The following is a 144179-nucleotide window of genomic DNA, read 5'->3' on the forward strand; positions in this document are numbered from 1 at the left end:
CCTACATGCAGAACACTTTTATGTATTTCTGTTTTTCAGAAATACAACTTTGATTTAATCACTTTCTTTTATTGAGAGGAAGGAAAAGGAAGAATCCACCTGTGGCTTTTGTCAAGTGATACAATACACTAATAGCCCCGATTCTCTCTTCCCTCCCTGAATTTATTCTCTAGACTAGTTTCTTTGTTTTTAAAACAAGAGTAGGGACAGAATCACTGTCTTGCTTACAGCCCCACAGGAGACTGAGGTTAAAAAAACCAACACTGAAAGATGTACACTATTACAAATGTAGAGCCATAAAACTGTCCAGTTTATTGATGGGAATTTGATACAAAACATGCCCTCTTTGCATGTTGTATTCTACCCTTAAAATGTTTCTGACATCATCAGGTAGATCCAGAGTTAAGGATTTACTTGGGCTTTTAGCACATACCTTTTATAAAGGCACTACACAAAAGCCACCAACTTATGTAGCACGTGGTCCCAAATTGCTTTCAGACATTTTGTTCATCAAAAGATTCAGATCTTCTGCTGATCTGACGAAATAAAGTCTTAGAAATGTTTTAAGCCATAAGTATCCTATGGCAGAGTCAAGAAAGTTTATGATTTCCATTATAATCTTGGGCATTAAAAGGCAAGAGTCCTAACAAAGCAGCCCTCCAGAGATACGGAACGTGGCAATGTGTACGATGCCAATTTATAATCATCAAGCTAACTAAAACAGATTTTTCAAGCTATGAATGATGTGAGCAGTATCACAGCAAAATATTTAATGAATACCACAGAACCAATCAAGTTTGATAGTCGAGCAGATGATGTTTCAATCAACAGAGATTTGTAATGTCAAATATACCAAAACATTTTCTAAAATAAATTCGTAACGCAGAAAAATTGATTTAAAGTTTGCTCCTAGCTAATAGTACCTTTTCTTGAAATTGGACCCTAAACTGATCAGACAATACATAGCCCACACTTTCGGACATTTATAATAAAAAAGCTTTTATTTTCAATTGAAACAAATGCATCATCCTGCACTTGAAGGCTATAATGAGCCATAAGCATATTCCAAGGTGTATCAATGGCAGCAGATTTGTTTCACCTCCACTGAGAAGTTACATAATGCACTCTTAACTGGTAAAGAAAAATTAAACTCAGCCTTCTCAAAGCTTCTGTACTGTGTTTCTTGGTTATTGTACAGTTCCACAGTCAGACCAAGAGTTTGCAGTGTGTGCAGATAGTGTAGTCAATCAACAGTATTGTTTAATCATCATCTTCCTCCTCTTCTTCTTCCTCCTCGAAACTGTCTTCAAAGCCCTCGCTATCTTCCTGGTCCTCATCACCTTCTATTGCTGTATCCCATTGTGGATGATTTTCTGGCACTGGTTTTGCTTCATGAACTTCCAGCTGTAATTGGATAAAGTTAGAGAAAGAGATGGGAAAAGAGCATTAGAGACAATACATATGAACCTGGGAAGACAAAAAAAACCCACCCAAAGCAAATTACACACCACGTAAGATTGACAATTTAAAAAAGAGAACTAAAAAACTCAACAAAAAACAAACAACTGCTTACAGAAATAAAGCATGCCAGATTTTTCTCATTTCTTAAAGACTAGGGGCAGGGAAGCAGCACAGCAGATCAAGGTATAAAGCCAAAGCCAAACATACTGCAGAAATCCATCTGAGAAAATGTGCAGTAAAATACACAGGCACTGGAAAGCATCACAAACTTCAGTCCTATTTAATCCATCACAAAATTGCCACTACTGGTACCAGGCAGAAACTACTTACAAGTCCCTCCTTGCCACTCTTAAAATTATGATAGCTTGAATTCTTAAAGGTAACAGGACTTCTGGTGTTTGAGTAGTCATATGAATTAGCTTTCAATATAATAGAAACGTATAACACAAACATCACCTTCAATGGTTTAATCTGGTCCAATCCCATATATGAATCTGATCTTAAATAAACCGTGTACTGATAGTTTCCAGGCTTGCCTGGTGCTGGGAACTTCAGCTCTACCTACAAAAAACCAGAGTTCATGTTGTAAGTTCTTAGCACTTTCAAGTGATACCTTAGAACAAGTATCAGAGTACTCTAATGAGCAATAAATATTACTACAGAACAGTAGCACTTTTCTTAAGTTCTTGTTTCTTACAAGTGACACTTCTTTAAGAATCTCTAGCACAACAAAATACTAGCAGAAAAGAGACAGAATACCCAATCACATCACCTGCCTCCCATGAAAGCTAAATAATTAGAGTCACATTTTTTTCCTGAATTAGACCAAGTAAACGCACATTAAGTACACAATTCCACCCTGTTGTATGCTTCCCACACCTCAAAAACCCAAATGGGTCAAAATATTTAGTCTGACAAAAGTATTAGCTTAGTTGTACTGTTACTTGAACATAAAATCTATTTTGAAAGGACAAAAAAGCATCAAATCTCTATTTTTCAGAGGAGTAAAGCACAGCCAAAGGTTACAGTCTTGGAAAGGTTGCTAACAGCTGAGGCTAATTAATTTGTCACAACCTCTGTTTTACAGAAAAAGAGCTCTTAGTATTTCTCACACATTTAAATGTGAGTGTGTGAATAGTGATTTCCATCAGCTTTTGATATCAGGGAAAAAAACCAAACACACTCTTGCAAAGAAGTCTTTTTAAATTACTTTCTTTCCCCATTATCAATTTTCGCAGTTAAAAGGCTCTTCTCTACTTTTTATCGCCAGAGTAAAATTTGTTTTCCATCTTGAGACAAGTATGAGAAAATTAAAATCCAAACATATTTGCATACCATAAGAAACCTCAGCACAGTTTTGTCATACCCAGAAAGAAAATTCTTCAAGTACTTTACCTCTTCTTTATCTTTTAGCGTACAAACATGATACGGCATACATATTAGCATCTGCTCCTTCCGATCTGCAATATATAGCCACCACCATTCCTGTTTTTCCTTTCATAAAAGACAAACACAACAGGATTATTGAAGTGACATAAAACGATGTCCTGACACTTCACAACAGATGATAAGGATTCACTGGTCCTTTTAACACAGACAGAAAGGAAGTGCTTTCTGTTTGCTGGATGTTTTAGTTCAAACTCTTGTATGTGTATGAATAAAATATCTAGCATACACTGCACACCAAAAACAAATTGGTTATCACAAGTAACTGCTGGTCTCCAAAGGCTTCATTCCAAATATTCAGCCTAGGCTGCCACATGATACACATAGATATTCTGAAGAGTTGTGTTCGCTAAGGATTAATGAGCAACCTCATGCAACACCGTCCTACCTCAGGTTCTTCAACAGAAATCCAGCCTGGATAAAAAGGTCAATATATAATGCAAGGCACGCTAAAAGACAGACAAAGTAATCTCCCCAGCAAACAATCTTTTTCATTATTTCAGAGTATGCTTTGCCTCACTTCTCTCCCCCTCCAAAAAGTATGAATCTGAAGTTGAAATTTGGACATACAGAGATTTCACTTCAGGGAAGTGGGAACAACCGGCAATACTGGCATCTGTAAGTGCTACCCAACAACTGCTGCCTACCACACAGCTTTCAAAATAAGATATAGGTCTCAAAGGTTTTGCCACTGCAGGCACTAAAGCAGAGTTCCTAAATTAAATGAAATTGAGTGTGGGCCTTCACAAAAGACAGCAATACTGGACAAAAATAACCATTCACCCCTCAATTGGAGTGGTGCAGTTCAGCAGCACAGACGCAAACATTCTCAAATGGGAAGAACTATAACTCTTCAACTGATTTTCATTTAACCACTATTGCTTTTTTGCTAACCCTCTGGCACACACTTTAGGCAAAATTCACTTTGTTTTAATAGAAGTTTAAACCTTTCTATTGCAAAGAAGTTAGTTTAGTGTTGGCAAAGCAAGTTTCCATTCCTTACTTAAGTCTTTTTCATAAAGTAAGAAAGATGGCCAGGGGGAGAAGACTTCTTTATATTTATTAAGTATTTTATGATAGTCTTAACAGCATACTCTTACCCTTAAGGAAAAAAGTGAAAAACCCACTCCTTTTAGATAAATCAATATTAAGACTGCTGAACTGTGCTCCAAAACAACTTTCACCCACTCCTGATGGTCAGGTAACTCATCATGTTTGTAATGGACTGAACCCTAAAGAGTGCATCTTATGATAGCCAAGAGGCCATTTTTTATACATTTACATCAACAACAATCAGGTAGTTGCTTGAGTGTCACAGGAAAATAGTTGTTTTGTTTTTAATCAAACCACACTAGAAGGGCTGAATAAAAGGGTACAATGGACTTTAACACCACTATGGAGCCCCATCCAAATTCCATGGGTGAGAAGCAAATGCTGTTAACATGTATAATTTGAAGAATTCGTCTCAGAGTCAAAACTTCTGTAATTTTAGTGGGGGCTTTTGTGTGTTGTGTTTTGATTTTTGAAACACTTGAGAAGCCACTGTTTGGTGACCTGAAATTTAAATAATGCAGGCTGAAAAGTTACAAAAGCTAAATTAACTCCTTTTCTGTTTTCAAGTGACTAATTGTTATGCTAGTAACAATTATGACCATCTCAATGCAATGTTCAACTAGCAAACTACAGATTTACAACAGCAACATACTTGCACCAGCAACCAAAACACCTTGACGAGCAATGTTGAGTCTCAGAGCACAGAAGTGTTAAAGTTAACTCAATATGTTAATGTATATTTTACAATGTATAAAAGCAAAAGCAACCGCATCACAGTGAAACACAGCCATTCCTTCACACATTTAGCACAGGCACTGAGAATAGGATAAAAGCCTATTCATATAATTCTAAGAATTCTGACCTTAAATAGTGTAAGAACTACTTTTTACAGCTATTCCAAGTGATCTGGTACAGCTATTCTTGATGAAAGACTACCCCATGTGATTACAAGGCATAAGTTATTTTATCTGTAAATTTAAACAATAAATATATTGTCAATCTGCCTGACAGCTGTAGCAAAGAAAAATCTTATGCAGTCAAAGTGTTCATTTCCTAGCCAAGGGGGCTCTAGGAATACAAGAATAAATAGATGAAGAAGAGCTACAGAAGCTAGATCCATTACAGAAACAGCTACTTGCCCTTTTAGGCCTCCAAGGACTCTGACCATAGAAACAAAGGACTTGCATTTGTATCACTGTGTGACTTTTGGTGTTAGGAAAACACAGTACTGGCTCAGTATACGTTATGTATGTTTCCATCACTCTCAATGGCAAGGAATACAGGGTTTTTTTTAAGAATAAAGATCAAAAATGTCAAGTGGTTTTGTACAAAAACTGGTAAAGTGGTAAAAATAACAGCCAAGGGAGGAAAGAAATATCAGAACGAAAAACATTCATTGATCTAACACTCAAAGGAATCTACAAAGTAAACTCTTGGGAAGTAAAGCTCCCAACCCCAAAGTGCTACTGCTTTTTTATAGAAAGGACAACTGTGCAGGAGTGTCATTTTCCTCTCTCTTATTGGGCGGAATTTAAAGTTTACGCCTGAGAATTTGGCAAGCCAACAGGCATGCAGGCAAAATGCCCTTTAACAGATGGGTGCAAGGTTTGGCATGCCAGTGTGCTCATGAAATTGGAACACCACGGCCAGTTCCTACCTAAAAATGTCAAAACTACAATCTGTGCTTTTTCTGGATCCATAGATGCAGACGCAGAAGATAATTATTTAGGAACCTGCATAAAGACGCATCTCTGGCAGAGTAATCAACTGCCAACACCTCAGATGAAATAGTGTTAAGGCTACCTCCTGAGAACAAGTACATCAGGCTCAGCTCCACTCAAACATCTGTAAATTCTGAAATACAAAGTTTCGCGTAACTACAGCATTTCATCATTAACTCTGCATCTCCAAACTGGCTGTGACCATAATACACAGATTAAAAACCACCCAGAGAGTATGATGGATTTTGTTCTTTAGATGTTGCAAACCAAGTCTACCCGAACATACTTCCACTGCAGCTACAGCACTAGGCACAGCTGCACTCAACTTTCAGGAAACCAGTGAAGAAAGGTGGGAAAATTTACAGCCGTAGTATCATGAGATAACACACATGTATCTTTCAAGTTCAAGTATTCATTTCAGCCCTAGATTTTCTTTTAAGCATAGTCCTGTATCTAGGTTTTAATCAAAAAACCCATCAGCAGCTTGGTTACACACAGCTGAAGCTTAAGCAGTTCTGTACAGAGTAAATATAAGCCAAGTCTCCAAAGGAGTCCTCTGCAGTAAAAGAAGAAATAGGAATAGTTAGTGCCCTTGTGGCACTGGGCATAGCACACACCCACTGTTGGAGCTTAGACTGCTGACCAAAGCCAATTGCCTTTGCAGCAAGGAGGTAATAGCACTGTGATGCACATTTAACGTGACCTAAGGATGCCAGAAGAACAGAATGCCAGTACACCCTTCTCTGTGATGCTGATTTACTGCTGGAAGCTGTATTGAGAGATGGAAGAGTACTTGACATTGCCAGGCAAACACAGCACTAAGATCAGCCATTACAAAACTAGATGTCATGAGGCCTCACACAACTCTCAGCTAAAGCCTTCAGGAAAACAGTTTATTTGGTTTATTTGTGTATCTTATCTGGCTCCTTAGCAACAGGTCTTGCTTCCCACGCTTTGCTTTCTAATGATGGCAAAAGTAGGTAAAAAACAGCAGGAACAGTATGATCAAAGACATGAGGACTACTGAGTACACTTTGTACACGCAACGAATTGTACAGGGTATAGACATAAAGAACCTTGGGGACTGAAAAGAGAGGGAGGAAAAAAAACATATATACACTGTCTTATTTTTTTTCTCATGTTTTCCTGTTCTTCCCAGTCTCAGTTGTCTCCTTTAAACCACAAGGGGAAGCATTAGCCTGGCAACCCACCTCCCTATTATTGGAGACAGCATGAAAAGAGAGAAGAGATCCTAGGTTAGTTCCCTAGTCAGACAGCAGGGAAGCAAAGGAAAACCTCTGAACCAGCCTGGAAAGAAAGTTTGGCCAAATACTCCTTCCTCCTGTTCCAATCTGGTTACTTTCTGAATACCTAACTTACTGGCTTAGAACATAAACCCCATGATTTGAAAAATCCCACCTTTGTCATGATTTCATTGCTGTAATGGGTTTTCAGACACCTATGAGAAGCTAGCTATTTGTGTGAGTAACGATGACCTACTGGAACATACTATCAGCACCAAAGGCTACTGTACAGACAGCTCAGTCTAAGTTCTATACTGAGTCACCACTCTCAAACACATCTCTTTCTCATACTCATCTGCACCCACTCTTGTCTTTTTGAGTTCTTTAGGAAAGATTATTCCACAGTTGGTTTTCATCACTTCCAGACTTCACTGTGGTAGAAAGAGGCTGATTTGCCATCCCCTTCCATCAAGCTGCATGCTGTGTTGCCACCATGCTGTTGCACTGAGACAAAGTCAAGCAATAAGCCAAAACTATCTGCTTATCCAAATGACCTCATTACTGCCAATACAGGAAGGGTCATGACCTCCCCATGCTCACAGACACTTGCAGTTCAACAAAGAGCAAGTAATACTCTACCCTTAACTCTATAATGGAGCCACTGCTGTGCTTTCACATTCCATAGCAAAATATAAATTAGATCCCTTTATATCTGAAAGGTTTTATTCTGAATCTATATGTAGCAAGTCAGCAGAAGAAAACGTTTTAGCATTATTGCCATCAAAAAGGAATCTTAAATCTATACTAGTTTGCAAGTCTCTGGAACTGGATTGAAAGAATAATACATTAAAAATTTTTAGGAAAGCATCTGAAAGAGTTTAAGAGGATCTTATAAATTAAGACTTCTTTTAAATGAAGATTAGCAGTTTTTTCAAGTGTGGGACCTTTTAAAAAGGCCAAGTATTTACAGCAAAAATCTAAAGAGAGCAACTGATTTGTATTACAGCTGTAAAACACGAGAATGAATGTAATGTGTTCTATTACCGACCTCAGGGAAAAAGAGACTGTAAACCGGATGTGTTATCTTTGACTTCGTTTCAAGAAGAGCTCGTTCCTTTCTCTGTATACTTTGCTGTAATTCTTGCCACTCCTGTCAAAGACAAGTTTAAAGAGTTACTGTGCATCAGCCATCTTTTGCATTAAAAAAATGAAAGAAGTTTTAGCCCATGGAAATGACACGTTCAAGTTCTTGTGCTACATTACACACTATGAAAGGGAAAGGGTGTAGAGATGAAGCTATACTGTGTGATTAAAAGGAAAATTACAAGCAACAATATAACTGAATAATCAGCTTATGCAAATATTAAAAAAAGCCTGAAACCAAAGCCCAAGTTTTGCGTGCAGGGCTTGCACACATTCTTCCAAACTCACTTCTACAGCACTGCCTACAAACACTACCTGAGCTGTAAGATTCCTGATTATAAGCTTGATGATTCTGTTCCCGTCAGAAGCTTATTCTCACCCTGTATGGGACTTACAGCTGCCACTCTCAAGTCTTCCACTGTAAGACCTGTAGTGCAGAAACCATCTACCACCATGATGCCTCATTCTCAATTACATTTAATTTCAAACAGCTAACATAATAATTAACAGGTACTACAGTTTAGTAAGCACATGTAAGAGTTTGTTAAACTACTGCTTGGTTATATTATGCATTATGTAGTGTGCAACAGTCACTGTATGTAATAAATAAAGTGCAAAGGACAGACTTTATCTCAAAAAACTTGCAACAGTTAGTAATCCAATTAAGCTGAAAGAAATATTACCTGATGCTAAGCTGTTTTTCCTCACATTGTTTCAGTTTTCTGTCTACAAAGACCCTTCACTGCTCTCTCTGAAACACACTTGCAACAACAAAGCTTTTACTCCAAAATGAGAAGAACTGATACTACTCCTTCATCCTACTGTTGCCTAGCCTGAGGGGATGCTAGAGGATTAAAATGCACTTTCTCTCAACCCGAGGCAATATTACCCTTCAAGAAAAAGTAAGGCTTACAGCTTCATCATCTTTGTTTTGCTTCTCATCTTGTTCTCTGTCAGAGTCTCTGTCACTTCCATCATCTTTTTCACTTTGAGAGTCCCTGTTTGTTTCTTCTTCTTCAGATTCACTTCCTTTATCAGACATCTCATCATCTTCCTCCTTTGCAACTACTTCCTAATGGGAAAGAAAAGAAAAACCCACAAAACCAAAAACCTCTAACTCAACTTGTCTGCACCATTGTAGTATACAGCATTCACAGCACCTGTCTCAAGGTCATAGTCTCTATCTCCTATTTTGATCTGCACTCTTCTTGTATTGCAGAGTATGTCTACAGTGAAGATTAATCCTTTTGACATCGTGTGCTAAAAAGAGCAGGGAAGCAATTTTACTTCTCCATGTGGCATCCACACCACAGAGAAAATAGTATTGGGTTATGGGGTGGCATTTCAAAAGGTCATAAGAGAGTCAAAATACCTAAAACATGGCCCATAGGGTGGAGAAAACATCATGCAGTGGGAGATCAAGATACAAAAGCTCCTTAATTTACTAAGAGAAACTCCCATTTCATTTTCTCCTTTAAGAGAAAAATTAGAAAGTAGAGAACAATTCACCTCCCAGAAGGCAGTATAACAAGAACAAAGAAGAAGGGATTATGAAGACAGACTTCTAAAGCAGTAGGGCATGACTTTCAGCAGGCCGCTAGAAACATTACTGTGATGGTTCCCTGCCTATTTTACCAGTAATTTTTAAACTTAAAGAAAAAAAAAAAACAAATGCTATTTGAGATATGTTTTACAAAAGCACAGAAAAAAATGTAACACAGATACAAAAGGCTCATCAGATTAGGAGTGATAAAATGAACAAAACAAAATATCAATGAACTATGAGCTACCCCATTAGCTTGTTTTTGCTTCTGCTGTTTCGATGGCTGCAATGAAGGCGGCACAGGTTTCTTTTTCAATGGTTTCTTTTTCTTTGATTTTGAAGCTTTCTTGGTTCCTTTATTCTTTTGCTGCCATCCTTTGCTCTTAACTTTGTTGACATCTCCTTGCTGTAGGAAAGCAATATTAAAATATTTATTCTGTTCATTAAGTTTCAGGCATCCACTGTACTTCAGCATTTTAAGCTGAGAAAGTTAGAAAACACAGCTCAAGAGACACTTCAGTGTGCATTTCTGGGGGAAAAAATGCTTGAGAAGCACACAATTAGCAACTCAAGATCTGAAAGAAAACTCTCTTTAGCTAGCAAGAGGAACATTCATTCTTCACTTACCCCATCTTCTGTTGGTTGCTCTTCTGCTGCACATATAGACTGTTCCTTTTCAAACACTTCCTGGTTAAAGATGTGAAAACTATTAATGCCTTTGTGTACCAAAAGAGCAAATTTTATGTTTACACTAAATCATCTGAACCAGGTCTGAAGGTTTTACTCATTATAGCAAATTATTTTACCAGTGACAAATACAACAGGGGATTAACAAACCAAAAATAAACGCTATTTCAAACATTTGGGCTAGGATTTTTTTTTCACTACAATTATAAAGTAATTTAATAACATGCCATTTTGTTACAAAGAATCTACTTGTCTTATACAGCATAGAAATCCTGTATCCCAAAAACATGCAGCAGTGAAACACAAATTCTGCTTCAGCCACCAGAGCATTAAAATCTTCAACAGCTGCACTGCTGCTCAGGGACACAGGACAACAAATCAAACCATAAAAGGGATGTTAAGACAAAACACAGTACTAGTATTATGTAGACGAGAACATCCCTATGCAAATCAAATTATTTCATGCATTTTTCTTCAAAACATACTACATGTCATTCAAATTTAAGAAAACAAATCAATCATAAGGAGTTGCATTATATAAAGATTGCAAGTATGAGACACCACCACATAAATATCATTAGACAAAAGGCTAGTTCTAGTTTTCAGGTCATGTATCTCAATGCCAGTCTGTCTAGTGGAGTTCACGTAGTTTTCTATACGCTGACAGATGTTTTCATTTCTAAGTAAAGTGCAATATGCTCAGAGTTTCAGTTTCTTTTTTTTTCTTTTCAGTTTTGCATTCTGAAATTCCATAGCACGAACACATGTAAGACACACAGAGACTGCTTTCTGCTGAACTGGCTTCTATGGCTAGCCTGATCCTCAACTGTAGTACTCGTGCTTACATACCTTACCCTCAGAGGCATGACACACACTTCCTGTTCACTTAGTTACCTGAATAGTACAGAAGCAAAAACTGACACTGTAGGGTTTTTAGGTAAATTTGTTAGCTTCTGTGCATTGGTTTTTTGTTCAAAGAAAATCATTACTGTATTTTAAAAGCTAAAAAATAAGCACAAGTCAGAAGTTTAACAATCAGGGTGTAGTATTGTTTCAGTTATGACACATTGCTACCTATTCAGTATTCCACTTTCTTCACATGGCACTGGTCTACCTCCTTTATATTAATTATGTATATTCTGCATTCTGCTGGACTGAGTTTCTTTCATAAGTGTCTAAAACACCCAAGAGATCTGTAACATTATTAGCCCACAAAGTGAAAACACACACTGTCCTAAGAACTTGAGTGAAGACTTTATTCTAGTTCAAGAATTAAGTTTCTGAATGTCTCTTTTCCTGTTATTTACAAATCTCATGGCAGTATCTTTTACAGTTCCCTAGACAACTGAAACAAGTCAAACTGAACCTTGGGTCGAGTCCAGGAAAACATTCTCATTGAGAAACAAAAATATAAGAGTGGATTAAGAGCACAAGTTCTCAATTTCAAATCTTAATTTTACAGTTATATTTACAAAACACTATGTTAGCTTGCAAAGAAATGCCTTTTTATTAGCACATACTTGCAGCTACTCTGAAAGAACAAATATTCTTAATACTTACTGCCATGGTTTGTCTTGTTAGTGTGACCAGAACAGTGACAAGAGAACCTACTGTAATATTGTTGCTGTCTTCATCATCCAAAACTAGTGTAAAAAGAAAAGCAAAAAACCTATTAAATCTCTTTAAAGTCTTTTTTATCCCACAATAAATGTTGTTTCTGCTATATCTAAATTCCAGAATTTTAAACAAAAAACAATTTCAAAACAGTATTTAATAAGTCTCCTAGAATCTCAAATACACTACCAGGATGAGGGCTGGTAATTCAGCAAACTATACAAACAGCAACACTGAGTTTGAAATTTCAATTGCATGAAAGTTAGAAAATTCAAAGTTACAGCTGCTGTGGGAACCATAACTCTGTAATATTGTGCATTATATATCAAAGCATAAAACTTCAGAAACTTGAAATACCACATATGACCAAAGGGGCCCTGTTATATTTATACTGGGAACCATAACTTTGATTTTCCTGACTTTCACTTGATTAATAACTCAATTTTAATGCCACATTAACAATCACATATTTAATTCTTTGCCTTCTACTTAAAAAAAAAGCAAAATAAAAGAACAGCAATGATTATTTTAACTAAAACATCAAACGTAAAACCCACAAGCAAGCCATTACAGAGTTTATGTCTCCAGTCTATGAAACTGGAGAATGTCACAGATTGGAGAGGAATAGAGTTGCATCCCAGTCTAGAAATTATATTTTTGTGTGTGTATATATACACATACACACACATAGAGCCTCTCCCCAACAAAGCAAGTTTACTTTTCACTAGTTTTACAAGTTTTCTATAATGGTAATCCTGAGCTAAACAAAAAAGCATCTCCATACCACACCTGAGTATAGTTGTGTGACAGGCTATAGACAAAATATATGAAGGCTATAGACAAAAAAGGGTTACATGCCAAAATATGGGAAGGTACTCCAACAATACTGTGCTACAATAACTCAAGTCTTTTGTTTTTAAAAATATATATAAACAACATTTAGAAATGCCAAGATTAACAGGCATTTGCTTCCTTAATGGGTATTTGCATTAACATTAGCTTCTCAGAGAGCTACACATAAGACAAACTGAAAATCAAGCTCCCCAAACAAGAGATACTATATTTTTAATTTGATTATTGTAACCACAGTAACAATACAAACTAGAAACAAGTATTAGAATCACCTTTCAAATATCTCACATTTACTAACACTAGTCTTCTACAAAGTTAATGAAACAGCAGAACTAATTCACATTCCACTGGAACACTGCCTAACAGGAACTGCATAACAATATACCTAATCTTAGAGAGGAAGAGCATTATACATTCATTCAAACAGCACACACAAAAGGTAGGTAAGGACAGCATGGACGTATTCTGCCAGATATAAAAAAAATCTATACAAGAATTATCATCAAGGAACCTATGAATATTTACTCATTGGGGTCCCCAGCTCAAAATTTCACAAAGGACTCTCCACACTAGAGTAAGTTGAGCATAAATTTTAGAATAAGCACAACTTCCAAAGATAGCTAAGAAAAAAGTAGTCCACATTCCTCGTGATATATTAAATCAATAGATGAAATATCAGAGAAGCTCCTGTAGGAGAAACTACTGCTGGCTTGGGAATCTGAGAAATGTTTGAATATACTTTATCTCCTAAGACCATAAATATCTTGTACAAGAGCATTTCACTCAAAGTAGCACGTCATTTCCAGGCCGTATAAATAACTGAGTTGTGTTTTAGCTTCCTCCAAAAGCTTACTGCCAATAGACTACCAAAATGTCAGAAGAGCAACACATACAGAACAAAAGGACCTCCCACTCACCTTGTGGTTTTATATCCATAGTGACATATGGAAAGCTGCCAAGGACAGCCATAACTTCATCATATTTCTTATCTTCTAGGAAGTGCAGTAAATTGCGACGATCAGAACCTTTCAAACTCACCAAATCTTGAATACTTTTGATTTTATACTGAATTAAAAAAAAAAGTCACATGGTAGCAGACAACACAGTCCACAAATAAACTCTTCATAATATGTCACTAGAGTCCCCACGTTATTAATATATGCATGGCAATTGATTTATTCATATAAAACCCCCATACTTTAGGAAACTAGCAAGCATGTATTTTCAGAAACAAAGAACAAAGAAGGTGCACTCAAACATACTAAACAGGACTGCTTTGAACATTGTCATGTTCCTTACTATATCACTCCTTAGGAACTGGATACATTTCTTATAAAACTATTATTTAAGCCATTTTTTTCAGAAAACTGAGCCAAAATTCTTACTAACCTGGTTCTTTAGAGTACTTCAGCACTTTATTAGCTTTCTTTTGTTTCACATGAAAATGCAAACAAATCTAAAGCTACTCTTTTTAAGATTTGCAGAGCAGAACTCCAAGGACAAAATACATAGATTTGTCCAAACACTTGATTGCCTCACCATTTTAAATGTACAGATTTTATTAAAAACAATGTCATATATCCAATCTAGGGGATGGTACTTTTGAATCCCATACAGACAACCTTAATAAATTGGTCTCTTTGCTCTTTCAGGGGAAGGATTGGTGGGATTACAATATAGTCAAATTCTTGATTGTTGTACTTAGGTATACTTCCTATGTCCAAAAACACATACAAAAAAATCTGGATGCTCCCTGTAGTTTACGACTGGATTAAGAATAGTAAGGAAGATTTACCTACAAGAGAATGACTCTTTGTACAAAGGAAAAGACTATTTAACTATTTGATGAACAAGTATCTTCAAAGGATATTAAAACTAATTCTAATTAATTTAGATTAATTCTAATTCTTTATCTTCACACTAACACAGAAGCCTTTAAACATGCCCTCTAAGGCTGTAGTTAAAGCTAAACAAAACTTTCAGTGGATAAAAATAATATTTTTAAGACTGATGCAAACTAACCATTGTATTAAGACTATAAGAAAGCTCAACAGCTTCTACTAAAAGGTAACTGCTTGTTTCTAATAAAGCATTCTTAGAAAATATAGTACAGTCCAACAACAAGCAGGTTTGAATAAAGTCAGTAAAGCAGTGAAGAAACCTGCAGGTGTTCAGATAAGACTACTCTGTCTTGACCTTAAATTCTACAAATATCAACACTTACACAACTACAGCTATATAGAAAGAGCTTTATAAAGTATCCTCCTTCATACATAAAAGGATCACAAAACCTGAAATACTTCCCATGGTAATTGATTTTTTTTTTTTTTTACTTCTATGAACTCTTCTGTGGTACCTTTCAAATATATTTTCTGTCAAACTAGATTAAGAACGATGTGAAGCCAAATATGCAAAAAAAAAGTCCCAGTAGGATATTCCAGCCACATTCTCGAAAAATATTACATAGGACATAGTGTTCTGTAATAAGAAACTTTGTTTCTTCTGTTTGTGAGGTCATTGAGACTGATATTTTACACCTATGGGATCTGTGACCTCAATTCCCACATCCTAATTGAGATGGACTTAAAAGAAACAAAAGCACATAGATTATCTAAGAAGCATTGTAGTGAATTTCTGAAAAATAAAGATATTTTTATTCTTAATTTACAAATTTGCTTCCTTGTAGGCACATAGGTAAAAGAATTAAGACAAAGTGTTTTAAGAAGTTACCAAGTATCATTTTTAGTTTTATACCTTTTTATGATTGGAGACTCGCCTAAGATTGTCCTCTTCAATGTGAGGCAGCTGTAAAAGGGGAGACTTGAACTGTTGAAGTCCCTGGACTGTCATCTGGGAAAGCTTCATGCAATTTTCCAAAGATCCCAAAGATGGAGCACGGAACTCCCTTTCTTGGGGAGAATGAAACAGATGACATCATTTTTAATTTTTTTTTCTTTTTAGACTTTTACAATGGATACTTGCATTATAGACTACAAAAAACTTTTTTTTCAAGTCAGCCAGGAAAGTGAAAGAGGCATCTTAAAGTGTCCAGCATAATTGACCAGGTAATCTTTTTACTCTCACTGCAGTCACATAGATCAGCAATGATTTTCTTCCTTCTATTTACGTTATCACAGCTGAACACTAAGAAAAGGAAAGATTTCCATCTACCATTGTCTCAGGGAACACCACTGCAGTGTATCTATGCAATTATTATAGATGAAACCTCCACCATTTAAGTTTAAAAAAAAAGTGCTGCATCAAAACCAACTTCTTTTAAATTTATAGGTATTCACACATATGTTGAAAAAGTACACATATGTATATAACATGTTTATCTCTACTTTGTAAGAGTATCACTAAATACAGTTTATCATTACATAACCTTTTGTGACAACAGATTATTTATAAGATTTTCATCTTGAGATATGAACATAAAGGTAGTAGTCTATTACACACAAGAGAAAAATGTAGGTATAATTGAAGCTAAGAAGAGTATATGATATTATGTTAGTAGACAGTAAGAATAACTGTAGAAAAACCAAAGGCATGGCTTTTATACATAAGCCTAAAAGATGTCTGAGCAAACATCTATTTAACTTTTTTAGATGTTACCTACAAAACCTTCAACATTTTAAAGTACAAAAAGGTATACATGCTACATAATCTAAATTATAAGACAGACAAGAAAGTCTCAAGTAGGACAAAGCAAAAGAAATAGTCATTAAATACACTTCATCACATCTGCAAAGAAATGAAAAAAGCAAAGCAGATAGGTTTCCACACACTGCTATTTAGGTTTGCCAGACAACTATCTACTCATAAATGAGACTTCTCAAAGTCCTGTTCAAAGAACTCATTTCAGAATGTCCCTGCAGCTAAAGAGCTGCTACAAGTCCAGTACTGGCAATGTTCAGGTTGCTGTATATATGCTTTACCATGACACAGAAAAATAAGTTAGATCCTCTTCAGAGAGTTAGGAGAAATTTAAGCTTGTTCTGAACTCACAAGTGACACACAAAAGAACTGAAGGCAAATTTAAACACATATTACAGAATGCTTCTGAAATTTATGACACCTGTTACCTTATTTAAGAAACAGTATGTATTTTCCTAATACTTTAAAATCCTTTTTGAGAAACAATAAACCTTGGATTCTCTTACTTTGCATATAATCATAGAAAAGTACATGTGAGTACAAACATCTGTATGTGTACACACACAAATACGTCTACAAACATGCGGATTTGGCCTGGATGTATTTGGCTGGTGTAGGCATATTTGGGACACTATGAGAGGGGCAGAGGCATCTTTCAATAGATTGATTAGATAGATGGTCAGGAGGAATATGCCCACTCTGCTAGGGTTATGTGATCAAGTTTATCACACTATCAAGGTTACTAGATATTTGGATAAAAGACAGCTTGCAAGTTTCACTTGATTTTACAACAGAAGATGAAGAAAGCAATAAATCTGATAAAATACAAATTTGGTATCTTCAGTATGTTTTCTCCCTGCTTTACACCATCATCTTGATGCAAATTTAAAAGGAGCTACTAAGGCATGTTAAACGTACATGAAAGATCACTCCATCACCTCTTGTTCCTCCTGCCCTTCTCCCTCCAAACAGCATGTTTCTTCAATAATTACACCAAGCTACAAATATAATCAACCATCAAATCAAGTTACATGTCAGGACTTTTTTTCAGCCCAGTATATTAGTAAATAGCATGAAGATTATACACATTGCAAAAAGAAAAATAAACACATGAATGAAAGTATCCAGTTAGACATACTGATAAACAGATGTAGCTTCTACATTAAAACAAAGATATCATGGAAAGATTAATCTTCCAACTAACCAGTACAAAATTTACTTTCCATCTTATCTATCTTCCGTCTTCCCTAGGGTTTGGGGTTTTTTTGCCTGCTGCTAAGGAAAGACACAGGATCTTTTTACTTTAAAGAAGAAAAAACAACAAACCTCACACTGCAAATCAAGTTAATAAAAGAATCCTAAATGTCCTCTGACAAACTGTCTTTTGCAGGAAATTCACCAAGAGCTTTCAGAGCACAGAGCACTAGTCAGATGAGAAGTTCTTAAAGCATTGAACTTGGAGACTATTATTTTGGTTACCTGAAAATAACACAGAACTTCATATTCCCTGAGCTTGGATTTGAAGACAGGCAGTATAGCTTTTAACAATGCCCAACTGTCTCCACCATAAAATGAATGCCATTCCTGCACAGATTTTGACAGTCTTTGCTTTTCAAAGTGTGTAAGACAAAGTGATCTTTAATTTAAGGTCACAAAGTAATCCAAAACACAGGACATTGACTGCTTCAATCACAAATTTAGATGCAAATCATAGTTACTTGAAGGAATGGTATACATCTGCAGTTTCCAATCTGAATTAAGTAAAACATTTCGGCTGAATTGACACCTAACCTTTCTGCAGACAGTTACAAGAGCACATTCCCTGGTTTCAGCAGCAAACACTTTGCTTGGCAGGGCAGCTTATGATAGTTAAAAATTATTTCAAAGAAGTCATTAAGATAATTTGGACACACTGATTATTAACTACCAGTTAATCATCACTAAACAACATATGCAAGAAATGGATACCAAAGTATATTTTCAGGGACTTGCATATGAAAAAGTCTCTCAGACTATCAAGCAAGAGAAAGTATCTTTTATTATCCAAAAGGCAGCTAAAAATTGCCACGTTTTCCACCAGGATGGAAAGCATTTAACAGTAACTAAAAACTGACTGGAACAAAACAAAGACAGTATCAGTTTTGTTTTCATTAAAGTAAATTAAAACTATTTTTGCAAATAACAAACCCAAAAAATAACAAATGCAAACTCACCTGAAAAGAAAGATGACTGTTAAAAAAATTACAAGTAACCAGGAATAAATCACTTATGCCAAATCTATACTCATTTTTTCATGACTGTTTCTAATGGGTTTGCTAAGAAAGGTCGTGTCCATGGCTTTTATGGGGATGCACAAGCAGCTATAGGTATCACTTTTTGCTGTCTGGGGAGGCAGGATGCCTGTCCCTGTGACAGGTTTAGGCAGCAGAATTTCATAGATCTCATTCTATGATGTGCTGTTCTTGGTGTTTCTCAGTCTTTCCTGCATCTCCTTCAAGAACAGCTGGTACTGGAGTAGTAGTTGAATACTATAGGGACATTTTTACTAGGAAAACTAAGTGTCAATATTCTGAAGATTCATGAAGGTGCTTTTCTTCAAAAGACTTAATACAAAGTATGCATAAATGGTTGCAGATATTTTTAAGCTAATAATACTTTTTATTTTAAATCAAGATTATTTGAAGGACAAACAAAAGCAGTGCAAAATGAGACTCCTCATCTCACCATCAATTTAGGCTACAAATTAATGTAGGTCTTCTATGTCTTATAAAAATATTCCTTTAGGTAATATTAACATATGCCATCATGTTTGCATTTTCACAGATCAGGACTGCTGAATATCTATGGCTAATTACAGCATGTGAGGATTTTAGGCACCCTGGCAAGGTCAATTTAAGCAAAAATTAGAACTAAACCCCAAACCATCTGTATTTAAGTTTTAAGCTACTTAAAATCATGTTAAGATGACATACTTCAACTAAGCAGTCTCCAAAAAAATCAGTATTTAATCTTACTTGTATCTTTAAAAAAACCCCACACTAAAACAACAAAACACACACCCCAAAACCAAACAATGACACCCTTACAGTTTTCAGTTGTTTCTCAACAGTAGTCAGCAGGTGGACAAAATTCTCTCAAAATATACAGTCATCAAAAATAGGGTCAGCTTTTGAAACATTACAGAAGCAAAAGTGGTGACTTTCCTTTAGATCAAAAACCAATATTCTGAAACAGTTTACCTTCAAATCCTTACATTCATTACCATTGGCCTGATGGACAACTATTTAGTGTTACCTTCTCTTTAATGCTTTGTGGTGAGAGCACTGGCATGGAAGTGAGAGGAAATTTTTTGGTACAAAAGATCAAGAAATACCAAACAAATCCTCAGCTATACCCATGATACACATTTTTTCCAAACCTATAGAAGCAAATTCTACCATTCATACAGCTATAAATTCTCATCTGCTTTCACAGACTCACTGACGTGGAAGGGACCATGATAATCTCCAGAAATTGTTAGTCACCAAGGTTGTTTAGGTTTGGGTTTTAAATAACTATCATTTCCATTTCACATGCAAATGGAAAATTAGTTTGCACTACTTACTACACAAATACTGTTTGGTTTTATTTTAATTTGAGCTAAAATCTAAATTTCCTGGAACTTCAAAACACTTATATTAAGTACACTGCATCTATAAATAACCATTTATCGTAAAATTAAGAAATCTATCTCCATGCAGATACAGAACTAGAGAAGAATACAGCTACTTTCACAGAATTACAGAATAGTATGGGTTGGAAGGGACTTTCAAAGATCATCTAGTCTAATCCCCTTACTCAAGCAGGTGCACCTAGATCGGGTCACATAGAACATGCCTAGGTAGGTTTTGAAAACCTTCAGAGAAGGAGATTTCACACCGTCCCTGGGCAGCCTGTGCCAGGGCTCCCTCACCTGAATAGTAGAGAAGTTTTTCCTTAAGTGGAACTTTTTGTGTTCCATTTTTGTCTGTTACTGCTAGTCCTATCACTGGACACTACAGAAAAAAGTGCCTCCCCATTCCCTTGACATCCACCTTTCAAATACTTCTAAGTATTAATGAGGTCCTGCCTCCTCTTCTCCAGGCTGAACAGCCACAGGTCCCACAGTCTTTCGTCATAAGAAAGATGCTCCAGTCCCCTGATCATCTTGGTAGCCCTATGATGGACTCTCTCCAGAAATTCCCCCTTCCTCTTGAGCTGGGGAGCACAGAACTGGACACAGGACTCCAGATGAGGCCTCACCAGGGCAGAGTAGAGAGGGAGGAGAACCTCCCTCAACTTGCTGGCCACACTCTTCTTGCCCACAAGGGCACATTGCTGTTCATGTTTAGTTTGCTGTGCACCAGGATTCCAAGGTCCCTCTCTGCAGAGCTGCTCTCCAGCAGGTCAATCCCCAGCCTGTACTGTTGCATGAGGTCATTCCTTCCCAGATGCAGGACTCTGCACTTGTCCTTGTTGAACCCCATGAGGTTCCTCTCTGCTCAACTCTCAAGCTGGTCGAGATCCCACTGAATGGCAGCACAGCCTTCTGGGGAATCAGACAGTTCCCCCAGTTTAGTGTCATCAGCCAACTTGCTGAGAGTCACTCATCCAGGTTGTTGATGAAGATGTTGAACAAAATTGGCCCCCGAACTGACCCCTGTGGAACTCCACTGGCCACAGGACTCCAACTTGTCTCAGCTCTGTTGATCATGTGTTCTATAAGGATGTAATGGGAGACAGGTGTCAAAAGCCTTGCTGAATTCAAGGTAGATGACATCTGCTGCTCTCCCCTCACCTAGTCAGCCAGTTATGCCCTCATGGAAGGCTATCAGGTTGGTTAAGCAGGATTTCCCCTTGGGGAATCCACACTGAGTCCCCCTGATAACCATCTTTTCCTTCACATGTTTAGATATGGCATCCAGGATGAGTTATTCCAACACCTTTCCAGGGATGGAGATGAGGCTGACCGGCTTGTAGTTTCCTTTTTTGAAGCCTGTAGTGACATTGGCCTTTCTCCAGCCCTCAGGCAGCTTGCCTGTCCTCAATAATCATTTGAAAATGGAGAGTGGCCTGGAAGTAACATCAGCCAGCTCCCTCAGCACTCGGGAATGCAATCTGTCAGGTCCCATAGGTCCCACAGATTGATACGTGTTAAGTTTGTCCAATACATCTCTAACCCCATGCTCATCCACCAAAGAAAAGTCTTCCATTCTCCAGACTATTCTACTATCCTCCAGGCACTGGGCTTTCCAAGGGCAGGCCTTGGCAGTGAAGACTAAGGCAAAGAAGGCCTTCAGTAGTTCCTCCTTCTCTGCATCCTCTGTCGCTAGGGCATCCTCCTCAACCATTAGTGGGTTCACATTCTCCTATTCCTATTGCTGCTGATGTATTTGAAAAAAGCCCTTTATATCCTTTACTTCCTCTGCCAGGTTTCATTCTAAAAGGGCTTTGGCCTTCCTGCTTCATCCCTGCATACTCTGGCAACGTTCCTACCCTCCTTCCAAGCAATCAGGCCCTTTTTCCACCTCACATAGATTTCTTTCTTCTCCTTGATGTGATTTCAGCAGTTCTCTTTTCATCCATGTAGGTCTCTGGTCTCCTCTTCCTGATTTTCTACATGTGAGGACACATCATTCTTGGGCTTGGAGGAAGTGGCGCTTAAAGATAGACCAGTTTTCTTGGATACTCCTACCATCTAGAATCATGTCCCATGAGATTCTTTCCAGCATGTCTTTGAAGAGGCCAAAGTCAGCTCACCTGAAGTCCATTCAGGGTCACAACACAGCTTGGCTTCCTGCTTACTCCACACAGCATCTCAGACTCCACTGTCTTATGGTCACTGCAGCCAAGGTTGCCTCCAACATCCTCAACCAGACCTTCTCTATTTGTCAGCACAAAGTCCAGCAGCATGCCTCTCCTTGTTGACTTCTCGGCCAATTGTGAGAGAAACTTGTCACCAACATTCTGTAGGAACCTCCTAGACTGTGTGTGTTTGTCTGAGTGGCTTTGCCAGCAAATATCATGGTGATGATATGATCAGAGATGATGATCATGATGATCAGAGACTGTGACCATGAGGCAGCTCTCAACTGTTTGTAGAAGGCCTTGTCCACTTTCTTTTCCTGATCAGCTGGCCTACAGTAAACTCCCACAATATTACTCACACTACCCTGCCCCTTAATTCTCGTCCATAAGCATTCAACTTGCCCCTGACCCCTGCCCCCACAGAGCACCATGCACTTTATTTGCTATCTCACATAGACAACAACTCCACCCCCTTGCCTTCTTTGTCTGTCTTTCCTAAACAACAAATGGCCATTCATGGCTGTGCTCCAGTCATGGGAGCTGTCCCACCATGTCTCTAATTGCAGTGAGATCATGGCTCTGCATCCTCACCCACATCTCCAGTTTCACCTGCTTATTCCCTAGGCTGTGTGCATTGGTGTACAGGCAATGCAGGGGCTTACTTGAGCAGACAGGTCATTCAAGTTTTAAGTATATCATATACTCTGTTAAGTGTCTTATTTCAGCTTTTACACAAAGAGCTAAAGGTGGTTTTCATTTGTCAAAGACAACTAGTTCTGTTGCATAAAAAGGCTTCTAGCTGTATTATTTTGGTTTCACTTTGCACAAAAGAAAACAAGTATTTGCTAGTAGACTAACAGGCCATCTTAAAAGACATCTGTCAGAGGTTTGAAGTATTGTTATTTTTAGTAACTATCCAGAAAGAAAGACATAGCTACATTTGGCATACACAAGGGCTTATAAACAAGTAAAAAGACATCTTAATTCAACTGCTTTTCATAATTAGCTATGATATGCAGACTTGATCTTGCTGAGCTACCAAAATGTTAAAAAAAATAAAAACTACCCACACTTCCAAAATAGCTACTTACCTCTTTATGAATTATTAAACTATTAATTTAAAGCTTCACAGCATATGTTTGCAACTGTTACAGTGCTAGTCTGCAGAATATTCATAAAATCATATTCACCACTGAGCTCTTAATATGACACTCATTACCAAATATAATCTAGCATTAGGTGATGATCACTTCTACAATGAAAAATACTGCTACTGTTTAGTTTCATGTTTCAAGTTTTCTCCTCAGTCTTAGACTGGTAAAGCCGTCAGGATTTTAAAAAGAACTGGAAATATACTTAATATTTCTTTCTAAAATAGGGCACATAAGCCAGCATACAACATCCTTACCTGCTCACAACCCACTCCCCTCATAATTCATTTAGCTATGGAGTACAATTTCCAGCATCACTTGTGATAGTGTTAGGAAAGATCTTCCCCAAAACTCTTTTTGTTATGAGGCTATCAATGTTGATTAAAGGAGTTTTGGTCTAGTAAAGATCAACCAATAAGTATTATCTGATAGCAAACAAAATGGTCATCAGTTTGTCACAAAAAAAATCTTGCCTACGTTTGTTGCAATAAAGGAATGAGGTCTGAGTCTTTGTTTCTTCACAGTGCAACTAACCATCTTCATTGCTATTGCCTTTTTGCAGTAAAAATAAAAAGCTTAATTGTTACATTTCAATTAAACTGCAATTTCTACAACCCCTACAAGTCCAGGAAAAGGAAAAAAAAAAAAAACTATATAGGCTAAAAAGCAGAGGATGCTGAAACAGAGAAATAGGAACAGCATACAAAGAAGTGGCGACAAAGAAATGATACAAGAAACAAGTGACACACAGGAGAGGAAGAACCATAAAAGTGAAAATGAAAAGATGCACAACATTTAATTTGTCTTATACTAAGCACTTTGCTACTGGACACAGATCAGATCTTTAAGAAAAGGTTTCAATCGCTTTTAAGGACAAACTTTTAATTGCAAAAAATAGAAGTTGAACACACATACTCAGGATTTCAGAGTACAGCTCGGTAGGAGCAGCAGTATTTCAATCCTCATTACAGTGAAAAGAGCAAAAGTGTATTTAGGCATTTCTAAATACAATAGGTTACATGTCCCACAAGAACAACGGACTTAATGAAGAATCATATTTACTAGTTTTAATTATACAGTTTCTTTTCTTACCTTCCCGGCTTCGAGCCATTATTATTAGTTGGCAGATAACATTAATCATTTCTTGAAGTAGTGCAGGGCTCTTTTTCAGGATAAACTGCTGATCTGCAAGACATAACTGGCTGCAATTATGCTGCACTTCTATTAGGAAAAAGAGGAGAGTATTTACATAAACTGGACATTTAATGGTGTAGTCTTCATTTTTATTCATTCTTGTATTATTGAAAACATCTCCTCACTGTCATTGACACATCCATCTGTTACAGTTACTAACGAAACAGGAGAAGGGAACACTAATTTTGTATACCAGACCAGCAGTTTCCCCACCAAATGAAATAGTACTTATTGGATCCATCTGAAAAACAAGCAACAGGATGGCATGGATAACTTAACAGCCTTATTAAAATAGCTTGAATTCTTCATGCAACCAGAGGTTTAAAAAAAAAAAAGGGAATTTAGTGGAACAGCAGTTTTGGGAAAAACATTACTTGTAAAGTACTAACCTCTTCTGAACACAGATCTGTAAAGTTCTAAGTACAAACAGTAATTAAGTAGCAAATAAGATAAGAGATTTTTAGTTACTATTTAAAACTGATTATTTTTCTCTTGAAAGAAAATTAGAGAAATTGAACCAAAGCATCTTCACTGTTTTGTTGTTTGGTTTTTGTTGTTTTTTTTCTAAATTTGCATTAAAATAAAGAACATCTCCAGTTTGCTGGCCAGCCTAAGAAACCATGAGTTTCATGGTTGAAACTTAGAACTGCACCTAGAAATACTTCAGTTTGCACATTTTCTTACTTCCTCCAGTTTCTTTCTTCCTTGTGAGGAAAGGCAGTGGGAACTGGGGCTGTTTAGAGAAGAGAAGACTGAGGAGGGATCTCATTGATATTTACAAGTATAAAAATGGTAGGTGTCAGGAGGTTGGAGCATCCCTTTTTTCTATAGTAGCTAATAACAGGACATGGGGTAATGAAATGAATCTGGAACAGAAAAAGTTCCATTTAAACATGAGAAAACAAAAATCTATTTCACTGTGAGGGGCAGAGAGCACTGGCAAGGCTGCCCAGGGAGGTTGTGGAGTCTCCTTCCTTGGAGATCTTCAAGACCCACCTGGACATATTCCTGTGCAATCTGATCTATGTGAACCTGCTTCTGCAGAGGGGTTGGACTAGGTGATCTCTAAAGGTCCCTTCCAACTCCTACCATTCTGTGATATTTATAGGATGAAAAAAAATGGCAAGACACAAACTGAAGCTCATGTGAAACCGACATTTTAACTTCTAATCTTGTCATCTTCACTTCACATAGTGGGCTAAAAATTCAAAAACAAACAATCATGCATGGAAATGTTAGAGACAAATATTACGCCTATCTTGGATTTCTTTATTCTAGAAAGTAAACATACTTCACATGTTTAACTCAAAGAGAAGGGAAATTGAGCATTTGCAGACAAAAATAATTAAACAGTAGGAGACCAGTATTATAGGGCTGTCAAGAGAATGGGTAAATGCTAAGTAAATGTTTTTAAAGTGTTAAAGTTGAAAAACTAAGTGCACTGGACAGAGATTACTGAGCAGAGATCCATGCAACTCTAATGGACATGAATTAGGAGTACTGAAGCATGCAACATGTTGCTCTGTTTCCAACAATATTCATTAGGGGAGATGCCATTACCTTCTTCAAGGACCTCAGGAACTTTCATCCTGGCAAGATGAGTCAATAGCAGAACTCTGGCTTTCAGGCTGTAAGGGCAGGTAAGTGGAGGCTCATTCTTCTTTAAATTTATGCCACCAATTTCTCTGATTAGCTAAAACAAGATAGTTAAAACACAAATAGCTGTTTTGGTGATAAAGAGAAACAAATACAGGAAGAGAACAGCTTACAAGGAAAAAAGTTACATTCACAAAAGTTACATTCACAAAAGCCAGTCTTTTAGTAACTTTTCAGGGAAAAGTTCTGTAGAGATGAACATAAGCCATTTTATTCATAATCCAGCTCCAAAAAGTCAAAAGGTGCCTTGTTTCAAATGGAAGTGAGGGGATGAAGTAAAGATTTGCACACAAGAAGCTTGCCTTGAATAGCACTGAGTAAATGTGTGTTGACATATATTTTTAAAATCTGGTTTTATTGCTAAAGTATACTGGATTCAACTAAGGTATTTACATTAAAGTCTATGCACTAGCAGCAACAGCATCTTGAGACCTTCCACCTGTATAAGACTCAGACAGGTTCCTCAAAAATAGTCCCAGGTATCACAGGAAAGAGGGTTATAAGCCTGAATCTCCTGGTAGGCTGAAGATTAAGTATTTTATTTTATAAACAGCACCAACTTAAAACAAGCACAGTGTTCTTTATTCAAGATCTTTCTTGATCCTGACTAGACCAAGATGCACAGGTCAAACAGGTCTCTCTTACCTGAATTTGTTGAAGACCCTGGAGAGAGAGCCTGCAAAGCTAAGGAACTGAAGCTCATAGTTTGTAAGAATCAATACATGGCCCAGAAGCTTCACTTATTAGGTCAACAAGTCACCTCAGGAGAGGCTGAAATTCCAAAATCTCCAGCCACAAGAGGAAGTCAGGATATCAACAACCAGGCTACGCTGACCTTTAGCCAAGTCTTCCCCTACACTTGAAAAAAGATCTTCTAGTAAGAAGCTCCTTATAAGCACAGTCTGGTACAACACCAGACCAAAACCAGTAAAACTTTGATAAGAAAACTTGTAAGAAGTATAGATACTGGGTTTATGATATAACAGTGAAATAAAAATGAGAACAATGATCATGGCCCCAAAAGCAGGATACACTCTAAAGTTATTAATAATATCCTTCTGTATTGATGCTTTGGAGACTTTTACTGCCATATACTCAGAAAAAAAAAAAAAAAAAAGAACAGATGCCACTGATTACTGTACCTTTAGAAATGAAACAAAATTCAATAGTATAAAATGCAAGTTCATGCACTCCCATGCTAACAAGAACTGCAGTTTGAAGATGGGAGTTTGTTAACTGGAAAAGAGGTATAATAAAACAAGAGAAATATAGAAAACTTAAGAGATCCCACACTAGTTGTATTAAACCATCACATAGAAAAACTCAGGGAAAACAATATGTTGAAAGTTATTCCCTGCAGAAATACAGGAATAGCAGTGCCACTGACTAAGGCACTACTAAGACTAAATAATGTAAAACTCAGAAATCTTTGAACTGGGAACAGTACTCTGTTCAGCATGTAGCAGGATGAGGTCTTTTGGGATAGAGGTGATTAAAAGACAACAGCTTTTCTAGTTTAGTAAAATAAAGACACGAAGAGAACAAATGAGCTAATGTTCCTGTCTGTAAATGCATTAAGGACACAACAAGAACAATTTTTATTCTTGAGTCTAAATGACAAAAGATATGGATATAAATTGGTCACAAACAATTCTGAACCACTGGAACAAGTAGTTCTGGAACTGCTTCTCCATAAGATATGGTTACAGAAGGACTGCCTTTTAAGTAAAGAATGATTAAATGTGAAGGACTTGCACAATGTCAATGCTTGCAACAGCATGGGAGAAGAACTGATGATCACGGTGATATTTTCCAGTTATTTGCTACTACTGATGAAAAACCTCACCTAACTATAACTCCTTCTCCTAAACTACACACGATGATAAAGAATTTGTAAGAGACAATTACATGAAGAGGTATCTCAGTCTATTTTATGTTTAGGACACAAAATCACGTTTGAGACTTGAAAATTTGATTGTGTGCATGCAAAGGTTAAGCCTGTGAGACTATTCCCATCATTTTGCAAACCTGAAACATTTTCATTGGAGCACTGTGCTTTAAATTTCTTAAAAATAAAGTATTAGTTTCTAATAAGACTTCCTAAAACTCTGCTAGCAATAATTATTTGCCACTGTATACACTATGGCATCTCTGTTGGGAAGACTGAGTGGAAACAAAACTAAAAGGCAACCAGAAGGGAAACATACACTCATAAAGGAACCTTTGTATAACTTTGGCAATACTAATTCAGACATCAGATAATTTTCTTTCGGTATTAATATACTTAACCAGGTCTGTGCCCATGATTGGAAAGAACTTTATCAAATGGTGATTCACCTCCTTATATCAATACTCAAAATTTATAAGGACTGACATTCTAATTCCCTAGTTTACCCCTTCCAAAAAAACCAACCCAGCAGTCTGCATACTAAGCTGACCCCACTTAAGCTAAGCATTACCACCTATTAATGTTCCCATTTCTTTACAAAAAACTATTAAATCTAGCTTTTTATTCCCATTTCTGAAGGGATATGTCACACCTCAACAAAATAGATGCCTTGAGAACATGAATTCTGTCAGCTGGTCGCCCAGAAGTGCCTTCTCTCTCTCCCCTTGAAGAAGACAAATTATTTATAAAACATTTCTTGATATAACTAACCTGTGGTATTTGAATGTTGTCTGCTGGTCTGCTCGTAGCATCTTTATTGTACTGAGGATCAAATTCAGATGCCCCTGCTAAGACCATGATTAGCCCTGTAAAGATAGTTGGAGGTAGACAAAGGAAAAAGTCAGCAACATCCTATATCACTGAGTGATTTCTTCAGAACACTCAGCCATAAAACTTATTCACACTCTTCCCCCAAAAGCCATGAATATCCATGTGTTCTGTTCAGTAGATCAGTTACTACTGCCATAGGGCAAAGGAGGCAATAAACAATGCCTGGCACAAGACAAAATAGATCAAGGCTCCATTTTGCATGGCATCAAATCCAGCACTTGACTCTAAACATCTTCAGAAAAACATAGTTAGGCCTGACAGACATAACTGCACAGCAGTCTGACTATTTCCACATGCTCACAAAACCATTCCTCTCAGCAATTCATGTGCCTGCAGCATCATCACAATGTGCATACTGGAGGAGGTGGGAAGGATAAAATTGCAACTCAATTTCCTATTCAGTCAGCATCAAAAATTCACCAAAAAAAATTATTAGAAAAGCAGTTGAATAAATAGCCCTGCAGACACCCATGAAGATGATGGGCTACTTCTTTCCCAATGTGATTACGAAAATCCATACTACCTTACAGTATTCTGTCGTGCAATTAAGACGAAAGACCTACACAATGGGATATTTTAGTTCCATTATGAGCTTTCTGCTCATTAATGTATCAGACCCCTCAGCCACAGATAGTAAGAGAAAGTTAATCCCATCATTTGCTCCAGTTAAAATAACTTCTTTAGCAATAGTTACTCATTCTTAAATTTTGAGCAAGTTCTCTTTTGAATAGGTCAAGGGTTTTCTTACCTACTTGCAGTGCTCAGTGAATTCCAACTACTAACAACCAGTCAAGCTCCCTGATAATCCATTTTAGTTTCCATTCTCAATTATCTGTTTACTTTCTGAACAGAGCACATCAAAGTTTCAGACAATTCTAAATACTTTACTATTATTGAAGATCAACAACTGCAGATCTTCAGGAAAGGAAGTTTAAAAAAACTCTTTCATCCTAAAGCCTAAAAAAATCCCAACCACCTAAAACAAGCCAAGTGACGAAATTTGTCTCACCACTTCCCTAGACTAGTTTGACTACATTTGTCCAGGCTTAAGCCTTCAGTTTTGGCATTGGTATCATAACTGAAGAATTCACAATCAAGTAAAAGCCTTACTTGATCTCTGTGTGGTTTGTCCAAGTCACCTCAGCTGCACCTCATTTTTTACTCATATTGTACAACAGACTCTGGTGGAAAAACACCTGACCTCTCTCTGAACCCAGGAATCTCTGAATGCATTAAGTCCTTAAATAAGGGCACATGAACTTAGGGTTAACTTTTAAACTCACCTGTAGGAGACACAAGGCAAACCTCAAAGCTATGGATCTTACCCAAGGTTCATCATGAAATAATCTACTATTGAGAAAGAAAATACTGGGTTTGCAGTGACCTCCCTGAACTTCTAAAAAAGTCCCACCTACTCTCCTCATTCTTCCTTCCTCCCTCTCCAAATAGCTAGGTGAGAAAAGTGTAAGAGTATGACAAGTTGGACAGCATAAAGTGATCTGAATTAATCTCCCACACAAATCCACATGTGCTGAGACACGTATGTAAAGCTAATGTACTCTGTACTCATATCTCCTAGACCTCTTGGATTACCTGTGAAGCATTTTTCTTCAGTAGGAAAACAGCAGATGATTCCAGAAATCTTACAGCAAATCTCAAGTACACATGCAGTGCAATTCCAAGGATCAAGAGAATATATTTATGAATCCTTTTTAGAGAGTTTGAGGACTTTCTTTATTCTCTTTTTCAATTGCTCTGAACATGAAATCTAGTAAAATCCAATCTAGAACTAACTAGTGCCATTTTAACTCTTCAGACTCATGCCAACCTCCAAATAGAAAGACTCATAGAATCATAGAATGGTAGGGGTTGGAAGGGACCTTTAGAGATCATCTAGTCCAACACCCCTGCAGAAGCAGGTTCACCTAGACCAGGTCGCATAGAAACGTGTCCAGGCAGGTCTTGAAGACCTCCAAGGAAGGAGGCTCCACAATCCCCCCGGGCAGCCTATGCCAGGGCTCCCTCACCCAAACAGTGAAATAGTTTTTTCTTATATTTAACTGGAACTGTTTGTGTTCCAGTTTAATTCCATTACCCCTTGTCCTGTTGCTAGATACAACAGAAAAAAGGGATGTCCCAACCTCCTGACACCCACCATTTAGATATTTGTAAATGTTAACAAGATCTCCCCTCAATCTCCTTTCTCCAGACTAAACAGCCCCAAAGATCTAATTCTGCACCAACATACAGCATCTCCAGGAAAAGGGAACTCGATTTCTTTAAAAGTGAGCAAACAAGAAAAATAACTATATTGAAAACTAAAAAAAAAAAAAAGTAACATGAAATTGATAGCGAGCACAATTCTCAAACAGAAACTTGGCTTTAATAAGTAAGACTAAGAACCAGAAATGCTATTTCATTCTTTACTGATACAAAAATTTTACTGTAGCCTCTAGAACAAAGCCTATATTATTACACTAACAGAAGAAAACATGTAGATAGAGACTCCTAGTTAGCAACATAGTAATTTGGGACTACAGGCAGTTCAGCATGTTTTTCCCAACATAAAATCTTTTTTTTTTTTCAATGTATAGACAGACATAGATCTATGTAAGTTCTCCTCTGAAATACTTAAGTCTCCTTACAAACTAATCTTTACCTGCAACAAAAGAAAGTTTTTTTAAAAAGAAACCATTCTTAAAAGTACCACAAACATTATTTTAACTCCATCTTAACATCAGCAGATCAGCGTTTCCAGATGAACACATCAACACTTCAAGATGTCTTTTACTTACTTTTCATGTCCATGTTCCGTGTTTTATAAACAAAATAGGTATATATTTGAGTTGTCCGAATGAGAATCTGATCTCCACTATATCGTATTGATCGGTACCACCAGGAGCCCTGAGACATTTAAGAAGAAGAAAATGACATCAGCTATGATGAAGCATTGAAACAGCTATGCTGGATCACCTCATTGTCTGTTCACAACCAGGAAACTCAGCTCAGTTATTTTACTTATGTTAATGTCAACCGAATCTTAGAAAGGAGACAAAACCAAAAAATATTTTATGACAAATTTTGAAATCACACCAATGCACTAATCTCAAAGAACCTGATGACAAAGCCAAAAAGGACTATCTCTAACCCACAATTCCCCCTAGCATATGTAAACATATGTACATACTGCTTTGTTTATTTTTGGCATTATTTAGTGAATCCATTGGATTTACCACTTTCTATATACATGGCAACTCCTTACTGTGCAACACAGCATTCAAATCAAATTCAGTTTAGGCAGATCAAGGCCAAGTCACATCAAGATAAAATATTTCTTTCCTTTTAAGAAAATTAGCAAAAAGAAAAAATTTCAGTCATCTGATCAGGAGATACTTTTCAGAAGGGGAATCTGGAAGTGGTCCAGTGCCCTTGCTGCAAATTTTTTCAGAGTTAAGCCACACACCTTTAGGTTGACAAAAAACATTTTCCAAACCTGCAGAAACACTCTAATAATTCTCTCATTACATGAGATACTTCAAATTCTGGAACTCACTGTACAGTGATTGTTCTCTGTAACATATTTTAAGCAAAACGGTGTGCTGGCTTATAAACTGAGGTATGCTTATACTCTATATATTACAGAGAAATAACTAACACAATAACTAATCACTAACACAAGAAAAAACATTCAAGACACCTCAATCTATTGTAAAGTTTATCATAAGTGAAAATTAACAAGCAGTAAAGTAGTGATGCATAATATTAATAATTTAATAGGCAACAGTGTAAATTCCTGTACTACAGCAAGAAATCTGTAATTTTCTGAACTATTTGAGAAATGGTCTAGGACTGGTTTCCAATAATTTTTAATAAATTGTTTGATTCTTCCATTAAAACATGAATCCTGACAGGAAATAGTTGGCAACTTTTTAAAAAGTTTTTCTGTAGAAAACAATCAGATTATAATTCATAGTTACTAAATTAATATTGTTATTATATTTATAGTTTTGTTTATATAATTATATAAAAATATATTCTTGATCTGTCTCTTTATATTTCTTTATATATTAATATATATTTCCTATTATTATATTTATTATATTTATATAAAAATAATTATAGCCAGTCCAAATCTATGTGAAAGACTTCCCAAACTGCTTTTGTAGATACAGCTTGTCTCTTGCCCCACGTACAGGACATTTTATAGGTCAGTGTAGGTCTAGGAATAACTACATATTTTCTTTTTTTCTGAATCCTTGATCTGAATATTCAAAAGGTGGAATCAGCCTTACTTTATTTTCCATGCCTATCTCAGATATGGGATGACTACACTGTAGTTAACTTCAGCTTCTTTATTGATTCATAAAAGAAAAACAGGCCCATTAAAAGCATGAATCATCTTGAGAATGAAATGATAAAATAACTTGCTTCATAAAAATGACTATTCCTCTTCACTGACTGTAAAAGAAATTTACAGTGACATGTCTGAGTGCAGAAATCTATATCTGGCATAGGGGCAAGAGAAGGTAGATGGGGTTTTTTTTCTGCTCAGAACATTTCTTTGTAACAACAGAAAGGATGTTTACTTTCATTTGAGCTATGACAAAGCTGGTACAAATCACTAAGAGTACAGGTACATAAAAAAACATCAACAGACACCAACTGAAACCTAAAAGATGGGAAAAACACACAGACATCGTACATTGGATTTTAGACTTTTTATTCAACAACTTGTTGAAATTACCACATTTCATATTCTACACTAAATCAACTATATAGAGATTCTCAAAGAGAAGGGATAATGCCTGGCTGAGCCCCTGCACACAGAGGTTCAAATGTCTGCAAAGACCTCATAATGCTTTCAGAAATGAAAATTTTCTTCCCAAGAGTATGCAGGTTTCTGGATATCAGTTTTATGAGTCCTTCTTCACAGCATACTCCAAATGCACCATCACCGGGTAAGGGACATTGTTCAAAAGCAATACCATAGGGCAAACTCAAGCCCTGCAATACCACTCACGTAGCAATTTATTCCTCCTCGCACAAAGAAATCTCAAGGGCAGACTTGAAATACATAGTGTATTGAAGACCAATAAAAATTGAAGTTATGAAAACAAAGGCAGACAGAAGAAACCAAATCAACGACCTGTTCCACATACAGTAATCACTCTAGTACAACCAGCTACAGATATCTCAATCTTGCCTCTACAGTAACACCACTGAATATACTCTTGAGTTCATCACATCATTTTCATGTGATGAAAGACAAAATCTATAACTCAATCTAACTCTTGTTGATTGCTAGTATTTTCCCTACAGCCCTCTCTCTATTGTGACACTGTGGTTTTCTGGAAATTCTACAGCAGTTACACTTTTTCCACAATAAAACAAAACACCTACATTTAAAGGAAAACAAAAGCTCACTTGTTCACTCCCTCCATGAAAACGAAGAACAAGCAGCTGTTACTTATGTCTATGAAAGCTTTGTTTACAGCTTGGTTACAGAGAGTAGAATATTAATCAGATAATACTTACCACAACAACTGGCAGAATAACCATAAATGCTAATCCATATACAAGCAAAACCTACAGAAAAAATACGAAACACACCACATTACATACTTCAGTTACTTAATACCATTCTTGTTTAATCTTTATTCTAAAATGCAGTCATGTATTATCACTACAAGCATACTACAAGTTAATGTGAGCTTATAGTGTAATACCTGCACTATTTCTGAAGAACAGCTTACAATATAATCAGTTGGGTAGGGCATAAGTAAGGAGTATCACTTTAGTGTAAGTAATCTTTTAAATCATCCACACATTGTCTCAAGTAGGTTTTATTTAATAATTAAAGAGTTGGCAGCTGAACTGTGATACAGCGGACAGAGATGATTACCACATTAAAAGAAATCACACAGGTAAGCCAAATACCATGCAGAGAGATAAATGCAACAGAAAGAACATTTAGACACCATATGATTATGCAAACCACATGGAAGTACAGAAATCTAGCAAACAGTTTTATATATGTTTCTTTGCAACAGCAAACACACTTTGTAGCCAGGGTGATGACAGTACCACCTCATTATCATTGCAATGAGGTCCTTCCATATCAACACAATACTCTCAAACATTAGATTTAAGCTATTCCAATCACTTTTGGCTACCGAAATTCACTTTGTAGTTGTGCATTTGGACTACAGTATTATTAACATATGTTTTGATTACAATGTAACATATTAAGCACAAACATTTTAAGGTTAAGACTTGAAAGTTCACCTTAAAAGCTTGAGCTAATAATTAAGTTCACTCACCAAAATGGAATTTTTCTGATCCACAATCCAAGCTGGCAAAGCTATACCAAAGCTTGTAGCTGTAGAATGAAAGAAATGAAATCCACTGTAAGATATTAAGAAACTGTTTTAAAACCACATTAAGTCTACAAACAAACAAAAAATACCACCCAGCCACCATCCCACAAAAAAAAAAATCTGTTTATTATATCACTTCAATAAGTAAAAAATCAAAAAGCACAAATTAGAAATACACTCAAATATTAAATGAAATAACAAGACTTAAATTAAACATCTGAATTATCAAATACTTTAACTGTAAGTAAAAAGATATGCAAGGTTTATTAATACATTAAAAAAATATTTCAGATGGAAATATTTATGAGATTTGCCTTGCATTGTTTTCAGCTGTTAAAACAGTTTATTAAGCACATGAACTGCAAGGAAATTGTTTGAGCAAACAAGTTCTATTGAAAAAAGTTTTATTAGTTTGTAACTTTTGGAATGTGTTCTAAGCTGTAAATTGTAAAAATATAACACTCTGCCAATTCAGATTTCTATGTGATTGGTAAGAAAGGAATACTCTTCAATTCAAAAGGAATTAGGCCATAGAAATAAAATGCATGATTCTCTAACAGTAACATCTACAATACACAGATATAAATGGAGAATAGCATAAAATAGCTTGTCTTCAGATATTTCAGTGGCAAGAAATTGAACTTCAGAAACACTACCAATAGTAACATTAAAGTTCTAGGAAATCAAGAAAAGAAAAAGAGAGTTACAAATTTCTAGGCGTGCCTAAAAGAAAAGAAAACCAAAAACCATATTTTTCTTCTTCTCTTCTACTATCTGGTATTAACGAGGAGTACTTCCTTAAACACAGACTACGATTCCTTATGTACTTAGATACTACTCTGATACCATCTACAACTGATGGTAACTGCTCATCCGAACTGATGGCTGTCATGCACAAGCCCAACATGACTTCCATGTAGTTAAATTGGAAACTACTATTTGTTGAGACTCAAATTAAACATATGACCAACTTGACCATAGCTCAAGCTTAGGACTTCAACAGAACAATGTCCAGTGAATTTACCACATTAAGTTATAGAAAATGCCCTGCTCTGGAGAAGAGTCTTGAGACATTCCTCTATTTGTTAACAAATATGGATTTTTAGAACCATCTACTAAAAACATAATCTTTTATTGGTAGTATCAATTCCAGTTCCCCACAATATTTTTGACCTTTTAGGATTGCAGTTTCAAATTGTTCCAGGAATAGAAGTAGTTCAGTACAAAACTTCTTGTCTTCTGGTCTAACAGTCTCCTTGCTTACATCCACAATCACTAAGCTGAAGCAATAGCAAATACCATGAAGACATGAAGACCAACTACTAGAACCACCTTATATTATTAAAAGCATATGTTTTTACTCTCCAGATCCTCTCATCTGCTTTTAAAGACTCTTCAAATTATTTTGCATATTCAGTGTTTTACTTCAATAAAGAAGCAAGTCAGGCTGAAGAAAGTCTTCTTTGCTTGCCTCTAACCTCTATGCTGCTCTAACTGGAGAGAGGAATATTGCTCACTATTCCTTTGTGCTGGACACATTGGGTAGGATGCACTTCATTTAAGTTTGCTAGATATGTCCAGCTCCAGACGTGCTCCATCTCAACCCAGAATATATCTATAAAAGGGACTGTCCCCATTCTCTGGCTACATAGAACTAAAAAAAAAAAAAAAAAAAGTACATAGCTTGGATGCAGATATTTACACTACAAGTGTTTAAATGAATAGAAGATGAATTTCACTAAATTAGAAAGCTCATCACACTTCAGTTTGCAACAAGGTTACAGAACACAGGATGGGAGTGAAAATTTCAGGCTTCTTCCCAACCTTCAGATGAAGCAATGATGAGAGATCTAGAAGCAAAGCAGAGAACTTCAACACCACCGTTGTCTGAGCGTGGATTTCAAAAGAGTAGGTAGCTTCACACTGATAGTAAGAACTGCTGCTCTGCCAAAGAATCACTCCATTTCACATTTCAGGAACGGAGAGCTTAAGTTTGTGAGAGCAACCTCTGAGCCAACTGCATAAGAGATGAGTTTTCTTTTGAAGCTTCAGATCCATTCAAGGACATTGACACACTGCCTAACTTGAAATCCTGTGCCTTGGCAACACTCAGTAGCTCATGGACGCAAAAAAAAAGAAAAAAAACCCAAAACCCACACAAACACCAGTTTTGCATCAGGAAAGGTCCTAGGAAAAAAAGCTAGTTGTGCATATATCAGACTAAAATCTACAGTATCATTTTGCTGATATTGTGACAGTCTTTCTGAAGCAAGATCTATTTATATTTTGCAGTAAGAGGGACACAGTCCTCCTACTTGCCGGGCTAGGAAACCAAGAGAAGCTTTGAGCTGAAAAAATTTGCTATGCTATAAAACACAGTGGTTAAAGAAACGGAACCACCACCTTAATCCATCAGAAATGCCTTTGTCAGACTATCATTTAATGGGCACAGTTGTCTCTTTTTGAAGGGAGAGGGAAGATTGTTTGAAACACTGGTTAAGGGGCTGTTTTGGTTTATTTTTCCTTTTAAAATTAGTTTCTCCAGGTTGAATGAAATTCAGAAGAAAAATTTCCAGCAGTTCCCTCACATCATCCTGTAAGTTCACAATTAAGTTATAAATTCCATTTATTACTTCCAAGCTCATTTTAACTCATTCCATGCAGATATGCAGTATAATTTAGTCATAGAGGTCTGTCCTAACAGATAGCAGGTTTCCTTTTTGCTTACGATGACTACCAGAAGCAGACAGAACATACAATATTCTTTCTCACAAGGAGTCCACTTAAACAAGGGTAACAAAGATGTTTTACAAGAAATTCAAGTAACTGCAAATAGGAAGCATAAAAATCTATTAACTCAGTCTTAAATAGTTTCAGTTGAGATCACCTACTGTAAAACTTTGATACATCAGCATCAGTATTATTTTCATGTAGCTACCTGCCCAGGAACAATCTACCAGTGTAGGGATAATAACCAGGACACTTCAGATTGAAGGTGGTAGAGAGCTACACTCAAACAGCTGAAAACCAAAAGTATACACAGCATTTCTTAAAATACCCACACATCCTCACATGCAATCCTTCAAAGTGTGTTTATTGCATTATGGCTAGTTGTTAACGTCTCAAATGCATTTATAGTTTTGAGTAATTATTACTAAGAAATTATTAAAATTGCCAAGTTTCTGGTGAATAGTACTCTTTTTTTCTTATACTTCCTTTTAATATTGGCAAGTCTCTCTAGATATTTACTGAAAATTATTCTCTCTATATAAAGATCTATCCTTCTCAAATTATCAGGTATTACACAGCTCAATGTACATAAATTACAAGACTTCTGTCATACATAATTGTTACCTTGTGGTCCATCTGGATTACCAAATTCTTCCCAGTTTTTTCGTGACTCTTCATCAGTTAATCTAATTTCAAGAAGAGATACTAAGTTAATACACAAGTAAAGAAATTTCTCTACATCATTAATATATAGAAACATTAATCCACGGTATTTACACTGTCCTTCACAGACAGTGTGGCAAGCTAAACAGCTTCTGCTAGTGTTTGTTTCTGATATGAAACAATACTGCTGTACTTCTTCACAATACACAGGGAAATTCTTTCAGCACTAACACAGAAAAAAAAACAAACACAAACACCAGACACACAGAAGGTGCACCCTTGTACAGGAGATGGAACAATCACATCTCGCTTTCTTGTGAGCGACTGCATACCCATCAGCAAAGTGGCAGGTTACAGTACAACAAATTTTGAAAGATAACAAAGGTTGAAAACAATATTTTGGAAGGAAGGTGAATGTGCAAGATGAGTTGATGCAGCAGAAGTTTTCCATATGGGTTTTTAGTTCTCTTATTTTAGACTTTTAGCCTTTGATGGCATGTGCTTCTTTAGCTGTCAGGTTTTGTGGTTTTATTTTACGCTGGAACTCTTTAGTTTCATATTTAAGGATAAATTAATTAAGACACCACCTCCTAAATCTTAGTTTCTATGCCTGTTCTGTAGTGACAGTTTCTTGGCAATAATATACCACCTCAAACAGAATCCCTGTTACTAGAAGGAAGAATGCTGCTTTAGGAAACGGAACACCAGACATTCCCTGTATGGAAGTTTTTATCTCACAAAAGAAAACAAGTAACAGGAACCAGTAAATGAGTCAGACATTTCCTGACTATTTCTAAGCCTCACATTTGTTAACAAGCAGACTCACTGAATGGGTAGCTTTTATAATCTTTTAAGACAGCACGGCTGACAAATTTCACCATCACTTACTTCAAGATATGCCTCTGCCACAGCACTTGAACTCTGCACAGTACTGTGAAATATCAAACTGTATCACCAAGAACTTGAGTACTATCTTGGAAAGCAAAAAAGTGAGGTGTTTTAGGAGTTCAGAAACCAATACCAGAATATCCTATTGAAGAGACTTCCATAGTGATTCCAATGTGTTTAAGCAAAAAGTATGATTTCAAAACTGCTCAAAAAAGCACAGTGTTGGTCCTCCTTCTCACTTTACCCCAATCAGGAATCTCAGACAGTAAGGTAAAACACAGATGACGGGCTTATAAGCAGAAATCACCAACTTTCTACGTTCTCTACCCAATAAACTCCTACAACAAAAGGCGGCTCACAGGGGATTGGCAAGGGTGATGTGCTGTGAGTCACCACAGCTGCTGCAAGGGTGACTGTCTCAATACAAAGAGGAGCAGAGATTGGCCTTCGTTTTAGATAAAAAACTATCAAAGTGGTATAAAACTGGTTTCTCCTCTAGTATATGAAACACGTATGAATGTCTCTTGCTTCCCAGGGAAGTGGTAAGATTCATCATCCCTGGATGTATTTAAAAGTTGTGCAGATGTGCACTTAGGAGCATGGTTTAGTGGTAGACTTGGCAATGCTGGGTTAACAGTTGGACTCAATCTTAAAAGTCTTTTCCAACCTAAACAATTCTGTGATTCTATCTCCACAAATTTGAGACACAAGTATGGGAGAGTGCATACTTATCTCAGTTCAACACTGAAATAGAAACTAGAAAGCTAGCAAAAGAATTTTGAAGAGAATAACAGGCTTGAGAGGGCTTCAATGCACACCTTCCTGTTGCCTTGGGACACCCAGCATCTTGACAGTGAGTATATTTGAGAAACCAGTAACAGGAATCACAGTGGTATGTGACTGAACTATGTATCAAGATTCTTGCATTTTGTTAAGTCTAACTTATAAAACACACTAAATGCACAATACAGACATATCACTGCTAAATCAGAAACTGCAAGTAACATCAACCATCTTCGGATAGGCAAATTCAATGTTAAACTTGAAATTTCTGGTCAAAGACTATTGAACTCTGACAGATGATCACTTAGAGTAGATAAGAATATAAAGCTGTATAAACATTCCGTGTACAAAAGCATTACAAAATCCAAACCTACATCTTTATGGAAAAATTTAACAAAAGGGATTTCCTTTACCCTGAATTCTCGCATTAGCCATCATTTCTCAGATAAAAAGAAAACTATAAGCAGAGGTAAGGCTAAAAAATACTCTGGAGAAAAAGAGGATTCAAGGATTCAGCTTTTAAGAAGTATGCAGGTAATATGAAACAAAAAAGTAAAAAATCAGTACTGTCAGGCAAGTGCAAATGAGAAGGGACATGGGGGAGCTGAAAGAAAACTGAGTCAGAACTAGAATGAAACATCTTTGTCACTAGATGGAAACATTTAAAATGCTGCCTCTTGCTCTTTGGCTTCATCACCAGGTTAAATAAACAGTGTATTTATTTTCTAAGCAACGCTTCAGAAATGCTGCAACAGAGCTGGTTGGTTAAAAACTGCAACACCCATTTTGTTCCCTGTCATGTTTAAGATTTAATGTGTGCCATACTGGAAACACTTTCCCAAGTTGACATGAAGTTTAATACAAAGATTCGATACCTTACAGGAGTCTGACAGTTGCTAAATGAATGATTCTTCCTAACTTGTACAGGGCAAATACACACTGAACGAAGACATATTTTGAATTTCATCACGTATCCAAACACATTTTTCTTTGCTGCTTCAGTCAGCCTTGCTATTACTTTAAAGGTTTGCCTCTCCAATATACCACGGTACCATTTTTAATAGGCAAAAAAGAAACTTACGCTGCATAGGCCTTAGCAATCCTCATGAACATAACTTCATCTCCTCCTTTATCTGGATGGTATTTTAGCGATAATGCACGGTATTGTTTCTTAATTTCCGATATACTTGCTCCCTTAAAAAGGAAAGTTTTGAGTTTACTAATAAATACCTTAAAACAAATCCACTCTATGTCTGTATTCTAAAGCATACTGTGCAATATGTTTTAAACCATTCACTGAACTAAAGAATTATGTTCTAATAAAAGATTGGGAAGCTACATATTAGAAAAATAATCATATTTCCATGAAATACATAACACTTTTATAACCATTATATTTTTAAATAAAGTTAGATGTCAGAGGATAACAAAAAACCATTCAGATGACTATTTTTTTTTCCTGGATTACCTTGTTCATCTATCCATATAAAAAAGGTAAGGCCTCTATCTGTTTGACAAATCTAATCTTTCCTTAACCATATTCACAAATACAAGAGATTCTCACTTGTAATATTCATCTATTTAAGCCAGAGTTCATAGATCAAGTATGATGGTTCACTTGCAGCTTGAATGCAGAAATAAATCTTTCAGTTACAAGGAACAGTGGATTGCTATGCCACTTAAGAACACCTTTGATTAGGCTCATCCTACCTATAAATGATTTCTTCAATTAAGGTAATATATTGCCTACACCCAAGAAAGATGAATGTTTATTCTACTACAGCACATTATTAAGTGTTACCAACACAAACCTCTGTGCATTAACTTTCAAGTTGAACTTCACTAAAAGAAAACTTACAAAACCTTATAGCAAGTACAGATAAAACTTTTCTAGTAAGCTTTCTACTAAGTTTCATATAACTATTATCATAAGACTTGTCAACATTTTATGGTAGAGAGGCCTGACATGTTGATCTTAACTGTATAATAATCACACAAGTTATTTAAAGATAGTGGTACTGTTTCAATAAAATTTAAAACAGAAATGAAACTACTCTGAGGCTTCATTTGCTGTTACTTTATCTCTCTCTATACCATGTACCTATCACTTTCCAACACTATTTTTCAACAGCATGCCTGCCTCAAAGCACAGGATGAGTTTACTCCATAGTCAACTAGACTTCGAGTAGAAACAGCCCTTTCAAGACTAGATGAACAATGCCAGAGGGATAACAAAAGGTGAAAAGTGGAGTGGTTGGAGAAGTCTGGCTCCTAATGAAGAAGATATGGGTTTTCATAAGCTTGGAGGTTTGGAGGTTTTTGATTTTCAACAGCAACAACAGTTCCACTATCTAACAACATTTCAACATCTGAATCAACATTTATACCATTTCAACATTAGCAGAACTGGCAACAACTCTAAAGGTCCCACTTGAATGGTAACAGAAGTAAGATGTTAACTTCCATGTAAACCAAATTAGAAGTTTTTCAAGAGGATTTAACAGATATGCCTGATAGGCCTGATAGCACAGAAATACATAAAACAAACATGTTCTGGAATCTTGGACTCAATATCTTGAGTCCTATTTCAAATGATCTACCTTCACACCCATCTCTTAATCCTCCTTGTAAAACCTTAATTCAGCTTGTCTTTACGACAATATGCTCCATCTCTTTATCAGTTCTTGGAGCATGCCACTACTGGTTTCTTTGCCTAGTTAAATAGCATGTGTCTTGAGCATTTGTAGAAGCTTTCATTTTAATAAACATGAAGCTACCATCCACTGTATACATACTTTTTTTTTCCCCCTCAGGGTTGTTACTAGTAGAAATTTGCCAAAGATGACAAGTAAAATCCCCTGATGACCTAATCCTTAGCCTGATTTGTTTAACCAAAGTTAACCCAGATAAATGAACGTTTGAACTGCATGGTTCCAACAGATACCATTCAACAGTAAAAAAATTATCTTTTTCCTGTGCGTCAGTGAGAGAATGCATATCAGCAATCAGTCATTTACAGAGTAACTGAGCAGAAGTTGAATTTAAATTACTTGCCTCCACACTGTGACAGGCAAATCTTGTTCTACCTGTCTAGAAACAGGCTAGAGTCTCTTTCTCTGCTACAATGGCTTTCTAAGCCTAGAAAAATTGTGCCTGTGATGCCTATCCTTCTGCAGATAAGCCACATTTCTAATGGCAAGAGATGTATTTGTTAATATTCATATAAACATTAAGCTCTCCCACACTAACAATGTACTTCATGTTTAATCAAAGCAGGTACATTCAAAGCTCTTGCACATGCTGAGCCCTATCCACAGTGTACTTATTTAGACTAGGGGATAAAACATACCTCAGGCTTCTTAACTGAAAAGATGACTCTACTGTTACTCAAAAGAGGAGTATTGTGTCAGGAAATAGTTACCATTAGCAGAGAATTTGCTTGAGTTGTGGTTAAGATGAAGAAAAGAGTTGTACAAGATTAAGTAAGAGTTTAAGATATATCCAGAAGGTCTATTTGTGTCATTGGGATACATAACTTTTTATTTCCACTTTGAATCAGTCCTTCAATATAAATAAAGCACAGCATTTTTTTCCTAGATAAACACTACGTCTATTTTTTTTTCCAGTGTAATAAACACACTGCCCAGTAGCACTATTTAGAATTTGTTGTTTGCATTCACAGATGCAACTAAGATTCAAGGTAACCTTTGCTACATCAAAATGTGCATCACAAACACTTTTCAGTGAAATCTTTCATTTACAAGGGAAATATTGCAGTACAACTGTAAATCAAGTTAATCCACATTCTTGTTTATACGGTTTATTCTGCAGTATCCCTAAAAATGGCTATTGGGAATATTTTCACAGGGCATAAAAAGCAAAGTGACTTTTCTGTTTTCCTGTACCAAGCAAGAAAAACAACGAAAGAATATGGTTGAAAACAGATTTTAAAAAGCATCTCACTATATTGTCATTATAATTCTGAAGGAGTTAAGACAAAATCCACAAATTAGTACAAATACAGGCAAAGAATATCTAATGACTAACTTTAGAATATCCAGCAGCAACTTTCAGATGCCCAAAGAAAGAACAAAACTACTAGATACATTCACTAAAATTAGCTTACTTTGCTTTAAAAAAACAAGCCTCAAATTTGACATCTAGACATAGGATATACAGTTATAGTAGTACAGATTAGTGGAAGATGCTATTACTTACAGGATCCAAATGTAAGACTTCATAAGGATTGTATTCTTGGTACTCTCGATCTGTTTTGGAAACTTTGTATGCTAGGAACAAAAATAATGCCCAGCCAGCAAGGAGGACTATTTTCCTGTTTGAAAGAAGGAATTTAAATGTACAAATCAACTACCTCTAGCAAAACTCTACAAATAACACAAGAAGTCATATGATATCTGTCAAAAATTTTCTGAGAGTGGGAGTAATAAACAAAGAACGAAAAGATACAAAACCATCAACTTCAAAACACAGAAATTATTACTGCTGTGTATTGGAACATACACTTACATACTACACATTGAAATCAACAGGCATCCCTAGCTCCACTAATTTTAGTAAGGTAGTATTATTTTTTTGAGAAAATAAATGCATTGTTTACTAATTTATTAGTGTTGAGGTTCACTGGTTTCATTTAGCAGATATTTTATAAAGGACAACCAGCATCCATCTTGACATCAAGCCCTACTAGACAATAATCGTTTAACTATTAATTATTCAAATAGAGCAAATGGAGAATGCCTCTTCTGTGACACAGAAGCCATTATTATATAACTAATTCCAGCTACTCTGATTGCACAAAACATTTTTATTAAAATAAAAATGTAGGAATTGCTTTAATGGAAAGTCATGCAAATGAGACATACTTACTTTACTGTAGGAATTATGTTTTGCTGTGGTTTTAACAGTCGCAAACGGTACCACAAGCACCTTCCATATACATTTCTTATATTCTTTAATCGAATTTGCTCTATAAAAATAAAAGAGAAATACCATGATTAAGCAATCTGACCAAAAGCAGAATAGCAAACAAGCCCACTCCATCCTGAAGTAGGCAGTACAAGGCCAGTTGGAGGACTAACAAAAGGTCCAGCAACAGGAGGAATACCTTTGGAGGAATGTTTAAGTATAACATCCATTCAAGTAACTCTGCACACCCATAAACATAAGAAGTTGGTCAGATAATTCTCCACTACCTAAAAGGAATCCATTCTATTTTCCACATGCCACATTGCAACACCACTTCTGAACCCAGCCTCTGCCTGGCTAAACTGCACCTGTAAATTTTACTTCTGTCACTTTACACTCAACTTCAAAAATTCTCCCATTTCAGTATGGCAGCTATTGTGTGCACAAAAACCAAACAAACAGAAATAACCTAACCCACATGCAAACCTCTGTTTTTATACAACCAGAGTGCAGCTACAACAACTGCTATTTCCACAATTCAAAATATAATGTATTTTCCTCCCCCTTGTGACATCTTCTTTTTAGAAGTTGTCTTCATTTAGCTTTTTCCTGTTGAAGGAGAAAATGAAGGAAGAGTAAGATAACAGTTATTTGTAAGTCACGTACCTCAGCAATATAGGCCCCTGACAAGAGAGTACACAAACACATTAAGGACAAAGTAGCCAACAAGATTTCCTCCCAGGCCAAGCTGTGGCTGGAATTAAATTGCATTTGTATTGTCAGCATCATCATAATATGGCACAGAAGCTCTCTCTGTTAGGAGAGTTTTAATTGTATTTCAGATTTAATCAAGACCAATTTGGTCAAAGAAGTCTTTCATGCTAAGAAAAGTATGGTGGAAACAAAACAGCTTGTACAGAATTTCTATAACATACAATTTGAGTGCTTACAAAGTGACTTCAATCCTGGTTTTAAGAAGTTTGTTTATCCATAGACTATGCAGTCTGACCTCCAACACTTCTGAAATGAGGTAGTCCTTGTATTTACCTTACACACAAAAAAGTAAGACCGCTTGGCCCTTTTAATTCTGTCTCCTTTAATATGAAGAGAAAAAAAATCACCCTAATACATTCAGATACTGCTGGTGAACAAAGTGACGAAATTTGCAAATTTAAAAGAAATTTGTGAATTACCTAAATGCAGGAACTGTATTAATGTCAATCTGAAGCACATGTCAATCACATCTTAAGTCTTAAATCTCAGCTTTGCACTTTTAATAAAGTGATGCCCCTATCTTAAATAAAATAGCAGTTACAATACATGGAAATATTTTTCTTTGGCAAATTTCTGAAAGGCGACTGTGGAAGACAGTGACAACCTATGTTTAGTTATTCTGAAGATACTGGGAAATGGGACATGATGCCCAATGATCTACTTTAATTTCTAAGCAAAATCTAAGCAATTCAGAAACATCTAGAACTTAAATTTGCAGTCACCAAATCATCTGAGGCCAGAGAAATGTGACCATAAATGCTCATCTTGTGCAGCAGAACAACCACATGTTCAGACTTAACCCCGAGCAGATGTGAGCACAGGACAGTATTTAAACTGTGGATGATCTGGCAGAAACAAGAGTGGGAACATGACACCTAGCCACTCGTGATAGTAGTAAAGCAGACAAATATTAAAACTTTCATAGACAAAGTACTAGAATCAGGGAAAAAGTATGAGTTTATTCTGAACAACTTAATAAAATTAAGTATGTATTCCCCAAAACTCAGTATAACATTAAACAGTTTGATTCCTTGAGAAGATTAGATTAATAGCCCCATCTCCATCAAAGAGAGATGGAGGTAAGGGAGGATAATTCAATCCCTTGCATGTGATCCAACTCTTGCAGGGCTTCAAAACAGGGTCCCAAACTTGTGTGTTTTATCACTTGCACAAAATGGAGAGCCAAGCACTTTGTGGTTCTCCTGATCCACAAAGATTGTTCACATACTTCAAACAAGCACTAAACATGAAACTTTCTAAAAAAAAGGACATGGCTAACACTTGGTTAAGCAACTGTCAACTTAGTTTTGTGTAAGGCTTTAAAAAGCACCATGAAGGAAAAAAAATGACAATGAAAATGAGGTTAAAATGCAACATTGATTCGCTAATGATAGAAAATTAATTTGCTGTTTTCTCTTTAGAATATTGTTTTTTTTCTCCTAAGATGAAAATCTGTGGGAGATCTTTGTTAGTTCAGAACTGGATCCACTACAACAAGAAGTGAGCTAATTGTTACTTAAAACTAAACTACAAGTTTTAATGCAAAACTAAGAGACATAACCAGTATATAAGCTGTCATTTAAAAAAAAAGCTGATGGCATTAAAGACTAGACAGACAATTAAGCCATAGGCACTAACATGCCCTGCTGCAAAAACAGGGAAGAGAACATTCTGTGGTTTTTAAATAGTTACTGCACAACTACAAGCCATAGTGTGATGCTTTTATGAACAAGCCAACCATACTATTTGAACAAATCAGACATCACAAGCCTCAGAAAAGACATCTTAAGCACAAATATCGCTCCTATCAAATACTGTTGTATGGTGTTGAAGCAAGATGAAGCCAAATGTTCAGTTCAACCACATTGACCCAGATCAGCTACCTGATCCAACCTGTATCACAGTCCCACAGGCATTTCTGCAGCACAACCAAGGGGCAATGCTGTTTGATAACTGCCTCAACTGACTCTGCTGCTTGCAGAAATACCTGAAACTAAGATGACAATGTTAGATTACCAGTGCTCTGTGAAACAGAAGGTGACTAAGAGAACTTTGTTGATTTAATCCTATAAAACTAAGCCTGACAGGATATGACTCCTTTTAGTGTTTTTCCTAGGAGATTTTTAACAGCCTGCTATGCTTTGTGTTTAAAAATCTGTGCCATCCTGTGACATGATGACCCAGTTCTCAAATCTGCCTACTCTCTAGCCCTACAATTACCAGATGATCCTCTCCCCCTCCACATTCTCCCTGCAAAAGACAGACAATACCCTTTAGCTTACCATGCCAAAAGGCCCTTAGGGGAAGGCACCATGGATAAAAGCAGAATAGCTGTGCCAGGTAAACTAAAGATTTGGCATAAGATCAAATGAAAACTGACCACAGGGGAAAAAGAGACTAGAAACTGAAGGTGTTTTATAAGAACCAGAGAACTGAGGTATTGGAACAGCCTTCCAGTAACAGCTGCAGGAGTCACATTTTGTGACCTATCTGATAACAATAGAAAAATCAAAAAAAAAAAAAAAAACACAGAAAAAAACACCCAGAACCACAAAACCACAAGACATGTGTGCAAAACTTAAGCCCTGGTAATGCTGTCCTGGAACGGCTATGCTACACAGGGCAACCTCTTCAGTTAAATACTGAATTAATGCAGAATGCTAAGCAGACAACACATTTTTTATACACATATCTGAACAACCCTGCATCCACTCTAATTACAGTTTAAACAATATCAAAGCAAAAGCACCTCATTAATTTCCTTCCAGTCTTGGGAGCGAGATGATCTCATTTTCCATAAAGGAAATGGGGCACTAAAAAGATGAATGATTTGTTCGCAGTTATCTGTTCACAATCTAAAGACAGAATCAAAACTCTTTCCAAATTGAGGCTAAAGTACAGACTACTCAAATTATGCAGAGCTATCCTGAAGCACTTCCTCTGTCAAATGTCATCATTAACACATATTAACTTGTAGAATTCAAAAACAGGCAGTTACATGGAAAGAAGGAGGAGGAATACCAATAGCATCACTCCCAGCTTAGGTAGAAAGCCACTGGTAAAAAAATCACCTTAAGAAAGACAGCTATATTCCTGCTGTATCCAGGAAAAACAGCCTTCCTGTTTACTGACAGACAACATGTGGTCACACCAACTAAAATACTTATCTTGTTAGGAAGAAACCTGTCACAGCCAAAAAAAAGAAGCTAACAAGATGTGGAATACCAAATAACTGCTGTACTTAACAAAAGCTGTAATGTATTCCTAGTGAGCAAGTTCTGGATAAATCAGGTCTTCTTTTCCTTTGCTCTTCTCTTCCAAGAAGCTTCCTTTTACACAAGTGGATTTGCCATGTCACAGAACTGGCACACTATCCCTGCAACATCTGCAGACCCTGAGCACAAAGAAGTAAATACATTACATGCTGCTCAAGGTAAAGCTTCACGGTGAAACAGGAATTGAATCTTCTTTTGGTATTAGCTCTAGACTCCTTGCTGAGTCAGGGAAAGAGGTTCACGGCCTGAAAAGCAGGTAAGTTTTTTTGCTGCATCTCACTCCAGATCGTGGCTCCCTATTAAAGCATAAGAGCACTTCAGACATTGTTCTGTGATATGAGATTACAAGGAGACAAGTTGGGGGGAAAAAAAGTTTTTTCTCTAGTCAAAATAACTTCTCAACTGATGGATAAAACCCTTAACAGTAGTGAATTTCTCCTACAGTTTTTAAAATGGGTTTTAAACAGCCATGAAAAGCTAAGGCGTAATACATGCATGGGCTTTTTAATTAATCTCACTAACAATAATCATGCACCAAGGTACTGTAAAAGCACCTCTCTCAGACAAAGATGTAGACTTACAGTTCATTTCTCTAAATCCAGGGAAGCATCTCATGCTGCCTCCATTTGCTCACAAATTATTCTGGATGCATCCAAAGTTCCTGAGATTCACAAGCAATTTTTTATCAACACAACTCTTGTACTTTCAGAGGGCTCTCACAAGTGCCTACTACAGTATCTTAACAAATGCTATGTGAATATCCAGCTAAAATGACATCTTAATATAGTCTTTAAGAAATAAAACAGTTACAAGTACAAAAGGAAACATAAGTGCTATCTCTTTCAGTTATTCAGAAAGAGCTAGTCAGGTCCATCACTGATACTAGCAGGTATTTTAATCCAACATTATCTAAAGCTCTTAGACAAATGAAAATAAAAGCAAGACAGAATCCAAAGAAGCATGTAACATCTGAATTGTAAGGTGAAAATAATTTTTAAATAAGGAGAAGAAAAAAAACCCACTATCTTTAATTTTTATTTAGTGATGAAAGGTTTTCTTCCTTTGTCTTCCAGAGCTATTTTCTTCCTTTGTATTCTACTGATACAGGCATAAGCAGAGAATCTTTAGGTAAACAATTGACTCCTTTTTGTCAAAACTTACGTATGCCACTTGAAAATCCAAGTCTTGAGAGAGAGATTTTTGAAATGAATAAGATGGAGGTGGCAGCTTTTTCCAAGCATGCAACTCAGACCACACAGTTCTTGGATATTGCCAAACAAACAAACATCTGAGGTTTAAAGATATCTCTGGAGATCACTTAATCTCACCCTGTGCTCAGAGGAGGGTCAAAGCAGGTTGCTCTGGAGTCTGGCTATAAACCTTTGAAAACTTTCAAGGACAGAGACACTCAGTCTCTAGGAGCAACCTGTTCTAGTGTTTTACCACCCTCAAGTGGGGGTGGTGGTGTGGAAAAAAAAGAGATCTTGTGTCTCTCTCAATATCTGTTCATTTATCCATTACACAACAGGTAGGGCATACAAATACTAAAGAGGCAGATCACAGGCTGGATACACTGTTTGCATACATACCTACAACCTGTGGTCTAGAACTCAGCCATACCCCAGACTTAAGTTTGGTTTTTATGTTCACCTATACCTTACTTACTAGCACATACACTGCCTTTATGTACTAATAAACTCATAAAAAACTAATATCCAGTATAAATGAAAGCCATTGGTTTTCCATCATTCTACCTCAAAAACTAGGAAAGAAGATAAGCGTATCCTAGCCTTCTGCATCCTGTCTGCCTTCAGGCTATTAAGAGAAGCAAAGACAGCAAGTCTAAAATAGAGCTCTGATGGACTCTGTCTGAAAAAGAAACACGAAGAGGTGCACATGAAACATTCTGTCCAACAGACATGGACAATTCACCCAAAGGAGAAACACTTTGGTCTTGAAAGGACAATTTTCTGTGAGGAACACAGAGTGACAGAGTTCTAGAGCCTAAGAAATGCCACGATCACTTTCAAGACAGACTTTCACAAGATTTATTTTCACCATGTCATCCTTTCTCTACCCTTGTCTTGGAAACTTATACCTGAGGAATACATCAAAAAGATAGCAGTCAAGTCTATGGTACCCAAGGGCACCACAGCTCTAAGCATTAAACCCACTTTGTTAAAACTGAGGGTAATAGGCTTGGCTGAAACACTGCTTGAGAGTTTCTGGTTTTGCTGTTTTTTATTCAGAGTCCTACAGTTTTCTCTAAATTGTGCACTAAATAGATTCCTGTTTCCTTTCAACAGCTATGTATAGAGATATGGAATATAGAGATAATACATAGAACATAGATACAGAGAAGACTGTGGGGGGATCTCAGTATTTACAAGTATACAAATGGTGGATGTCAGGAAGTTGGGAGTATCCCTTTTTTCTATTGTACCTAGCGACGGGACAAGAGGTAATGGGATGAAGCTGGAACACACAAAGTTCCATTTAAACATAAGGAAAAACTATTTCACTGTTCAGGTGTGGGAGCCCTGGTACAGGCTGCCCAGGGAGGGTGTGGAGCCTCCTTCCCTGATATTTCTGTGAAACATCTTAATAGCAAGGCTTATTCATTCCTAGAGCATGTTTTGCAGTGACTAGATTAGACACAAGGGCAACAAAGTAACCTAACTTTTCTTCCACACACATTTGCTGACCTAAAGACATTTGTTACTAAAACCTTTAATAAACAGTAGCACAAGACAACTCAATATCTTGAAAGTTAACTTCTTTTCAGAAGTTACTTTTTTACTTACTTGGACTTTCTATTGATTTGGCCTCACTGGTCTCGGAGCACAGTTCCACATCACATTACTCCTAAACAAGTCACTTCCAAATCCACTCCTTCCTATTATTACACTGTCTCATTTGCACTGACAAAACTGTCCATGGGACTAACTATACTAACTTAAAAACTACATCATTTAAGTTAGCAAATTTATAGTAGTGCTGGACCTACAGTCGCATTACCAAAACTTTAATGGAACCTGAGAGGAAACAGAGAAGGGGCTATTTCCATATGGAACGACATCAATGAGTCAAGGTTAACAACTTTAGATTAAATCAACAACGTTGGCCTCCAGTACTTATATAAAAAGCTTAATTATTAGCTTTTTTAACCAATGTGGTATGGGAAAGAAACCAGAATACATTAAATCCAGAACAAATGTAGACAAAAGTCACTTAGCATACCACGAATCATTAAAAACGCCTGTATTCGGTATTGTTCTGATGCACACCTTGAAGAAACTCTAATAAAGGGCAGAATTAGTTGATATAGGGCTAAGTATCATATATCACTTTATCACCAGTGATGCTTTTGGAAAGAGAAAGTGAGCTTTACAAACTTGAGTCCTCTTAAGGAAGTAAGCATATGTATGGGGGGAGATAATACAGCCTGTGGTTTCCAAAATGCTTTTGAAGGCTTCCTTTTGAAAGTCTTTCAAGACAACCACTTTAACTATTGCAAAACCAAATAAATTACTAGATGACAGAGTGAATGACCAATTCTCACAGCAGAAGGAAATCACCAGGAGTTCTGCAGGAATCTCTACTAGAACTATGATACTCACATTTCACAATAAGTAACGTGGGTAAAGGTTTGACAATGAAATAAAGCTTCTGGACAATACTAACTTATTCCAGGTAAGAAGGGCATCCTGAAGAATTGTAAAGGCCAAGCAAGTGAAGAACAGCATATGGAATTCAGCATGTGAAAATCTGAAGACCAATGAGGATTATCTTGATTTTATATATAAATATATATTTACACATATATACATACATACACACATATATGTAAGAAAGAGCTTTGGGGCTCACCATTACCTCTCAGGAATGCGATCTTGCTGTTATGAGAAACTATTCCATGACACGTTCATCTGAATGCTTATTAGCTATAAAAAGTAAACTCAATGCTTATAGCATTCCAACCCCTACCATTCTGTGATTCCTGTGAGGAAAGGAAGAGAATGTTATTCCACCACATAAGCTTAGAGTCCTAATACTTACCTCTCAAAGAGGGGCAACCAGAAAAAAAATCAGTTAAGGCAAACAAGGGCCGCTGAAAGAGTAAAAATATTTATGTCCAAAAATACAAGCTACAAATCTTTCAGCTGGGAGAAAGTCCAAGGAGAGGTAGAGAAAGGCTATAAAAAAAAAAAAAAGTAATAGACAGGATTGAATGTTTACTGCCTCTTCAAGCAGAAAAAATAAGAAATGTCAAATAATCAGAAGCAGATGCAAAACAAAGGTGATTATCTGCACTGCAGGCAGCAGAGCTGGTGAACTCCTTGCCATAGATGCTATGCTAAGAGAGTCATTGAACTGAAAACCACTGAAAACTGGGAGAATATGCAAAGGAAGCACTATTTATGCTTGTCTTGTTAATTCCTTCTCAAGGCATATACACTTTTGTAATACCATGTAAAGAAGACATCTGACCTGAGTAAGCCAGTACATCCATTCTTTTGTCTCAATAAAATATATATACATTTGAAACTTTACTGGTAAGCCTTTGTAGAAGGCACAATGCTAGCAAATATCCCAGTTTCAAACAGTTCAACTACCCAACCAAGATGAAAGCATTCTTTGAACGTAAAACGCATTCCCTCCAACAAAGATACATTTAGAATGCTTCCAAGTAATTTTTTGTACAAGGGAAATACTAAGTGAAAATCTGAAAACACCTCTTCTGTCTTGTCAACTGTACATTTACTTAAAACCAGTGCAGACACAAGTCTTTTTGCCCAGGAGAGAAATGGAGTGCCTGTACTGGGCTTCTCCCTACATTTGATATGGTCCAGTCAGCATGACCTCCCTCACAATGAAATGGAGGCATGTGTCGAGTCCTGGCTAACAACCAAGGGAAAGGACTACACATCCCTCGGCAAGAGAGGGCAGCATGACAGGGTGAAAGGATGCTGCAGCAGCCCCAGCCCAGACTTGTTCAAATAGCTACAGATCAGCCCTTCTTCAAAAGCATGAGTTTGAAGGAAAAAAGCCACTCCAAAAGCCTCACCTTAGAATCAGTTTTGATCCCATTCCTCACCATTTTTCTTGCTTCTCTCAAATTCCTACTCCTCCTGCAAGAATGGTTTAGCTGTTCATGAAACCATAACTGACCAACCACACCCTTGAATATGTCAGGATAAACTGCACTAATTTGAATTCTCTAATAAGTAGCCTGTACATCCTGGTAGTTCAGTGTCATCTACCTGAGTAGTCAAGATATCCTTGCAGCAAGTAGGAAATTAACAACAGGGTATATAATAAAACTTATACAATGCCGTTTTCATAAGCTTCCATAACAAAGGTTGCATTTTTAAAAAATAGAAACAGCTTCATTTTCATGTACATGCAATGAGAGATAAAGTCCTTGTAATAGTATGATGTACATCTTGCAACAAAAAGCTTTTCAGGATTAAGTGCTCTGGACAGTTTTGAAGCTACTCAGTCTCTAATACAAGGTTATTAATTTTGTTTTACTGCTAGGAGGCTACAATGCTTATAATAAGATTACAATACTTTAAAAAATGCCATGAAAATACATGCTTTTTCCAAATAACAGAGCAGTTCAGATAACTTTGTCCAAATGCTTTGTTTTGAAAAGTATTTTTAGAGGTAATTGCTAGGCATTACTAATGACATTTCATGATGTTTGCCTTGTCTTCAAACATTTCTAAAAAAAACCCTGCTGCTTCAAAATAGCAATAGAGTAAAAAATTAACAAAATAGTAATAAGTATCACCATTGTAATTCTATTTTTCTGAACTTCAAATGGTTTAAGTTAATCATAGTACAATCAAATCTCTATATTAAAAAAATCAATTTAGATGTATTAACAGTTCTTTAATACATAACTGAGTTTTACTGACTCTCCTCCCACTTTCTGACACAATGCTCAAGGGTTATAACAGAAAGAATAAATACATATATATGGGCACAAAATGCTTACATTCACAGGCATAAAGTTTTCACACCTGTGCTAGTCCACCACATTACAATTAGCAATCAGAATGGCATTCTGTGGTTTTATCCTGTCCTTCACCATCATCCTGTGCTTTTATCATGTACTACCAAATACCAAAACTGTGGGAAATACTTTAGAAACAAGGTTAATGAGATTTCAGCAAGCAATGAGCAAGGACAGAGGTTACAGTTAACCCACTCCAAGCAATCTTATCTCACCAGAGGATTAGAAGCAGCACAGAAGAATTTTACCCTGGAGTGGGAGCAGCAGAATTGGGTAGTGCCAAGATGCCCTTCCTCTCCTCCAGCTGCTGTAAGGTACAAGTACTCATTACTGCATTACAGATAAAACAAGAGAAATGCTGCCTGCATTCTCTACATTGACTTGAGTCACATCCAAGTTGCAGACTCATTGTTTGTCCTTAAAGAGCCAAATAAATTTTACCGCCTCGGTTCCTGTACTTCCACCTTAAAGCAGGGGATTAATAGGAATCTCTGAAGACAGTCTTGAGATCTACACATGAAAAATGCACCAACAAGTAACAGAGAAACCTTCATATTCACACTACTACACAGATATCCAATACAGTGGGTAGATATACAGAGAAGTATGGTTCTTAATGCACTAAACCTTTACAGAAGAATTCTTTTGGGATTTCTATTCAAGGTTTTGAACATGGCTACCAAGTACTACCTACCTACAGTAGTATGCAAAAAGCCCTACTGCTTCAAAATACCACTACAGTAAAAAAAAAAAACCTACCACCATTATGTTGTATTTTCCCTTTTAATAGTCATCTAGTAAGCTTTACTTTAGGTGTTTCTGTACTTTGCTCAGCTTGAATATAAAACGGCTGGACTAGAATCAGGGTTCTCAAACTGTCTATACTACTTCCTAGAGGCATAGCATCTTCAAAGATTAGCAGGGAACAGTCTCCTTTAACCCAATTTCTTTTTCTTTGTATTAGCACAGTGTTCTTCAACAAAACTTTAGCACATCCCAGAAACAGAAACATTTGAGAGGGTAGAGCACAGGGGAAAAAGGTTAGTGAGCAACAACACAACATATACCTGGGAGGTGAGAACTGGCAAGAGACACATCCCTTATACAGATTTCTAGCACCGTGAAAGTAAACTGAACACCTTATATCCATTTCATAACAATATTTTTTCCTAGATGACAAAATGTACTAGCTCATCTTCCCCACTGCTACCCAATTCCTTTTTCTTCTTATACTTCTGTTTGGAACATAGATTCTTCTTCTTCAGTAGCTCCTACAGCCTTTTTTTCTCTCAGAGAAGAGACTATGAGAAAAAACGTTCATTAACATGTCTACATTCACAGCTGTTATTATTTGGGACTTTTTTTAACTGTTTTTAACATCTTCTATTTTGTTCATTACTGTGAAAGACTCAGGACAGTATTTTACTCTTTCCAGCAGCTTTGTAACACATTACAAATACCTGGTGCCCTCAAATAGGATAATTTATTTAATGTAGACTTAAATCAACTAAAAAATTGGACAAAATGACAAGCTTTCACAGATACATGTATTTAACCACAAAGCACAACACAATCTATGACCACCTGTCTCAGTAGAGCCTTATAATTATGTGTCTCAATTCAGCAGCACAGGTAGAAGCCGAAAAGTACACAAAGTTCAGCAAATACGTCAGCACTATGAAACAGCTGGCACATTATCCAATTAAATTCATTCACCTCTTGCCTCCATCTCCTTTCTAGATGCTGATGTTGGATCTGGCAAACCTACAGTGAAATCGGTTCAAAGCAAGTCCAACAATACAAAGATATTTTGACGGGCACTTATCCCTCCCTAATTGCTGAGAAAAACAACATATTTCCTTCAACTGTCACAATTGACTTTTTGAAAAGCAACTTAAAAATTCCCATTGCAGAAAACGCTCTTTAGTTAAGAACTATCTGCACCAGAACAACTTTTTAGCAACTGTATTTTTTGTTCCAAACCAAGAACAGTCCTTGTAATAGTCTGCCTCAGAGTCATTATCCTCAAGTTATACCAATATTTATGCAAAACCGAGGTAATCCACAAGAAACATGAATGGAGGGGTTTTTTTTATTTTTGTTTGTTTAATTAATAAAACATGTTTTAAAGATATGTCAGGGATAAACAACATAGCAGTTTCGCCATCACCTGAAGCCATTACCACCACTGAAACAATCAAGTCTTCTCCTCTCTTAGCCCACAGTCCATCCCAGATACCCAGAGTCCTGCCCTGAAACTAATACACATAAAAATTAAGATGTGAAAAAAAGTCAAAAACTCATTTCAGCTCAAAATTAATTTATTCCAGTCCCTCACATGGCTCAGGTGTTCTGCTTGGCACAACAGAGCAGGAGAAGCTTGCTCTGTTAGAGCATTGCTACCTTTAAGCAGTTATGAAACTGCAGCCCAAGACACAAAGCTGAACAATTAACCTTTTACAGAAGACTTATTAGCTCTGCACAGAACACTGAGGAGATAAACTCATCAGGACAAATCTGTTTTACAAAGTCAATTGCCTGCTTGTTTGGGTTATCAAAGCTGAGGTAATGAAATTGCGGAGACAGTTCACAGGGCAACTACCACACCAGAGTAAAACCCTCTCAAATGTAAGTATTGATCCCTCTTGCAGGCTACAGCAACTCTTCACATGGACTCTCTCAGAATGCCTGGAGAAGCCAGGTTTAGACACCCATGACATAAAAGCAGGTTAAATTTTACTCAAGACTTCAGAGAGACAACATGTTATATTATGCTAATCTAAGATGGAAGTATTGAGAAGGTCTTTCAGAAGTTCGATTTAACAAGAACCAAGAACAAAAAGTTTACGACTTGCCAAAAAACTGCCCTGCTAAAAAACTGATATTAGGTAACACATTCTGATTTTTCTCAAAGCAGTAAAGCAGTATAGTCTTACTTTTCTGTCTTCACTATGGCAGAAGCAAACACCAATTTCTTTCTTAATTTACTCTGTGGGCATTTCAAAACTATAGCGCAGAACAAATCCTAAAAATGTTACAGACCACCAGAAATTCGTAGATTTTTTTGGTGGTAAACCACACTTGAAGAGCCATGTATATTTTGTACTCTCATTCCTCTCCCTTCACTGGTAAGTCTACTGTATCAAGTAGCAGCAATCCATGGCTGTGTGTGTGTGGAAGGAAACAGCAGGTATCAAAGGCTCAGCCTCTCTGCTATGAGCACTTCACTCCTGCTTCAGACTAGCTCTAGTCCACTCTCACAAAACAATGTGGTTGAAGCTCATCTTCCAACCTAATTTTTACCAAAAAAATAAAAGAAGGAACCTGCTCCATCTTTCAGGTGTTCTGGTTCACGTTGCAAATAGGTCTTGAAATCAGGAGGACAGGCATGTGATTCACTTCAGAAGGTCACTCTGATCCAGCCTTTTCACTCTTGGCAAGCTAAAACTGCCAGCTAACTCCACCTGGATCTCACCAAGTTCATCCAGCGCCACAAAAGCATCTCTATATCAAACTATCTAGCACAGGAAGTACAAAACAATTTCATAACAGAAACGTTCAGTTGGTCCTATGCAGAGAGAGCAGAGGTCCTGGCAGAGCTTATTTCAGTTTGGCCCTGTACTGTGCCTCACTGGTTGGAAAATCTGCTCTGAATTAGTATCAAAATAAACATCTCTTATCAAAGTTTAGATATGTTTGCTGATTACAGGAATCAGAAACTAGCAGCACAGGAAACTTTCTCTTCTGAAGACACAGGTCTTCTCTTAGTTCCCAAAATTCTACATGTGTTTTGGTTTGTGTGTTTTTAGTAAACTACTCTGAAAACAAGCAGTCATGGCTAATCAATCCGTACTCTGCATTACCGCAAGGTCTTATTTTATGCCTGAAATCCAGTTTGAATGACGTAATGGGTACAGTTGAATACATATGAAGTTGTATGAAGACTACTCAGAGGATTTTGCTGGAAAGGAGTTGCAGAAGAGACATATGCTAGAGCAACTAGAATATCACAGTGAAGCACAGGACATAGTCCTGAATGCGATCTGCACAACATCTCACCCCTTTACTCAAAAAGAGCCTGCAGAACAGAACAGAATACAGAAAAATGTAGGCATGCTATTAATCTGTATGCCAAAAATTGGACTACACTCAGATTTTAAAATCCATTAAGACCAGCACGAGACAGAAATCATTCTTTGTTTTCCATCCACTGCCATGCCAGGTGACTTTCACTCATTTTTAAACCAAAAGTGTAACAAAATTTACCTTCTGCTTTGGAAAGTATGGTTTGATACAGTTTTGTAAGACCCTAGCCCTAACTGCAGAATAGTAAGCAGCAAGCCCTCCACACACTTAACAGCACTGTCTGGAGGGAAAGAAATGAGTAATGTTTAACAGCAGGACTATTTTGAAACTGAGTACAATCCACGTAGCCATATTCCACAGTAAGGTTTTCATTTTCTGTCATCCTGTAGTGATATCTGAAGATCAAATATACACCTAGTAAGGCATTTCTGAGTTTGACAGCATTCCTATGGTTTTTCCTGCTTCTGTTGGACCCTTGAAACTGAAGTTCACAGCACCGAGTGTCACTGCTGTCTATACCATTTTGCACAGCACCTCAAGTTGCAGCAGTTTTCCCAAGAAGCTGCTGCTAAGAACTACAGAGGAAGTAAAGCATTATTCAAGAGCAATTTTCCCTCCCACTGCCTCCCACCCTGCACCAGAACAAAAATAAAACAAAAATCTTGAATTTGGAGGAAGGTTACAGAAGTTATCGTCATTCTTCGAGAACAACCCAAAGATTACAAAATGTCTTCAACAACAGTAACGCCTCCCTCTTGCAACAGTCAGGACTCAAAGCAGAGAAACCTTTCTTTCAAAGAGGAAGAAATAACTTCTCAGCTGCACAACAGGTAGTATCTGAAGGGCAAACAAAGGTAATCTTCCAAAGAGGTTCTCTACCCAGTCAGAAACACCTTATCAGCAATCAAGACTGTAAACAGCTACAATTTTACACCAAAAGCACATTGGTTCTATCATTTTTTAATGCTTACTCCTTACTGGAAGGTATAGGGGCAAGATTTGAGTTTTATATGTAAAATAAATACTCCACAATAAGTTAAACAGAACCATGTAAGCCAATTCAAGTGGTATTCAAAGCCACTAAACAGCCACCAGGTACTGAGCAGAAAAAGATGGAATGAACAAACAAGATTCCTCTCAGCTTGTAAAGCACAAGTGCTATTAGAATGTCAGTTTCAGCCATGGCAATCAGCATCGAGCATCCCTGTTCCCTGCATTTAATATCTTGACGTTAAACACAATTTCTACCATCTTTTTCATCTCAAAACTGCAGTTAAAAACGCATTCCTGTGCAGCCTATATACCAAAATGCCCTCTTCCAAGAAGATAGGGATGAAGGAAAGACAAAGAAGGAAATAACTATTGAAATGAAATTTAGAAGTATTCAGAGAAACTTTCTAACATTGCTTGGCACCACAAAACATCATCCGAAAGGGTGGAACGGAAATGTAACACTTCGGACATTTACCGGTGACTTGCAATGGGAAATATTAAAGCCTCATTTTCACACTCGCTGTGACCTTATGGCATCTAAAAGCAGAGGACTGGTAACTTTTCCTCTTTGGTCTCAGCTCAATAGTTTACTCCTTTCCCACGACGAATATGTAGGTCATTCGCCCTGAAACACCCCGGGAAGAGAAGAGGAAAAAAACCAAAACAGAACCCAAAACAAAGCTTTAGACCCCAGCGCAGCAATGACTCTGCAGGAGCAGAGGCGCGGGGCAGAGCGCGCTGTCGGGGCGGCAGGCTCGGACCTCCTTGTTTCGCCGTCGGCCTCCGGTTACCACTAAGGGCTGACAGCGATTACACCCATCCCCTCACCCGCCCCCCTCCACATCCAGAAGCGGCAGCTCCCCGGGGCCGCGCTCTGCCACGCTCCTCGCAGGGCTGACTGGGTGGCTCAAGCGGGGCGGAGGAGAGCAGCGCCGCCGCTGCGGGCCCGGCGGGAGCCACGGCCCGGCACGGCAGCGGACTGCGGGGGAGCGCGCCCCCGCCGGCGGAAGGACGGAGGCGGGGGTAGAGCGGGAGGGGGAGGGGGAGGGGACGGCCGCGGCGGCAGGCGGAGGCGCGAGCCGAGCCCGGGGCAGCGTCAGGGCCGCTTACCGGCGTGCTGGTCCCGCGGCCACAGGTAGTAGGTGGCGGGAATGACGATGAGCCCCACGAAGCTGGTGAGGAAGTAGAAGAACGTGTTGCCGCTGTCGTCGTACTGGAACTGTTGCCCCGCCATGGTCTCTCAGCGCTGCGACCGACCAAGCGCCTGCCTACCCCGCCGCCGCCGCGTCCCTACCGGCGGCTCGGTCTCGCCGCCCCGGCTCGCGCGGGGCCGGGCCGAAGCAAGCCGCTCCGGGATCCCGCGAGAACGGGCGCCGCCGCGGAAGGAGACGTGTCACTGTGCAGCCACCATAGCCATTGTGGCGTCACGGGCGGCGCGCGCGCCCGCCCCACGCCCGGACGCCGATTGGCTCGCCGAAAGCCCCACCCTTCGCCTTCCGCCGCGCCGCGAGCGCCGCCCAAGGAGAGCCGCGGGGCGGGGAGAGGTGGGGCGGAGCGATCCGCTCCGCCCACGCGCCTGGCCCTGACCCTGGCGTGAGGGACGTTGTGGCCCCGCGGGGCTGCCGCCGCGTGCGGCGTGCCGACCCCCGGCAGCATCCCGGAGTTCCCTGCCCTCACTGCCCCCCCTTCCCCACACACGCAGTGGGTGTCCCAAGTCACCGGGCAGGCGGCGTGCGGGGAAGTGTGTAGGGGCAGTGCTTGCCTGAGCCCAAGTGCGGCTGTTGCTCTGAGGGGCTGTGCCAGCCGCATCCCTGGCAGTGCTCAAGGCCAGCCTGGATGGGGCTCGGTGCAACATGGTCTAGTGGAAGATGTCTCTGCCCATGACAAGGCGGGGTTTGTCACTTGCAGGACGAGAGCGTGATATTTGCCTGTCACGTCCCTCCTGGGGACTTTCACCAAAGGCAGTTTTGCAAAGTCGAGGGTTACAATTTGATTTATAAGAATTTATTAAGGTGACAGAAGTAACAGATTCGAGATTGCCATTGATAAATACACTTAACGCAGCAGCACCTGCATGATAAAAATGCCAGCAACGCTTATCCCAGGGATTCCTTGCCACAAAGCAAAAAAGAAGTGTGATTCTTACCAAGAAAGTGTCCCTGTCTCGGTGGAGGGAGTCCAGTTCATCAACTGTCTTATCTGGGTCTTCAGTCTCTTTTTCCCTGCTGCATCTTTCTCTGAGTCAACTTGAGAGGAAGTGGAGTGAAAGGATTCAAAAAGCTAAAAACCCACATCTCTCTCTCCCTGGGGGCTTTTATACCCCAAACCTCTCTGCACCCTCCATGGGGTGACATTTAACATGATTTGGGTGAAGAGTTGAGGAATGCAGAAATATGTTTAGCATGTACCTCTTTTTGCTCAGTATCATTTTTAGGGATGTCAACAGGGTGTTTAATTTCACAGTTAATGAAGCAGTTATCTCGCTCTGGGCACCATGGCCTTGCTGAAACTGTTTTGAACTTGTTTTTCTCCTCAGTCCCACAATTTATATCTAAACCAGGACTGCTTTGCTTCCACAAGGCTTCCTCCCTTGGCTGCTTCTTATGCTGATCTCTTAGGCCTCCATCTCCCAGGTCCACACCAGACATAAGTGGGCACTGACACTTTTAACACCTTGTGTGTGATTCCCACAGGCCTGTAACTAGATGATCTTTAAGATCCCCTCCAACCCAAACCATTCCATGATTCTGATTGAAGCTGGGTTGATCTGCGGGAGCAGTGGGGCTCTGCACTGGACAGAGGGCAGTAGTGTTTGTGATAGACATTGGAGCAGAGGAGGCTGCAGGAGTAGGGCTAGGGAAGAAAGGAAGGCAGTGAAGGTGGAAACTGGGAAACAGCATACAGGGATGAAAAGAGGACCAAAAGTCACAGTGTTCTTAAGATGTCTAAGAACTTGGATAAGGAAAGTAGTTCAGACATCTGAAATCCTGAGGATTTGGAGGACAGGCTCTGAGCAGCCATGTGAGGGCAAATGATTAAAATGTCTAATTCTGGATTTGGTTGCAGGAACAATCGTACACTACAGGAGGATGTGGCCCTAAAAGTGTGAAATCAAAAGGCAAATACTATGTTGGCATTCATCACACCATTAATGGCAAGTTACTTCTTTGAGGCAGAAAAGATTGCTAATCATGCCCATTCCTGAGGACATACCTATCTCTACAGCCTCGCCATCATCAAGTGTACAGCCACCTTTAAATGTGATCTCATAAATGTCTTACAGTTTGAGGACTTTTAAGTTCAGGCTATGGGAAAACATGACACAGAGATGATGATGGCATCACATACAAGGGAAGCATTAGGCATACCTCAGTGGGAAAGAAGTGCTGTCCCAACATTGAAGAAGACTGATATGGGAAGTGGCAAGAGAGATGATAACACCACAGCCAATGACAGGCACCAATGTTCTGGTGCCATGATACAGTAATCTATAGACAAAAGAAACATGGGAAAAGATTTTGTCTTGATTAAAAGGGGAGGGGTAATTTTTTTTATTATTATTTATTAATATCTTTATAATTGTTTCCAGTTATATCCTTGTAGGGTTCATAGGCAATATTTAAGATATTTCCTTTTGGGTTTTTTTGATATCTACACTGCTTTTGAGCATTGTATACCCTCTGCAGTGATAACAACTCTTGCAGGAGCTGTTTTGGAAGATGCCTGAATGCATGAAATTCACCTCCCTCCATGGCCTTTTAGTCCTTAATCTTTCACAGTGAGACAGTGAAAAGTTTCTGTACAGAAAAAAAAAAAGAGATGCAAGACAGATAAAGAAGTACACGTGTACTTAGCCCAGTTTTGTAATCAGAGGAACTACTCTCTCTGCAACTGTGTTCATTTGCTGAATCTGTTAGTTCAGTCAGATAAAGGGACAGAGCTCTCAAGGGTGGTTCAGTTCCTATACATTTATGAAAGTAACCTGTTGGATGAGGAAGACTTGTGGATGCCCCAGCTTGAAGGACCAGCACAGGGTGAGCTAAGATTTTATTAGACGCTATGAAATCCACAGAGGCCATGAACCCCAAGGGCTGGTTTGAATGCTGTTCCTTATGTACATGATTTCCCCATAAACAGTGATGGTGATCCCTTGCTTCCCAGGGGAAATAAGTGATATTACTTTTCCTCCTCATAGCCTTGCCTGGAAGGTCACCTGGAAAAAAAACATCCACGCCTGCTTGGATTTCAGGGGCAGCTAGGTCCACTGGAGGTGAAAATAGCATTATGTGAACTCCCCTTTGTATAGAGCTGTTTCTAAACTAGAGGAATCTGACCTTCCCAAAATGCTCTCAAAATACTTTAAGGGCCCATCGTATCACCTCACAAAAGTTCCCTATTTCGCAACACAGCACTGTCGTGTCACTAACAGTTGTGGTGGGCCCTTCCACATGAGCAGGACCTGCCCAAATGGGTTGCTGCAGCAGTGGGCGCTGCCTCCATCATCTCACAGCATGCTTCTGCAGTCTGCTTGGCTTCCCTTCAGCACCCTGCACCCACTTCAAAGTGCTCACATTACTGCATTGTGCTTTCACAGTCACCAGCATCCCTCTTGCGTATTAACTGGTAATGTCTCTGATCTTGTCGGAGATTGTCAGCTGCTGAGCACCTCTACCAGGTGTGCACCTTTGGGTTTTTATTGAGGGAGTGTTGCAAAAACGCAGCCTTCTGAATTCAATCCTACCTTAATTCCAAGGTTCACAAGCCAGAGACCCAAATTACTGGCAGGAGAAAGAGTACTTTGATGAGATCCCATAATCTCTGTGAAACAGAAGTGACAACAAGCCTGGTAAAGTACCAAAGATGACATGTCAGACCGGTTTAGCAGGTAGGAATGGTGAAATTTAGAATGTTTCACCTGTAACAGAGGTGTAGATTCCAAACCAAATTGATTTTATGATTGTGAAATGGCAATTACAGTCTGGTAGTTATGCCTACAGCTGCAGGAACTTTTGTCCCAGATGTCATAACCTTCTTGATCTTCTGTGAAGTGGAGGACTGCCTTCCAATGGAGACTGGAGAGCAAGGATTTCCAGAGGCAATGACTGTCTATTCCACATATTATAATATAGTGTCCATATATATAATAATAATAATAATGGACAATAATATTAATGGACAATAATAATATATAATGCAATCCATGTGCCACAATCTCTAGGCTTTGTCTACTATAGCTAATAATGTTTAAGCTGCTAGTGCTAAGTTTTGACCAACTTTTTCTACAGCAGTCCTCCCCCTGTTTTTATTAACATTCTTGTATTATGGGAGAAGAGTATTTGTAGCCCCTAAGGCTACAAATACAAACAAACAGTATTATAAAGATCATTAGAAAAATTAACACTTATCATTCATTTTGCCCAGGCTCCTAAATCTGGTACCCAAGAGATGATCCAAGGCCATACTTCTTGGAATCTTGCTGAAGTGTTGTCCAGTTGTACTTTATGTATTCATTTCAATTGTACCCACAACTTACAGATGTCGACTGAAATCCTTCCACTCTGGTCAATGTGCATGCAACAGCTGGTTTTAATAATTCTGCATACTCCCCTTTGTGAAGCTAACAAAATCTCTAATGCCATTCTCTTTTGCAGTGTAATTTTGTAGAGCTGTAAAACCTCTTCTTGTAATGCTGAAACTACATCAGCAGTATTGTTGCCAAGGATTTCAATTGCTTCTGAAATGTTAAATAAGGCTTTTTCTAATTCATGCACTCCCAACCAGGGAGGAAACCATCTAGCAATGGGAGTGGAATGTGTTTGGGCTTTCTATTAGTGGATTACTACATTTGGTCCCATCAACAAATGGGACCATTTGTAACCATGATCCTGATTCCATAGTCAAATTTGAGAACACAGAAATATTAAGAGTCATAGCTCCTAAGGTAGAAGTCCCCAGCCAATCTCCAGGTAATGTTTTGCAGGCTCTCTTGCTTCTGCACGGGGGTTGGACTAGATGATCTCTAAAGGTCCCTTCCAACTCCTACTGTTCTGTGATTCTGTGATATCCTCAGGTACAAGCCAGGAATATTGGAAAAGTCCTCAAGTATTCCCAGTATTCCTGTTTTCATTGTTTGATTGCAATCAAGTTGCCCACAAAGGTGGTACCCTTGTATAGGAGCTTAAGTTGACTGGAGAGGGCCTGACATTCGACACATATTGGATATTTGCTCTTTGCTCCTGAGACTGCCACCCAGCATTGTTGTGAATCAATGTGGTCTCAATGGAAACTAATTATTTGGTATAGGTATCCTTAACATGTGGAGGGAAACATGTGAAGCCAACTTGGGAAGTGGGTACATATCCAACAGTTACTTTTCTTAGTAATTTGGATTATGGTTTGTGACAAGGTAAAATAGAGGGTTTCTCTCCACTACTTATGGGGCTGTACAGACTTAGATATTCCCTTTACCTTTGTAATAGGCACCACCAATGTTAATAACTTTACCCATAACATCTCCATTATCTCCCCTATAAGGGTGGTATATATACTAAGAGGGGTAAAAGGCCTTATTAACAGTCTCAGGTGGTCCACTTAAGCAAGTGTCTTGGGAATTCCATATCCAAGTAGCTCTGGAAAAGAGACAAAAAAATCCATGAATTCAGAACCACTTCATCCTTCTCATCCTTTGGAAATTCAAATGGTTTCAGTCTCCAAAGCAGGGATAGTGATAGATTCCTCCATCATGGGTAGTTGTTCAACTGCTAAATGATCCTCAAGTAGCCATTTAAGGTATGAATGGTGGATCCAGGCTTCCTTCTCAGTAACCTTTACAGCAAAGTAAGAACTTGATAAGACAGTATATAGCCCCTTCCATAGGCACTCCATGAAAATAAGATAAAAATACTTTTACTAAAACTTTATCCCCAGGCTGCACATCATGTAACTGCATCTCTGGAGAGGTAGTTTGGTACCACTGAGCATGCTCCCTTTTAATTTTGAAACTTTCTTGTAAATTTAGAACACAGTGTGTTAAATGCCCATTTCCAGTCATCAGGGCGGTTTTGGCAGGGATGTAAGATCCTGGTATAGCTAAATGTCTCCTTAAAAGAACTTCAGCAGACAACAATCCCAAGGGTTGCCTTGGAGCATTCCAATGCCCTATAAGGCTAAATTTAATGCTACTGGACATTGTAACCCTGTATATGTGAAAAATTTAGCTATTGTCTCCTTAATAGCTCCATTCATTCTTTCTACTTGCCCAGATGCTTGAGAGCAATAAGGAATGTGCAAGCTTTTTTCTGTTTCTAAATGCTTTTAAAGTCTGTCGATTATTTCTGCAGTGAAATACAACCCTCTATCTGATTCATTAGATTCTGGTACTCCATACCAAGAAATCATTTCTTTAAGGAGAGCTTTTATTATTTCTCCAGTGTCTGTTTTTCTTGTTGGGATAATTGATCTACTATTACTAGCAAATGTTTATATCCACACATTGCAGGTATATCAGCATAATCTATTTGCAGTCTTTGGAATGGGAAAAATGTCCATGGACAATTTCCCAGTTCACACATAGATTTTATTTTTGAGAATTTTTTATATATGGGACAGGTAATAATTCTTTCAGTGGCTGCACAAACACCTAAGGCCATCCATACTTGCTCTCCTTGCTTAGCTACTACTTCCATTCTTCCATGAGCTTTCTCGTGGAATCATCCAGTTGTCATCATCATGTACTTCTCAGTAAGACAGATTTTCCCCCTGTTGTCCATATTCCACCTTCATCTTCAACTCCTTGCTGTTTTTCCACTGTTCCTTTTCTTCACCTGTCACATTTGATTGGTGTAATTCTTTTGGATGGTCAACATTGGGCCTTGAACTCTTATCTGAAGTAACTGACATAATCTCCACCACAGGCTGATGAGCCACAGGTTTCAACTAAGGTATTTGTTCCCTTTGCTGATGGCAGTAGCATCACTTGCATGGGCTGGACAGTGAATCACAGCAATCGCTTTGGCAGGTTGGATTGCATCCAGTAAGTCCCCAGTTGCCGTCCTGTTTGCCACAGCTTTTCCCAAGGAGGTGAGAAACCCGCCATTCTTTCTGCAATATGCCTATTACATGGCACATGTCAAAAGCACACCTTGAATATGTATAGTAATCTATATAGTAAGCTTTATGCCTATATAAATAGTAGGATGATCCATCTGTGAAAGAAAACAACATCTGGGGTTTTTAAGGAAAGGTCTGTGAAATCTCATGGTTTACTAATAGTCTGGATTACCATGTCACATCAATGATGTTCTTTCCCCTTCCCCAGGTGTTGGTAGTATTGGCTTTGCCAAGTTTAATGTATCACATCTCTTCAGTCAAGGGAGGTTCTTCTCCCCCTCTACTCTGCACTGGTGAGGCCTCCTCTGGAGTATTATGTCCAGTTCTGGGCTCCCCAGCTCAAGAGGGACAGAGAACTTCTGGAGAGAATCCAGCACAGGGCCACCAAGATGATCAGGGGAATGGAACATCTTTCATACGAGGAAAGGCTGTGGGAACTGGGGCTGTTTAGTCTAGAGAAGAGGAGATTGAGGGAGGATCTCATTAATATTTACCAATATCTAAATGGTGGGTGTCAGGAGGCTGGGACATCCCTGTTTTCTATAGTAGCTAGCAACAGGACAAGGGGGAATGGGATGAAGATGGAACACAAAATGTTCCACTTAAATATAAGAAAAACCTATTTCACCGTGAGGGTGACGGAGCAGTGGCACAGGCTGCCCAGAGGGGTTGTGGAGTTTCCTTCCTTGGAGGTCTTCAAGACCCGCCTGGACATGTTCCTAGGCGACCTGATCTAGGTGAACCTGCTTCTGCAGGGTGGTTGGACTAGATGTTCTCTAAAGGTCCCTTCCAACCCTACCATTCTATGATTCTGTGACTCTAAGGCTTGTGTCATGTATTGCTTGAGAAATTATTCAAATTCATACAGCACATAGATCATAATTGGGTGCCCTAATATTGACTTCTTCTGCTATTGTAGCTGCTACTGGCACAGATTCAATGCGTGCTGGAGATCCATCTGACATCAGATCCAGCTGAACAGAGTAATGTGCCACAGGTCTTTGATGAGGTCCCAATTCCTGCATTAACACTCTACTAGCCACCACTTTTCAATCATATATATATACAGATCTAAAAGTTTTGTAGAGTCTAAAAGTCCTGAAGCTGGAGACGAAGCCAAAACCTCTTTTATAGTTCTAAAGGCTTTTTTCCTGTTCTAGTCCCTATGTGATGGGTTCTGTTTCTTCTTTTTTCTTGTTGCTGCTGTCAGAGCTTTGGTTAGTTTTACCAAGCCTGGTATCCAGTCAGTAAAACCCATCTGCACCTAAAAGATGACTTTGTAGCTGGGGTCTTTTTTTAAATTGTCTGAGTAACTTCTGTTATAGCTTTTACTCATTCTGGATCTATTATCTGGTGTCCTTCCTCTAAAATTAATCCCAGATATTTTACTTCACTTTTGACACAGCTAGAGCGTGGGTGAAGAGGTGCAATGTCCCTTCGTTGCTAAGGCAGTACAGAAGTGTATAGTATGTGTTAAAAGGTCATTAACATTTCTACTAGGTCTTAGTAAATCCTCTGAATACTGCACTAAAACCAATCTGCCAGGTAACTCAACATCCTTGAAATCTCCTTTTAATATCTGAGAAAACTGGGTGGGACAACCTATAAACTCCTGTGGAAGGTGAGCCTTGTAGCAGCTCTCGTCCCTTACAATTGAAAGCAAACAAGGATTTGTTACCGAAAATCCTAACCAAGAAAATTCTCCAAATCAGATGAAAGTTTAGTTTTGGTTTTGGTTTTGGTTTCGTCTTGGTTTGTTACAGTGCTGAGTGCATGGTGGATCTCTCCTTCTAATATCCACATCTAGTGACAAAAGCACGTTCATTAGATACATAAAGAAAATATTAATAGAAATCTAAGGCATATACTAGTATGTTGTGAAACTGCATGCACGCATACTGAATTTGAGGAAAGGTCTCTGGTGGTCTCTGGTGGTTGCTTGAGGTAGACTTTAACTTAGTTTGTCCATATATGCTCATAAGTCACAACTTTGAAATTATCAGTTTCTGCAATTTCTGCAACTTCTGCAATTTCTGCAGTTTCTGCTTTTGTAACTTAGCAGAACCAGGATGCTCAGTACTGACTGGCACTCAAATTGCCCTTTAGTATGCAGGCTCTCTTATCTCTTTTGTACAAAGTTTACACCAAGGAGGCTTTCCTTGTGTTTTTTTGTACACCAACTAAGTAAAGGGGGTCTGTTCCTCACGAAGATTTGCTTGTCTGTCAAAGGGGGCCTGTACTTCCATTATTTGCATCTTCCATATCAGATTGGCGTTCTTCATCTACGAGAACGCTGAAGAATGCCGCGGTCTAATCAATCACAGTAAAAGGCTTTGCCCAGCTTGATGTTTGTAGTTCAGGAGAGGGACCCGGCAGGACGCGGGGTGCGGCAGGGACATTCCAGCTTAATTGCTCTCAAATCTGGAACAAATCGAAAGTCAAGACTCCCTTTTCCCTCCAGGCTGTGCGGGTTTTGGTTTTCTCACGGGTAGCATCGGGGTGTTTTGTGAGGATCCAGACAGCTCCAAGATAGCTCGGGGCGGGGATTGAGCCGGCGGCGGGATTCGAACCCTCTTCACGGCTCCCGGGGAGAGGACGCTGCTGTCCGGCAGGGGGCGCGCCGTCCTCGCCTTTGACGTCCGTGAGTCGGCCGGCTGTGCGGGTCTGGGCAGCGCTACGTCACGGCCCGCCCCACCACGCCATCATCATCATCATCATCATCATCATCGTCCCCAGCGTCCCCGGCCCGGCCGCCGTGGGCTGTGCGCCTCACTTCTGGGGTCTGGGTCTGAGTCTCTCCGGGCCGGGATGCCGGGCTTCGGGTGCTCCGCGTACCCCCGCTACTGGCGAGTCCGTGCCCCCGCGGGACAGGTGTAACGGTAAACCCGCGGTTCGGAGATCGCTTCCTAATGGACAAGCTGGGGACAAATACTCCCCGCACATCTATAGTTCCTATTGTTAATAGTAATGGCTTGCTTAAAACCATTTAAGTGAATATTTACAAGTTATTTAATGTCCCGTTGCTAGATACCATAGGAAAAAAGGGATGTCCAAACCTCCTGACATCCTCCATTTAGACATTTGTTGTAGTAAAGTTCATTTGTTTTGCTCAAAGGATGCTTCAGAGGGCCAGCTCCTCCATCCAATCATAGCTGCCCATTCCTTCTGGCACAATGCTATTGCTCGGGTTTTTGAGAGACTTGCAGTGCACTGTCTTCCTCGAGTTTTCTAGTACCTCATTAGCTAAGAGCATCCCTTTCTCTGTGCTGGGTATGTTACCTATACCTGTATGCCAAATTCATGTGCCTTACAATGACCAGGATGCACATAACTCTCCTAGCATGCTTTTGAGTTGGAACTTGAACCCACTCAAACCCAGAATATCCAGAATTTAATAGCAGAATTTTAATACTCACTAGTAGTGCCTCCCATCCCCAAAGATGCCAAGTAAACTCATCTGATGCCAACAACTGGACATTTGGAGGTGAAAGGGTGCCTAGAGTCCCATCCAGGTCACCAAACTGTTACATGGTGCTACAGCTCAAGCTGTGTGCTTCTGGGCAATTACACCCTTACAATCTAAATTCCCCACCTCATACAACAGTTCAGGAATATTAAGGTCCGGGGTCTTCTTGCTTTTTATTGATTTGATTTGCTCGCTGTTGCACTGCTAAGCAGTTGCTAAGGGGTCATCTTCTTATACAAGACACAGTGATTCTATATCCTGTTCTACAACTTTGTGGGTCAATTTCATCCCATTTTGTAGTTAACTGTTCCCCATGTTGTAATATGGTGGTTACAGTCCATATGCCACATTTCTAGGCTTTGTCTACTGTAGGTATTAATGTTTAAGCTACTAGTGCTGAGTTTTGACCAACTTTTTCTACAACAAGGGCCATCTGATACACTGATGGGAAGTTCTCCAGCTCACACTGTTGCCAAGCAGGTCTGATAAGAAGACAATGGATTTCCAATGATTTGCCAGATTTGTAGGTGTATTAGTTTCCAGCAAAATCCAATATGACATTACATAAGTCTAGTATATCTAGGTCACTAAACCAACAAAGGAAGAGGGCTCTTAGTGTTTGTAGGTGAGAAAGAGGGAAGGTAACAGATTTGCATGGCATGTTTCATTGAAATGGACATTGCTAACAAAATAGCTCTTTGTAAGAGCTTCAGAAGCACCTGTAGCCTTGGAAAAGATACAGACATGGAAAAGGCAGCAGGATCTGCACTGTGTGTATAGTTGGGAGCCATCTCAGTATGCCCAGTGCTGCTGGGTGTCCAGTCAGATCCCTACCTTTGTTCAGCTCCTGGTCCACTCTGCAGATACCGTTCCACAGGAGCCTTTGTGTTTTGCCCAGCTATTGTAGAAATGTTCTTCCTCTGTGTGTGTCTTGTGGCATAAGACAGTCCATTCAGCAGCTGACAGTTCCAGTCAGCAAAAGCTGTGTGTCACCAACCTGAAGAGCTAGGGACCAGAAAAAGACTCTCATGAAGAGAAATACACTATGGGAGGGATGTTGCCTGCAGTGAGTTCCACTAGGGCAGGTGGGTGCCTACACCCACTTCCCTGCAAACATCACTGCCCTTCTTTTTGGCACTTTTTATTGCTGCTATTTTATTTACTCCTGGTAGAGAAGCCAGCTTCAAGTTGTGGCCCAGTGATGCACTCTGGCAGCACAGTGGACCTATGTTCTTTAGATTTACATGTTGGTGTCGCGGTTTAACCCCAGCTTGCAACTAAGCCCCACAAAGCTGCTTGCTCACTCCTCTCATGGTGGCAAGAGGGAGAGAATCATAAATATGAGAAAAGCCATGGGTACAGATAAAGACAGTTTAACAAGTAAAGTGAGAGCTGTGTGTGCAAGGAAAGGAAAATACAGATTTCATTCACCATTGCCCTCAGGCAGACAGGTGTTCAACCATCCCCAGGAAAGTGAGGCTCCATTACATATAATAGTTAATTGGGAAGACAAACTCCATCTCTGCAAATGTCTCCCCTTTCCTTCTTCTTCCCCCAGCTTCATATGCTGAGCATGACGTGATGTGGTCTGAAATATCCCTTTGGTCAGTTGGGGTCAGCTGTCCCAGCTGTATCCCCTTCCAACTCCTTGTACAGCCCCAGCTCACTCGCTAGTGGAGTGGGGTGAGGAGCAGAAAAGGCCTTGACAGCAAGTGCTGCTCAGCAATAACTGAAACATGCCTGTGTTGTCAACACTGTTTCCAGCACAAATACAAAACACAGCCCCATACCAGCTACTGTGAAGAAAATTATCTCAGCAAGACCAGCACTGTTGTTTTTTATGGAAATAAAACTAGCAGTTGCCCAGAGCTATAGAGAAGTTGAGCTGTAGAAGTTAATGGCAGCCCAAAACCTCACAATGCCCCTGAACAAAGTGCAGGGCCAGAAGAGCCAGGAGAGTGGGAAGACAAGAGCTTATGTCCCTCACAAGCTCATCTGTGGCTTTTGGGCTGTGATTTTCTGGAGTCTTTCCCATAGCAGAAAATCCAGGGATTTAATTACATCAGGAATCAATTAGGTTGGTATTTTTGCTACTTTCTTCTTTTCCGTTGGGTGCAAGGGAGTAATTGTGGGGTGCAGTACTGAAGCTGAGCAATGCTTTAGGGGTTGAGAGTTTCTGCTGACCTAGGTCCAAAGTGCTGACCTTTCTCCCTTTTTCTCTTATCTTTATATCATCTTTCTCTCTTCTTCTCTTTTTCTCTTCTTTCTCTCCCTTTATCTCCCTCTCCCTCAGCCTCGCACAGGGAGCAGCTGTGAGGGTTTTGCCCTTGAGGAAGTGCAGGCTTTTCTGTAGGGCTTCACAGGCATTAGAACAGGGCACTAACATTGAGAATACTAACAATGAAAGCTGAAGCACGGCTGCCGCTTCTCTGGAAATTAATAAGCATTGCAGTTAAATCCAGCAACTGGAACTCAGAGGTATTACGAGGATAGGCACAACAAAGATGCAGTAAGTGGATTATCTGAAAAGTCCTTCCCCCACCTTTCTCCTCCAAGTTTCAAGGTTTTGTTTACATTAACTATTTATGCCGTATCTTTAAACAAGGCACGGAAATCACGTCTTTAAAAAATGGAAGATAATTTAGAAGTTATACTTACTACTTGGCGTCAGAGCTCTTCAAACAATGTCTGTTTTAGATGGTTGACACTGCATATCGGGGAAGACAGAAGTAAGTCACAAAGATTCCTGTGGGTTAAACTATTTTCCAAGCTGATTATGAAGCTTAGAGCTCAAATGGTCTTTGCACAGAAACTCACAAAATACCTTTTCTTTTTAAAGGGTTATCACCACCTAATTCAATTTACCCCGAGGTATTGTTTACTTCTCTGCTGCTCAGAAAATGCTCAGGAAGTGTGATATGCTGGTCCACCTCACAAGCCTGTCCTAAGGTACAGCAGCTTAGCACAGTGTAATGCTGCTGCATGTTCACCGTGGCTGGGCTTTGTTAGTGAATATTGTTTGAATGTTTAAGAAGGGCTTTCCCAGTCATTTCATTTATTCTTCAATAATCTCAATCACATTGCCACTGATCAGGTGAAATTCTCATTGACACCATTGCCTGGCTGCTGCTGATGCAAGATTTCCCAAGAAATCATTGCAAAACAAGTGCAACATTATGCATGGGGGTTTGTGCGGGCTTCCTGAGACTTTTTATCAGCTTTCAATAACAAGACATTATTAACTACCACTCTCTGGTTAACTTTGTCCTTTGCCTATGTGTAAGGTGCAAGAGTATCTGTATCTAAAGTGTCAGAAAGCAAAGAATAAAATTTGGCTTTCATTAGGATTAAAAAGCAACTAATATCAAAGAAAAGTCATGGCTAAAATAAGGGACTTTAAAAATGGTATCTACTGTCAGAACTGATCTACACCTCACATTAATGGCTAAAGCAGATGCATGCTAGTATCTACCCTTGATATAGAAGGCAGAGCTAGAGAAGGCAAAGAGAAGGGCAACTGAAAATGATCAAGGAGATCTTAGGGTTGCTTCACGAGAAGCAAGGAGGCAGGCCAGGACTCGGCATGCAGAGTGAATGAGAAAAGACAATTTGGAGAACAAAGCTTTGGCAACAGCAACCGAGCAGAAGAGCTGCTCAGAAGCGTTGCAACACCAGTATTGGGGGAAACTGGAGGAAACTGGTAGGAGATTGGTTTAAAACAAGACATTCTTTATACAGACTGTAGTGAACTTGTGTTTCTGGAAGCTACGTAAGGTTGGGGGAGTCAGTATCAGCAAGTTGATAAAGGGGTTAGATGGACAATGGATCCATGGATGGATACTAAAAGGATTAGGCCAGGACATACCCTTGAACATCCCTAGCATGGATGTGTCAGATACAGCAGAGATGTTCGGCAACACCTACAGGAGGTGGCTAGTTTCATGTGCTCTCCTCTACTGGCCTCTCCTATTGGCTCTGCCCAGTGAAAGCAGCAACATGTGCCTACATTCATACACGCTTGTCCACTGACTTCAGTCCTTTCCCTCTGTTAGATTTCTCTGCTTCTATAAGCTGCTTTGTTTGTTCATTAACAGCCTTCTTGTCTGCAATGTAATCAAAAAAATCTCTCAAAGACATGGACCTTGGCCAAGGTGATTTCCTCTTAGTCCCAGCCATCCCAGATGAGGTCTCTCATGCAACAGGAACTGGCTGTGGGATCGATCTATCCACACATCTCTGTGTCATGTACTTCAGTGCTGCCCATGGGAAGAGATGGGAAGTCTGCAATGAGCAAAGACAGGGGTGAAGCCTTTTCTGCACGCAGTAGAGCCAGGGAGTGTTCTGAAACTGTCCTGGTGCATCAGAGCAGCAGCCTGTGACATTCCCAGTACAGGGCAGCTGCAGCTGTGATACTTACTGGTGAGGAGCTAGGATGGCTCATGACAGAAGAGAACATCAGCAACTTACAGCTGCGCTCCTCTGGGCGTGCTGAGTGCCTGCCTGAATCATGAGGCCAGGGCATCAGAAGTAAGATGGCTTTTGGTGCCACTCTGATCTTCTGCCCAGGGAGCTAAAATAAGGTCAGGGGAGATGCAGGCACAGAAGGCAGGGAGTGCAGGTAAATGTTCGAATCAGAGGGATTTAGCCTAACCCAGGGAAAACAGAGACAGGCACATCTTTGCTATGGATAGTGCCAGGCCACCACTTCCTGATTAACACTAGGCCAGCAAATACACAATAGCTTCAGCCTAGCTAAACATAACCATCACAGAGACAACGGGGATGGCATGCCCAGACAAGGGGCAGCTTTGCTGCTCAGTGGAGGTGCGTTTTAAAGCTTTTTTTTCTCAGCTTAGTGTCTGCCAGTCTGTATGAAGTAAAGATCTGTATGAACACTATTATGTGTTTTCATATTTATTTTTCCTTCACTGATTTTCAGTTGGCCTTTTTTATTTTCATCCCCCCTTTAACTATCAGGCTGACAAACCCAAAGCTGTGTTGTATTCTCCATCCTAGATGTCAGGCACCAGGTGATAAAGATCTGTAACCAGATGCAGAGGCTGTGCAAGCATAATGGACAAATGTAATTCCGTAGAGCTTTTATCATCATTCCTCATGAAAGCACTGTACTTTGTGGCATAAATCTGTGACCACAACCTTTTCAAACATGGGTAACTATGGAGAGTTACTACTTCTCCAACTCTGTCAGAGGATTAACGGAGACCACCACTAGACTAAGACATTGTATGATGTTACATTGGTTTTTTTGGTTTTCACAGCTGAGCTATATATTCCAAACAGCGGTGTTTCTAATGCAAATGCTACAGCCTTTCACTGCAGCAACTTAGAGGAGCGATGCTATGATTTTAATAAAGCTGTCAGATTAAGTGACTGCATGGTTACACCATGATATTAATACACGTTCTTAACTGTCAATTAGTTAACTGGCTACTAAAAAGAGCCTCGCTTATAGGATTTTACTAATGAATATAATGCTTTGTTTCTAGGCAAAACATATGCTTTGGATATATAATTAGAAAAAGCCCCCCTCTCTCTCACCCATCAAGAGAGCATGTGCAGCTGAATAAAGGAGCTCATTATACCTGCGAGGGGTCAAAGTCTGTGGATCTGTAGCTTATGGTATTATGACAGATTACAAAATCACTCTATTATGTTAGTCAATCTGTTTCCAAGCGCAAACTAGCAGGGAGCAGGGCACTAGAACCTCCCAAGCAGAGCGCCTGTTGGCTTTCCCCAGAGGTCTTATGATGGGTCAGCTGGCGGTGACACCACCTCTGACAGCTCACAAGTCAGACCTTCCCTGCCTGACTTCTGCCTTTGTTATTGCAGAGCCTCTTCATTGACAATCAATCCCTGCTTCAGGTTGCAAAGAGCTCCCAGTAAGAGCTGAAACAAATTTGAAATCCATGAGTAGCCATCACATGTGGTAATGAAAGGGAAAAGCAGAGCACTTATGCTCCAGCTGACCTCTCTCAGGCTCTCGCCTTAAAAAAGAAATAAAATCAAAAGTTTTTAAGTAATGAGGGGAGCAGCTAAACAGCAACAGCCTGAAGGGAGAGCATTGAGTTCAGCTTTCATGTGTGTGTGCGTGTGCGTGTCGGTTTAAAGGGAAAAATGTAATTCATATGCAGGATAAAGAGATTTCAGACATGATAGAGATCCTAAGAAATATTTGACTTTCCTAATCTTTCAGCAAAGTTATTCTGCTGGATGGTCTTATTCAGTTAACTCAGCATAAAACTCCCTGTTACCAAGGGGACAGAAAATCCTCCTGAAGAAATACAGTGGTGGTCAGCACTGTGAGCACACACGTTTCTGATTCACCTTTCCAATATCCCACTGAAGACGGGTGGTTCCACCACTGCTTTGGGATGGTTATTTTGCCCTCTGCACCAGTGTGGCCACTGCATCAGGTCCAGGAGGAGCCCAACACTGCCAGTGTGGCTCAGAAAGTCTGGGGAATAAACCAGAACTGGCAGGCTGGCTTAAGCAGCCCTTAAGGCCTGGAACTAACAAAGTCACATTTGTGCCCCATGGTCATTTGGTTTTGGTGCCCAGGAAGATGCAAAGTCTGACCAAAGCTTTCCCTGCAGCTGTGATTTGTACAGGCTCTGCCATGTAGGATTTTGTCATGTCTAACCAACAGGGAGGTCAGGCTGCAGCCTTTCTGAGAGGTACTTTCAGGTAATTTATTACCTCTTCACTGCCCTTATCACATGAAACTTGTAAGAACTCATTTCCCTTTGCATCTTCTCCCCTCAAGTTCAGTTTGGTTAAGATTTACCAAGAGATTCAGAAGCTGTGAGGGCATTATCTGCATTCATACCCCCTAAGTACCCACGCTTGCTTTCCCCAGGAAGCCAAGCTCAGAAATGTGCTTACCCTGTTATTCATTGAGGGATTTTTTTTAGTTTTAATACCATGTTGAGAAAACACTTTTAATCGTCCCATGCTTATAACAGGCACCATGTGTCACACAGCAGCATCAGCCATCACAGCAGCAACAGCTTCTCTGATGGTTTAGAAGGGACCCAGGTTAGGGATGTCCTCAAAACAGAGGAGTGCTGCCATGCAGGTGCCCCCATGCTCACCCTGGAGTGACATCAGCAACCATTTAAGAACTCTTTTATCTCTCCTTGAAGCAGACACAGGGCTCCTGGCTATTGAGCAGTGGACTGCCCAGCTCTCCAGGGACAACAATAGGAGCTTTGACATCAAACCCCACACACTGTCCCTCCTGGACGGACCTGTGTTTGGAGCTGGGTAAAACCAGAAACACAGCACAGGGCATCCACAGCATCAGAGGAAGGAGCCACAGCTCCTGGAGGACAGTGGGTGGCCAAAAAGAGATTTTTGTATGATGATATTGGACACCATCTTGCCTCAGAAAGGAGGTGGGCACCAGGTCTGACACCCAGCAGTCCCTCTCAGCCCTCTTGGAGCTATCAGGTTCCCTCTCAGAGATACCCCTGCAAAAGCAGGTAACTGAAAAGTTCAGCAACTGGCTCTGAGTGGCCCTTCTTGGGCAGAGGGGTGGACCTCCAGAGGTACCTTCCACCCCTAACCATCCTGTGGTTTTGTGATGTTGTGAGAAGGACCGGTGTATGTTTGACATATGTAATGATACCGAGATGTGGGTTCATTGCATAGCTTGCATGAAGTAAGGGCCATTATCCTGGGATCAAACCACTGTTGAAGTGATGATGGATTAATCTTCAAAGCCATCTTGTGGGCTCACATAGTAGCAGCAATTGAAGGGCAGCTCACAGACATGGTTGAAATAATCTCAAGGAAGCACTTCATGGAAGAAGCAAGGATGTGTATGAGAAGCAGACAGAAAAAGCCACTTACAGGACACAGTGAGGAGTTTCTTCCACCTTACAGACTCCAAGAGCTGTGCCAGCTGTCCTGCCCTGGGTACACATCCGTGAAGAGATGGACCACTGCTGAGACACCCATGTGCTGCTCTGAGTTCCTGCTTCCCCTCTACCCATTTTGTCAGTGATCTCCTTGGTATTGTGGCTGCCTGGGCTCCCCAGTGGTTCCTTGCCAGCAAGCCCTTGGGCTGGTAGCACATGGCCATGGTAAGTGGCTGTGGCTGCGCTGAGTCCTGTAAAACCATCAATGTCAATCTCTCCCACTGGCTCCTCCTGGCTGCCCCCCAGAACCGCTCCTAACAAAAATGGGGTAGCTGCAGCACCCTTTAAATTAGCTGGAAAAGCTCTGAAGTAAAATACAGGGTGAAAAATTAGAGTAGAAAACATTTTCCTTTCTCTTTGAACCATCGGCTTAGGTAAGGAGAGGGAGAATTTCCCGTCATTGAGCTTTGCAGTTATTATAAGAAGACCTCAAGGGAACTTCTATATCAGGGAGCAGCCTTCCCTGGCAAACACCAAGAAGTCAGAATTTGAGTATTTAGAGCAAGGTGAAGTTTTTGAATTAAAATTCTCAGGTTTTAAGCAAAGATGGGGGGACGATGTTTTTCCCATTAATCATCTCAAAGATAGACAAGTCTGGCAGTCTCTTTCTCTTGGAGATAGTATCTGTTGCATTTCAGGAGCTGGCTTTTGTTCTCAGATGTATTCCTACATTTTCAAACACATTCGCCCCGTTTCTGTGCAAAACACACAGCATTATTGCTCATACAAACACCTTGTTAATCCCCAGAGGCTGAACCCAGGCATGGCGAAAGTCAGTTCATGTCCCTGTAGATCGGCAGAGCAGTATTAGCTTAAGTTGGGCAACACTCTGGCCCATATGCTCTGATGCATTTGGCCAGCAGCCGAGGAGTTCATGACTTTTATATGTTTCAACAAAAGGCGTTGAAAAGAGCTTTTGATATGGTTATTTGGTGAAAGAGATCAAACGTTTCCCCTTTGCATTAATCCTTTTCATGTTTTCAGTACACAAACTAATTTAAAAGAAAAAAACCTCAACACCCTCATCCTGCAGGTGTTCAGGCACATGGTTTGAGAAACGGTGATTTGGGGCCACTGGGCACATGCCACTGGGCAAGCCTGGGTTTGCCAGTGTGTGTGCAGGGAGCCCGTGGCTTTCCTCCTCCCAGAGCATCTCTTATGGTGCAGGGTGAGGGTAGAAAGGCTCCTGCTTCCACAGGGCAAAACCTTGGATGGGTCCCTCTGAAACTGGTAGGCACAGGAAGGTCTGGGAGTGGCTGAATTCATTTGCCCACTACTTGGCACTTGTTTTCTGACCTCTGCAGCCCCATTGTGAGCCCCAGATGGCACTCGCTCGTATGAGCATGGCTATTGTACATGTGCTGGGCTTTACTGCTGTTCTTGAAAGCTGTGCCCAAAATGAGATTTACTTCTAAGAAATAACAAAACCCAGTCAGGCAGTCATACTCTCTTCATCCTCCCTGGGTTTTTGCTTTCTTTTAAAATGACCTCTAAAATATTTTCCCATTAAAGCGAGGTCTATTTTTAAGCTACCAATGTCATTCAATTAGTCATTTTTCACAAGAGGCACATCTGACTGGAATTTATGCTCTTTTTATCCCTTTCTAGAAGCACACACTTTTTTTTTTTTCTAACAGTGAGTAATATAGGGTCTCTTAGTCTTAAGTCTAGCAGTCTCTACTTCTTTTTCCTTATTTCTCTCCTACAATACAGTAGACAGTCTGTGCATCCCCATTTCACAGATCGTCTCGCTCATGGTACAGGAGCTGAGAAATAACACACTCTGAAATCAAGAAGATGCACTTAGCAGAAAAGGAAGTGCATAGACATATATATAAAAACACATGGTTTAGACATTTATATCTGTCATTTCTATACCTGTCCATGTTGTTTTATGCTTATTGTCCCCTTGGAATGAGCATCCAGAGTAAAAATACGACAATTTCATTAAAAAAGAGTGTCAGATGATTAAGAAAACATATAACTTAATTTCTGCCCCAATCACATAAAGGATGGTACTGCTCCTTTACTCAGCCCTCATAGCTGTGTTAAATGATGGTGATCAATGGCACAGAATGGAGTTGGAGGCCTGTGGCCAGTGGAGTTCCACAGGGATCGATTCTGGGGCCAGTCTTGTTCAACATCTTCATCAACTACCTGGATGAGGGGACAGAGTGTACCCTCAGCAAGTTCCCTGATGGCACCAAACTGGGAGGACTGGCTGATTCCCCAGAAGACTGTGCTGCCATTCAGTGGGATCTCGACCAGCTTGAGAGTTGGGCAGAGAGGAACCTCATGAGGTTCAACAAGGACAAGTGCAGAGTCCTGCAGCTAGGAAGGAACAACCCCATGCACCAGTACAGGCTGGGGATTGACCTGCTGAAGAGCAGCTCTGCAGAGAGAGACCTGGGAGTCCTGATTGATAATAAACTAACTGTGAGCCAGCAATGTGCCCTTGTGGCCAAGAAGGCCAATGGCATCCTGGGAAGCATCAAGAAGAGTGTGGCCAGCAGGTCAAGGGAGATTCTTCTCCCCTTCTACTCTGCCCTCATCTGGAGTCCTGTGTCCAGTTCTGGGCTCCCCAGTTCCAGAAGGACAGGGAACTGCTGGAGAGTCCAGTGCAGGGCCACCAAGACGATCAAAGGACTGGAGCATCTTCTTTATGAGGAAAGGCTACAGGACCTGGGGCTGTTCAGCCTGGAGAAGACTGAAAGAAAACCTCATTAATAGCATTGAAGTATTTGAAAGGTGAACATCAAGAGGATGGGGTGGCACTTCTTTCTGTTGTGTCTAGTGACAGGACAAGGGGTAATGGACCTAAGCTGGAACATAGAAAGTTACACTTAAATATAAGGAAAAACGTCTTTCCTGTGAGGCTGAAGGAGCACTGGCTCACGCTGCCCAGGAAGGATGTGGAGTCTCCTCTGGAGGCTTTCAAAACCCGCTTGGATGACATTCCTGTGTGACCTGATCTAGGGCGACCTGCTTTAGCAGGGGGATTGGACTAGATGACCTCTAAAGGTCCCTTCCCAACCCTTACCATTCTGTGAGTCTGTGAAGCAGATGTCTGCATAAGCAGTGGAAATCTGCCATTAACAGCCACGGAGTCAGCTTTGGCACATCTACCAAGGAAAGCAAGAGAACAGCTGTTCTAAAGTAACTGAGCATGAGAAACCTCTTGACCAGTTCCATTTGTGGAAGAGTTTTCTGCTACGCAGGCATGGGGTGAGATGGCTGCACACTCCCAGCCCGGCTGGTGTACACAGAGCACCAGCTCACCACGGCCTGTGCTGTGTGGCTCTCTGAGGGTGCATGTGTGCACACCCATGGCACTGCCTCTCAGCACTCTCTAAGTCTCTACTCAGAAACGTACAACCAATGATTGCTGTTATCATTAGCGTGCTGGACATCTACTTGCATACCAGAACCTCATTATGCTACAGAGGGAGGCCAGGTGCTTCCACAGAGAAAATGAAACCTCTCAGCACTGCTTTAATTAACCTCTAAACCGACACCATGCAGGATTGAAGAGCCTCTTCACTTGCTGCTGGGGAAGTGCGAGGTAAAAGTTTGTTTTTTCTAGCTTTGTGGGCAGCTTTTCTTTCTGCCCTGTGCCACAGCAGTGTGCAGGAACAGCCTCTGCTGTTCCTGCTCTGGCACCCTGCAGAGTTCAAGGATTTGCAGCATTCAGTCACTGTGAACTTGGAGTTACTGCTGAATGTGTTACTGGAAAGAAAATGTCAGTGTTCAGGTGTAAAGCTCTTTTGGAAGTATTTGGGTACCAGAGAGAGAAACAATGCTTCCTAGTGAAAAGCCACAACCTGCCTGTGCTGCAAAACATCAAGCACTGAAGTGATTCCGCTGTGAGATCATCTTTGCTCAGCACTCTGGGAGATGGTCTACATAAACTTCCATTGATCTCCAATAGTCACTTTTGTCCCTTCAGGCTATGGACTTCTCTTTGCTTTCTGACCCATGATGGTGAATCTCTGCCATCCCTTACAGCCAGATGAAAGCTGCCCTAGTCATCTGTGTTCTCCTGAGAACCCAGCTCCCATCTGGTGAAGCTGCAGGACGCTCTACCCACCCTGCTTGAATCAGGACTGCGAATATTAAAGACAGAGCAGCAACCACAGGGTACAGAAACCATTTCTGAGGTGGCAAGTATTATTCCATCATGTTGCTGCAGTACCAATGCAGAAGAACTGGCAAACGTCATGAACTTCAGAGCTGGGAGGTGTGACACTAAGGCCTGGGAGAACAGGAGAACACCTGAAAGGTGATTGATCATAGATTTTAAAGCCAGGAAAAAGAGTCAGAGAAGCTGAGGATGGTTTTGTACAGGGCACCAGTCAGGAGTACTGGGATGCTCACCCTTGATTTGACCCCAACAGCCTGTGTTTGAGTCGAAGTCACGGTTCCCAGCCTCAGAGGTGCCACTCATTGCACTGAAGGAATCCATGAGAGGTCACTGGGAAAAGCAAAGTCAAGTACCCTGTACAGAAAACCTTGAATAATGCAAGTTCAAAGCCCCACTAGTGAAAATACACAAGACTATCAAATGAAATAAGGCTGCCAAACACGAACTAAAATCCTTTTGAATGTTGAACTCAACCAACTACTGTTTAAAATACCTTACAGCTGGAAAAGAAGGAATATTATTCAGAAATAGTAAAAGTCATAGGAGCTCAAGTCCCGCTTCCGAAGTAGCTTGGTTTAGGGTGCCACACTATACCATGAGTCAGGGGGTTTGACCACACTTCTGAAGGCTGGAATTGGACTCCCAAGTCACTAATGGGGAAAACAGTTATTATTTTTCCCCTCTGGAATCTTAGCTGACATCCTCAGGGATGCAATAGATGTGAGCACAAATGTCACAGGGAAGGATGCTTTAAAGTTTCAAGTAGAAACCCGGGCTGCTGGGCTTCAGCATGGCCGGTCAGCACATCAGACTGCAACAGCTGCCCAGTGCACTGAGATGCAGCACCGCTGCTGACAGCAGGCTGAAGCCAGAGGCTCTACACATTGCCATCAATAAAAATCCAAAAGGCACAAAGCCTGCTGGAGAGACTGAGCTCTGACAGGCCCTATAGCCTTTCAAGCAGTAAGAGAGTTGTTTTATTTAGGGAGCTTACAATTGCTTCAACAAACTGGAGGGTAATGTTATATTTACCAGAGTTTTCTTCCCTCCTCGCCCCCCAGCAGTGCTGTTACCGGCAGGGAACACACACCACTTCTGGTATGGGGTGAACCTCCTATCAGGAGCCCTCCCTGGTGAGATGCTGCTGTGGGACTCTACGGGGGGAGCTGGGTGCACACCTTTTGCAGAATGCAGCCAGCTAAATATCATAAACAGGTGAGGTTGCCTTGGCCATGCAAGTCAGCAGGCAAGCTAAAAGCCAAGGACATTGTTCCAGGAAAAAGAAAGAAAAGCTTAGTCTTAGTGAAAATATAGTCCCCAAGCCCTGGCAGGGTCAGGGTCAGATTGGGTTACATGTTGTATAAGCCTCCATTATACAAGCCAAGGCAGGGCAGAGGCTTTCCCAGGACTATTCAATCCTGCTTTCTCTTACTCAGTTTTGCTGTTGCTCCTTCCTTCCTTCCTTCCTTCCTAGTGTCCCTTCTACTGATGCCTGCTCAGACATCAGGGAGGTGGGTCCAAGTGCTTCCATTCATATGACTTAGATCACACAAACTGCTCCGTCTTCAAATAAAATAGAAGTGTGGGAGCTTATGGGTGGACCTAAAGTAACTCCTGTGAGTGGCTCAAATAAAAGCAGTTCTTTATATGCTGCTTACCTGTGTAGCAGATAGAAAAAGCTTAGCATGCAGCAGGGATACAGCCTGTCAGACCTCAGGGATGTCAGGCAAAAGCATTACTTAGACCCGTCCAGTCAGGACACCAGCAAATGTGGCAAGGAAGGTCCTGACAGCTGAGAAAAAGCACACTGCATGCAGGTTTCATAGAAATAACCTGACTGTAATTATCTGTCTCCCAATCAACCTTAAACCAGCTACTGAGGACACGATTTTTCCCTTGAAGCATGCATGCTCCTCTCACAGCACTCTATCCCATTCACCTCAGTTTTGGTTTTCCATGGAAAAGCATCCTAATGGTGGCAAACTAATATCGTTGCCAATGCTCACCAGCCTTCTCTGCATCCCAGCATTCACCCTTCCGGCAGATGTTCTGAAAGCATCTTCAGGCTGATTTCTTTTTTTTTTTCCAATGGAGCAAGGAAAAGGGATGCAGCTCTTTATTACTATTTACAAATATCTAAAGGGTGGGTGTCAGGAGGCTGGGGCATCCCTTTTTTCTATAGTAGCTAGCAACAGCGGTAATGGGGGTAATGGGATGAAGCTGGAACACAAAAAGTTACATTTAAACCTAAGAAAAAACTACTTCACTGTTCAGGTGAGGTTGCCCTTGAACAGGCTGCCCAGAGGGCTTGTGGAGTCTCCTTGGAGGTCTTCAAGACCCACCTGGACATGTTCCTATGCGACCTGATCTAGGTTGACCTGATTCTGCAGGGGGGTTGGACTAGATGATCTCTAAAGGTCCCTTCCAACCCCTATCATTCTATGATTCTGTGATTCCTTCTAACTCACTGAGTGCATTTCCTCCTCCAGAAACAGCCACCTTAATGCCTCAACTCTTCCTTTGCCAGATCACTTCTGATTCTGTGTTCTGATTACCTGAAGAAAAGCAGCATTCACCAGAAGATGCAGGCACTTTCCAGAGACAGAACCACAAACTCCATTCAAAAATGCACTCCAACACAATGCAAACACACTCCTGATTTTTTTCCCCCCTCATTTTTACTTTTGAGTAATTGCTCTCAGCTTTGCACACTTTTGCAACACTTTGAGGCTCATTTCTCTGGTATTAATATCCTGTTTGACTCCAAGACCCCTAAAAAGGTGATGAAATATATATTGGCAATTCATCATAGTCTTCCACAGAAAAACAACATTGTACTACAAAGAGAAAACTCATCACAAATTTTAGAACTATGGAGAATGTACAGATGCTGTAACAAATGCAACTTCTGTCTTAAGCAACAAGAAGGGAAATTAACTACCTAAAACAGCCCTTTCATGACAGAAAGAACAAAACGGTAACCAAAACTCACTAACTTTAGAGACTCCCAGCTGGGGCTTGGCCCTGGTAGTAGGAAGAGAACAACACACAGTTTTACTGGAAACTGAAGAACTTAAACTTTTCAGACCTGGAGTTTTATACAATAGACTTTCTATTGTACATTATACAATACAGATATAACCTGCTCCCTTCTACAGACTTCTCCAGACTCTTGAACCTTTACCACATGTATCTCAGGACTCTTCCTCGTGAAACCAAGATGCCTGCTCCTTGTTTTTCCTGCAGCACAGCAAATTGTTACTGTTTCAAACGCTTGGGAATAAGAAAAAATTGAATGAAGTCCAAAGGAATATTCCAATTGCCAGTGGCTGTTTTCTCTGTCTTAACCTAGATCAGTTTGACATAAGCCATTTATTTCATGGTTAACCCTGGAAAAATCCTGCAGGGAATATAAATTCATGCATTAATCCTGCTCACCGCCAGTTTGGTTCCACTTAGGTTTGAACGAAGGAGGTACTGCATTGCAACCCCCACTCAAATTTACTTCTTCGAATGCTTTAACAAAACACCACTCCGGAGCCCTTTGTGGTCCTCTCACAAACTCTTTATTGCAGAGGAGAGAAAGAGACACCACTGTAAGTGCCGAGCATTACAATGAAACATAAAGCAGCATTAAAGTTGCTCTGTGCTTAATGCTGTGGTTTAAGCAGCTAATCTTGTTTCGGTTGAATGGCATGTTCATTACAGCAAATAAATCAGTAACGTGTAGGATTATTGAAGAGGAAAGACATATTAAACCAGTTTAGGGCATCACATTGATTTATTTATTTTTTTAGTGTCCGATTTAGCTTGGCATATTTCAACAGTCAGCTCTAATAAACGCTTCTATAGCACAGATTAAGCAGGTGGGAATGCTGCCCAGAAAGAGTATTATGAATAACTTAAGGCACTGGTTTAATTGCAGCAATCCATGATACTTACTGTGCTGGCACCAGAGGGGAATTTTCAGTATTAAAACTTCGAACCAAACTACTAGCAAATATCTCTCTTTTATTAAATATTTGGAAGAGTTTTCCAATATTTTCACCTCAGATGGCAGTAGGGAAAAATTTCAGAGTCCATTTATTTATTTCCACCAAAACACATTAAGTTATTTTAAAAAACCCAACCAATTATCAGTTTACTCAATGCAACTTTGCACCCCTGATGCTGCAAAATGTTGTAGCCGCAGCATTCCTGCTGTCATGCCAGCCATCAGTCCTATCCTGCCCAGTTCTGTTTCCAAGGAAGATGCACAGAAGGCAAAAAGCCCAAACCTAGCTCATACTTCAAGCAACAGGCTCCTTTCAAAGCTGTACTACAGAGTATTCCCATATCCTGCCCCACAGTGCCAGTCTCTGGCCACCAAAACAGTATTTGCCACAGCTCAGAGAAATCAGTACGAGCAACCAGATGCAACTTGGAAGATGGTTCTGGCTTGAGTAGCCACTTGGACTGGATAACTTCCAAGGCTCTTAAAGAAGGACTGATAGGAGGAAAAAACACTCACATTTAAGGCTTAGATAAAAAAAGCAAAGTGTTCCCAAATCCCACGTGCCCTCAGCCTCAACAACTTGTCCGTGTACGGTGGAGATCTCTTGTAAAGCACCAAATACATATGCAATTAAGTAAGCAAGCTCCTGTCTTGCACACCAAAGCAAGGATTCAGTAGGAAACAAGGGTGAGGAAATTGTCTTATCTGGCTGGATGGCCAGCAGAGGGGCTGATACCTTTCTGTTAAACACCCGTGTTTTGAAGAAGTTATCACACGACTGACTGCAGGCATCAATCAATCACATCACCTCCTATTTTCTTACTTGACTTGTGATTTTTGCCTTAGATTAGAACAGCGTCTCCAAGACAGCAACTGCATTTCAACTCTTGGCACAACACAAGGCTACCAGTTGCACATAAATCATCCTGGCTGCCTCGAGCAAGTAGCAACAGACACTAATCACAATGCTGGGGGAAGCAATGCCTCTGAGAAGGTGCAGAATTTATTGGCTCCACTCTACCAATGTGTAACTTTTCACACTGCCAAAAAAATAGAGAAACTGCACAAACTTAATGAAGGTCAGGCTAAAAATGCTTACCTCAGCCCCAGAAGGAGAATTCACAATAAAGTATGAACAAAAACTGGTAAGTTACCCATATGTTCTGATGAGGAGTGCAGTGACTTTGCTAATCACACAGCTTATCACTCCAGAGAAACTCTATATTCAGGGCATGTATAAATCAGCAGAGATGCAAGAAGATTTGATGGTACTTGATTAACTGGACAGTAAGTACCAGAAACAAAACATTAGGAAGCTGAAGCCATTTTGTGATTGTAGCAGGCATTTAATAAAGATGGGGAAAAAAGCAGCCATTACAAAAAAAAAAAAAAAAGCAGTATTATTTTTTGTTTGTTTTAAAGAAAAGGTGCCCTGTCTAGTGCTAAACAGGAGCCCTCACTCAGCTTCAAATAGAGCAGAAGCTTTGTAAAGAGCCTTTACACCAGGATTTCTTCACCACGATTCACAGCATCACACAATTCAGTTACCTCCCCCTAGATCTGAGCAGTTGCTTTTAAGCATCCCAGAAGCAAGACCCTGTTGCCATCCCACAACTTGCTCCCATTCCTGACCTGTATAAGCAGCCCACCTGCACTCCCCTGCATGAGGAACTTGGGCTTGCTACCAGTCCCCAGCCTCACCTCCACCAGAGAGCCTGAGCCTCCCCTTTCCAGCTCAGCTGCAATCAAGGCCCCATTAGTACCCTTTTCTCAGAGTCTTTCAACCACTTTCGAACTTAATCAGCATCTCCCTCCAAAATATTTTGTCCAGTGTGCTTTAGAACCTCAACCACTCCCTGAGCCACTGTTCCACTCACCATTGGGCAAGTCCCCCATCACTCTTCCCACCTGCCCTTCTCCTGTGCTTACCACCTTTCCACTCCTTCTCTCAAGCATAGAGGCAAACAGAACCACTTCTATTTTCCCAGCTGAAACTGCACCACATGCACCAAGGTTGCAACTTCCACAGCTTGCCTCCAAGTCCCTTGCAAGTGACACATCGAGACTTCAACTCACCTTTGAAACAGATGACCAGATGCTGCCAGGGCCAGACGAGAAACTCGACTCCCTCCATGGTGAGGCACTGCACTGCCGTTTTTCAAGAAACCTGCCCGCTCAACAGCAATCCAACACAGTGCCTGGTGAAGCTGAAAGAGCCCAGGCAACCAAACACCTCCCCACAAAGCCAGCAAGCTCTCCCCATTAGCCTTGCTCACGCACGCCCAGCCAAGAAACTCCCTTGCAACTAGCAGGAGCCTTTGGGTACGCTTCAGCGGGCTTTGGCCGAGCTGAAACTGCACCCTATTCTCAGCAGTTGCGCCTCATTTGCTCTGCAATTCAGCGCAGCACTGCTCTGAAAGCATCCTTCTGATGCTGTTTTCCTGCAAATGGCATAATGAGCAATAATAAGCAGGTGCTCCTCAACATAAACCCGGAACAGCAGGAGTACAAAACTACTACAAATGAAGCAATTAAGTAACCACGTTGCTCATTGTTTATTGACAATCTTTATTAGAGCTGACTTTCCCTGTTCAGAGGCTTCCTGGGAAGTATAAATATAAACGAAAGCGCTACCTCACAGTAAGAAATCTTTATTTGCACAAAAAGATACAGCATTTCAGAGTTCCTCCAGAATACCAAAAAGGCCAGAAACAAACCAAGATGAAAGACTAGCAGCAAAAAGAGTTCCAGAAGTTCAACAGTGCGTGTGTGTGCGCTTCCACATTTCTCTAGGAAACTGAGTACAAAGAGAATTCAATCCGTTTACATATGAAATATCCTACCAAAAATATAACACTGTGTAAAGAAAGTTAGTAGTACAAAGTTTGGAGGGAGGAAAACAAAAACAAAATAAAAGAGGAAATAACAGACGCAGTATTAAAAGTCTCAAGTGTAAACTTTACTGGTGCTTTAAAATAAAACCCAACAAAAGTCACATGAGTATTTCCGTTTGGCTTAGCAGCCAGAAAAATAAGGAAAGCTGATTTTTGTTTTGGTTTGTTTTTTTTAAAGTGCTTAACCACCATATCCAAAAGTAATGACTTTCAGACCTACTTAACATGAATGTGCTCAAAAAGCCACCGCTTACAGTATAAAAGCTGTCATTCTGAAACGCTGCACATACAAACTGGCTTTATCTGCGTGAATGAAAGATTGCTTTGAACAGCTCTCAATCATATGATGTCCCAAATCGATGTAATGCTATTAGAGCAGGCAGCTGAACAAGTCCCAGAAAGTTGAAGTTTAAGAATAGTAGATATAAAAAGAATAATCTCCTTTTATTATTATCTTTTTAAAGGCAGCACTGCCTCTCCCAGACATGAGAAGGTAACTTTACATAACAAGCAGCAGCAACACAGGTTTTATGATGCTGTTGTAAACTACCTAGAACACAAACTGTTGACCTAGTAATTGACTTGTTTCATCAAAGGGAGATAAAATACTTCTTGCTCATAAAATACAAACAGGCAATAACCAGATGGGTGGGACTGATTGCTGAGACAGTACCTCACTTAAGATTAGATGTACTGTCAACTTGACTTCAACACCGACATAGGTCCTCGTTCAAAAAACCCACAAAAAATAACCTGAAAAGCAAGAAGATCAACGACTTCAAGAGCTCCAGGACTGTTTTGTTACATTGTTATACATTTATTTGAGCCTTAGTGCAAAGGAAAAAATTAACATTCTAGGCTCCAGAGCAAGTCAAATACAGAAAACCGCTTCACGGGAGGTTTTTGGACAGACATCAGGCACACAGATTCCAAGAGAAATTTTAATTTTTCAGCTGTTGCAGCCATTCATTTGTACCTCAATGTTAGAAAACACATTTAAAAATGGCAGCGAAGGCTCTGGCACTCATTAACCTCAAGTCCAGCTCTAAATCATGTCAATCCCATGACTCTCCCACGTCGGGACTATCACAAGCGAACCGAACTGTCGGTATTGTTGCAGCCATTGAATTGTGCCCTATGACAGTCTGTCACTAGCACCAACCCACTGTTAGAATGATACCAATTTCTCCATCAGCTTTGGCATCCTGCAAGCTTGAATGTGTTTACATTTATCTATTTCATAGGCCTCACTGTTTTAAACTAGTTCTTGAAAACCACTGATTTGCAACACAGTACCTTCGTTGTCCCTCAGGACAGTTAAGTTAAGAGATAAATACGTATTTTCTAGAAAAGTTAACTTTCCCCTACAAAGTTCCTGTAAACACCTCTGTATTAAGTCATAGCAAGCTTTACACCAGGAAGTTCATCATCTCCAGTGACTCGACTTTACCTCACTTTTCCTCTACAAAAACCAAAACACCCTTTATCATCAATAAGCAAATAACACAATAAACAGACATACAGTGAAGCAGACAGTGAAGTAATTACCCAAATGGACATCTAAAATAGCCTCTGAAAATATAACATTTGAAAAGCAATTATTTTAGTGGTTGAAGTGTGCAAATGACTAAATATGCCACCTGCTTCAGAGAAAAACAAATACTGTGCTCATCAGTGATTACTGTCCAAGTCTAGCACTGGCAGTTCTGTTGCTTTTGTTGCTGGCTTTGGACATTATATATTACCACTTTCTCTGTGTATTTCATGTCTCTCTTTTAACAGAAACCAGCAGCATGACTTTGGAGCAGTATAGGAAAGACAGGAACTGTATCTTTTGTAGAGGTCGCCCATCCACCCCAAGCCTGACAAGACTGAATATTACGTGGAACTAAATGTAATGTTTCAAGCGGGAACATCAAATATTATTTCAAGTTTTGTCTGTCTATGGAAATCACCTCAAAAAGAATCAGAATCTCAGGTTTCTGTGGAACAGATACGAAGAATATGGAAAAAATACCATGCAAGGAAAGTGTAGCTATTCTATTGATGAAAAGTACAAAAGCTTTGAAAAAGAAAAACACCAGCTTCAGTCCAAAACTGGAATAAAAACACAGATTTTTCAAAACCAGAGTCCATACAGTGTCACACAGTCCTGCCTTGTCATGTTTGTTAATATCCTTGCTTAGAAGTCAGACAGCATTTTGTTTAACTTGTGTTGCTCTGTATCATTACACTAAACCATAATTAACTCCTCTTTTGTGCCGGCCTCATTCCAACACAATTGTACCCACTGTATACCAGCAGCAGTTCTCAGGTTTTGTTTTGCAGCTCAGCTGTATTTTTCTTGGATGTTCACAAGACTGGCATTTGACTGGATGCGCTTGGCTAGAAAGGGAAAAATTATATGAAAATTAAACACAAAGAATTCCACAAAACTAGTCCCTCCACTCCCTCTATTTATCAGATACAGACTTGCAAACAGCTTTCCATTCACGTCCAGAAACTTTAATGAAAAGATACGGCTGAAGCTCTTGAGTACCCTTCTTCAGGGGACAGCAGCAGACTAATAGTCACTATTAACGCCGTCAGCACAGCTGCAGGCAGATCTGGCTGAGGCCCCTCTCCTACAAGAGCCAAGCGAGTTCCTGGCATCACCCAGCTCCAATGGTGAAATGTGAAACGCCAGCACCATCACTTACGCAAAATAAGTATCCGTTTCTTCTGCTTCGAGTGAAGGAAGCTACTGAGGTAAAATACAACAGGTAGGAAGAGGATAAAGGACGAGACTGCAATCACCGGAACCGTGTCGCTGCAGGGAACAGAGCAGTTGAAAGTCCTGCTCCAAAGCTTCCGAGTGATGTTCATCTAGAAGAAAAACATAAGTAAGCTGCAAAAGCAAGCACGTGTGTTTTTGCTGGGCTGAGTGGCAAACACTCAGGCCTCAAGACACTCAAGTGTTCAAGCGCAACCTCCGAGAACAACACCTCAACAGACCTCCTCCCAAAAGCAAGTAAATGCCTGAAAGGGCAGAATCAGACAAATTCAATGGAGCCAAGATTTCACATCGAAACTCCTGCAAGCTTCAAAACCTGAGTGTATTCAGATATACTGCAGACATTGCCACATGCCTATTTCCCAGAGGAGTCACCGACAGCCTGCGGGGACGGGGCTAATCCCACACTTTCAACAGCACTCCTTTTGCCCAGCCACTTAAAACGCCACAATATAACAAAGCTTTTTCCAAACATATGTTGTCAATGCCGAGGACCCCTAGAAACAGCTGCTGTAGTAAGCAATCAATTATAACACTGGCTAGAACAAAAGCAGTAAAGCTTCATATTAAAAGCCAGAAGATTAAGAGATTTTTTTCAGGATTTTTTTGTTATCCATCCCCTTTGCAGTAACAAGAAATTTAAGTGCTGCTACTCAAACTGGAATGCACCTGGGTGACCACGAGCTTCAGTCACGCTCCTGCTGCACTGAGGACAGAATGTAGCGAAATGGCCCCATCAAGCTAACTCCCCCGCTGCCAAAGGCACAGCTACCCACACTGTAGCACACCAAAACGGAAAAGGCAATCCCCAGCAAGAAAAGCGTCAACAGATCAGATGAAAGACCACCATGGCAAGCCCTCCCTGTTGAGGATTTTATTACTTACTGCGTCTTCCACGTCGATGCACAAGTGTGCAGAGTGCCCAGACTCACCACCTTGCCGGTTCATCCTTTGCAAATGGTTATACAGGTCACTCAACATTTTGTAGGTTTCATTGCAGTTTTTACACACTTCTGTGTAGTTATTTGGTGACAGATAGATGGTTTGTCCCTAGGGTTACAAAACAGCATTCATACAGTTTTAAGGAAGTCTTAAAAAAAAATCAAACACCAAACTTAAAGATTAGAGTCAAGTTTGAACAAAAATCCAGATTTCTAGCACCCTAGATCAAGTAGAGGATAATGCAGAAGGAAAGAGGAGCAACTAATTCACTAGAGACAGAATCCACTTCCTGCAGATTAGGCATCTCAAATTGCTCCCTGAGGTAGCAGTTTGCTTGGGGTTTTTTTAATATTAAGTTTTAAGTACCAGTTCCCTAAAGGAGAAAAAAAACCAACCCAAAACCCTAGCAATTAAATGTTATTCTGGACCCAGAGACCAAACTCCTTAATATTGTGTTTTGTTTTTTCATTTGCCCATACCTAACAAGTAACTACCGTTGTTGCTGACAGGGGCGGACTTAGCCATAGTAAGTAATCCTTTTAGTTTGTGACCTTCACCACCCCTGAACACAACATGACACACTTAAAAACAAAACTATAGTCTCTAAAGACATGCCAGCCCAGTAATGGTTGTAGCAGTTACCTACCGACCACTGGGTTAAGTTCTTCGTTTAGACGTGAACTGACAATAGGCCAAAACCTATAAAGGCACATTTCCTAGAAACCATTCATAGTTTTTATAAAAGCAGACAGTTTCCTCAGAGATTGTCTCTTGCCCATTTTCACTATTGAATGATTCCAGAACTTGGCCAGTTTCTGAATGAAATGGAGTACGTGCAGTTTCTTTGACTATTGAAGGCATTTTCTTTGAGGACAATTACCACATGTATTTCACCAAGTGAACCATACTCCCTTTGCAACATGCACAAACTTTTGCCTATCCATCATTTTACCAGTCAAAAGAACTCTCATCATGACTTACAGTACTGGTCTTTCTGAATTGGTCTATATTATCAAAAGGCAATTTAAAGATTATGTTGCTCAGTCAGAAGACAACAGTTCTCCGAAGAGGCAGAAGAGGAGACTTGCAGCACGCAGACATGATGGTTCTTACTACAGAACTATCAACCACTGTGAACTCAGAAATTCTGATGCAAAGAAGCATTGCAATTCCACAGAAAGTGAAGTCAAGGTGAATACCAATTAGAATTCATTTTAGGCTCTTGATCTGTAAACATCTGCATTTTACAGATCATTGCTTTATCTGCCTAAAATTCACAAACTCAGCAGCAGTTTATTCAGTGTAAGTAAGATTTTGCTAGCAATTAGAGGACTTAGTGCTTCTTTTAAATACACAACATAAATACCTGAAGGTTATGTTCAAAACATGTCAGAGATTTATTGAATAAATCCAGGAATTCTACTGTAGAATTTGATAATCCCTCACTGCCGTTCTTTAAACAGTCTGTCAAAGAGAAAGAAAAACATCAAGATATTCTAATTTCTACCATTTCCACAGCTGACAAGCCCCAGCCACTCCACTCCTGCAAAAAGGGCTCTCGACTATAAAAGACAGGTCTAGTCAACACTGCGGTTCCCTTTTCTCCCTGCCACTGATGTCTCAGACCTGCTGACCTAACTCTTCATCGAGAACATATTTCAGAATTAATTTGCCTTGATTAAGTGAGAGATGAAGACTATCCTCAAGAGCTTTCTGAAGAGGGGGTCTGAATTATCTTTAGACTTTAAGATAAAACAAGACATTACTTTTATTTTCTACCCTGCTTATCTGGCTTTGCCCAGCAACAGTAACAGCCATTATGTGAAAGCAGAAGCATGAGCAGCAGAGATGAAACTGAGAGCATCCAGGAAGCAGCTAGCCGACAAACACAACAGCAGAATCAGAGTTAGTTATTATTGTTTACAGAATCCCAGAGCAGTAGGGGCTGGAAGGAACCTCTACAGATAATCCAGTCCAAACCCCTGCTAAAGCAGGTTTCCCTCGATCAGGTGGCACAGGAATGAGTCCAGTTGGGTTTGGAAACCTCCTGAGAAGGAGACTCAACACCCACCCTGGGCAGCCTGGGCCAGGGCTCCTTCATCTCAACACCAAACAAGTTTCTCCTCCTGTGCCAGTGGCACTCGCTGGGTTCCATCTTATGCCCATTACCCTTTATCCTGGCACTGGCCACTATACAACAAAGACTGGCCCCATCCTCTTGACATCCACCCCTTAGGTATTTATAAGTATTGGTAAGATCCCCCTTTTCTCCAGGCTAAACAGCCCCAGTTCCCACAGCCTTTCCTCATAAGAAAGATTCTCCAGCCCCCTGATCATTTTGGTGGCCCTGCACTGGACACTCTCCAGAAGTTCCCTATCCCTCTTAAGCTGAGAAGCCCAGAACTGGATGTAGTACTCCAAATGAGGCCTCACTGGGATAGAGGGGGAGGAGAATCTCCCTCAATCTGCTGGTTTAAGAAAACAGCTAATCATCTCACCAGCTTTGAGGGGAGCTCTGGGGCTTCCTTCCCTGTCATAGGCTCAACCCTACCATGTTACTGCTTCCATCCAACCCACCTTACTTCAGGTGCTCTAACCAGACAGATCCTTGAAAACAAAGTGGTTTGGGAATTTAAATGCTCGGCAACAGCACTGTGAGAGCAAGCCAACATCTTAGAAAAGTCCCCTGAAAGAAGGAAGCACCAGCAGCGTTGAGAGTGAGCATTCAGCTGGACACTGGGCAGGCAGCACACTGCTCAAGCTAAGCGCAGCAGGACAGTCCAGACCACAGAGCTTCTCCTGTACTGCCTTTCCAGTCATCACACAGCTCAGACTCATAAATGAAAACAAACTCTTCTGGGCTCTCAAGGGGCTCAGCAGCTAACCCAGCATTTTTAACACTCAACTCCATAGTGGTATTCTCTCTGTTTCCTAGTGCACCTATTAGTGTAGGGTTCCACTTTCCACACCACCGGGATGGCAAAAAGCCATAGCTCAGCTGTAAGTACAGCACAGCACCATCAGCACGGGGAGAGCGAGATACAGGGATAGAGCTGGACATCCTCCACTCATAAAATGAATTCAAAAGCATGGCTGTGGAGGCAGATACTGCTCAACGTATAAGCATCTCAGAGTTACTGACTTTATTAAACAAATGAGGAAAAGTTTCTCATGTTGTGGGTTTTCTTTAAACGGGAAGAGACAGAAAAACAGAAGACACCACAATGAAGATAAGGAAAGTCTCCAGCAAGGTCTGTAGATCACACAGAAAACTAGCAAGACTACCTTTTGAAAAAATATTAGAAATACTTATAACACAACTAACTTTTCCAACAGATTAATGTGCTCAGATTTCAACGCTATCCCTTACAGAATGAAAAGCTCAAGTACCTTTCACTGGAATGGCTCTAGTTTAGGGGTTTTGTGTTATCTACTGACTATATCTAAATAAATACATACCATTCTGATCTGGGCAAATTTTAGGGTCTTAGTCCTAACAGTGACACGAAAGCTACAGAAGGAGACACATACTTGCGCAGTTGGCTGCCTCCCACGTTTCGTTAAAGAACTCCGAAAGGGTCACAACTACCTGCAGCCTGTCAGAGGTCAAGATGCTTTTGGCACAATTGTGGCTCTCAGAAGAATTCTAGAGGGGGGGGAAAAAAAGGAAACAAGCAAACAAAATAATCCAACATTAAAAATACAAAGGGAAAAACTGGAAACTTATTTTAGGCAAGCACAGCTAAACAATTGTGGCACATCGACACTTCTAGAATAAGCCAAGCAGAACAATTCATACTATGAGCAACACAGCTTACCACCTGTGGTCTTTGAAGACCCCCTAGGACTGCATGAAACTCAGTCAAATATATGTGACTGAAAAAAACCCCCATCCATGCAAAGAGTCAGGGTCTCTCTGCTCTGGTAGGTTCCTTAGCCTCATCCATTTCTGGGCTGCTGCCCCAGGAGCCAGCTCAAGGCACATGCAACCAGAGGCGAGGACCGGGTTGTTCTCACTAGATCAAAGGAATATTTGAAGCAGCTGAACCAACAGACTGGCCTCAAAAACAAAACAAACCAAACCCAGAAGAGAGAAAACAATCTCCAAAACCACCGTACCAACGTACTGCATCTGTAGCAATCTGCAGCAATCTTCCTCTCTGATGAAGCAATACCAGGAACACAATCCTCTGCAAAGCAGGGCCCGTTCCCCCCAGTCTATGACCAGGCAAGGCTCCTGTACTACATGGGTATAGGTACTCATCTGTCTTAGTGAGACACCCAGGGCACCCCATCCTCAAAACAGGCCCTGGCACAGCCCTTACAGCAGCTTAATTCTATGACCCAAGCTCATAAAAACTAAAATTAAAAAAAAACAAAGAAAAAAAAAGCAGAGCAGCTCTAAAAGCAATTTGAGAATAAACAAGAAGTACCCTATCAGAATTCAGAGCAGTGTTTTTCTCCTTCAAAGCTTTATTTTCTCCCTCAAATCACTAATACGAAACCATGACCTCCAGTCAGCTGACTCCTGTGCTCCAGTTCCTGTTTTTTTGGCTGCTAAATTGACTTAAGCACTTATCAAAGAGGCTTTTGGCAGTATTGAGAAGTGACGTGGGACATAAAAGAAAATAGTGTCTGTAATGAGAAACATGTTCCTTGCAGAGCTTTATGAGAGATCCAGTTTCTGCCTCTCTCTGTTAAAACAGGTTTCTTTTTTACATAAGTTTCCCTTGCAGACTCAAGTGCAGAAGTCAAGTATTGACACATCCAACAACTCCTGCATTCACCCGCTTTTATTTCTAGTGAATTACAAAGTTTTGCAAGAGAGCGGTTAATGTGGGAAACTCTACAGTTGCTTCATGAAGGTCTCTAATTGTGAAACTTCCTCACCAGCTGGACTCATAAGTGGAAGAAAAGCACTTTTAAATCCAAAACTGAACCAGTAGACCTAAATATGTTTGCTTAATTTACCTAGTAAGGAGGATTTTACACTTCAAAGAGGTCCAAAACTTAACCTGGCTGCTTCTTGCACATTGCACTGTAACTGTTGTAGTATGGCAGATAAAAACATCAGATACCAGATTACTTGTGATCATGGATTGAGGTTGCAAGAGGGTCACTCCCTTTATTTATTTGGTTAGTTAATCCACACACAGAACGAAAGCCAAACACTCTCTCATAAAGATGGATCTTCCAGACCAGAGAGTGGACCAGTCCTCCCAGGCTGCCAGTACTCAAGCACAGCAGCTGCAATGAGTTCATACATATCGTGAGCACTGGGAGATGTTTGGCAACCTCATGCCAACCAAAAGGTCACACTGAAAGCACCCAAGGGAATTATCTACTCAGTTTCTCACTTTCACATTACCTAGTCACTGCTATGAAACAGCTTCCACAAGAGAAACAGATGAAACAGACTACAGGTTTGCAAACTAAAGCAAGAGTCCGCTGGCTACAGATTTGCCCTGAAGAGGACAATTATCAGATGAATATCCATAGGCTTTTCCAGTACTAGCACTGGGGTGGTGAGGGAAAACAGGTAGACAACACATCAAAAGCAGAAAGTGATGACTTCTTCACTCGGCAGGTAACCAAGCTGTGAAATGGTTTGCAGCAGGTCACTGCAACATCAGAATGTCACCTGGGTTTGAAGAACAAGACTTTTCCTGTCAAGGGCGATTCTAAATACAGATTCAGAAATCCCAAGACCAGAAGCACAATCGGGTGGACATGCTGCTATAAACTTGCTTTCTGTTTCCACTCTACCAGGGCACCCATTTCTAGCCATCATTGAAGAAAAGACATAGATCCTTTGGTTTGATCCACTACTGTCATCCTCACATCATCCCAGATACTTTTACAGATGGGAAAAATGAGGAACACGCAAAACCAGTCACAAACCATCTCAAACATCTCCAACACTAAATAATAGTACAAGAAAAAAGACGCTCAAGAGTCTTGAGGAGGTAACCAGAAGACCCAGCTTCAGTCAAGGTTTCCCACTGGTAGGGTGGGGTCCACAGACTCCAGCCAGTGCTCAGGACTTCTAGTTCGCTGACAGTAAGCCATGGCTCTTCAGAGATGATGTGCATCACTTGCCACAACTTCGGAGATCAACAATTTTCCAAGAAGTGCTGGGCAACTAAGTTCTGCCAGCGTGTTTTACTAGTGCTATACAATGACCTGCATGCCAGAGCACTGACAATGCTACATCAGCAAGAATTCAAGTTTCCCAACTAATCCAGAGAAGCAAAGCCTATTTTTTCCTGCAGGAGGGTGTACTTGACCCTAACCATGCCAGGAGCTGGCTACACCAACTGTGCCACACGCTGGGCAGCAGAAGGCAGTCATTTACAGACAGTGGTGCCTCCCAAACATTCCCAGCCTCTGTCAAGCCAACTGACACATCCGGTGGGGATGGGCCCTGAACTTTACAAGCTGGGAGATACACTGACCGAGGACACGAGTGCCCCATTCACCGCATTAGTGTGGCAGCTCACACCACCAGCCACGCTCACGCCTGGCCTAACGCTGGCCACTTCCCCTCACTCTCCGGGCAGGACCAGAGCACAGGGCTGGGCGAGATAGCCGCTGTCACATCGCTGGAGCCGAACGGCGATGCAGCACTGTCCCGGGGTGGGACCCACCTGCCTTCCCGAGCACCCCACATCCAGTTGCGTGCGGCCCAGCTGCGCTCCGGCACAGAACTGACACGGCTGGAAGCTTCAAGGAAACACTCCTGACCCTCCACCCAGGCAGCGGTGCGGCGAATGCCGCCCGCCCGGCCCCCCGCCCTCGCCCGCCCGCCCGCCCCTCCGGCCCCGCGGACGCACCCCGACGGCGCGGGCGATGTTGCCGTACTGTGCGAGGAGGTGGCGGTACTGGCGGTGGCAGGCCTGGCAGAGCTGCACCGGGCGGGCGCGCTGGCCCAGGCAGCCCGTCAGCGCCGCGCTGCTCTCCGCGAAGGCGGCGAGGAGGCGGCGGCACTCGGGCTCCAGCTCGGGCAGGTCGCCGGGCAGCCCCGCGCCCCACAGCTCCTCTGCCAGCTCCCCCGCCTCGCCCAGCGCCTCCAGCGCCAGGGGCCGGCGCGACTCCCCAGCCGCGGGGCTCAGGGCGAGCGCCAGCGCGGACAGCAACAGCGGCGCCAGCAAAACGCAGCGCAGCGGCGCCATGGCTGCCGCGCCGAGGAACCGGAAGCGCCGTGCCGAGGAACGGCCCGCCTCCGCCGCGGGGCGCCGGCGCTGATTGGCCGTCGGGCGGAGGGGGCGGGGACATGGCCGGGCCCGGGGAGGGGGGAGGCGGGGCGGCGGGGCCGTGAGGGCGGTGGTGGGGCCGCGAGTGGCGGAGCCGCCGCCTCCCGCTCCCGCGGCACGGAGCTGGGCAGACTCCCACCCCGGGCACAGGCTGTTGCTGCCTAGGAGGGTGTACTTGGCCCGTACACATTCTGCCCCATGGGGACTGCAGTTTCTGTGTGATGCGTTTCAGCCCAGTAATGCGCTTTTCACCTGAAAAGGAGGTTTCCAAGTACCTGTCGTATGGAAAGTGACGTTAAAATAACGCGGAAAATACAGCAACAATTAGGAAAAAGAGCCCCCGAAGCAGAGAATGAGTTGATGAGCAGTGGCACAGGCTGCCCAGAGGGGTTGTGGAGTCTCCTTCCTTGGAGGTCTTCAAGACCCGCCTGGACACGTTCCTGTGTGACCTGATCTAGGTGAACCTGCTTCTGCAGGGGGGTTGGACTAGATGATCTCTAAAGGTCCCTTCCAATCCTACTATTCTATGATTCTATGATTTTATGAATAAACCGCATCTTTCTGCAGACAAAGTGTTCCCCACGTTTTACCTCAGGCTGGACAGCTTGGTGGGCAGCTGGCCCCAAACTTTCCCATGGCCGCTGCTCAATAAAACCAGTCACCAAAGGAAAACTCTTCCCAGAGCAGGAGAGAGAGCAGCGGCAGGTAACTCCCTCAGCAGGGGCTGTAGTTCCAAGCTGTCTCCTGACTCCTCTGCCTGTCCCAGCTGACTAAAGCCCCGTCCAACCATTTCCACGGGCTTGGCTGAATCTGAGTTTCTTAGTGCTCTGGTAAGACACATCAGAGAGGCGGACCAGAGCCTTGCATGTGCCACGGTGCTTTTGGGAAGAACACAGCCAGGCAGGAATGGCTTCATCCATTCCTTGCACCAGATTCAGCATTGTACACATGGCACTGGTGACCAGAGGCAGGGCGGGGGGACGGTAGCCTGATGGTGGTGGCAGCTGCTGGGAGCTCAGCACTGCTTGAACCCGTTCCCCGTGTGCCCAGCTGCAACCAGCCCCAACAGCTCTGCTTCACCTAGTCCACCTGGCCTGAGCTTCTTGCCAGCTGTGCAGTAAATGCCACAGCATGAGAACGGCCGGGATGGATTTGTGCTGTCCGGAGAAAACACGACCAGAAAGGTGATGATAAAGATGCCATCGGGTAGGCAACCCACCCAGCAGAGAGCATGTGACTTCTGTGAGGGGGCTGAATATCTCAGCCCTGAAGAAATGACTTTCAAAGTGATGGGTGGAAATAAACCAAACCCACATCAGAGGTTGCTGGGCCTTCCCTGAGCCCCTCTGCCCAGCCTTCCAGCACGCCTCAACAAGCTGTCGGCCACGGCCAGGCAACACACCCCGACAAGCGCCCGCTGCTTCGGGGGCCGCACCTAGAAAAGCCACTGCCTGAAGCTGCTTATCAGGAAGCTGCCTCCCGTCCCTCGGGACACTAGCAGGAGCGCAGCCAAAAGCCGAGAAACCTCAGGGCCACGGCTGAGGTACTGGCCAGCAGCCGCTCTGAAGCGGGGACGGCTGCCGCTTCCCGCCGCCAAGCCACCCTCGGCCCGACCGGCGGACGTCGAGCCTTGGCCCGTGGCGGGGGACTGGGTGGCCCCGCACCGGAGCAGCCCGGGGCCTAGCCGCGACCCCCCAGGAGAGGGCAGCAGCGCCCCCGTGCATCTCCCCACCGAGGGGCGCGGGGAGGCGGGAAGGGCCCTGGCGCGTCCCGCACCGCCCCGGCCGCAGTTCTCACCATCCCTCCTGTGAGCCTGAACGGGCACCTGGAAAGACCGGCTGAGGGGGGACGGGTTGGCCGGTAGAGGTGCGTCCTGATTTTTCGGGGGTCAAAAGGGATGCATGCGCTTTCCCACGTCTGGAGAGAGTCCTGCGAGAGAATGTGTTCTTCCTGCAAGAGGAAAACTGGTTTCAAGGCGGGAGGAAAAAGAAGGGAAAAAAGGGGGAAAAGGAAAAGAATTTTTTTTTAAAAAAAAAGGGAGGAGGAAGGGGAAAAAGAAAAAAAGGAAAACAATTTTATTTCTTTTAAAGCGAAACATTTAAAAAGGAGAAAAAAGGAAATGAAAAAATTTAAAAGGAAAAATAAAAATGAAAAAAGAAAAAAGGAAATCGAGAAAAATCTTTAAGAATTTCAGATGAAATCTCTGAGGAGAACTGGAATATAAACGTTTCTGTCATTAATAGATGCATTGCTGCAGACTCTAAGGAAGATGTCTGTCCATTAGGTGCTTCTCCTTTTTATCAATAATAAACATGGCATTACAAAGCAAAATTAGAAAGATATTCACTTTTTTTTCCCAGCCTGAAGAAGGCATGAGGCTCTTCTCTGGTAAAAGATGAATTTTGTTACGAGACAGAAAGCAGCACTTAGCCTGACAACTCATCTGTCAAGCAAACTTACTCCGTTTTCTTACACAAACGCTGCCATTACCTTCCTGCTCAATCTCATCAGAAGGGTTGTACTCACAGCTAAAATAAGCAGGATTTGGCCTTGACCAGCAAATCTCTGAAGAATATGAGAAGTCTTGTATGGTTACATAGTCCCAACTGTTCCTGAAAATAAATCCAAGTATTCCAACACCTGCCCTTATTACAGGAAAAAGTGTATGTCGTTCAGCAGAAGGAAGAGTTTTACTTTAACAGTGTAGAAGCAGAACACAGCAGATGAATATTGATTTCCTATGCCATCCTGCTGGATTGGTGGAGATGGCAGTATGAACCAGGGAAAATGAGCAGTTTGAAGCTGTGAATGCGATTCTCTCTTGTTTACCTCCCTGCTTCCTTCAGTGCGCTTCCTACCAATTCATGCCACTGCCAGCTGAGAAGTGATAATCTGAATGTAAGGAATAATGAGGGAAAGGAGTCAGGGACAATTGGGAGGCTGAGTGCTTGGGAATGACTTGGGAAAGGAGGCTGGGCAAGGCTCAGAAGGCAGAAGGAAAGGAAAGAAGGGGCTCTGCCTCCTGACCCAAAACTGTTGCCCCTGAGACAAACTGCTCATCATCTGAAATAGGGGCCAGCAAGAGCAGGGAGGTGTGAAGGTTGTCCAGAGAGATGTGTCTCTGGGATTGTGGAAGTGGAAATCCTCTCTTTTCAATCTCCACTAATTTCATTGCAAACATGGGCAAAGGATTGGTGTATTACGTCTTCCTTGCACAATCATACCCTGCCCATGGAAAGCTTTTCTTGCCTGTCTCCATTACAGTCCTGTGCGTCCCTATTAATTCACAGGCCCTATGTTGTTGGTAAGTTACAAGTGAAAATCAAGCTAGCAGTACTGTACAATGTTCTGAGCCAATTCCTATTTCCAAAAGGTTATGAGAGCTTTGTTAAAAAATGATTGACAAACATTTGTCTAGCTGCACTATTTCTGGTCAGCCTGAGCCACTGTGCCTGTTAGCACTGTCCCATTGGGGCATTATTTTTCTATGTGAGTAGCAACAACTGTGAAATCCGTTTCACTCAGGGGAAGAAGTGTGTTAAACCACAAGGAATGAGCAAAATAACAAGACGGGGGAAAAAACCCAAACCCACCAGTTGATTTAACATCATTTCAGTCTTTAATTCAGAAGAACCCCCAAAATTTATCAGTGGCTTTGAAAATCGGATGCCAGATCCCATCTTTTAGCCTCAAGCACGCAGGAGCAATAAAGCTGCATCAGCTACTTGGGAATCAAAGAAGGTCAGATGCTTGAAATGTGAAGACACACTCAGGAACATCATTGTCTGAGTGAATGATAGCAAGAAATTGCTATCACCAACTCAAATTCAGGAAATTTAGACTTACAGAAAATGGGTGTCAGTGCCTCATGCAGAATGCTTATTTTAGGAATGTTCTTCAGATTCAGAGTTTATGCCATTATCAAGTGAAACAATTAAGCACTAATAGCATAAAAAATTACCAGAGAACTGTTGACTATATTTACGGTGCCTGACTGACCAGCTTGACCATGATTTTCAGTGTGTTTGTCTTGAACAATTATATAGCAAATTGTGAAGAAGGCTATTTGTTCACCTAATCCACACTGTCATGTTCTCCTTTTGGAGAGTCATGAACCATGACACTGTAAGGATTAATCATAGTTAGATGCTACTTAGTTTATCTACCTCCATCTTACAACTAGCGAATTCGCTTGTGGTCAGGATGAACCTGCATCTGACATCCTCAAGGGACCAGAAGTTACTTTTCTGACTTCCACTGTTCACAGAGACCTGCCCAGGACCTCTCTGCATTTTTCCATAGCCACCCACTCCTGAAGCTTATGGCTGTTGTAGCCTCTGGTGCATACTCAGGCCACTTTCAACAGGAACAAGCTGGGTTGAGGGTTTTAACTATTTACCACCATCACACTTCTGAAGAGGGAGAACAATCACACGTCTTCATATAAAGACTTTTATTTTCTCTAAGTGTGTAACAGTGTAAGAGATATTCATAGTGTAATTGAGAATTCATAGGCAGTGCCACGTGATCTTTACTTAGACTTTAAATGTTTGCATATAATAAATGTCTATGAATCTAAAACACATTATGTCATTTTTATGCACCTGTCAGAATTTTTTACTATAGAAGGAAAAAAAATACATCATCTTCTTAGAATCATGACCAGAAAACAATTAATTGTCAGTAGACAATCATGTCAGTCTGTGATGAGCCATCTTGAAATAAGTTTGTGGGATTTTTTTTTGTTTGGTTAGGTTTTTTTCAGGATGCTGCACTTGAGCAACTGAATGATATTACACTTAAGGTCCTGGGTGGCATGCCATTTCCTTACTCATATGCATCTAATTAAGTCTTTAATTGTACTGTTTGTTATGAAATGAAAGAAGAGCTGTTAGACTGGATATCTTTCATGACACTAAGACAGGATGAGACTGACAAAATAGCTAATGTATAGAAAAATAATGAAAATATACAGGAGCAAAAAAAAAAAGACACTTCAAGATAATGATGTTGAAAACACAGCAGAAACATTAGAAGCAGTGTGGTAGCAAAATTGCTACAGATAACTTCTTGATCAACACAAATAGTATGAAAGGTATATTGTTTTTGTAGCTCCCTGATGTGTGGATGACTGTCCACGCTCAGAAATACCCAGTGAGCCAAATTCTGCTTTTAGTTATCCTGGTGTCAGTGTGATATCATCTGGGGCTCTGCTTCAGAAGGAAGCAACCCAAACCTCTTTGCACAGATTGATTTTGCTACTCATATATCTCCATTGAAATTCAATGAGTTCCCAAAGCACAGACCTAAAACATAGCACACGATGGCAGAGAGTGACCAGCCTTCAGCAGAAGTTGGATCTACTTGTGCACCCATCAAATTTCACTCCTTGTACTTCAGCCTCCCTGAAATGGGTCAGTGGGAGCCACCTCTCAGCAGTCCCACAGAAACAGGAGTCCATCCCTCCCGTACACACATGGCTGAGATTGAAGCAATGGTGCAGGAGCTCATGTGAACATCTGAAGTAATCACATGAGCTAAGGGAGAACATTTTGACAGGTGTCTCCTGGTGACTTTGCTTTATGCCTCCTCTTTTCTTTGTACCTACTTTCTTTTACCCTTAGTAGTAGAAAAAAATGATCTATTTACTAATATAGTTCCCTAGTAAAAGGTTTTCCTTTTCTCTCTAGATAGAAGATGAACCATAACAGAAGATAAATATGACAGGTTATTTCAGTAAAGCTATCAAAATTTAAGAAATTATTATCCTACAGAGTTGCAGTCTTACCTGAAGTGCTCCCCATCTAGCTTGATGAGAGGGAAAAAAAAAAAGAATCTTCAGCACAATTTCAGGTCATTATAACAGCAAAGTGCCTGCTGGTGAGGAATCAGTAGAGACACCACTGGCAGGGGTAACCTGAGGCACAGTGGGTGAAGTCCACCATGGCTGCTTCCCACCCAACCTCGGCCAGCTGCAGCCACTAAACTCCAAAATGAGCCAGGGGCTCGGAGTTGTTGGGAGTTGCAAGGGGCTTGGGAATAGACAAGCACTGTTCCCAACCAGCATATGTCACCAGCATTGGTCTGTTGTAATTTCCACAAAGGACCAAGCTCTCATCTGCAAATTTGCAAGCCTGCTCAGTTGAGTTCAGTGAGGTTGCATGTGTGCAAGAAAGGGAGCACTCTCTGGTCAAGAGGCTATAAACAGAATATTGAAGACCAGATGGCTTTCCTTATGCTAGCAGGAGCCAGCAGGCACTTCCAAAAGGCTACAGGCAATTGAAGACTTGATGAAATTTTGTAAACAGCCGCCATCACACCTCATAGCATTTGTTGCTGTGTTTCAGTCCTGGCCCACCTCTGTGACCTGAAAGTCAATCCCACTCTTCCAAGGGTTTACACAGAATTTATAATTTAAAAAAAACAAACCACAAACAGTATCCCAGATGTAAATATCACACTTACTGAATACATCTGTTGTGGTTTAACCCCAGCCAGCCACTAAGCCCCATACAGCCGCTCACTCACCCCATGGCAAGATGAGGGAGAGAACTGGAAGAGTAAAAATGAGAAAACTCATGGGTTAAGATAAAAACAATTTAACAAGTAACATCAGAACTGTGCACATGAGCAAAGCAAAACAAGGAATTCGTTCCTCTCTTCCTATGGGCAGCAGGTGTTCAGCCATCCCAAGCAAAGCAGGGCTCCATCACAGGTTAACAGTTACTTGTGAAGACAAATGTCATCACTGCAAATGTCTCCCTCTTCTTTCTTCTCCCAGCTTTATTTGCTGAGCATGACATGATGTGGTCTAGGATATTGCTTGGGTCAGTTGAGGTCAGCTGTCCTGGCTGTATCCTTTCCCAATTCTGTAAGCATCACTCAGCAATAACTGAAACATCCCTGTGTTATCAACAGTTTTCAGCACAAATCCAAAACATAGCCTTGTACCAGCTCCTGTGAAGCAAATGAACTCTTCCCCAGCCAAATGGAGTACAGCACCTTACATTGCTGAGATTTTATTTAAGGATATTTTATTTTTAACAGCTTCTATTTAAAACTCTTTTCCATTTAGAATGGTTTCATTAAAACAACCAATCAACCCTGTTAGTTTCACCCCCCTCTCAAAAAAAATCCCAACCACCAACACAACATCATCAAAACAAACACTCATAGCCATTCCCAGGCTTAAAATTGATCTAATAGTGTATGCTTGATCATTCTCTGCTGAAAGAAACTGTACAAGACCACTTGCAGAGTCAGCACAGGCAAGCTGGCCACCCTGGCTTCATCATGCCTCTGAAACCTCTGACTGTCAGGGCTATCTTCAAGGGAATAGTTGCCCTGGCTTCTTCCAGGGGTAATGGAACCCAAGCAAATTATCTTAGCGAGGAGAGCAGTTTCAGCAGTAGAGGAGAGGTCAGACTGGGGGACTCTAGGGAAGAATAAAACTTGATTTTCTTACTTTTTCTACGCTATGTTAATTGAAGTGTTTGGAAGAGAGGAGTTACTCATTCAACACGAACTGTAAATTCTTTAGCAACTTGGGCAAAACTTTCTCAGCAGTGAAGCAGCAGGTTTGTGAATATCTTTAGCTGTCTGACGTGAACTGATGTCCCATCGTCTTCCGGTTCTCCAGAACCTGTATATCTTTGTTCACAAATGAGTAAAACCAAAATATAAGCAACGGGTGATCCCAGGGATTTCCCATAGGGTTTTCAGCATCTTCGCTCCTGGTAAAAGGAGAGAGGTATATTGTCGAGTCCCCAGCACCGCCTGGGGCCAGCCCTCCCCTCACTTTTCCCTGTAAGCTTCATCCGACAGCTGGATATGAGCATGGTGGCGAGGTGCCGGTCCCCACGGTCACGTGCGAAGGCCCCCGCCGGTGGGAGTGCCAGTGCTCTCCTCCCTCAGCCCTGCCGCCCACCCTGGAGGCGTCGAGCCGGGGGGCAGGTGGAGCGGGGGGTGTGAGGATAGATGAGTGCCCAGACGGACAGGCAGACTCCAGGTGTGCCCTTCGCCTCGCTCTGTCTATAGGAGGGCTGTGCTGGGACAGCCCCCACCACCGGAGCTCACTCCTCCCCGGGCCTCCGTAAGGCTGTCGTGCGGGTTTTTTTCCCTCGGACCGTGAAAATCTGGAATCCAGATTTGGGACTCTCAGGGGGTACTCCCCTCCTCGCCATAAGCCCTCAACTTGCCACCGGAGAAGGGGAGCGGGAGGCTGAGAGCAGGATGCAAATCGGTGGAGTGTTTTGCGTGGGGAGGGGGCTGTTTTGAGGAGCGGCCGCACATGCAGCTCCGGCAGTGGCTTTGGGAGCGATGCCGGCCTCCCGCCCCGGTCCCCCCCGCCCACTCGGCCCCCCTCGGCCCCGCCACCCCCCGACCCGGCCCGCCCCACCGCCGCTGGAGTCGCCTCCCCTGCCAGCGGCCGCCCTGGGATTCGGCTTTTTGTTATTTTCACGGAGCAGATATTAATTAAAAGAAATACATGATTAAAAAGTAATGAGTTGAATAAAAATTATCTCCGCTCATTTTCTGATTATGTTAATTGTTAAAAACCCTTCAATCACGCTGTTGCAGTCAATGGGTTTTAATGTGAAATTAGTGGGCTCTTGATAACTTACAGTCCAGAATAATCCTAGAGGTTTAGTCATCATTCCTAATAACGAGATGGTAGGGAGAAGGGAGATTTTACATGATTTTGCCACATTCAGCCCTTCCCCCATGAAAGGCTCTGCCTTTGTGGCACACAACTTCCATTTTCATGCCTACCACTCCTTTGGTAGCCTTCCTCTCTGTACTGTTCCGCTATGTGCCGATTACGCTATTTTATGTTTCTGTATGTGTCGTCCGAATATAAAACAAAAAACCCTCCTGCCTGATGTAAGGATACAAAATCAATTTTGCCCCTCCGAGATTTCTAATTTTTTTTTCCCATCCGACCACTCTTGAATCTTGCGGCTCTTCGCTCTGATTAATTATCTCCTAAAGAGACAAGCACAGGTTTACACTGACAATATTGAAAGTCATTAAACTGTTAGGGGGAAAGAAATAATATATATATATTTGTCACAGGAATTGGTTGCCACGGTCAGGCTGGAAGGCTTCGGGGGGAAATAAATATGGAGAGTTTCTCCCACGAGTGATGGTACAGAGACGAGGGTTTGAAATAACTTCAGCCCCGCGGTTTGGAAGTGCTGGGAAATTCGCCTCAGATAGAAGGCCGAAATGATGGCCCCCAGACCGCTCGTATTTTTTAGCCGACGTGTTTCTTCCCTGGAAATTCGTTTGATATTTCCTTTTCGTGCAGATAACTCAATGTGTTCTTTGCTGTTCGACACTCTTGAAAAAAAATGCATCTAAAAATCGCTCCTCGCACCCACCTGACAATTTAGCCCAAATCTCGAGCTCTGACAGCAAACTGACTTCTGCCTGGAAGGAAAGGAGCGGGGCGGAACCGAGGCAGCGGCTGCTGGGAACCGATCCGCGATATGTCCCAGTTCCTTCGCGGGGGCGGCCCCGGGGACGCCGAGGAGCGCGCATGGGGTGACCGGCCGGCAGACCCGGCACATTCCCTTCCGCTCGTTTAGGTTAAAAAGAAAGTAAAATGGGGGGGAAAAAAGGAAAAATAAAAAGACGGTTGGGGGGGGGGGAATAAAAGCAGAGGCAAAATTGGCGATCTCCGTTTGTAAGTGTGTGTGTGCGCGCATACCCACGTATTCCTTCCCCCTGAGACAAAGTGCCGGTGCCTGGCATCTTTCTGTCACCGCACGGCTGTCTAATTGCTGCTGACAGATAAGAGAAGACGTTTTCGTGCGGAGCGCGGGGGTTTGAGCGGCGGCGGCGGCGTGCGGGGCGCATCCCCGGCCAGCCCGGCACAAACAAGGCTGGGGAAAATCCTCCTCCGCGGTGGCTTGGGCTGCTGAGAGGAGAGGGTGTCTGCTCGCCTGGGAGGGGCGGGGGTGGGCAGGTCGGGCCTGACCCTGAACCCCTGGCCCGGCTCCTTTGGGCTGAGGAGAAGCTGATCAGGATCGGGCCCTTTGGGTGCTTCCCCGCCCATCCCTGCTCTCCCCATCCCGGGGGGGGGGGGGGGGGGGGGGCATTTGGCCCCGGGGAGGAGGGGGAAGGTTATGTCCTAATTTGTTGTAAAGGATGAATGTTTGTGGGTTTGTGGTTTGGTTTGTTGTTCTGGTTTGGTTTTGGGGTTTTTGAGGGTTTGGGTATTTTTTTACTCATACTTCTCGTAAAAAAGAGCTGTTTGTTTACGAAACTCTACTCCGAGCCCAGCCCTGGGAGGGGACCCCCAAAAGGGAGGAAGGGGGGGATCCCTCCGTACCTCCAGAGGGCCCCCCCCCCCGCTGGTTCATTTCCCTATTTGCATCCGCTGTTAGCTGAAGATCATTTTAATAAATAACAATGAAAGGGGAGCGCATCTAGAGGGCTTGTCGGCAACATTCAAAAGCCAATAGAGTTTATAATTCTACTCTATCATTTCTTATTGATTAGAGTAATCAAGATAAAAAGCTAGCCGGGCTCCGAGAAGTTCAGCGGCATATCATTAAAGATAAGAGTCAGTTAATTCTGGCGCAGGGGTAATGGTGCCGGCGATGAAGAGTTCATTTGCATGAGATGCTGAGCCCCGTAACAAGAGGACAAAAATCACTAATTAGGACTGCAGAGTGTCTCGAGTTCTTCAAGCACCCTTTCGAGATGAGGGATGATGCAAAGAGACCGCAGTTTTATGTAAATCCAGGGCAGGACAGCGCGCCCGGAGCGCTGCTCCGCGACAGGGATTGCCGACCGGGGCCGGGCCGCTTCCCCGGGGCCGGACCGGGCCGCCGCAGCCGCACCAAGGCTGCCGGGAACCGGTGGGAAACGGCCGCAGTGAGCTCCGGGCTTGCCCTGAAACCTGCGGACTGGGGGGATGCTACAAGAAGCCAAAAAGAGGAGAAAAAAAAAAAGCACAACAAACCAAACCAAAACAACCACCACCAAAAAAAACACCCAAACTACATAGCTTTGCTCAAAGGCTTATTTGTCGGTGTGGCGGGGGGGGGAAGAAGAAAAAAAAAAGAGTGAAAAACAAGTCTAATACCAGTGAAGAATAAAAAGACCCCACTAAGGTACCCACGAACCTGCTGACACCTACGAATTGCCGAAAACTAGGGAAAGTGCTTCGAGGCAGCCTGCGAGCCCGCGGAGCGAGCCCGCACCTCTGCCGGCAGCGGGCAGAGCCCCCGCAGCCCCCCGGGGGCCGCGCCGAGGTGGGATGGGCTTGGGGTCCGCCTCTCCTTCCTGCTGCCCGCGGGCACTCGGACGTTTTCTTCCCCACAGAGCACGAGTGGGGCTAGCGCCTCCTCACCTATTGTGTACCCCACCTCGCCTTGTGTCTGCCCGCACAGCTATACCAAAACCCGTTGGAGCAAGGCCCTTCAGCTGCTGGCAGCCGTCGGGGGAGGAAGGAAGGACGCCCGTGGGGTTTTCGGGAAAGTCCTCTCAGAGGCCGTGGGGCGCAGCTACCAGGGCTGATTGCTACGAAGTTGTTTACTTGCCCGAAAGGCGGCAGCCGCAGAGCCTTGGCAGCTGGCTACCAGCGCTAAGTTTGCCCCTCGCTTGGCCGGGGAGTAAAGGATTCACGGCCTTCTTTGGGCTAATTGTAGGTGTCAGCGTGGAAAGCAGCAATGTTTGCCGCCTCTCAAAAGTCTCACTGCCCCCCTCTCCCCAGCAGCTCCCCAGTCGGCCCCGCCCCGCACGTACACGCACATGCAGGACCAGGTACCTCGGCTACACGCAGCCCGGACAGTCCCCGCTCGCTTTCTCCCGTGTTCACACCCCTCTCTCTCTCTCTCCCCCGCTCTTTCCCTCTCCACACTTGTCTTTTCCCACCCGCCTGCCGCGGCTCACTCTTCACATGTGGGTCACACCATCCACGCTCACGTTTTCACCAGCGGACACCGCGGGCAAGCGCACACGGGCAGTCAGCGTCCCCTTTTTGCATCGGCAAAAAGCCCCTCGCACGCCCCTTCTTGCACATTTGCGCTCCCCGCACCCCTCGCACGCCCCAGCCTACTCATATGCACACATACTCCCGCACCTTCTCCACGCTCACCTGCTCACACGCCCTCAGGCAGACAGACAGACAAACGGACACCCCACTTCACCAACACTCACCATCCCCCACCACCGGCTCCCCCGGTCCCCCCGCACTCCCCCTGCTCTGCCCGGGGGCCGATGCGGAGGAGGGTGGCGGCTCTCCGCCCGCCTCGCCTCCCCGCTCCCCGGCTCTTTGGACTTTTGTCTGGCTCTGTGGCTGAAGGCTCCGTTCCCCTTGTTCTTCCCATAGAGAATAAAGTCAGTCTGTATTTAATGGTTATGGCGGATGTGAGGAGGATTTGGCAAATGAAGAGGCCTTTTGCTCTAAAATATTGTTCCTGACGTCGTGTGAGTCTACCAACCCACCACGACCCCATATTCTTCTCCGGGTGTCTGACTCGAATGACAAACGAGCTGATTTTTTCAGTACATCGCTGGGAAATGTAGTGAGTGATAATAGAGATTTCTCTTTCATTTTTTACGCTTGACTTGGTTATTGTTGCTTTTCTTTTCCCGTGATTCCTTCTGAGGATTAGCTCTGACTTCCCCACTATTGGCGGTCAAAGTGGCCCAAACTCGGGATGACAATTGATGGGGATCAGGGGATTGCCCATTCTGTGCCTGTAAGAACTGATTTGTGCCAGAGAAACTCATCAAGTAGAGGCGAAGAATAAAAAGCATTTGGGGGTAAATGTATTCATTGAGAAGGGTTCTTCCAAATTGCTTCGAAGTTTTCTTAATGAAAAGTAACGCTTGCAGCAATCAACGGCTTTTTGACGGATTACAAACCTGGGTAGGACTATGGGGCTGCATTTAAAAGCGCCCCAGCCTTAGCATGGGGGCAACTGGCTCACAAAAGTGTCGGAACGGGGGTCAGGCCGCAAAATACCGAGCTGAGGTTTGATGCATGTAGGAGTAATGAAAGGTGCATTAATTTATTAACATGGTGCGCGCAGGAAAAGGGAAAGAACAGCCCGGTGTAAGAAGAATCATTAACTCTCTACCCCAGGGACCCACCCAAGGCTCGCCATTTACATCAAAATAGTTATTGTATCTTTAGAGAGAGAGAGAGAAATCCCGCAGCAGCCACAGTCCGTGTAAGAGGTGGAGGACAGGACAGAGAAAAAGAAAAGAAAAGAAAAGAAGAGAAAAGAAAAGAAAAGAAAAGAAAAGAAAAGAAAAGAAAAGAAAAGAAAAGAAAAGAAAAGAAAAGAAAAGAAAAGAAAAGAAAAGGAAGATAAGAGGTCAGGGAAGTATAGGGCTGGAGCGAAGGAGCAGCCTGGGCACTGGCCCCATCCTGGCCCCGCCGACTCCCTTCCCCTGCTCCCGCCGCGGGTCGTTGGGCACCGGCATCGGCGGGGCCCGGGGCCCGGCACCCTCCCCGCTCCGTCTCCTCCCCGCGAAGTGTGGCTTCGAGCTTTTCCACATCGACGTTGTTTATTAGTCTAATCATTAAGGGCCGGGGAGAGCGGCCCGGGGAGGCGGCACGGAGCAGGGGGAAAGGCTATGTCCCAGGCTGGGGGCTCCCCCGGGCCGGGCCGGGCCGCGTTTCGCTCTTGGTGGGGCTCTTTTTCTTTCATCACGTTTTTTCTCTTAAGCAGTCGAAGGAGACAGTGAGAAGGGTCCCGAAGTGAAAAGAGTTAGGCCGGGAAGAGGAGCCGGGAGGAATCCCCAGTGCTTCCCCGCCCTGCCCTTCAATCCCCAAAGGCCGAATATTAACTTTTTTTCCCCCTGCATCTTGTCAATGCTATCATGGCTTTGATGGGAGGGTCTTCAAGGTGGCACATTTCTGAACTTAACCCCTTTTCAAGCTAACTCTACCTCCCTTGTTAGTGCCCAGCTCTGAACTTCTGAAGAGTATTTTTGTGTGAGTCAGGGTTCATTCACTCGGGGGCTTTTGTAGGACTTTCTTCCTTTCAGCCCTCAGTGTGTTACACCAATTAAAGGACGACGTGCTGTAAATGTAATGGGCCGAGCAGTGATTGTTTTTGACAAGCAACAAAACACATAGATCCACCCCTTAGATTAGGCCGTTGAAGGGAGGTTCATGCCGGTCAGTTTACTGAATAGTTCATGAACTGTAATTCTGAGGGCTTGTGTGAAAGAAAATGTCTCTCTCCCTTTCTCTTTTTTTTTTTTTTTCCTCCCTTCTAAAAAGAAGAAACACCAAGCACTAAGGGGGAAGGGGGTGGCTGGGAGGGTAAGGGGAGTTGGAGGAGAGCAGAGGTGGCTTTGTCTTGTCATTTAGGAAGAAGAAGAAGGAAAAAAAAAAGATGTTAACAGTCAAGCTACTTTGTGTCACTAAACATGCCAGACTCCTTTGCAGAGATGCTCTTCTCTGTACATCTTCATGGGCAGCCTTGAGCTATTAACCTGCTAACTGCTCCCATCTGCACAGTATATTTATCTGGCCTGGAGCTCCCTCACAGCTGGACCAGAAGCCTTGATAATTCTGACTGTTTCACAGGAAGAGGAAAATATGTCTTAGAGTCAAACCTTTGAGGAGCAGAAAGCGCAAGAAATGCCATAGTATCGTATCACAGGCCCGATCCTGTTCCGCTTCAGCTCAGTGGGGGAAAAAAAAAGGGAAAAATCCTCTGTAACCCAAACAGAAGCTGAGTCAAAAGGATTTTGGAAATGGAAAATCATCCTTCCCCGAATGCCCAAGGTCCAAAGGGGTGCTGGGCTTGTTGTTTATTTAAGTCAAAGCAACCTGGATATTCCCAGAGAAGGGCTAGGCACAGTTGCAAGCTGAGAGAAGAGTGGGAAGAAAGAGAAGGATGTTTCAGATTGAAAAGTGAGTTCCTTCAGCCTTTTCTATGACGATTATCCTGGGCACGTCACATCAATCCCAGAGGCATCTGTGGTCCCGCTGCTGCATGGGTACCACGTGCAAGTTTCTGAAAGGAACCAAAATGGTGCAACTTTGTTGAGACAGAGTGGGAGCAGATATGGCTCAGAAATGCCTTCAGAGTCCTTTGGGAGAGAAGTATGCCTCAGCATACAACCCTTAAAAGCCAGCTTGCTTTTGGAGGATCTCTGGGAAAGAAGCTACCTTGGGAGCTCCAGCTGAAGAAACCCAACGTGACTTGCTCTGTGCTTTTGCCTGGGCATCATTTCACCCCTGAATTGATCAATTACATAAGTAATCTGTCTTACTCTCAGATGTACTGTTTCTGTAGGCATTTTTTAATGACTCTCGGGGTTTTCTGTTAATTCCTGCAAGGCCTCAGCAAACCCTGGTGCCACTTGTGGAAACGGCAGGGCTAGCCCTCTTTCAAAGATCTGGAATTATTGACATGTGTTAATCAGATCGCAGCCATCTCAGCCTAGGCAGCAGTGCACAGCGAATTTTTCCAACTCTTCTTCCCTTCAGTTTGATACAATGGGACCTAATTCCTGAACCACTTCTTTTTTTTTTTTTGATGCAGCAAGTTATTTACACTGGTAATAAGCGTACTGTATGCGCTGTAAAATTCGTACTTGTTACTGCAGGAGATTAATGAATATGTGAATCACAGCTGAGGAGTTTAACTCTCATTGACTTCATTATGCAGAAGGTACCAGGAAACAAAAAGACACGTGTGCTAACTCATAAACAGAAGTACATCGCTAATTCCAGTCTGTGGGCCCCGCTAGAGCAGACTTTACATCTGCTGCCCCAAAAGGACTGTGTGCTGCAGCCATTTCAGGCTGCAAATGCCACAGGAAGCAGGAGTGTTGTGTGGATGATGGGCAGATATCAAAAGGGAGCTGTTTGAGGCAGAGGTGTGAAACCTGCTCCTCTCAGAGAGGTGGATCAGAACAGGATTGAGAGGTGCTGCATTCTGTGTGCTGCTTGTGAAGGGTAAGATCACTGTCTCAATTGCATTTGGTTAATAACAGTGCAAAATGCTGGAGAGTATTATGTTACACGCAGAAATATGTAAAAGAGCTGCCTCCTCCCTTTCCCACCCTTCTCAAGAGTGGAGTGAGAAAGCTCTACCTGGTAAAATGAAGCAGAGGTGTTTCTGCAAACAGAGGCTTCCCAAAGAATCTCTTCTCATCCCTTTCCAACTAGATCATCTCAAAAGACTTAGCCCAGGAGAGCCAAGGAAATTCTCTCTTTTTTTTTTTTTCCCTTTTCTCAGGTTGGGAGAGAATATTCAGAATGGCCAAGTAAATCAAGTTACAAATTTGTAAACATCTCTGCCATGCAAGCGGCCTGTGCCAGTCGCATAGCGGCAAGGCGATTCTCATGTGGGAGTGAAAGCGTAGCACACGCAGGGGTTGCCAGTTGTACGTAACGTAGCCATCCTAAACCCTTGCCAAACAACCTTTCTGCTATGCCAAACCATCCCAGATTTTGTGTAAATTTATTACACCAAGCACACAGCAGCTGTTTAATTGCAGAGAATTTAGGACAGGAAGTGAAGAATAAATCTGCATCCAATTGAATCTGCAGCATGTAATTATCTGGAGCACAAATGGGTAAATAACTAAAACTAATGTGTCTAGGAAAATAAAAGCACACATATAGACACATATTTGTGTGGGGAATGGAAGTGTGTTTCATTCAAGGAAAATGACTCACTCGCAGCATTCCCTTGATCTGGCTCCAAGTGTTTGCAGCGTGCCTTGCGATTCTCGCCTGAGGAGTGCTACATGGCTTCAAAGCACGGCAACTTTTTTTTCCAGGTGTTACAGAGTATTTTACAGCAGCAGATCTTGTGACCTGATGACCAGGAATAGTAGGCAGGAGAAATTAGCCTGTAAATTCATCACAGAAATTAGCAGAGATTTGTGCTGTACCAGGCTGGGCACTACTTACTTCCAAGGGATGCAGAGGAATGAGAAAGGCATTCACTTTCCTACGGCATTTCACCAGTGCACTTTCACCAATGAAGAAATGACTGTGGCTTTCACAGAACTGGAGAAAACGAGGACCGGCAAAGATGCAGCTTTTTGTGTCCCCTCTCAGACAGAAGTACAGCATTTTTTTTTTACACTTGCCACAATTCTGAACTTTTCCCAAGGAGAACAGAGGAGTGTGGGTATGTTTTCTCAGAACAGGTTATAATTTTTGACGACTGCTGTGAAAATTCGTATTTGAAAATGGACCAGCAAAAAAAAAGTATCCGCTCAATGAAAGCAGAGAGGCTTCAGTAAGCTTCTCCAGAAAAAAAACCCAACAAGTGAGGAGAGTGCTCTGGCTAGTAGATAGATGATTGGCAAGTAATGTAATCTCCTGGGGAGATGGTTTTCGGATCTCCTCCCCAAATAGATGTCGAAAGCACTGTCCTGCTTATCCAAGTTAATAGGGTGTGAATACAGCACTGGATAGCTGCATGCAGCAGGACGGCTGTAGTCTGAAAAATGTGTAACCAAGATTTATTCCTAAATGCGGTATCCAGAAAGAGTGCCTTCTAATCCTCTCCCTGCATTTTCCCTCTTCTCCTCTACATAATTTTCCACAGCTTGCATAACCATTTGGATGCCCGTGTTAATGCTGTATACCCGTTCCCAAAGCTGTAAATCACTTTTGCACTCTTCTTAACTCCCAGAATTTCTCAGACAGGGGAAAACTGCAGGGAAAAAAAAAAAAGTCTACTGAACCAATTCCTTTCAGAAGCAGAGTTTATTAAAGATTTTAATTTTTTTTTTTTTTCAAATGGAGGTGGGTTTTTTGTTTTTTGAGATTAAGTAAATGGAGAGGATCAAAGCAATTTTTCATTACTGGGTGGCTGAATGATGGTTAGTGAGACTAGAGGAGATTGACTGTTTTGTAGAGAGATTAGCAGAATTCACATCGCTGCTGAATGAAAGGTGGAGGAGGCAGAAACCCCAAACAAGTGAATTCAATTACTTCTGAAAGGAATAGGGTAAATGAGGATTCTCTATTTGGGTTTGCTCCAGGAAATATTTTTGAAAAGTTTGTGGAAGAATACCAGTTATCCAAACCCTAAGTTTGCTGTTATGTAAAAACTGCTCACTCCGTGGCAGCTTGTGATTTGGAAACTCTTCCCTTGTTTTGTGTACGCTGTTGGCATGTCACCTCTTCATTTGATTTCGCTCTCAAATTACGCCACCCAGTGCAACTTGTTTGCATGTGTGGCAAGGGTTTCAAAAGGAGTATGAACCTGATCTCAAGCCCACCCGAGTCAAAGAAGAGGTTCTCCTTCTCCTCCTCCTCTGCTTCCCTGGCTAAGGGCTGCAGCAGAGGGAGAGCTGCGCCGGGCCAGGCCGTGGTTGGGGTGGTATGCTGGGGTGTGATTGCTGGCACAGGGAGGGATGCTGTGCTTGAAGCTTTGGCATGCCCTGGCACAGCCTGCCACAGCCTAGAGTTCATGACCTGGGAAGTCTGTATATTCAGTTCATTTGCTATGTGGTCATTTTGTAAGCAGTATCGCATGATGGGAAGTAGCATTTGTTCCACAGGCTGTTAGAGCAAGGTGTGTTGATTAAGAACTGACACATTCTCATCATCAGCCTGCCTCTCTGTCGAGTCTCTCTGGAGCAGGAGAGTCCTCCAGGCACTCAGCACCCTCCCCTCTTCCCTGGTATATTTGAGGGTGCTAAACACAGAGGGCCTCTCAGCTCCCCTGGGACTTCCAGGCACCGCCAGTGCAAGAGCAGGAGCTGAGGTGCTGTCTCCTGCAGGGCTAGGTAAGGAGGAGGTACCCCGGAGGCACCTCTCCCCTCATCCTGATATGCCAGAAAACATTGCTGAACACAGACAGAGTGGAGAGACTGGTCTCTCAGCTCTGCAAAACTGACCTGTCCCAAGTTCCTTCATACGTTCCACATTGCCTCAATCTGTACCTGCCAACCTCTATTCCTCTCCCTGTGGGCGTCACTGGTCATTGCAGATCTCTTCAGCTCATGGGACATAGCTCCAAATCTTTGATTCTACCAAAACTCTCTCCCCAGTTCTGGATGACATAGAGAAACCTCATAGTCTCTTGGCAATCAGAGTTGTGTGAGTTGCTGTACAGGATGGAGAGGGAGAACTGGTCTCTGCCCTTTGCTGTCCCCTAACGTCATGTCCTCGGTTCATCCTATCACCTCACAGTCTTCCCATTCATCCATTCCCACTGCAGCAAGTGGAGTTACACATTACCCACTCTGATGCAACTATGCATTTTGACTGTATGTTCTGGAGTGGTAGACAGGGGCTCATATCAATCACAACACAAGTAACCATTGAGGATCCATCTCAGCTCTATTTTTTTGTTTTGTTTTGTGTTTTCTTTCCCCAGCCTCTGTGAAAAAGTAAATAAAATTTCTTTCCTCTTGAAACTCAGTTTAAGGCCTTACAGGCACAGCAAAACTGGGAGGAGTCAGGAAAATGGCTCCCTCTCTTTATCAGAGTGTAGGAGAAGAGCCCTAACCAAGCATGATGGACCAACATCAGGTGCAGGAGAAGGTGGCAACGACTGACTGTGTAAGGAGCTCTCTTGCCAACTATTTCCCAGATCTGCTCTTGGAGGACATGTCTTGCTCTTCTCCCAACCCTCACAGCAAAGAACACCACCCAGAAAACCAAGTTGCTGGGAAAAACAGCTCACTTAGCAGAGCAGAAGAGCATAGAGGATCCAAATCTGCTGCAGCTGGGGGGAATGGGTGCTGTTCCTTGAAAGCAAATGAATCTGTGCTGTTTTCTTCCAGCTGATGACATGACCTACAGTCCTTAGCTGTATAATACATGTTGCATATTTTTGCCTTGTAGAACCGTGGCAGATTCTGTCCCTGTTCCATCCCCTGTTCTGGGGATGTTCTTGGTTGAAGGAGGTGTTCAGGAGAATGAAAGTTAAGTCTTCAGCTTCCTTTCTACATTCCTTTTCTATTGAGTCCTTAACTAGCTGCTTCATCAATCTGATATGTCTGTTCTATCCCAATGGCTTTATCATTGCAAAAAGCTCATTTCTTGCCAAATTTTATTTGCTTTTTTTTTTTTTTTCTGGAGCTTTACTCAGCACAAATCTTCTAATGGTTTCCCTAAGATTTTTTGTATTCTCCAAACATTTGGCAGTTTCAAAACTGTTGTAGTGTTCAGGATCATCTGCTTGCACCAGAACCATCACTGGGTAAGTTTTCCCACCTTTTACATATTTTTCTCTTTAATCTTTGTCACAATGACAGTTCTCCAGTACTCACAGATGAGTATGTCTGCCCATAGATTTTCTGGTAACCCAGCGTGTTACATCTAAGGCAGAGTCTTTAAGAGGTATCTACATTTATCCACCATATCTAATCCGGTGTCTAAAAACACTCAGAATGCTTCACCAGTAACCTTTGAACCTGAACATGTTATGGGATTGGAGAGACAGTCTTCTTTTCTAGAGTACCTCTCTTGAGCAACCTGGCTCAAGGCAACCTGTGCAACTCAGTTCCACCGGGAAGCTGGGACAAGGTGTCTGTAGTGCCTTTCTTACTCCAGAATGTGAGTGTGCATACAAAATCCCACCAGTTCTCCCAGTTCCAGGCGAAATAGTTCTTTGAACTCCTGTCTACACAGTTACTGGATTACTTAGGCCATTGTTGATATTAGATCTTCAACTTTATAAATTAAATATTAAACTGTCAAGTTTACACAGCAGCCTCCTACCTACAACCCCCCTAAAGGGTTTTAAAATTGAATCTGCCAAGACAAAAGCAACCCTAATTCTGGAAATAGTTAAGTCTCACCTGCCACTGCAGTTGGTGTCTCTTTCTCACCCAGTTTATGTAGTGGCTCTGCAATGTTGGCAAATCCAGAAATAAGGCCTTCATAGTAAATTCAGAGCCCCACAGCACTCTGCACATCTGTGGCTGCCTGGGAAAGTGCCCAGTCCTGTGCACAGCCATATTTTTTTCATTTTGTTAGAGAAAACTCTCTTGTCAGGTTGTGTGTAATCCATGAGAAGGTGCCTCTTTTCAGAGCAACTCTCGTTTCAGGAAGCTCAAGTTCAGTGGCGGCCTTGATCTGATCCCAGGCTGGTTGTAAATGCAGTCTTTCTTACTAGCAGTCTCTGAGTGTGCCCAGAGCCATCTCAGCACAGCAGACAGGCTGAGAGGGACCTATTTTGCAGCAACTGCTTCCAAGATCACTCAGTGTCAGCCAGAAGTCGGCACTTTCAAGTGCTGCTTACTGACACAGTAGAAATGCTGTCTCCTGCCCTTCACCCTTGCTCTTTGCTTCCACTGCCACTTGTTAATTCTTCTTAAAACCAAGTATGGAAAGCAGACTGAAATGCTGCAGAATCAAAGGTGTTATCCTCTCACACCAGCCTCTGCACCTATCATGTTATTATTTCTTTCAGCATGTTCTGCTTTGTACTGAGGCATGCACTATCGTCTTCCTTAACCAGGCCTGTGAATGACATCCAAGTTACTGCCGAAGGCACTTTTAGGCCTTCAGTACAACACCTTCTCCCCAAACAGTGTGGGGCAGTTTAATGGGTCAATGTCTGTAAAGACGAGCCTTGAGTCTTCATTAGGAAGTAAAACCTGTGAGTTCAGGACTCAGAGGAACCATACTTGAACCCTTACCAGAGGCAGAGCTTCATAGTCTTTTTCAGAGACAGGGAGCTTCTAGAGAGAGTCCAGTGGAGGACTACAAAGATGATGGTGGGACTGGAGGAAAGGCTGTGAGAGCTGGAGCTGTTCAGCCTGGAGAAGACTGAAGGGGAACTTTATCAACACTTATAACTGGGTATCAAGAGATTGGGGCAATACTTCTTCCTGTACTGTCCAGGGCCAGGACTAGGTGTAATGGGTATAAGCTGGAACACACAAAGTTCAACTTAGACACAAGGGAAAAACTTCTTTACTGTAAGAGTGAGAGAGCTCTGGCATAGGCTGCCCAGGGAGGATGTAGAGTTTCCTTCTCTGCAGGTTTTCAAACCTGCCTGGGCACATTCCTGTGTGACCTGATCTAGGTAAATCTGCTCTGTCAAGGGGGTTGGACTAGGTGACATCTAGAGGTTCCTTCCAACTTCTACAGTTCTATGATCGATTCTGTGATTAGAGCCATTAAAAGATGCCCCAACTGACCCTGTGTTTGCTGCCCATAACTCACAACTGCACAGATACAATATCCTGTATCTGTGTCAATGTTAGCAAGAACTTGGGCTCAATAGGTGATTGAAACAAGTGTTGACCTCCAAATCTACACTGCATGTGGCTTGGAGGCTTTCCTTCATATAAGGTTTAGTCAGCTTCTGTGGACCAAACGCCCTACCCACAAGTAGATGGGATGCTTGAGGCGTGTTTGATAGGTGTCTGAGCTTCCCAAATAGTGTTCTCTGCCAGGAGACAAGCTTATATGCATTAAAGCTGCTCTGCCACTGAGCCAGCCTGCAGCAAGTGGGGATCATCATGGGCTTAACTTCAAAGCTGCACTGCTGCTACAAAGCCAGCTATTTGTGCAGGAGCTGCCTCTGATGCACAGCAGCACTCACTGCCAAAGCTTCCCAGATCTCAAGGCACATCTGAGATTCTCTTCACCTTTCTTCCACTAGCAGAGTACATACTGTGTTATGACATCTTCTTGTCCTGTAAGCAAGGTCACTCATGCCCCTTGGATAAAATACCTTCAGCTCACCTACTTCATCCATGCAACACCTGTAAGGGTAGCAGTCTAGACTCCACTGTTTGGAGACTGGCCTTTCACAACAAGCTACAGAGCACGCCAGATAGTCTCCACCGTGGTCTCTCCTCACTTCAGCCCATGCCCACCTAATGACCTGTATATTCAGCTGGTGCCCACTTGTCTTGAAAGCTGGTAACACTCTTACACTTCTGGCCACAGCCAACCCACCTGACTAAGATGGCTAGGTCAGCAGCTCTGGCCCTTGTACTTCCACACTTTGACGATAAGGCACATCTTTACCCCTTCGATGCTGGGTAAGGACTTTCACTGAGTATCACCAGTCACTTCATTTACTGCAGTATTTCCCTACCTACCCTCTTTAAATGAGCAGTTAACAGAGCTGCTTCCCTTAGCAACCATTTCCTTCATCGCACAAACTGACAGTATCGTTCCTTCTAATCATTCAGAAGTGCCATCAGGAGGATTCTTATCCTGCGTATCGCCCATACTCACTGTGTCTGCAGGGCTGAGCTCCTGTTTCTCTCCTTCAGGGGTGTTTCCTTTCAGCGTACCTTTGCACCCAAGCCCCGTGGCAAATTTCAGCATCTCTCAGAACAGCTCTGGCCTCCTCTCATTGATCTTTGCAGGACAGGCCAAGTCCAACAGAGTCCCTCTAAACCAGTCCATTGCCAAAGCATCTTGTCAGCCTTTGTGGTGGAAAGGATGCCAGAAGGGAAGGTACCTCAGGTTCCCTCTCAGCTTAGGTAAATTCTCCTATTCTCTTCTTTGAGATCCACACTGAGTTGCGGCTTTACTGGGCTGATTTCTGGCTTCAAACTGTGTGCCCCAGTTCAGAAATGGAGTGGACAACTGAGTTGGGTTTTTTTTTTCCCCTTGCAGGCTCAGACCTGTTTGGTTCCTGGCAAATGCTATTGCTGTCTGTCTTCTCTGACATACAGATTCTGGGCATACCTCCTGAGGTTATTCACTGCAATTTTTTTGGTGTTTTCTTACATTTTGTGACAGTTTGTTTGACTTCTTCCCTTCTGATTTCTGCAGTTGTGACAGTGTTTGGTAAGACTAAGCGCCAGAAATCTTCTGACAGTCTTATTTCTACATCAAGTTTCTGACTTTTTCAACTTTCTGATTTCCTTGTGCTGTTGGTATTTTTAGCTTTTTAAATCCTCACTGCTGTCCTGCTCGGTTAGTAACCTCCCAGCTTGCCAAAGATTCCTTGGCCTCCCCTGTCCCCGGAAAAGCTGCTGGTCCTCAGCCATCTGGTTACTGGTTCCTTATTCATCTATTTTGAACTTATTCCAGCTTCTGCTGCCCCCAAAAAATTTTACCTCCAGTCTCAGGCCATCTCACAAGCCTTTCAGAAAAGCCTTCAGATGTTGCTTTAATCCCTTCTGCAAGGTCTCATGTTCTTTTCTCAGGTCTTTAGACCTTATTTTAGTCACTTGTGATAGCCTTCATTGCTGCAGGTTTTGTTCACAGAATTCCACAGGAAGTCTAAGTGCATGGCAGAGCACAGCATTCCTGTTTTCCTTTCTCTACTGGAAACAGCTCATTTGATATAACCTAGAGCTGCATTTGCCTTCTTAGCAACCCTGTCACTTTTGTGTCTCATGGTCGGAGCGTGGTCACTAATAGAAGGAGGTCTTTTATTTCCTTTAGTATTTCTATGTAATGAACTTATGGCTTCAAGCAGAAATCCTTCTGATTCATCTTTAAGAGAATTTTACACAATTACAAATCATCTCCATCCTTTTTAAAAAGGCCATCAGTTCTTTCTGTTGAATATTCCTGTGCTTCTCTGTATACCTGGTGCTGCTATGTTTTGCACCCAGATATATATTAAAAATACAATTCTTCTTGAAAAACTCCAGATGTGATTTTCCTTGATCTGATAGCTTTCCTTCCAGCACAGCCAACTGTCTCCTCTTCTCTAGACAGTTTCTTTTTCACTTCATAGCTCTCCAGTTATCCTTCATTTCTTCCACAAGGTGCTGCATGCAGGAGTACCTTCACTAGAAAATGCGTGTTTCAGCTACAGCACTCAATTTCAAGATTGAGCCTAAGTCCAGATTCACTTTAACAAGAGGAGCAGGCATATTGAAGGTACAGTTCATCTTGTCTTAATATGGGAGTCTGAAACAGGTCAGAAGAACAAGCCTTACCAATGTTCCCCTCCCCACTTTCAATAGAAAAAACACACTTAAGACACTAAAACCAGGTGGAATTTTCTACCTTCTAGATATCTGGACTTCCCCATAATTCTCTTCCATGACGCACAAACAGCCAAAACCAGCCTCCAGGACATACAGAGAACTTCCTACAGTTTTGACTGGACTTCTTTTGCCTTGTTTCCTGTGCAGGTTAAATTAGAAGGATTTAAAAAACCCCAAACTCAATGTCTTTCTTATCAGTCACTTGTAAATGTGGTTATATTGAACATAGCTTAAAAGTAATATTAGTGTGCACCTTTCACCAGCCTTCTCAAAGCTGTAGTAACTATGAAATCGCTGTAACATTGTGTTTGTAATGATTTTTGTTTATTTTGCCAGTCACAGCCACCAAGGAAAAAAGAAAAATCCATGTGAAAAATCCCATAGAGTTCGATACCAAAGATACAAATTTGGTTTGCAGCTCCAGGAGAATTATCTCAGAAAAAAACACCTATAAGTCACCTTTGCATCTTTTGTGAATTTGTAGCTATAGCTACATGAACCTTCTTCCACCCTTGAGATTTCATCCTGTCCATGCTGTTGACAACGTCTCCATTAGTAACGCACTACTTACCAGGACCTTTGTACAAATGCTGTCCGATATTGCCAGGAAATTCACTGCAAGAGTGCTGAAGTTAACACTGATACCAGCAATCCATCCTCACATCAATTTCAACACGGAAGCTGCAGTGATGCAAAAATATGTCTCAGCAACGGAGAACCTGAATTCTCCTACCTAGAATGATTTTCAAAGCCTCCCAAAGATGCTACCTTAAATTTAGGAACCTTACTCTAGTCGGAGACCAAAGCTCTCAAAGCCACAGGACTGCTACCAGAAGACAAAAGGCAGTAGGAAAACATATAAAAATCCACGGTAACTCTTGAACAGCCACTGCTGCTCCATAATAAAGGAATAATAGTGTGTGGCCCTCTTATAGCACTTTATCTGGAGATCTCAGTGGTTACACAATGGGTGAGTTAGTTTGTCTCAGCCTAAAAGAGAAAAAAGGCCCAAAACAGAGCTGTGGGAACACAACACCTCTCCAGGTCAAATCACAATTCTCTAGGAGCTCTTCAAAACTTGGAGAAAGCCTTGCTCATGGAGTATACCTTGCTCTGTCTCCCTTTTGACACAAGGGCACAGAAAAGCTGAGGGTCGCACGGAGTATATCAGAAGCAGCTTGGCATTTCGTTGCTGCTGTTTCTGTGTCAATAATAAGTAAGCTTGAATTATTTTATGGGGGAGCTTGAATGATAGACTAGCTCTAAAATAAAGTGCTGTCTACTGCAGAGTACGGAGAGATATAGGCAATAGGGCAGATGTGTGCCCTGTGTATATTAAAACTTTTTTTTAAGATGTAGCCAATTTTTTTCTGGTATTTTGCATATTTATTCTTTTTGGTAGAGACATTCCTGCTAATGTGAGGGATGCTTTTACCAGACTATGAAGTGGAAGAATAAGTACAAGATTTTTTTAGTAGTTTGTTGGTCTTACTGGTCAGGAACTATGTATAATTTATGCTGAAGAAGATCAGTCAATTAAAGTATTATTCAACCATTTGCTTTGCTTTTTTAAGTCTGAGACATTTTGCATAGTGTTGCATAGGACATCATAGTCCTCTAGATATCAAAGCAACTCATGATTCAGAGTTTTTTAAGCACCTCAAACTACTGGCTCCAGGCAATCGGTTGCAGGATATCAGAGCTGGGATAGCATTGCTTTAAGATAAACACCCTAGACTGCAGTAGCCCTTGTTACTGCCTTCCTCCCCTGGAAGGTGATGGCTTCCCACTTTCAAACAAAACACTTCTTCAATGCTAGGTCGCTTTCTTGACTACAACACTGAACAGGCTGGACTTGCTGCAATCACTGTCCTTGACACAGCTTATTCAATGTGTAGGAGAGAAAAAAAAAACCCCACAACTGGTAAAGACCTCCACCCAGCCAATTCTCCCAGTAGGTTAAAAAATATACATGTTAAAATGCCAGGACTGTCTAACGTTTCCCTTGAAATTCTCCATAGCAACACCGCTTTGGTACTGTAGTGGGAAAAAAAAGGGTATAAAAAAATTTCTAAGGTCTTCAAAAAGGCCCTTCAACTTTAAAGTGAATGTATTCGTGGAGAAATGAAGGGTCTGTTGTGCAGATGGCTGTTTGCTCTCATTGCTAGAAGCAGACAGTCTTCGGTTAGGAGGGAAGGGGAGTCAGATAGCGTATTACCATGCAAAAGCAGCAAGCTCTGCCTATGATGACTGCAATATTAACTCCCAGGGCTTCCTACGGCTGAGAGGCAGCAGCGGCAGCAGCAGCGAGTTTTACTTGCCCCCTGCCCCCCACCCCCAAGCTTCCAGGTTCAATAAAGATTACATCATGGAAAAAGTATGCCATGTAAGCCTGAGAATCAAAGCCATCACAATTGGCGGCTGTTTAACTGTAATGTCGCTGAAACACATACTCCCCCTATGCGCGCACACTCTTTCCCCCTCACCCCTCCCATCCCACCCCGAGCACTCTGCATCTCCTACGATTAAGGGTAGTATTATTGGGGAGAGGAAAATCTGATCAAAACTGTCGACCGCCAACTGCCAATTTTCTATGGATTCAATAAAGGCCACCTTAACGATTTCCCTAATTAATGGATGACATCTTTGGCTGGAGGAGAGGCGCTGTATTCTACTCTGCCTTAGTCTTTGTTAACCTTCTAATTAACTTTCGTAGGTCACCCAGGTCTCCCAAACCTAAAAGTGAAGAGAGCCATTGTGCTAGAAGCTGTAAACTTACTTTTTCTGCCTGGGTACTTAAAAGGGAGAACGATTATAGGCAGGGAAAAATAACTCCATTTAAACTCTTTGTGGCTTCAGAGAATGCATAGGTCCCTGCCTTAGAAAATAATTGAAACACCTTTTATACCAATATTTGCATGCATAATAAACCAAATTAGCAAATATGCATCTAAATTCAGCCGTGGTTTCAAATTGATTAGGGATCCGAAAGGGGGTTTGGTCTCTTCTCTTTTTTTTTTCTCTTTTTTTTTTTTGGAATGTGAACTTCAGTGAGTCAACAAAAGGAATTGGATTTCTTGAGCAAATTGCAACTTTAACAGCTATCAGCTTTTTACACGGCATGATCTCCGGCAAAGAGTCTGGGCTAATAGTACACACACACGCATTCTAATACTATAATATTAGGCCAGATTAATCCCTGTGGTAAGACCATTGAAGTCAATGGAATTGTATCAGAGATGAATTTGGTTCACTGCCTTTTGTGGAATCTAATATGAATTGACCATTGAGCTGGAGGCATCAAAGATGATAAATGCAGCCCTCTTTCAAACAGTCTGATGCAACCCAAAAAAGGGCAGGCAGAAGGCATTTAGGATGGGTGGCCTTTTCTTCTGTCTACAGCTTTCTCAGGGAAATTCTGCCCTCATTCACGCCCATTGACTGAAGTCAATTAAATTATTTTAATAAATTGTAATTAAAATTCACAGTGTACAATGAAAGATTGAAACTTCATAGCACAACTTGACTAATAAACCTGAAGTTAATTGCTTCTTGAAAGTAAAGATTGAGAGTGCTTCTTTGGCTTATGGAAGAGACATGAAATTAATTGTTCCTAGTTTTCTCTACTCAGCGGAGAACAACAGAGCAGAATAGAAGAGAGTAATAATTGCTCCCCAATATAAACATACAGATGTACGTCTCTGCACAACTGTCTGACTGTGCATCCCATTATTCCTGGACAGAATGTACTGAGATTAAAATTCACATTGGAAAAAAAAAAAACCCAAAAAACTAGGACAGAACAGTTTGGAGAATTTTTTTAATTAACTGAGGAAGAAGCATGATATAGCGATTAAAGGAGGCCTGAAAATCCGACTGTCTCCAGACTTACCCCTCGCTGCCATTGGTTCATAGTGGAAAATGTCAGCTTTGAGGTTGATTCAGTTTCTCCAACCTCAAAGGTTTTATGTTTCACCAAAGTAGCATTTAAAAAAAAAGGCCTTGAACTGATGGAGAATGCAGACATGCAGAATGCAATATGCCAAACCAGAAGTCTGAGGTTTTGAAAAGACAAATTCTCTTTTTTGATGGTTTGATTCTGCTGCCATGAACACATTTTCTGATCTTCATGTAAGATACTGTCTGCTGCCTCTTTGCTCTGTTCTCCAATCAAGCAGTGCAAAGTATATTAATCATCCTCCCAAGAGTCTCTTGTATGTCCTAGGAGCAGCCTGGTGGTGGATACATAACTCTGAGGAAATTTGAACCATGCCACTTTCCAAACATATCTTCAACTAAACACGCCCTCTATGTTGTTGCCTGCAAGGTCCCAAAGGAGATTTAGCATCAGGTGGTTTTGATTGCTGAGGAAAGACAATCAAATGACATGTATGGGATCAAGCTGCAGAAAAGATGCAGCACGCCTTCATTCCCTCTGGAATCACTGCCACTGGACTGCTGGAGGATGAAAGGAGGCCCAGGGCTCGATCCTGCTCCTACTAAACACACCTGGGCAATGTTTTATCTGACCATTCAGAGGACAGATGTCTTTGCAGACAAATGATCCCACATCAGTGGTTAAGTATTGCCCTTTATAACTTGATTAAAGCTTTCAGGGTCCCCAGCTGTGCCTCACAAGGAGTATTTGTACGAAAGCAATAAGTGTTCAGAGAAGGGCATTACCATTAAGGTTTTCAGGATCCCTCTCAGGCACCAACATAAGCCTTCCATGTGACACAGAGCTGGGGGGATTCATCTCAGCTTGCTTTTAATATCCATGTGAAGATATTTGCATCTGAGCCTTGTGAGACTGGATGCCTTAAGAGTCAGTAGAAGGAAAGATATCATGCAATTACTAACCCAGGAGTGCCTATTCTGGATGTCTACTACACGAAGGATTAACTGTGGCCTAGAAGAGTTTTCTCCCAATTGACTATGAAGAGTCCACATACCAAACTTGAACATTCGCAGTTAGAATTGCTAGTTAGTACTGCAAATGTCTGTTTTGTGGTCAGATGAATCCCACCTTCAGTCTCTCAGCACTTCTGTTCCCCGTTTGTCAGAAAGAGATAATGATATTTCCATTCTTCTATCTTTTGCCCTTTTTGCCCTCTTTAAACAGGAAGTTCCTTAAAGACCTGACTGTGATTCCCGTGGTAGGAAGTAGACAGCTACTTTTGGGGCACCTACTAAATCAGTAGTTTTACAGTGCAATTAATCTCATTCAAAATTCAAAATCTAAAATAAATTTGAGGACTGCATCATAAAATTGTCTTTTTCAAAGCATAAAGGGAGATGGAGATAACCAATTCTGTAATTCAGATTTCTAAAGTCGAGTAAAACTCCAAGTAAAACTCAGGGTCTCCTCTGTTCATTTATACAATACCAAGCGAAACAGAGTGCTCCGCTGAAAATAGTTTAGATGTCTTATAGTACTATTTTAACTGCCTTTGCATCTTAAGTAATCTAATGACTAATTAATTGGGAAAATCTGATTGACACTCAGTAGAATAAAAACTAAGACATTTTCCTTAGTAATGAACATAACAGACACTTTAAATCTTGTAATCTCAAACTAAATAAATTATATCTAGAAACTGAGACATTCATTATCTCTCTTCTTAACACAGCTCACAGGATTGTGTGGTGCCCAGAACTAGACTTAACTTTCAGACTCTGACATTGAAGTTGTATTTCTCAGCCTCGGAAAGAGGCAGAAGCTAGAGCTTGATGAGCTCCAGCTCAGCCCTTTTCCAGAGAAAATCAATTATTTTTACCAGATAGCCTTGCAGAAAAGTGTGGTGTGCAGTTAAATTTAATTACACTCAGTTGTCATCCAGAGACAACATCAATTTCATACAAACAACCATAAAAAGAAGTCAAAGGCAGAGAAAGTGAATCAGGGCTCTCAAAATGCGTTTACTTGGTCTTTTATCGCAACACAAAAATCATCTTTTCTTGGGTCATATGGGTAACAAAGTCCTGGTCACATAGCTCATTGAATCCAATCGCATTAACAAGGAGTTGGACCTCAGGAACTGCAAACATTCCAACCCCCATATTATCGCCTGGATTAGAAATGCCACCTGACCACCTTCTCAGCCCTGAGGAGTGTGATGAGCTGGCTTCCCATCCCAGGAAACCCCTATGGGCTCTCTCTATCCACTGAACTTTTCTGTGGAGGAGAAGCCCATGGACTCAACAGAAACAGAGATGGCAGTCCTTGTCCTTAGCAGCTGTAGATTGAGCTCAACTCTCCAAAGTAACCTTATAAAAAACAGAGCAAGGCTGCACATTTGTTACTACTTGGTGGTTTCCGTATCAAAAGTGTTTAATTTACAAGAAAAAAAGATAATGTCTCTTCCCCTGCTTGGCACTCTTGCAGAGGCAGCCTGGGCTCTGAGAAGCAGGAGGCTTGATCACCTCTGATCACCTGTAGCAGTCTTGTCTTCACACTCAGCTGTCCCCATGCTGATGCTGCATGTCTACACCATGGGGCTGAGCAAATGGCCCTGCTTGGAGTGAGCACACTGTAGTCCAGTACAATTGGCACCCTGGTACACACTATAGCATTGGCATGTTTGTTAGGCATGAAAAATCAACTATGTTCTGTCGCCTAACTTGTGCCCACACAGTGCTCAATGCAAGGACCACCCTAGAAAAGTTTTGATGGAATAGGCCTGTTTCTCTTGGAAGCCCAGAGCCATCCAGACAGTTCTTGTGATATAAGAAAGCACAACTCATATTTTTATTTCTCTGCAGGTCCCTTCACGTTACCAGAGCTTCATGGATGAGCTAGACTGTACTTACAAAGCAGTTTTAGATGTTGAATGGTGACTGAACTGCCCAGCATTGCTCCTTAGCAGAGATGTAGGGAAGGCTTTTTGGCTCTGTCTCCAAAATCCTGTATTTTAAGTGCCTCCAAGTTGATATAGACACCTGTATGTTGACCTTAGGCACTGGAGACAAAAGCAGGAGTAAAAGAAAAGCACTTTGTTCAGCCCTAGCAGGAGAGCCTGCTGCTGAATGCTAGACTCTCTATGTAGGAAACAACAATGACGGGCTCAGCAGACAGGTTCTTCTGTCAAAGACGCAAATCCAGATATCCAAGAAGTTCTGAGGGTTCCAAGGGGTTTACATGGATGAAAAGGAAAACGAGACAACCTATAGGTTCTTCCACAGAATCATAGAATCATTTCAGTAGGAAAGGACCTTTAAGGTCATCAAGTCCAACCATCAAGCTCACATAGCCACGTTCACCACTAACCCATGTCCCTCAGCACCTCAATTATACATCTTTTAAATATCTCCAGGGATGAGGACTCCATCACCTCCCTGGGCAGCCTGGAACAGTGTCTGACAACCCTCTCAGTGAAAAAGTTCTTCCTCATCTCCAATCTTAACCTCACCTGGGGCAACTTGGAGCCACTTCCTTTTGTCCTATCATTCATTACCAGGGATAAGAGACTGATCTCCACATCACTACCCCCTTTCAAGGATCTGCTGCCTTTTAGTGTGTTCCTGATAAACATTCCTTCTCCTCTTCACTGTTGCTGGTTGGGATTCTCCTGTTCATTTTTGCATCTTGAGTCCTATTTTAAGAGATTCAGGTTTCATCTGCTAGTTCAACAGTCACTGATCTCACAGCATAGTTGTTTCTACCTTTTATACCTTGTGCACTCTCCAGTTACCTTTTGGTGACTCTGATTTTTTTGGTCTTGCTTTGCTCTCCCTCAATCTGGTAATAGCTACCCATAACTCTCCTCTCAGCTTACCTTCTTGCCCTTCCACACCCACTAACTGCTAACTCTGCCAGCCTCCTCGCTGCCTTATTTCATCCAGGCACATGGTCTAGTGAATGCCCTTGGAGCCTTGTGTTCATCCTCTGCATCTTTGTGTTTATTCTTGACAAAAAAAATCCTTTCTTCATCCACTCCTTGCTAGTGTCCCTTCAGCTTCCTCCTGTCACTACTCATTCTTTGATTTACACTTTTCTTCTCCAGACTCACCAGCATACTTTTTCTGTGGTTCACCCTCTTCATCTGTTTTCATATAAGCCTCTGAAGTCTCTGCAAAAACAACCCTTCTCTACATACCATTATGCCTTTCTCATCTCCTTTACCTCTTATCCTTTCAAATGACTAGTTTACTCCCATTCTCTTGAACTCACCTCTCTGACACTCAGCAGTCTGGTTTTCAGCCACTTCACTCTGCAGGAATTGCTCTCTCTAAAATCACTAATGATGTCCTTCTAGTCAATTCTAACTACCTCTTCTCTAGCCTCTTTCCCTTTGATTTTTTTCCAACACCTTTGACATACCAGACTATTCCTTCTCTCAGAGTTCCCCAAAATTCAGCTGCTCTTCAGAAAATTGCCACCTTTACTTTTAGGAGAGCTTGGTAGATGACAGCCAGAAGCATAAGAATAGGGGTACAGTGAAAAGGATAATTCTTTGCATTGTCTTCTGTACACTAATGAATCTCCTCTTAGGAAATCATGACAAAATTAAGGGCATGCCTCACAGTAAGGAAAACCCCAGCACAGGATCTCTCTGCTTCCTACAGATCTCTATGCCAGACTTAATGTATAATACAAGAGATTTGTCCTCAACGGGCTCTTGTAAGGAGGAAGAAAAGGGAGAATAACAAAACAAATAATTTAACCTTTCTACAGATTTGTGGTTTCACATCTCTCTCTGTTTACTGATAAAATCAGAGGTGGATTAATTCTGAACTATATACACATACACAATATAGACAGAAAGAGGATCAGCCTGGGAAGACTGCGGAGTCTTTCAAGTGACAGGTTAGATGAATGCCAAAGAACATCGCACGGGGTAAGAGCAAATGCAGTGGCATAGCAGTCGCAATTTAATCCCAGCAGTTAACATCATACAGTTCAAATAATTGCCTATTGTCACCCAGAATCAAGTCCCCTTGAGGCACACATCAAACTTTCCTATCCTTCTGCATCACCCCCTAAGTGCACCCAGGTCCTTGCACAAAAGCAATCTCACAAAGGGATTTCCTTTTGCCTGAGGCAGGACTAACTCAGACTCTCTTCCCTAGGATATTCTTCATGCGCACTGCAGGGATTTTATCCCCTTCTACGGTACATAGATGTTTTGACTGGGCAGGGCCAGCTCAATAGATAGATCCCCTAGTGTTGACTAATCAAGTGGCTTTTGCTAAATGTGTATCCCAATGTTCGAAGGTCCCACCTGCATCGATCCCAGTGTAATCTTTAATGGTCTGTTGTATGAATCGTTTTTCCCGTAGGCTGGTGCATGCTAGGGGATGTGATAGATGCACTCAATGTCATGCTCTTTGGCCCAGATGTCTGTGAGGTTATTTCAGAAATGTGTCCTATTACCTGACTCCTTCCACCCTTTCTGGAGTGACATGTTGCCATAAGACCTGAGTTTCAAGGCTCAGGATAAGGTTTTGGTCAGTGGTATGAGGCATGGGTTATGCTTCCAGTCATCCAGTGATTGCTGACACCATCATGAGCACACAGTGCTTGACCTGGCAGGTTTGTGGGAGTGTAATATAGTCAATTTGCCAGGCCTCCTCATCTTTATATGTTAGCCATTGTCCTTCATACCAACAAGGCTTTAACCGCTTGGCTTGCTTGATTGCAGCACATCTCACGTTCATGAATAACCTGTGTCTATGATGAAGTCTAACCCTTGATCACAAGCCCATCCATATGCTGCATCTGTTCCCTGATGGCCTGAGGTGTCGTGGGCCATAAATAATTCACTCTTATGTTGCAAATACAGATCCACATGAGCCTCCTCAATCTTAGCAGCCTGGTCCACCTGCTGTTGTTTTGATGTTCTTCAGTGGCTCAACTCTGGGGTTTATGGGCAATCTACATGATATACTTTTACAACCAAGTTCTCTACTCAGGCAACAATATCTTGCCACAGTAGGGCAGCCCAGATAGGCTTGCCTTAGTGCTGCCAGTTGCTCTACATCCATTGCTGCAACTGCTCCAACAGGGTATTTACCATCATCCGTGGGTCGGTATAAAGATAGAGCACTGGCCATTTTTCTCATTCAGCAAAATCTAAAGCCATCTGGGTGGCTTTCACCTCTGCAAACTGACTTGATTAACTTTCTTCTTCATCAGTTTCTCTGACTTGTCTATAAGACCCTATACAGTCACCTTCCACATCTGATGCTTTCCCACAATGCAACAGGACCCATCAGTAAACAGGGCACATTGCTGCTCATTTTCTGTAAGCTTACTATATATACGTTGAGGTCTCTTTAGCACATGTCACATCCTCCTCTGGTGATAGTCTGAAATCTTTGCCTTCTGGACAGTCTGTGATCCCTCCCAGAACTCCTGGGTGACTGGGGTTTCCTATTTGAGCCTGTTATGTGATCTGTGTGACCCACTTACTTCATGTGGCATAAGTTGTGTGATGTATAAAGGAGACTCTCCTTTTGAACATCCAGCCCAGCACTGAGCCAGGGTGCCAGGAGGAGCTGTGCTTCAGCACCAACCTCTTCTGAAACAGATTGAAACACTTCATATGCTGACAATACCTCTTTTTCAGATGGAGGCATTGTATAGCAAGCCTTGGAACCTCTGTATCCCCAACTCCAAAGCCATGGGGGTTGTCTCAGGTCTTCCTGTGTGCTTTTTGACAGACTCAAAGTATGGCCATTCTCCTCGTCTGTGGTGTAGAGCACATTTTTAACATCTTGTCCTGTCTGGACTGGTCTGAGGGCTACTGCTTGAAAAATCTCTTTAATTTGTTAAAAGGCTTGTTGTTGTTCAGGGCCCCATTTGAAATAATTTTTCTTCCGGGTCACTTGATAGAGAGGGCTTGCAGTCAGACTGTAATTTGCAATATGCATTTTCCCAAAATCCACAATGCCTAAGAGAGCTTGTCTTTCCTTTTTTGCTAGTTGGTGGAGACACAGCTGTTATTCTGTTGATCACACCCATTGGGAGCTGATGACGTACGTCTTGCAATTTTATTTCTAAAAATCGTATCTCCCATGAAAGTCCCTTAACCTCACTTTTGTTTAATGGCAAAACCAGCCTTCAGAAGGATTTGAACTGTTTTCTTCCCTTTCTCGAAGACTTCTGCTGAGTTGCCCCACAATGATGTCATCAATGTATTACAGGTGTTCTGAAGCTCACTCTTTTCCAGTGCAGCCTGGGTCAGTCCATGGTAAATGGTGTGACTGTGTTTCCACCCCTGGGACAGACAATTTCAGGTGTACTGGCTGTCCCTCCAAGTGAAACAAACTGGGGCCTGCACTCTGCTGACAATGAGATTGAGAAAAATGCATTGGGGATATTAGCTGTGGTGTACCACTTGGCTGCCTTGGACTCCAGTTTGTATTGAAGCTCCAGCATGTCCATCACGGCAGCACTCAGTGGCACCATGATTTCATTGAGGCCATGTTAGTCTACTGTCAGTCTCCATCCTCCCTTAGAGTTTCACACTGGCCATATGGGGCTATTGAAGACTGAGCAAGTTGTACTAATCACACCTTGTCTCTCCAGTTGATAAACAAACTCATGGGTGGGAATCGAGAAGTCAGTGCAATATTGCCACTGGTGCACCGTTGTGGTCATGATTGGCACCTGTTGCTCTTTGACCCTCAGCAACCCCACAGCAGAAGGGTCCTCTGAGAGATCAGGCATTGTAAACAGTTGCTTAATCTCCTCTGTCTCCAAGGCAGCTCTACCAAAGACCCACCAGTGCACTTCTGGATCCTTGAAATACCTTCTCCTGAGGCAATCTATGCTGAGAATGCACCAGACCCCTGGGCCAATCACAATGGGGCTTTTACGCTACTCATTCACAGTTAGGCTCACTCCAGCCTCCTATACAGTTAGCTGTTGGGATGTCCTTGTCACTTCAGAAATGCAGGTGAGTTCTGTCCTTTTATGGTTTGATGGCACTAGAGTACACTGTGAAAACCAAAACAAGGAATTCATTCACCACTTCCCATGGGCAGACAGGTGCTCAGCCATCTCTATCACGCATAATGGTTACCTAGGAAGACAAAAGCTATCACTCCAAATGTCTCCCCCTTCCTTCTTCTTCCCCCAACTTTATATGCTAAGCATGACATGATGTGGTCTGAGATAACCCTTTTGTCAGCTGGGCTCAGCTGTCTCAGTTGTATCCCCTCCCAATTCCTTGTGCAGCCCCAGCTCACTCGCTGGTGGAGTGGGGTGAGGAGCAGAAAAGGCCTTGTCTCTCTGCAAGTGCTGCTTATCAATAACTGAGACGTCCCTGTGTTATCAACATTGTTTCCAGCACAAATCCAAAGCATAGCTGCATACCAATTCCTGTGAAGTAAAGTAGCTCTACCCTAGCCAAATCCAGAACAGTAGCGAAGGTCACAGTCAAAGGTTCGGGACAGGGTTAAATCCTAGAGCTCAGTTTAAGTTAGACTGTACTTGCAGACCTAAATAGATAACATGAACACATGTTCCTGTTGCTTGGCTCTCACTGTACTGATGTTCTACTTGAAAAAAATGACAAAGTAAAACCTGCAGTCACTTTATGTAGACCTTAAAAAATTAGAGGTTCATATTCAGAGTGCACAGACGTAACATATGAGACTTGCCATGAACATCAAATCAAATCAAACTGACACACTCTGTACACTTCTACCCTAATTTCAAGACCTGTTTGATAGACATACAGTCTGTATCAAAGCTGAGGGTGATAAAACACACTGGGTTCCCCATTAAAGCAAGAACAGGTTGCGGGAAACTATGTTTAAAAATTCAGAGGAATTAACTTTAACCGTTGGATGTCTTACTCCCTCCCCCACATGTCAAAGCAATTAGTGAGAGTCAGATCAAAGGTTCCACTCTGGAGAAAAGTGAGAAATAGAAACCAGTGTGAAATGTGTCCCTGCAAAGACAAAATATGTGTAAATAAATTGTAGGTAACTAGGAGATCTGATACTATACCACCGCCAGGAGGAGAGGGTTGGCAGTTACACCTGGTAACAGCTTCTCTCTTGTGTTTGGGGATCAATATTTTCCAAAAAAAAGAGCTAAATATTGATGAAGTGACACCTCAAATACCACAAGATTATCAAAGTAATTACAGGAATTAACTTCCCAAAATGCTCTAGTCTAACCTCAGCTGCAGAAACTGTGCCAACTTCGTAATGGCTATGAACATCTGTATGCACAAGAGTACTCCCTTGATTTCCTTTCTTTCTTGCTTCCTCTCTCTCTCTCGGATTGCTTCTATGTATATTATGTTTTTTCTGAGTGCACAGGATGTACTACTTGAGAAGCCCACTCTTCATTCCCTAGTGGGACCTGCTTAGAGTCAGTTGAAGTCAAAGGTTATTCAAAGAGGACACATGGCATCTAGTTGCATAGCTCGCTTTCACATGAGAAAACTTTCCCTGGTAGAAGAGGGCAGGAGACTTTGCGAGTAATGAAGTCCTGTATGGATATGCTGACTCTGATCACACTAACTGCAACTCATTGCCTGATAGCGCTGTCTACCTAAGGACTGAAGTGCTGCAAGCCCCTTTGAGAACGGCATCAGATGGCTGGAGAAATTTATCTCTGGTAAATAAGAGCTCCGGCTTGGTCCCCAGCACTGTCACAGAGTCCTGGGGCTCCTCGCTAGCTTTCTATCCCCAGAGCCTACTCTTACGTTCATGCTGATGGGGATGGCTCACTTCTGCTTCCATTTTCCCCCCTTCACTCTTCTCTTAGGGGGACAAGCAACTTTAAAGCATGGGAGAGACAGACAGAGAGAGCATGACGCCCTATAATCCAACAAGTCAACTTCCCGAGCTCAAACATGAACTGATTTTTTTTTCTTCCCTCGCCTTATAAAAAAGAAATTGACTTTTGTTTGGAGTTTGTGAAAAGTGGGACTCGGGGCCCAGTCAATGGGGCTCCCCGCAGCGCGGGCTGAGTGGAGCCATCTCGAACCAGTCAGCCGCGGCACCAATTAATCCGCTCTTTGTCACAGCCCCGGCCTCAGCAGCAGCGGCAGCAGTAGCAGCAACACATTTGGCCATTGTTCAGACCTTCATGCAACGGGATTTACCCTTTCAAAGAGGCAGTTTTGTCCCAAAGAGTTCGAGCGGAAGTTTCTCACTGACAATTTGCCCCAAATAGATAGATTTGTCAGCAGCAACCTTTAAAAGCAAAAAGCCATGAAGGAAAATGAGGAGAAAAAGAAGTATGGGGGGGAAGAGCAAGTGCATCCTTGTCTGTCTGTCTGTCTGTCTGTCTGGCAGTCTGTCCTGAGCAGGTGGGGTGGGCACAGGGCCTGGAGTAGAGAAGGGAGAAATGGCATTGATGGGAGCTCTTGTTCATCTCAAGGCAGATGTAGCAAGGGAGCTAAGAAGCTCCCAGGCTGTTGTATAGCTGCTCTGACTTCTGAAAGCCTTTCAGGCAACTTCTTTTACATGGCATTGTCATGCCTGCTACACAGCACTGGGATAGGCTGGCCAGGGTTTCCCAGCTTCAAATACTCCACCGGCAGCTCAACTCTGAGAGCAGCAGGCCTCATTCTCCGTGCTCTTGCCACCAAAACCTACATTTAAACCAATCCAAGAGGTTTTTTATTGGTGTTTTGGTTTGGTTTTTTTTTACAAACAGGCTGGTGTTGCTTTTCCTGTGCACAGTGCACTGAGGCCCATATCCCAGGCAGAAAAAGGTGAAACAAACCCACAGATTATTTCCTGCTCCCAAATCAATCCTGCTGTGCTCCTTAGGGCATGCTCCCCTTTGGACTACAAGGCCTGTTTGCATGAATGGATGGTGAAACTTGCTCTGTTGTGAACTGCAGCTGTTCACATGCACTGCCGGTGCTCCCACTCTCAGATCGTAGCACTGCCCAATATCCCTGGCTCACACACGTGATGTGCACTTCCCCACAAAACCTCTACACATACTCCAAAACCAGAAAGGGAGAAAATGCATGAAACTCTCTCCCCAGCTTGAGCTCCAGCAGATCCAGGTCCATTTACAGCTTCTCCTAGCAGCATGGAGGCAGACCTGCTCTCACATTGGAGGGAAGCAATTGGGAAGTTCCTGACCCTGTCGACTAATCTCTCTTAATAGAACAAATTTTGGGGAAAAATGGCAAAAATGGGCCTAATCTCACCTGTGACTCCATCTTCTGTTGCACCTGCTGGGCAGGTGGTGACAGGATGGCTAGCAGGTTCCTGTGAGCACCATGATGCTGAAACTTAGAGCCGTGCTTTTTCCTACGAAAGGCTGAAAGAGATTGTTCAGCCCAACGTAGTTTTCCCTTTGCATACAGGGAACCATCATCACCTAGACAGAAAGTATAGCCTGCCTTGCCCCAGAGGCCTTTGCCCAGCCTAGAAGCCAAAATCACACGAGAACAAGTAGTTCTGCTGTAATCACAGTGCTCATCTACTGCTATTCAGGTAATCTGGCTTTCCAAACAAAGCTGAAGAAACTCATATCACCGAAGTAGATGTGCTGCGTCTATGTGACGAAAAGAAGGGGCATAAGAAATGGATGTAAGGCAGCTATGCAGCCCTAAAAATTTGCAATGAACTCTGAAAACTCCATTGCCGGGTGACAGCCGGTCCAGCTCTTCTGTCAGACTACTTTGTCTCGCTGTATCTTAAATGGGTTTGATCTGCCTCATTCAAACAGTCTCATTGTTCGAGTATTGCCCAGCGTTTCCTAAAAGACACAGGAAAAATGAAGGCCAAGTTCAAACTGACATCAAAAACGTCAACAGCCTGCTTTGTACCCACCCAGCTTCCTTAAGCCTTTTTACACCTGCGCTTGGAAAGAGAAAAGGATACTAGTGACTGCAACCTAATTATAAACTAGCCAGAAGCGGGAAACATCTCAAATTAGGTTAGGGCTATTCCAAGTGGACTGGCTTACAGCAAAACTAGAACACACTGACCTAAAACTGAAGCATCAAGCTCCATGTTTCAAGACACCAGTGGGTGTCATGTGTTCTAGGTGGCCTTCAAGGGGACAAAGAGTTCAACAAATAGTTGTAGACCATCTGTGTCTTCGGTTACAGCAGACAGGTGTAAGACCTAAGACTTTCCCCTTCTGCAGAGAAGTGTTTGATTAAAGATCAAAGATTAAAGTCTATCTTTGCACAACTGCAAAGATGATCAAATGCAGTTTTCTCCAGGAAGTCCAGGAGAGACACACACATGTGGCATCTCTCCTGTGGAGGCCTCATTCCTTCGGCTCTCCTGGAAATTCACAAGTAAATGAACATTGTCCTTTCCTGGCTTGGGAAGAAAACTGGTACCAGGGACAATGGTATTCCCTAGGAAGCTTAGTTCTCCCACTCTTTACTGCCTTATCATTGTTGATGGTCAATCAAATTGACAAGATTCCCAAGATCAAAACTCTTCTTCCTCCATGAGTGGTAATTTTGCTTATGATCTCAAATAGAAAAACAAGCCAGCTACTGGATATGACAGAAAATATTCCACCAGCTACAGTGTATCTATCATGTGCACAGAAAAGTTATCAGAAGAACCCATTTCCTCTCTTTGTCTGTTAGGTGCTGAATCACGTTGATCCCGTGCCAGTAAAAGTGTCAATAAAAATTGAAGAAATGCTCTTGACAGCACAAAACTCGTTTATTAACCATCCTTTTTCAACAACTTCCCATGTATATAAGCTCCTAGATTACAGTATGAGGATCGAGCTTGGGGTTTTCTAAATATTGTGATTTAATATGCAATATTGTCTCTGCACTTGTAATCAAAATAAAAGCATTGTTGAGTGACAATCTGCATATTGGACTTATAAGTAAGTGATCTGCCACACAGCTTTGCTTACCAGTATCAGCACTGACACAGAAAGAGTAATTATGAAAAGCAGTTAGTGAAAACATTATTAGTTGTTGTTATTCCACATCCTGAATTGCCACCCATGACAACACTCAAAGTTCTAGTTTTGATGCTTCAATTCTTTGTGCTTGGTATTGCAGCACAAAGAACTAAGTTGCAAGATAAAGCTCTCTCCTGGGATTCCCATCACACATTCCCTTGGTTTATGTTTCTTTATAAGAACTGTTCCTCATGGAAAAGAAGGACATCCAGTTACTGGATCATACCTCACCAAAGAGGTTTCATCTCCCATATCCCGTTGCCTAATATCTCTCCATATCTATAATTTCCTAATATTGACAAAACATTCTTGTGATAACTGCAACGAAATTGCACCTGGCAAAATCAGGTGAAGACATGAAGGCAAAGGTCTGAAAC

The 144179-nt window shown here is 41.8% G+C and overlaps 2 protein-coding genes across 2 annotated transcripts; both read right to left on the bottom strand.

The window, feature by feature from the left end:
- Positions 1-289: 289 nt before the first annotated feature.
- Positions 290-61968, bottom strand: SEC63 (SEC63 homolog, protein translocation regulator). Its single transcript, XM_061990485.1, has 21 exons — positions 61655-61968; positions 45356-45455; positions 44687-44801; positions 41550-41662; positions 38759-38820; positions 35348-35406; positions 34563-34613; positions 31823-31931; positions 28908-29002; positions 26153-26285; positions 24491-24583; positions 15519-15673; positions 13682-13829; positions 11859-11941; positions 10239-10298; positions 9859-10017; positions 8982-9140; positions 7974-8075; positions 2857-2955; positions 1918-2022; positions 290-1404 (listed from the first exon to the last, which is right to left on the bottom strand). The coding sequence occupies exons 1-21, from the start codon at positions 61776-61778 to the stop codon at positions 1261-1263; spliced, it is 2268 nt and encodes a 755-aa protein (XP_061846469.1). The 5' UTR covers positions 61779-61968; the 3' UTR covers positions 290-1260.
- A 28774-nt stretch (positions 61969-90742) lies between these two features.
- OSTM1 (osteoclastogenesis associated transmembrane protein 1) lies at positions 90743-101981 on the bottom strand. Its single transcript, XM_061990391.1, has 6 exons — positions 101637-101981; positions 98335-98449; positions 96170-96267; positions 94747-94911; positions 93788-93953; positions 90743-93473 (listed from the first exon to the last, which is right to left on the bottom strand). The coding sequence occupies exons 1-6, from the start codon at positions 101973-101975 to the stop codon at positions 93418-93420; spliced, it is 939 nt and encodes a 312-aa protein (XP_061846375.1). The 5' UTR covers positions 101976-101981; the 3' UTR covers positions 90743-93417.
- Between the last annotated feature and the right edge of the window lie 42198 nt (positions 101982-144179).

Source organism: Colius striatus, chromosome 2 (genome assembly GCF_028858725.1).
Source record: "Colius striatus isolate bColStr4 chromosome 2, bColStr4.1.hap1, whole genome shotgun sequence".
Classification (NCBI taxonomy): Eukaryota; Metazoa; Chordata; class Aves; order Coliiformes; family Coliidae; genus Colius; species Colius striatus.

Bases quoted from the DNA above. Each gene is read 5' to 3' on its own strand.
- SEC63 (XM_061990485.1), bottom strand. From the start codon at position 61,778: ATGGCGGGGCAACAGTTCCAGTACGACGACAGCGGCAACACGTTCTTC. The intron at 15,674-24,490 runs GTAAGAAAAGAA...ATTCTCCCCAAG, and splicing joins AATGGCTCGAAGCCGGGAAG to AAAGGGAGTTCCGTGCTCCA. The intron at 2,956-7,973 runs GTCGGTAATAGA...CTTTTATGAAAG, and splicing joins ACAGTCTCTTTTTCCCTGAG to GAAAAACAGGAATGGTGGTG.
- OSTM1 (XM_061990391.1), bottom strand. From the start codon at position 101,975: ATGGCGCCGCTGCGCTGCGTTTTGCTGGCGCCGCTGTTGCTGTCCGCG. The intron at 96,268-98,334 runs GTATGTGTCTCC...TCTCTTTGACAG, and splicing joins GGAGGCAGCCAACTGCGCAA to ACTGTTTAAAGAACGGCAGT. The intron at 93,474-93,787 runs GTAAGTGATGGT...TTCCCTTTCTAG, and splicing joins GAAACGGATACTTATTTTGC to CCAAGCGCATCCAGTCAAAT.